This window comes from Aulostomus chinensis, chromosome 19 (assembly GCF_037954235.1).
Source record: "Aulostomus chinensis isolate RoL2024-O1b breed Wild chromosome 19, RoL_Achi_v1.0, whole genome shotgun sequence".
Taxonomy (NCBI): Eukaryota; Metazoa; Chordata; class Actinopteri; order Syngnathiformes; family Aulostomidae; genus Aulostomus; species Aulostomus chinensis.
In genome coordinates this window covers 4,490,908-4,635,086 of record NC_141338.1, presented here as the reverse complement: position 1 = coordinate 4,635,086, position 144,179 = coordinate 4,490,908, and the positions used below count along the sequence as shown (strand labels likewise).

The window sequence follows — 144,179 nt, the reverse complement described above, 5'->3', positions numbered from 1 at the left end:
GACTTGTGTGACTTTGGGCCTTTGGATATGCAGTGTATCGAAAAATCAAGTGGGGATCTTCAACAGTAATTTGAATAATAATGAAGAGAGACAGGGATACATTTCTCTTGACTGACTACATTTTTAGGCTTTTGTTGCCCTTCCAGTAACCTGCACAAGTTTACAGACCGGCTATGAGAATCAGTTCACTGCACCACAACTTTATCAGACATCTTCTTTTATTAAACCCTTGTAAATAAATAAGTAAAAAAAAAAAAAAAAAACACACAAGATTTTTACTCAGCATTACCAACCGGACTATATCCTCTCATGTAGATTGAGGCATCAAACAGTTTAGGTTTATTCTCCAGAGTCTCTGCTTCTCTTTTGTTTCAGGAGGCTGCTCAGGGAGCAGAGCAAATCAACAAAACTCTGCAGAGCTCCCTTCTGACAAGACATATTTTCCTTCATTTTACAGGAGGAAGTGGTGGATCTCTCCCTGACATCTTCATATATCAGGGCTGTCTGTCAACAGAGTGGCTGCCTGACTCAGATATGATGACAGATCCACATCATATATAGGAGAGTGGAAGTGATGTGCAGCTGGCTGGGACCAGATGGATACTTTTAATATCAACCGCTTCAGCTGGACACTGAGTAAATGATTCTCGTTTCATCTTGCCAAAAACACTCACCATTTTCATGTGATTGTGTAATTGATGGGTAGGAGAATGTGGCAATGCTAAATTGATTTTGATGCGCGACTACGCTCCAGCCTTAACATGGTGGCTAAAGCGTGTCGTATTAAACCACACCAACAAATCTCTGAATGAACCTGACACCGTGCACTTAGCTTTTCCAGCTTCCTGAATTTAGCAGGGGAGGTAAATCATCAGCGTGATGATTAGAAGGCTGGGCACTGCAGACTGCTCAGTTTGAAACAGAATGCCTAACGTAATTTAAATAAGCATCTGCTGGCTTCAACTGCATTTTATGTCTTTAATTTAGTTGCAGTTGCATGACAAAGAACATAAAAAAGTGTTTGCAAATGAAAGGGAGCGCTAATACAGAACTGAGATTACACACACACACACACACACACACACACACACACACACACACACACACGCACACATTATTAGATCTGAGATTTCCTCATCAATTGTAGCCAAAGTCAGAAAAGCTATGAATGAGTCATTTGCATCACTAAGGGAATCATTAGTATCATTTACAAATCTGTAGACATGGAGATTATTTGATGAGACAGAAAGTGTCTTTCCCAAATCTCTGCAGTGTTATGACGTGGTGTAATGGAGGGAGGCAGGTGGACCAAGACAGACAGACAGACAGACAGGGTGGATGAGCAAAGGGCTGAGAAAGACAACCAAACTAAAATACAAACTCAGCTAATCACACAACCAGAAACAGGTGAAAGAACACGAAGGCGGAGAAGGAGCTGATGGATAAGAAACACTGAGAACACAGCTGTGGATGAAAAGGACTGATGAACACACAAGACAGAAAAATGGAGGGACAACAGGCAAAGACAGGAAAGAAGAAGAAAGGACACAAAAGGGAAGTGGAATACAAAATAAAACTGGAACTGGCTGCAACTGAGGAACAAGATTAAACTCAAGTCTAAAAGTGAGTCTACAAACGTAACTGGAGGGTCTGAGCTGAAAATGTAAAAACACAACAACAAGAGTTCAAACTGACAGTTACATCACAACATGTCTAATTTTACTCAGTAATTCGAGAAATATATGGTCTTTGTAGTACCACCTGGAGTAGCTTCTATTATATCCTGTTAACAGACACGCCAGCATTGACCCCCTAGGCAGAGATAATGACCACAGATATAAAGTGTTTTCATTTTTTATTACCTCTCTTTTCCTGAACTTTACGAACAAGTTTGGTTGAAGCTGCTGGATTTTTTTTTCCTTCTCTTTTTTTTTTTTCTTCCCCAGGTAAGAACTGCTAGAACTCTTGACAGCATGCCGAATGTTCAATTTGGTAGTAGTGCTAGGTTATATGTAGACGGCTAGCCTAGCGAGTAATGGCAGCTTATGTAAGAGTAGACAGATATACTTTCTATTTATACTCCTGTGCTGTTTTTATTAGAGATTTTTGTGGAAAAACTAAGATAATGACACTAGCCTCCACACTCTAAGTGCTGAGCATCATGTTCTTCTCTTTGGCACTTTTGTGAAGCCAGACATGGGGGTACTTGCCTGGAGTGAAAGTGGACAGGCTCCTTCTGCCTGAGGGTAACCTGAGATTTCCTGCTTCACTTTACAGTAAATGATGCAGCTTCCATGCAGGAGGATATGCTGCCTTCATTTCAGTCTATTATCTGCTAATGCTACACCAGCTAATACGGGCTTGTCACTTACACAGGTGAGGAGTAATAGATATGACTCAAGTGCTGCATAAGCATGAATTAGTTCATGCGGTCTGCTCGAGATTGTTTTTTTTTCTTTTCTTTTTTTAAGTAATGCACTTAATGGGAGACAAAAGTCTCTTCTCAAAGAATAAACTTATATGACTGCAGCCGTTTCTGCTCCAGGAGAATAGAAACTGTTTACGCTCTTCATTGTCCACAATAGACCCTTGACTCATAGCAGCAACAGGTTTGTGCTGGCTTAGACCAGATTCCTCTGATTAAGTAAACATCAGTTTCTGGTTAGTAACCACTTCTTTATGCTATGCATAACCCAATTTTTACCTCCAAACTCTGACAAAACAATTACGCTGGCTTGGATTATTCAGTCCAAACCAGTTGGAAATGCATCTGGTTCTTGGGACCAAGTGAAAGAGTTTAAGTCGTAGCTGAACTCATAAAGCAGATGGAACGCTGTGCCATCAGCACAGTTGAATATGCATGCCGGCTGGCATGCTAATGAGCCCTCTTCTTTGGTGTTTAAGCCTGGCACGTTTGGTAACTGTGGCCCAGGGTTCCAGGGTTCATAAGTGAGATAACCAGCCTTAAGGTCATGGGAGGCATGCCCAAGTGTGTGTTCCATGCGAAGGTTAGCTTGAGCCCTGAGGCCGCAAAGATGGGTGGAGCACTAGTTGGTGAGGCACTTTTGGACTGGGTGAGTGCTGAGTAGGATGCATGAGGGTGTGCATTCACCCCTGAGAGTGGGATGGGATGCTTGTGAATCCAGGTTCAAGATCAGTGCCGGGTGACTACCCTCCGCCTTCGCTGCAGCGGTGGAAAGGGGCGTTGTGCTTGCTTAATGTTCAAAATGTTCACAATGGGTTTTTTCTTAAGATCACAACACAACAGCTCCTAGGAGGAAGGAGGAGTGCTTTTCCTGCAAAACATGCTGATCTAGTTAGACATCATTCATTTCATAACCCTCCAACTCTCGACATTGGGCGTTGGCCAGGGTTTGACACAAATCTGTCATTTGTCCAGAGGTGAATGTGTTTTTGTCTGGTGCAGAAGGAGGACACATGTTGAGCGAGCGAGCGAGAGAGAGAGAGAGAGCGAGAGAGAGATGCGAAAAAACACCTCCAAATGCCTTCGTTACCATCACCAGTTTATTCTCTGGGCTCAGCACAACATCAGCAGCCCGGGCAAGTTAACTTCTGAAATGCGCGCACACAGAAATTCCCTTCTGAAATGTAGCTGCCATGTTTTTCCAGGTCACTAAAATGATTTTTTGCACCTCAGCTGTATTTCATCCAATTTAAAATGTTAGCAATTTATCCCCTCAGTTTGTGTGGCATTGTGCATCCTAATTAGTTATAAATCATACGCTTGAACCAGTGTTTCTCCCTGCACTCCCTCCGCCTCTGCCATCGCTTTTATTCTACCCTTGTATGATAAGGACTTATTAAAGCGTCATTAACATCACGGCCCCCTGAGACACAAATACACCTACCTCAGCTCAGATGCTAATTCAAAGGTAGAGGAGGAACAATGAAGTTCAAGCAAGCACAGAAATAATGGCAGGCTGCAGAAATCATGGTGGATGATGGAATACAAAAGAGGACTGAGAGAAAATTGGTGTTCGGGAGGGAAAAAACTACAGATTGAGAAAGTAAACAAAGAGTCACAGGGAAGCAGAGATATGCAGCACAAGGGAGGGGTATTGAAATTCAGCAGAGCAAGGAAATGTTCACGGAAAAACAAAATAGGAGAGCCATGGGAGGTGTGTGTGTGTGTGTGTGTGTGTGTGTGTTGCTAATCTCACCACCTTCACGCAAGACAGAAATCAATGAACAAAATCAGAGAGACAACAAACAAGAGGTAAATGATGAGAGCAAGGACAGAAACATCTTTTATCAGGTTTATGCAATGATAATACTTCTGATCGACAAACGCTGTCCGTCTCAACAAGCTGTTCGCATATAAACAGACCTTGTGTTTAGAAATGCAATGAGTACAACCCTATATTATAGTCCCAGTCAAAATTTTACCAGTTTCCAAAAAAAAATAAACATGGAGAGAAGCTACCATCGATCCAGTCCGTCACAGAAGTCAGTGTGATAAGGTGTAAAAAACTGGCTTTGTACTTTGGAATCCATGCTTGGAGCTTTTGGTAGCGAGGACATTCTGATCGGGTGCCTCCCAACATGGGAGCCACTGGTTCAGTTCTCTTTGTAACCTCCAGCTTGTTTGTGCATCAGTACACAATTTGCTGTATCTGCAGGTGTGAAACCGGATGAGGTAAAAACATGGATTGTGATATGATTCATTCCTGGTGTGATCATGATCACAACTCCAGTGTCTTCTGAAAGTTTGAGCTCAGAGACTCCAGTAGCCCGGTGCCCTGCGGGTGTTTGGACGCAGATCGATGTCATGGATTGACGCAGAAAACACAACACACAAAAGGAACACAGGACCTTCTTCCTGCATTTACGGCCTCGCCACCTCTGCGGCTGTCCCGTTGAGGTTCACTTGGATTCAAAGTTTAATTCCATCCATCCATTTTCTGCTGCTTGTCCAGGATCAGGTCTTGGTGGCAGCAAACTCAGCGAGCCAACCCAGATGACCCTCGCCCCAATAGTGCGCTCCAGCTCCCCTAGAATCCCTCCAGGGAGATCTGGGCCTGCCTGCCGTGGGCGGCATGGCTCAGGGGTAGAGTGGCCGTCTAGCAACCAAAGGGTCGCTGGTTCGATCCCCGACCCCGGTGACCATGTCAAAGTGTCCTTGAGCAAGATACTGAACCCATAATTGCTCCTGATGAGTAGGTTGGCGCCTTGCATGGTAGCCGCCACCATCAGTGTGTGAATGGGTGAATGAGATGACACTGTAAAGCGCTTTGAGTACTGCTAAGGTAGAGAAGCGCTATATAAAAATTGAGTCCATTTACCAAATTGAGTCCATAAGACCTTTAAACATTTGGACGTGTCCAGAATACCTCAAGTGGGAGGCCCCCAGGGGCCATCCAAACCAGATACAACCCCCCCCCCCCCCAACTGACTCCTCCTGAAACAAAGGAGCAGCAGTTTAAATCCGGCGTCCTTCCAGATTCCTGAGCTGTTCCTTTTGTCCATAACTTCATTCTTTCGGTCTCTACCTAAAGTTTCCACAGCTAAATTTAGAGCTTTGCCTTCTGATTCAGTTCCTTCTACACCACAGCAGATCTATGCTCGCCCACATGATGGTTCACACCAGACTGATTCACCTATCGCCAACCTACCTCACGACCCAGCTTACCTTCACTAGAGAGCAAGACCGAGACACTTGAGTCCCTCACACGGGACGGCAGCCCCCTCCCAACCCGAAGGCATCATCTACAATTAGTTCATCTACAGTCTCCGACTTGGTGGCAAAACCACAGGCAGGCAAACATGTGGGACGCGACCCAGAGGTCCCCAAGCTGGGATAAACCACCTCGAATCAGAGCAAGCAAACAAGGCATGTGAGGTGTAAATAATCCAAATCATTATTTCAGTTAATTTCATGAATATGTTCACTTATATGCTGTTGGCAAGTGTGAAATCTTGACAGAGTGACTGAATGCGCCAGCAAGGACTCTTTACGACTCAAAACTAAGTTGAAAAAATACAAGTTCAATATGATGGATCGCCTATTACAAGCCATTTCTAATTTTCTCTGCAAGCACTGAAATGAAACCAATGGCTGGAAACAAATTACTGCCTGGAAGAAATGAAATCAATCTGAAAACTTTTTGCTTTGCTTTCGAAAATGGTCACTAGTAATTTAAAGTATGTGATGTGTAATTAATAGTCCAAGACGTACAAATTTGCCAGCACAGTTTGCTAATAAAGTGGTTCAAAGTGTGTTTCTGGCTCTGGCTCTGTCTCTTTTCCCTTTTCCGTGTTTTTTTTTTTTTGTTTTGTTCTGTTTTCTCTTGGTCTAAGTCAGCGTCTTTAATTAGAAAGGAGATTAGACTTTGGGGATAATGTGTTATCATCAGCTTCTGTCAGCCCGTGCTTTTATTAGCGCTACTCATCATTCTGGATCATGCAAGAGAGGGGAGGCTGATCTAAGTATTGAAGGATTAACATGGCCCCTGAGAAAGCAGGGTGCAGCTAATACCAGCGCACGCATTTGAGGCGGTGACGAACGCCAGGATGGTCGTCAAAGCACAGTAGCTAATTCGGGGATCCAGCGACGCCATCAGCATTATGACGTTTGGATGGAGGAGGATTTGGAACATGGTGGGCTAAGCGCGATGGTCGCTGAATTGACAATCTCTCTCACATCATAACAAAATTAACAGGCTGTGGACGGGAAGTGTGACTCACTGCCGGTATGATGACTAACCCCCTACAGATGTTTTGGCGATGTCTCATGATGTCACTGGTTCAGTCACAGGTTTCATCGTGAGACTTTAATCCTCATGGAACATTGACTCTCCTGGCCGCTGGCCCAGGGGAACACTGAGACACGGCCATTCCGCCTCTCCCTTCTTCCTCTCCATCTCTGTGCATGTTTGTGCCATCGCTCTGCGATTCTGCCATCTGTCCTTGCTGAGAATCAGGTGCTGAATGCTTAGTGACTTGGCTTCCAGCTAATTCCATGTTCCGCAGCCTCATTCCCTCTCTCTGAGGCCAGCTTATGCCTAAATGAGCTCAATTGAAATGACAAGGATACTGGCTCTGGATGTACAAGTCTGATGGTGCATTCTGGGATCAAGTAGCGTGTCAGAGTGATGCTGCTGCAAACTTCTACAGTTGTTAGCTGCAACTGCTTTTTTCTTCATGAGCTGAAGTGAAAAAAATATGTGGAAGATGGTGTTCTATGTTTTCTAAAGGCAGGAGCATCTCCGTGGGGGGGCAACCAGAAAATCTTATCTTCCGCCTGGGTGGCACCCCAGGTGCTTTTGGACCTCAGGAGCCTTTTCATAGGTCCATGAGCTAAAGTACCTTTTTTGGTGTGGGGGATCTCGTAAGTCTGTTTTAAGCACTTTGGCTCCTACCTCAGGAAACGTATTTCTCAGCAGTGATAAGGGTTGTGGGTCAAATTGCAGCACAGCCATTTTTAGGGAAAGAAGTCCTCGCGGCCCAGCTGCCTGTTGGCTCGCTCCTAGGACGGCGTTCCTGCCTGATCTGAATGCATCTAAAGTCTCGGTGAATTCAGATGCATTGCACAAAAGAAAACACATCTGGTGGCCCATTTTGCAACTTATTGTAAAAACGTGAGCTATTTTCTATAGTAGAGAGGCATCAGCTCCCAGTGGAATGCCCAGCAGTTGCTGTATTTAAAAATTTTAAAAAGATTTAAAAATAGAAATCCCTTCTAGAGCCTCAGCCTTAATTTTGCATTCAAACGCAGACACACACACAAAAAAAAAATCACTTCGTAATTAAAAGACGATAATGGCTGTGGGGTCGTTTTGTCAAACGTCACGGTTATAAAATTAATGTTTCATCTGGTTGGAAATGTTTTCCAGTGACTGCAGCTTAACACGCAGTCCTAACGGGCTGCGATACAGTCACCATTTCACACTTGCGTCATTCCGACATCAAAACAGAATTCATAAGTAAATGAGAGCTTGGCTGCATTAAAATACACCATACACTCACCTGGCAGTCTATAAGCACTCCATGAAACCAAGTCACCAGGCAGTAGAACAGTTCTCCTCCTCTTCATACTGAGAACAGTTTAAGAGGTGTTGATTTCGTCTGATGACCATTTTGGAGGTTGTAATTTACAGTGATGTAGAAGTGAGTTATACTAAAGTGTCTTTCATGTTTTTCAGCCCCGTCTAGGGTTGATTAAATTTTAATCGGAGTATTTGTTTATTTCTCATCGCTTAAAACTCACCCAGATTCCCCAGTAAAAGGGTGCATCAGCGCGTAAGTCCTGATCCCATTTTTTAACCTTTCTACAAGATTCTAAAAGAACTGCCAAAATTAGGACCTTTTGGTTTTGATACACATCTCCAAGATGGTCATTGCCCCATCCGGCTAAAATCAGGTCATTGATATCACTTAATAACACCAGTTCAAATCAGTCATCATGGCGCCTGGTTAGAGCATCACTTCCTTGGTGTGTTCCAGTATTTTTCTCTCTGTAACCAAGCCCTTGCTGCACCGGACACTTGCAGAGCTATCACAGCACAACACCATTAATAATGCATCAGCTCAGAGTCCGTGTGAGCCGCAGCACAAAAGCCATTTGTGTGTTAACTTGTCTTTTATTTACATCAAAAAACTGTGACCGCACAGCTGCAATCAGCCCTCAACATTTTGTTTGCCAACTGCTGCCGCTCTCGCAGGGATGCACGCGATGAGAAATCAACTAAAAAACGAGGTCACACAGACACATGCAGAGAAAATAAAGCTCCTGACAATAATTTGAAGACTGCCTTGCCGGTTTACTAGCGTATGTTCGATGCAGATTCGTAGTTGTCAGCGGATCACTCCCACACAGCAGCACACTGCTCAGTTAGTCACTGCCACCTACATATAAGACTCTTTGAGTTTATGGCTCCTGCAGCCAGTTGTCATGTTGCACCGCAGCTCAGCTGTGTTCACTACCTTCTTTAATGACTGACACGCCACCTCTTGCCGTGATCGTCAGTAATAAATGACACCTCACAGCCGGTTCTCTTTACCCCCCAGATCTAAATTTCCCTCCTATGTAACCGCAGGATGCCTGACTTGACTTGCAACTAATTTCAACAGTCCTCTGCTCATCATTTCACCCCCTTCTTCTTCTTCCTTTTGTATCTGGCGTTAACATGTGGATGCCAGCATGTTGCATCAGGCCCTGGAGAAAAAGAGAGTGCACATATGATACAAGTGAAATGTGTTATCAAAGACGTCTGACAGGCGTGCCTTTACTCTCAATGCCATGCATGGAATGTGTAACAATTCTCACTAAACTCTTGTCCTTTTTACCTCCAGCGAGGAGGTAAAAAGAGTGAGTCTGGCTGTTTGTTCGTTTGACAGCTCATAAACGAATGCACTGATTTTAATGGGTTTTGATGAGGACCATCGGAGAGTTACAGCTATCAGTTGATGGGTTACAGATGAGTCTCCAAAAAATATGACACCCAAAGTGTCCTCACAGGACAGGCTGTCATCAGTCCCCACAAGCACTGCTAAACCTGTCCACATGCATGGAAAAAAGGCAATTCAAATTCTCATTTATTGAGCACATTTTTCTCCAGATGTCCTGCAATTCCCACCAATGCCTACGAGCCTCACACTCCTTTGACAGGGGATGCTATGCAGGCCCCTTCTTTCTGAGGACAGACGTCTTGATAGACCTGCTAGGATGTCTGAGAGCCAGCCGTATAAATTTCTTACGGTCACGGTCTTCACTCTCGGAGCTCAAACTGGATTTAATTCTATCCTGTCAGCAGTTGCACCATGGCGAGTTCTGTAATGCTGCACTGCAAGAGTTCCAGCTCCCGTTATGACCCCCCTGACCGCTGTAAGCTTCGCCCTCATCAAAGCTAATACAGAATCTCCCTGTGTTCATGGACGCAGGATTTAAGAGGAAGTCTGTTTGATCATCTCAACCAGCCAATTGGTAGACAGGTGAATCCTCAGATCTGAGCCAGTCTCAATCCAAATGTATCAGAATTCTGAAACCAATCTTCAGGAACTGGTCAAAACAAAACAAGTCGTATGCAAGTTTCCATCCTCGACTGCTGTGTGAATATTAGGAGATGGTTCATCAAGGAAAGTACGCTTCTCTCCCCATTACAGACGTACGAACCTGATACTCAAGTTACTGCCAATCACACGTGAAAATGTAGGTCAAACTGAACGGCGCTGCTCGGCTGAGCAATTTGCACCACGTTTGGAAAACCTGTACTTCAGATTTGGATCAAAGTGAAAAAGACCTAAAAATTCAACTACTGAAATGTCAATAATGATAGCCAAGGCTCAAAACACCTTCGGATTATGATCGCTGCCCCCCCCACACACACACACACACACACACACACACACAGCCCCCTCGAGGATGAACTGAATCAATTTTAGCGGTCAAAGGTCGCTGTCACCTAAAATGAACATAATATTTCAGGAGTTTTCTTTAAGAAAATGTCTTCAAACACAGTCGGTCCTTCCAGAAGAACGAGTTTTTGTGATTGTTGCGGGCAAAAATCCTTGGCACGTTTTCTTGGAATATGTGGGATTTTTACGTGATGAAATTGCGTCAATTTGCAAAAACTGCAGGGATTCCCCCCAACACTGTCCTCGCCAGGCTACGACCTGAAAGATTCGTTTCCAGTGACTTCCGTTGATGAGCAGGGGTACTGCATCATCAAGTTCTCATCTTGTTTTGTTTCAGACCCAAATAAAAACTCAAACTTACAAAGCCTTGATGAGTCAAACGAGTTGCAAGCTTATTTTTGTTGGCAGACGGATTTGCGGACTTCATCATGTCGTCTTCCCGGGGTTTGCAGCTTTCCGATGACTTCACTTCACAACGTTCCCATGGCAACAGTAGGAAAATGGCTGCTCTTGCGCTAAGTAAACGCAACATTTTTCAACTTTCTGCGAAGACGTGTGACTTTTTTTGCAATGAAAATGCGGGGATTATGAAATCATGCAAGCCCCTCATATTAAGTGCGTTTTGTGTGGAAATGGTAGATTCATGTGGCGGTTACGCGTTGAATTATGCAATCGTGTGTTTCTAGAGGGACTGTATAGTGAAAACAACCACTGAGTCTTCAGGTCAGAAAGGTCAAGGTCACTGTGACAGGCACACGTTGTAGAGCTGAATGTCTGTTACATGCAAAGTTTGGCACGTCGATGTCCCATCTCGCACTCAGCCCGTTCTGAAGTCAAGAACCCCCCATGAACCTTCTGGAAGGCTTCAAAAACAGAAACATGGCCAAAATAATCACAATTGGTGGTGGGCGACACGCCTTGTTCTTTTTGGTCCTGAAGCATCACATTCTACTTGCTCTGGAAATTTCCAGATCACTCTGTATCCTCGGAAACACCTGCAGCCTTTAGGTAGCCCACATAACAGCCCGTACACTTCACCTCCCTATTAAAAATGCAGCAGGAGCATGTTTGTATTTTGAAGTGTTGCATACCGACTCCTCAGCTGTCAAGAGCTGCTTCCAGTTGCCAGCAGCGCACCTTTTGCTGGCGTTCTCCAGCATGTCAGACAGACACGGATGCAGCTCTCTCTGAACTGCGCCCAAATTAACAGTGGGTGACGGCGACAAATGGCGAGGAAGGGGGAGAGGAGCACAGAGAAGCGTCTGGATTTTGGTGACAGTCTGCCAGGGTATGACAAATGAGTGGCTGCCTGGATTTCTGGTTCAATATTGAGCGCTTTAATTAGTTAAGGAAAAGCATATGCTCATTCCCTTTTATCTCATAAAGAAGTTACACTCCAAAAAAAAAAAAAATTGGAGGAAGGGATGTGTGCACGGGTGTGTGTTTTGAGCAAAAACAGGAGAGGAAGAGGGGAGACATCTATCTTCTTGATTTATCATTTATGGAATACATTTATCCACAAAGACTGGAGATCGTGGAATTGAATGTGCGGGTTTCTGTGGGTTGAAAGAGAGAGAGAGAGAGAAAGATACTGAGACGAGTGGTGATTTGTTAAAATGACACACTTATAAATAAGGCATGATTAAGATGGTGGTAGATGCAGGTATATTTACTGTAAAAGCAAGAAACTGAAGTGAAAGAGGAATGAAAATTCAACCTTAATCAATTTTGTGCAAAAGAACTTCTTTTTTTTCTTTCTTTTTTTTAAATGGCTCTGCCGGTGGAGGTTCTTTTATCTTTATCTCCAAGTCGGAAGATTGATATCCAAATTATCTGGGATCTGACAGCTAAATCAAGATTCATCCGCCCTCACGTGACCTCCGCCTACATCACAGATGTGTCCTCTTATCTCCATTAGGGCCTGTGATCTTTCCCCTCTGTTAAATGCCACCGCTCCTCCAAAGGTGCGTCTTCACCGCTGGAAGTATCTCAAAAATAGATTAGGCAGCTTGTCACAACACACTGTTGCCGTGGTGGATGTAACGCATCATGTCGAACAGCATGAACGCATCTTATTTTGCCATATTGTCGATAGGAAGGGGGGGAGAAAAAAAGCAGCTGTTGACAAAATGTCTTGAATTGCTAGGCCTGTGTTATTATTATGAATAAAAATATATGATATATAATATTTATATATTTAATATATTTTTAAACAGTATTAAGTAGGATCATAACACCAAAAATGCATTGCCCTCATTACCCGCCCTCCTTTCCTCCACCTTTCCTCCATGTGCTGAGAACTGTGTGTGGATGAATATCAAGCTAAAGTCACAATCATCATTTTCTGCCTTCATAAACTCAAGGCCTGCTGCTCGTCTCCAACAGGGGAGGCAAAAACCAGTGCTGAGCTGGGCGGACTGTTACGCTCATTACAAGCACAGCGCCTCCTACTGGTTTGACCAGATTTGGGTTAAACTTACTAAATAACATGGCAGGCGACGGTTGCATCTAGTCTTAAAACCCATCCTTCTCAGGAACGAGCCTCCGGTCACATGATTTTGTCTCAGCATGCTTGATGTCCTGCTGAAGATGTTTTTTTTTTTTGCTCCCGCTGTTCCGAGCCCTGATTTTGAGGGAGTGTAGAGCCCTGAGGGTGTAAAACTGGGGAATCTTCTCTTTTTGTGGTCCTTCTGGATTCGTCGCCTTGTGACCCCCTGAATCACAGCCGTCATGGAGTCACACGACAGGTTAAAGTCAAACGTTTCACAGCGTCAGATTGGAATTTACAAATCTTGGACCACAGTCTTCCTGACGAAGACAGGAGTCCACGGAGCAGTAAGGACTAAGGAGAGGAAATGACCCCAAAAAAATGTAATTATATTTATTAAACCACACACAGTTGATGCTGGTGTGAGAAAATGAGGAGGGACAGAGGAGGAGGAAGACTGAACTTACACTTCAAGAGTATAAACGTGAATCAAAACGGTTGATGTTTGATGACACCCCAGCTCCTTTTTAACAAGAAGGTGATTAAGGTCAGCACCATCAGCGACATACAAACGCAGCCAAAAAAACAAGGATAAAAAGCTCGGAAATGTCCGCCTGTGGTCTGAAGTTACAAGTGAGTCAGCGTAGCGCGCGTATGAGCACGAACGCGCCTGTGGACTTCAGGCGGTCTGCCTTTCCTGACCATGAAGTTTGATCATAATGGTTTCGGTATATTTACAAAGCGGCGGTGTGAACGCAAACCAAATTAGAAATGCTAAATTTGTTGCAACACCTTCACCCGAATCGCCACCGAACCGCGGGTGTGACCCACGTAGGACCCGGGGCCGCATAGATTACCTTTCCGGGACTGAACGGGAAAAAAAAAAAGGTCAGGAGAATGCAAAACAAGCAGTTTAAAAAAACAACAAAAAAAACACAGACAGAGACAGAACAACTTCCTGTCCCCAACTTGTGGTAATGTGATCTTGAAGCAAAGACTGCTGAGGCCGTTCTTTCCCGCTTGACCTGAGAATGAACCCCAGCCCAGTCAGGGAGTAAGTGAATCTGGTTTTATACACTCCAGTAATAAATAAACAATCAGCAATGTCTATCTGTCATTGATGGATGGCCAGGCTGGCTGCGCACGCACACACACACACACACACACACACACGCACACACACACAGGTGCCAAAGGAATTGCAGAGATGCCTTGTCATTTCAGCAGATCTTTTATTTTTTTTATCCCAGCCACAGCTGATAAAGTATTATGGAGGACTAGAAGAGGATTAATAAGGAGGAACTGGAGCCGCTGGCTAAATCTACCTGAGAGAAGGTTGCAGGGCAGAGCTGCATTATTGATCCAAGTCAGTTATTGTTATCCTCCCTTTCAAGTGGACATGGTTCTCATTATAAGAGGTTTCTTAATAGGCTGGAGAGGAGACTTTCTGAAGCAGCTCCTGCTCAAATTTCTCTTAACGATAGCCCGACTCTCAACTTCTGGGATCCAGGCTGGAAATGAGATCAATTGCCTCTACGTTGTGAGCTCAACTTACTGTTTTGACCAAATGAGTTGAGGGCAGCGGCGCTCAACCGGCGAAGTCATGTGCCCATTTTTTACAGGCGGACTTCGATAAGAACAAGCTGCTGAAGGCCGATTTTGAAATGGTGCTGCACTTGCAAAGGAAATATTAAGAATCAGGACTATCAGGGAACATTTTATGGCCTCTGGAAAAGTCATGTACAATAACCGGGGGGGTAGCCCGCCCCCCCAAGCACCTGAGGAGGTGAGCTGACAACAGGTGCCAGTATCACGCTGCTGGTGTGTCCACACTGTGGTCACGAGCCACACACTGCAGGCTACGCTCGTGCAAACCCCTGCAGTAAAGAGAACCTGCTGGATACTGCGATGACACTCAGTGAGAAACTCAGTGTTTTAAGACGGTTCTGACAACGCAGGTTAAGTTTAGGCACAAAAATCAACTGGTTAGCGTTACAGAAAGCTGGTGGGTGGGTGGAAATAAAAAAAAATAATAATACATGAAACGATTGCTGCCAGGCGGCGCAGTGGTGCAGTGGTCAGCACTGTCGCCTCACAGCAAGAAGGTTCCGGGTTCCAGGCTCCATCACAGGATCTGTCTGTGTGAGTCTCCATGTTCTCCCTGTTCCTGCATGGGTTCTCTCTGGTACTCCAGCTTCCTCCCACAGTCCAAAGACATCAAGAGGGGACGAGACTGATTGATACTCTAAATTGACCGTAGTTGTGACTGTGAGTGTGAATGGTTGTCTGTCTCTATGTGTTGGCCCTGCGATGGACTGGTGACCCGTCCAGGGTGAACCCCACCTCTCGCCCAAAGGCAGCTGTGATAGGCTCCACCCCCCCATGACCCTTAACAGGATAAACGGTGGAAAATGAATGAATGGATGGATGGATGGAGTGCTGCCAGTTTTCCGGCATATTACTACAAACCCTCAGCACAGTAAACCTCTGCATTTATAATGCATTACTTTTTGTGTGCAAACACAAACGTGATCACATGGGATTGTACAGACAATAACACGTCACTTTAAGGACACTTGTCATGTTATGTCAACGTGTCCCTTGTTTTCCGTGTGTCATTTAACACGCCGTAGACTTTCATCTTGAAGAGACGGCACGTCTCACGCCTGCTGAATTATAAACCCAAGTTTCAGTTTCTTGAGATCTGCCTGTCTTGACTCAAGACTTGAGTTTGGCGTGGCAGCGACTTTGCCCCACCTTTGCAAGAACAATTTTAGCATTTTAAACGAGCACCTGTAAGTAAGCCGTGGTGCAGTGCTGGAACTGCTCATGAGCTGGTTGGGAATGACCCGCTGCCCCTGGTAAAGGAGTTTACAGGGTTTGTTTACAAGGGAGGATGAGATGGAGCATGAGATTGACAGGCGGAGTGTCAGTGTCAATGCTAATGCAGGAGCAGGAGCAGACTGTCATGGTGAGGAGGGAGCCTGAAGTTGAAGCTCTCACCTTACTGGTGGTTTAGCTTTCCAGCCTTCCACATATGGTCCTGAGCTTGGGGCCGAGACAAACAGATGGATGGAAACAACCACCACCACCGCCGTGCAGTCGCCACAACGTTCCTGGGGAAGAAGTTCGAGTAAGCGAGGGTCGACACGCATCCAAGAGCCTGTGCTAATTGGTGAGCTTGCTAATGTGCTCTTATTCCCAGTGTTGAGCGAAAGCTGCTTCTTCTCTGGGGGTTTGTTTAAAGACGTCTCTCACTAAAATAGAAATGTGGTTGGGGTGAAGAGGGTGCACCATTGAAGCACCCTACAAACACTCATCAGAGGGATGCCACAGATTGATGCTAACTAACAGTGTAAGAACACCTGAGGGTGGATTATTCCTTAAAAAGTTAATGCTTCCTGATGTCTGCCTGGGTGCCATTAAACATGTATCTCCCAAGTTTATTTGATCCAGCCGGGTTTTGATGATGAAACATCTTTGTTGTACTTCAACGCCGCGCGCTGCTCTGCATTTCCTAATCCAGCTGTCATTTTAGGTAACGCCTCACGCAGACAGAAGAAAATGTGAAGCCAGACTGAGTCGGAGGAGTTGTGCTGCCTTGGCACAACAGGTGCAGGTGATTTCAGGGATTCGGCCGAGAGAAAACTTGGTGCTGAGAGGCAGCTAATATGTTAACCACATACGGTGGTTCAGAGCCCCTGTCTCAGCTTCTGATGTGCTCAGAGGCACTACAGCAGGCCTTGGTGCTCTAACAGGCCGATTCACCCGCTGGTAATCTTGTCTTTGTTGTCTGGGTGTTGACATGTGGGTCTGGGAGGAAACTGGAGAACCAGGAGTGAATCTGAGTCATCGAATTACCAGAAGGTGAATTAAAGGTTACAGACACACTTTTTAGCAACTCGGGTGTAAATTTCATCTGAACTGTTTGAGGAATAAATTATTCTCCCTTGAGTGTTGTTCCTGGCCCAGTATAGCTCCCCAGTGGACATTCCTACTTTCGATGTCACACCATGACAACAACATGAGAGCACGCAGCTGATGGGATAAGAAACAATAGGAACGCTGACGAGGACTGATTAGAACCGAGAGGAACCCGATTTCAAAATAACAGCAACTGACTACAGCCGAGTCGTTAAGAAGGAAAAACCGAGAATGATGCAATGATAAAAACTCAAGAGTCCAAACTGGAAAAGTGCAAGTCCAAACCTATAAAAACTAACAAGTCCGTGAAGGAAAATAAACAAAGCAAATGCAACAAGGCACAATACAGAAAAGCCTGAATTCTAAATGTCACTAGATTTGGAACTCAATCCCTTCCCCCAGTTTGCATCACTTGTGTTTAATTATTCTCTCCACTCTCTCCCTTTCAGTTCCACTTCTGTCAGTTGTTCAACTCTTTGGCCTCCTTCACCGGCGGCGCAGCACGTCAGGTGACTCTGCCTGCGCCAATAGGGCGCGTCATGCTGCCGACGTGCGTCTCTAACGAGGGGATTGTGTGTTACGAGCTCGGGACACGATTGGATCTCAGTCGTCGTAAAGATTATTTTCACACGCCTTCTTTTAGCTGTAAAGGTGCTAAAGGCAAATTAATTCCTGAGGATTGATGATAAAAGTGAGCTTAAATGACGATGAATGATGATAACTGTGCTGAAAACCTTGAATCTTTCGTTAATAACGACTGAATGGTTTGGGAACAGGCATGTAATTGCAGCTCTGAGCCAATCCGAAATACCTGTCCTGGCTGCAGTAATTCGTCATTTTGTTGAGCTTATAATTAATTGTTGGCTAGTTTATTGCATTAATGTAGTGCAATTGTTCTACACCGCAATTAAAACAAAACAAAAAAAACAAAAACATTGTTGCAGTCTTCTATTTTTAGAGGACAGAACATGGAGGAGGAATGCCGTGAGTGATATAATCTCATTATAATTGAATGTTCCTCTCAGGACTGGTGGGAGAGGCATCTGTCTCGCCTAACAGAGTCAAAAGAAGCCGCCTGCAGGCTAAAGATGCTCCCCCGCCTTAATCCTCCTCGGCATCACGGACTCTGCCGGCTTTTTATTCAGAGGAAGTGTTTTGACCTGTCGCAAAGGTGTTAATGTTGAGATGACAGTGATGAATTCCCTCCATGTGCTGTGACCTCGGGCGGTACAGTACGTTGGCACTTTCATAATTCAATCTGGGTTTTTTTTTTTTTCCTTCTTTATTTTTGGCAGAATGCAGTGGAGGCGTATGATTCCAGGTGACTCGAATCAATACTAAAATAAAATGTAGGCAATTTGGCTCCCAGACATTTCTCAAAATGCTAAAAGTGGAAGTTGTCACTCTCAATTCCCACAGACAAAAAAAAAAAACGGAGTAAAAGAACGCAACACTTTGGGGTGACTTTGAAAGTCCGACTTCCTCTGCCAGACACACACACACACACACACACACTTTAGGGTAACAAATCATTCAAACAACCAGTTGCGTGACACAGACTGAAGTATTACAGGCCCTGAATGCAGTCAAGGCTGGTCCAAGGAGCCAAGCAGGTGCTGCTTTAGTGGCTGTTAGGGTCGGTGCCCGGGTCAGCTGAGAGCTTCCACCGGGAGCCTTGGGCAGATGTGTGCTCTGATATATGGAACACGTCAACAAAATGGGCCATTGTGATATACAAAGCTGGCGTTTTCCAATCAGTGTTTACGTGCTGCCGCGTGCGTGCACACGGCTCTCCATGCTAATACACGCGTACGTTTTAGTGGCGTGAATTTACATCTGAAAATGAACAAGTCTGGAGTCTGTTTTGTCATCTCGGAAATGATTAATTGCAAATAAAAGCACAGGAGAGATTGTGCGGCGGATTGCTTTTGCCAGTGTAGGAGGATATTCAGTTGAGTGAAAGGACTCTAAAAGGATTTTATCACCTGATTCATTTGAATTTATTAGACGTGCGCTGACGGAGAGCTGAGATGTAGCGCACGACCTGAGGAAGCAGGGAATACCTGACACATCTCTAGTAGTCGATTGTCTCAGCAGCACAAGATATTTCCATTAGCACATGCACACTAATGCACTTAATGGTGTGTGTGTGTGTGTGTGTGTGTGTGTGTGTGTGTGTGTGTGTGTGTGTGTGTGTGTGAGAAAGAGTGTGTATTTCAACAGGGTGTCAAGTCCAACACAGCCATTGTGGACAAACGGGGAAAAGAGGGTTCCAACGTCTGACTGTGGAGGGTGAAATGACACTCGTAGATGACCGCGATCGGGTGCCCACTCACATTCCGTGTGCGTCAGAAAGGTTTGTGTTCCCAGCAAAAAGACATTCTTGACTCTTTAGTTCACTTTAAACTGTCAGGAAGTGCACATCTGTCCTCTTGAAGACAAATATTTTACTTTTGTGGCAACAAGTATGTTTTTCTCAGACAGAAAACTGTTTAGACCTGCGCTCTGGTACCTCCATTGGTGCTGAATGTTTTTACTGGATACACACACACACACACACACACACTTAGAAAACACGTCTCAAGTCTGGGTTTGTAGAGAAGCTCCATGAGCACTGTAATCAAGGTTGATTTTGATTTTCTTTGTGCAGACATCTTGGAATCCTGAGCCCAGGTGAACCGGACCGCTCGGTGTGTGAGGGCGACACACACAAGCTCGACTTGCTCATTAAAGCTGTGGTGCAGCACTTTTGTCTCCATCTTCTGGCAGTGACAAACTACTTATGACGCATGCTGACATCATAGGACCCGCCGTGGCCTGGTCAGTGCTTCCAGTACGTGGATGTTAAAAAAAAACAAACAGTGGATAATGCAACAGAAACGTTTAATATTGCAACATCAGTACATGAAGTAGTGCAAGTCATGTGGTTCTTGTTTTGTTTCTGAACATCCGTCTGTGACAAGTGTCCACAATGGCCGCATCCTTTTACCGCGACCACGGGGTACGGCGCGTTCTCGTCTGCTCAACAACTGCAGCGTTGACGCTCTTTACGTCTCACTGCTCCCAAATCCTTTGGCAACTCCCCGTTGTCTTTCCAACTCGTGTTCAACCTGTGTGTTCGTCAGCAAAGTTCACCATGTGACAACACACACACACACACACACACACACACACACACACACACAATAGGAGCAGCCGTTTGTTCTCAGAGCCACATAAAAATCTGATTGAATCTGAGATCAAACAATATTGTTTTCTGGGTTGTCTCCAAATGTCAGGACATAAAGGGTGCGGTGTAGCTTCAAAAACAACGACAACCATCACACATGTCCCTTCCATGACTTTATTTTCTAAATGTGAACTTACCAAAAAAAAAAAAAAAAAAAAAAGGAACAAAAATGAGGCTGAATGCCACCACAGTTGGGGGTCGAGCACTGGCCAAAGAAGGACCCAGCAGACTGGGGGGGCACACGGTAGAAAAATGGTCGTTTTTGACTTTGGGTTTGGTTCAGTTAGCTGTGCTCGAGTTCCTTCTCGTCATCTGGTTAACAAGGTTTTGTTAACTCACTCTCTGCTGTTCTACATAATGACGGCAACGTCCGCGGTGCTGGAACCCTGTAACTCCTCAAAAAAAAAAAAAAAGGCCCCCATTTCAACTCTTTAGTTTTACCAATTTTTCAGACTTCCTCTTCTACTGAATTCAGAGAGTTCCAGTGTGTCGCTGGAAAACCAGAAGACAAAAGCAGCGGCAACAACAGCTTTGACAAGCGTGTCCTTTAAATGTAGGAAGAAACAAAAGAAATCGTCCCGTTTCTGTTTTACTTAAAGGGAAAATCACACACACACACACACACACACACACGGTGTTAAGGGGCAGTAATTAATACTGTTCGTTCAGGTCTGTCCTTGGCTGCTGTTTGGGTCCTGTACCACGCAGGTCTCTTTGACCCCCATCGCTCTACAGGGGACCAGCAAAGTGTGGCGGAGCGGCACGCAGCTTCAAAGATGGCATCCTGAAAATAGAACAGAGCTACTGTATGCGAGTGAAGGGGGTAGAAAAAGTGTGGGACCATATGCTCTTCCTTCTGGCTGCGAAACAAGATGATCTAATTAAATCAAGTGCTAAGTTTTACATGAGTGGGACAAAGCTTCCCCTGCTGAGACGAGGCTCAAAGTCAGATTGTTAGCTTTTCCTCTTTGGCAGGGCGTTGATGAGCTGACATCAGCGCCAGAGATTAGCTCATATATTTTAGTTCATATACATCCTCACTGGCAGGCAATACAGAGAATGCGTCACTTATGTGAAGCTCTAATCTTAATGCTTTCAACTTTGTTTTTGTAATTCTACAGACATCTGAGGTTTTTTTTTCCGCTGTTGTTGTTAACCCATGAGAATCTAATGAGGAACTCGTTTTAACGACATCCCAGATGTTTGTATCCCTCCTGACAATAGCTGAGAGGAACAAAAGAGACGCGCTCCGCGATGAGACTAATTCATTCTATGCATGTTAATGATAGCTGCTGACACTTATTTGAATATTATTCTAAATATGAACCAGACTCATGCGTTATTTACCTGCCTTTCTGCAGGGAAAACATCGCCGGCTGTGTGCGGTGTATTTACACATCAAACATCTCCCTTGCTTCCCCGTCGCTGCTTTCCTTTTTTGTCTTTTAGTTCTCCTCCAATCCTCTCCCATCTGCTCTTGTCGCTGATTTGATTTCCTCTCTAATCCTTGTGCACTGCGTCTTTTCCTCTCAATCCTTGCCAAAAGACAAGGATCTTATAACTTATTATGAATAATCATTCAAATCAGGGCTGCAATCGTCGCATGCGGTGTTCTGCATGATATTCAATCAACGCAAGTTTGCAGACTCGTAGGAGGCGTGGCAGTGAGACACCTGAAGCTGCTGGAGGTGAGGAGGGGAGTTCGCTCTGGCTTGAAGCTGCACGTTGCTTCTGAGCTGATCAGACCTCTCGACACCGTGTGGGAGTGTGCAGACGGAGCTTGATTGACATCTTCCTGACTGTTCCGACACTTTTGTGGCACCTCTTTAAGATGAGACGTTACATACTTTGATTTTTTTTTTTTTTTTTTTGGCATTAAACATCGTTCACTTTTGGAGGTTTTGCTCCCGAGCGAATCCCTAAATTTCAAACTGAAAAGAGCTTTAATTAGCCAGAATAATTGAAACAAACCAGCGTGGGCGTGCAGGAGTTTTAGCAAATCTCCACGTGTGAAGACGCATCGGAAGCCTAATTCTCCAAGTCTTCTCCAACTTTCTTTGCACGCTAAAACCTTTGATTTCCTTGAACAAGCAACACCTCAAAGTAGTTACGGAACGCCCGGCCCGGGTGTAAGGCCCCATTTGGGTTTAGTGTCAGATGGTGGAGTTGCTGTAGAGATCTGGGGCAGCGTGGATGAAGGGAGGCAGCGCACTGACACTATAAACGGTCAAAAAAACCCAAAAACAAAACACGTGATACTATTGTTTGATTAGCCTGCAACCACATGATCCTAAATCAACCCCGGGTGTGTGTTGATGACGCTGAGGTCGTGTCCCTCAGGCTGTGGCACATATACACTCTCACAAATACACGTTACTTCATTGATTCCAGTAGTTTGTATCAGCAGTTCAGTTGGTACTGGGATCTGGTTTGCACATGCGGCAGGAAGTTTCACTGAGAGGTTTGCGTATCTGTCATTGAGACGTTCCGCTGACTTGCTTTGACACGACTAAAACCTCAAGTTACATGTTGCCACATTGGGCCTGGCTTTTGCTCCCCTTGAGGACCGGGGGTTCTGCTCAGGTTAGGCTTTATGAACGGGGGGGGGGGGGCAAACTGTCCCACACACTGACTCAGTGTCTTTGCTGCAGCCCACCGGCCTCCTCTGAGACCAACAGAGGGGCTCGCCAGGTGCTCCTTTATAGGCCACACCCTGCTGACACAGCTGAGTGTGATTGGACAATCAGGCGACACAACGAGGAGGGACAGCAAGTCCTTCCAAAAACGAACTGGCGTTATACTTTTAGCACAACACCTCAAAAACCTGGCTTCTACTGGACGTGCAGAAAAGACACAACCTAAGAATCTTGTAACTGGAGATGTTTGACAGAGATCATTTTAAATCACGATCTGAGTTTAACCCCTGAGGTGACAAGGTTCTCAGACGCTGGACCCACTGTTGTTAGGAAGACGGGATGTCATGTGATGCATCTCACCCAGTGTGCTAGATTTCCCTTTATTTATTTATTTATTCTTTTAAAAGGCTTGTGTTTGTACCAGAAAAGTTCTCAAATAAGCAACAAAAACTGCCACAACCTTCAAGGAACTCACCGTCACTGCTTTTCCCCTGTCTTTAGGGTTAGAAGTCAGTTTTAAGTTAGGTTTAGGGTTAAGTTAAGCTTACGGGGATGTCCTGAACCCTAACCCTTGCTTGTTAGATTGCAATCATGTTTACAAGGTGTGTGATAATCTCCGCAGCCATAAACCGTCATTTTATATTTTGGAGATAAAAGCTATTCACTGAATGCATTTCTTGAAGTATTTCCTGATACCTAAACTAGGTTAGATACAGCAGCACCATCCAAACACTCCGTCACAGCGTCTGAGTGGCGCCCGGATGGCCGCCCCTAATCACACAGAGGCGACATCTTGAACTGTGGCCGCTCCTCAATCTCAGAGTCTATTAGAGCGGAGAAGCCTGCTGTTATTATGCCAAAATGAAAAGTGCCGGCGTTGTAACATTATCTCGCTGCTATCTGGTTCACTTGGAAGTAGGTCAGTGGCGCAGGGGCCCGGCGATGAATGGGCTCTGTTAGCCCAAGATCCACAGGCTCCAAGCAATTATGTGTTAACGCAGGGGCTCCATCCCAAACTTCCCTTTAACGTCTGCAGCTTGACCCCGCAGGCCTTTCCTAATCAGACCACACATGAAAAAGAGCTCCGCTACATTTATTAATTAGACTTCCAATTAGAAACACTGCATTATGAATGTAACTGTTGTTTCAGCAGCTCCTCCAGAGCCCGAGATGTGTGTTCAGGGTGGGTGGTTGACATCGGTGCGCAACGATGTCCTCATCTTACTTAAAGCGATCGCTCACACTAAAAGTGGAAGCTGTCTATCAAGCGTTTAAATGCACGTTCAAGAGCTGCATGATGTCCAGAATTACGGAAAAAAAAAAGCTAAACACAGGAAGCTATGGGAGACCAAAGACAAAGCTGCTCAAAACCACCTTTTTACAGATGCGTCCAAGTCTTCTTTGCGCTCACGCAACTCTTGAGTTCCGTGAAGTGATTCGGTTCAGTTCGTTCACCCAACAGGTTTGAACGAATAGTTTTGGAACCGTGAGGCTCCATTTGCAGACTTGGTTTATAGCGGAAGATTCGTTTGAGAGCCTGCAGACAGACATTTTGACAGTTTTGCTGTCTTTGGTCTCCAGCAGCCGGCTTGTTGTTAGGTTTTTTAGTTTTTTTATGGATTCACCAAGAAGTCACGCAGGCGAAAAAAACCAAACAAATTCTTCTTCATGGGTGAAATATCACTGGAAGATGTTCTCAGATGTGATCAATAAATGGACTCCAGAAGCCAGTGAGAACTGAGTGGGGCTCCTCTTCCTCCTCCTCCTCCTCCTCCTCCTCCTCCTCATACCTGTGCTGCTCCGTCCTCTAATGCTAAGCAACCGGCGTGCATCAACACATCTCCTCCTCATCTGTTGCTTTACTCACCCAGAACGCCGCCTCAGTCGAATCCACATATTCTGGTCATCTCGATTCCATCCTGCAAACACGGCATTAAATATTGATCACGGTTTCATGCACAGCAACCTTTTTTTGAGGGGGGGTTGTTTTTTTTTGTTTTTTTTCCTCTCCCGATGTATTCTTTATTTATGTTTTGCAGCGCTCGGCTTGAAGCACGCTCCTGCACAAGGTTCCCTCCTAACGAGACGCTTGGAAGAGATCCGCACCACCAACTTGATCAAAGCTGCAGGATTACAGATTATTGAAATTAGTGCTGCATGGGAGGAGCAATTTGATTTTAATGATCGCTGAGAGGAGCTCGCAGGGACATACAGAGGAGGGGTTGTTATAAAATACATATATATATAAATATATATATATATATATATATATATATATATATATATATATATATATATATATTCAGGCCTTTCGCAATGTGCTGCAGGCGGTGTGTGAAAATGAGCTCGATGTGCAAAAAAAGCACATACATTTTCTGTCCGGCGGTGCTTATTGAAAGTCTTTGTTGCCGCAGCCAGAAATCTTCTTTCTTGTCACGAAATCTGTGGAGCAAAATGTATCTTTGATGGTAGCAACACACATCGCAGCATAACCGCTGGATTTAGCTTTCACTTGTTCGACAGCACCACCGCTCATTCATCCTCCCAACACTCTCACCAACTCACACCCCAGAAATGATAAAGAAAGGGGGAAAAAAAAAGGAGATGGACACAACTAGCTTTTCTTTCTTTTCTTTTCTTTTCTTTTTTTTTTTTTTTACAAGAGATGTGGCCAAACACAGTCTAGGACCAACGGGGAGGAATTTCCATCTGTTCCAAACAGCATGTGGTGGGTTCATGACCTTTTTGACAGTAAATTTTTGCGCATGTAAAGAGGGGGGCTCTTACACTTACACTATGGTATCATTTAACATTTATTTTTATTATTTTAAATAATACAATAAATATACTACAAAGGAACATTGGCTTTGGTAGAGTTACAAGTTCATCATTTTCTCTCCACTTCACAATTGTGGATATTTTTGTAAAAAATTCATCCGTAGCAGTGATGTGCCCTGCTGAATAAACCGTTGGACTGGATGTCACTCTACAAAATTTATAACAAGAGGAAAAAAACTTTACAATTTCATGCATACAGATAGGTTTTAATGCTTCAAAAGACATACAAGAGTGGATGGCCACAGTAAACTTGAATTTATTGACATAAAAACCAATATATCTTCTATCCTCTTATCCTTACACAGGTTTGACAAGACCGTGAAAAAACAAACAAACAGACAAACAAACGGAGATCTACAAAAAAAAAAAAAAAACCAAGAACAAAAAAAAAAAAACCAAAAAACAATGGCAGCATCACTGCTGGTTCTAGAAATTTACAAGAAGAATTGTTTGTCCTTTTTATTGAGAGCAAAGTGTTAAATTTGGGTGTACTGCATCACAATGGAAAAAATAATAATAATAATAATAAAAGCCAAACATCTACAAGCATATTGAGTGAACAGAAAATGGTTCAAGTCACATATTGGATGATTTTCTTTCTTTTTTTTTTTTCTCTCTCTTAAGTAAACAAAGGAAACGGGTGTGTGAAGGGCTGTCAGATGTCTGTGGTAGGTACTAGTGGTCATAAGCATAGAGAGTGCAGTGTGAGCGAAGAGCAGAATTACAGCCGAGGGCCAAAGTAGGAGACCAGAGAGCAAACTCCTCCGTCCGGCTGATGCCTTTCCATCGAGAGAAAGTACCGTTTGTTTGGGTTTCGGGTTGTTTTGTTTTTTTTTCAGATTGTTTCCCAAAAACAAAACAAAAAATAAACCAAGAAAAAAAAAAAAAGATTTCAAGCCATTTAAAGCTAAATATGTTCCTTTTTTATCTTTTTTTCATTTGGGGGAGGGGGGGGGGGGGGGAGGAGGAGGGTTTTAAAGGGCCATTCGGACCAAGAACTCTGTGAATGTTTTGGCCCGATCGTCCACTTGTCGACTCCACGTGTGGTGCAGGTGATCCGATATGAGCAGATGAAAATGCAGTTTTAAGAACAAGAGTCAGCAGCACCCTTTTTTCTTTTTCATATATATATTTAATTTTCTTTTCTTTTTCTAAGACTCTCTCTCTCTCTCTCTTTATTTCAACACTTCAGCTTCAGGAACACGTTCCATGATGCGTGCGGTCTGCAGAAGCAGGAGAGAACAGACAGTGAGGGGCAGAGGAATTCAAACACCACCGCTGACTGTTAGGATCAAGATTTCAGCAAAGATCCACCTGACGTGGTGGGTAAGAGAGTCGGGGAGGGGGGTGAGGGATGGGGTCGGGGGGTGGGGTTAGGGATGGGGCGTGGCGATGAGATATGATCGCCACTAATTTCCTTTCATTCCAACAACACAAAAATTAGGAAATTATAGCACCACAGAGGAGAGAAATAGCACCTATGTTTAGATCTCATGTTTTCAGTTCAAATGTGACATCATCTCGCATCGCATCGATGGATTGATGAGTATTTGCCGGGGGGGGAGGGGGGGGAGGGTTGGGGGTGGGGGGGGTTAGAAGACGTTCATTAAGTTATAGCCAACGACGCAGGCGATCTGTTCAAAGCGCACAAGAGGAGGAGGAGGAGGAGGAATGTAATTCTTTTCTTCTCTTTTTGCTCGTTATGCAAATCACATAATATCACAGAGCTTGTTTTCGTCTTTTATTTCCATTCCGTTCTTAAATTACAACAAGGTGTGCTCCACAACTGCAACAAGACAGGACTCTCCCAATTTTTATCTTTTTCCTTTTTTTTTTTTTTCCCCCCCACGTTTTTCAATTTTACAAGTCAGATTTCCTCTCTAGGTTTCAGTTTCTACAAGTTTTGATGTCATCCCTGTATCCTTTATCTCTTAAACCTCTCAATGAATAAAGTCACATGCATGTTTTGAAGCCGGAAGCAATAAACATTATCAGGAAAAAATATACAGAATGTACTTACAAACATAAAAAAAAAAAAAAAAAAAATATTTATATATATTTATATGTATAAGATCCATTCCAAGTGAATGGGGAGAAAATTATGCACAAACAAAGCTCCCGTAGTGAATGAGCAAACAAACCAACAAAAGCCAAGTGGAAACAGGCGGGGGGGGGGGAGGGGGGGGGGGGGACACGAGGGTTACATTGAGATCAGAACTACAGAGAGAAAAGAGCCAATCAGGTGGAGTCCGTGGCTGCGGCAGCTCTCAGGGTCGCCTTCATTGTTTGAAATAAAGAATTTCTCAATCAAGTGTGATGACGTGGGGCTAGGGTTGTGTGTGTGTGTGTGTGTGTGCGCGTGTGTGTGTTTGTGTTTATGTGTGTTTATGTGTGTGTGTGTGTGTGTTATACAGGGAGGAAGGATCTGACATCCAGTTTCAAAACTTGCATGTGATGGAGAAGGCACACTGAGGTTTCAAGGTTGCTCTTATTTTCCTCTTTTCCAACAGAATTTCACTGTATTCTCAACATGAATTCATTTTTTTTGTTTTTTTTACTTGTTGCATTATGGAAAAAAAAGTTTGTTTGTGTTTTTTTTTTTTACAAATAGAATTGTCCTATTCTTTTTCATTTGTTTTTTTGTATTTTTCTGAGAAAACAAAAATATGCTTTTTTTCCTCCATTTGCTCAGTAAACAGTCTTTCTTTTCTTTTCTCTTTTTTGTTGTATTTAGCCGATGAAACAGACCGGGCCCACTTCAAATCCAAACTTCTGCGTGGAGCCTCCAAAATCGTTGAACATGATGTCCACAAATGGCACCTGTTCCACCTTTGGTGTGTTGATCTCAAGTACTGTCTTTTCATAGCCCTTTTTCAACTGTAGGAGAGAAAAAGACACAGCCTCGGTTACACGCGGTGCTCCAGGGCTCTTATCGACCGAGCCGCCCGCCCCCGCGCGTCTCTGACTTACCGCACAGCCGTCGACCACGGCACGGATGTAGGGGTTGTTATCGTAAGACATCTCCTCATCGTTGGAGCCCAGGAAGCGGATGGCCTTGTCGTAGTTGTCCTGATCCTGGTCGTGCCAGGCCACCGACTGGTAGCAGTTGTAGGTCATGTTCTGTCTGGCTGCAGCGCTCAGCAACCGCAAGAAGGTCATCTGGACCACGCCGATGGGATTTCCCTCAGCGTCCACGTACGAGAGCTAAGATAGAAAAGGTCGGAGCTGAGCATCAAAACGGTCTGACCGGGAGGAGAGGCCGGTGGAATTGTGGGGACTCAAAACCAGGAGTGTTCCTGTCGACTCTGCAGGGTTGTTGTCACGTTTTGAATCGATTCAGGATTTTGAGATTTCCTGGCCAACACCTCAGACAGGAGGAATCACAGAAGTACGGGATTTTGGGACTACTTTTACTGAATGCACCACAACTTCCTATAAAACTAAAACCCAAAACTCCACGTACTCCATGTCTGGGACATAGTAGCATCGAAGCCCTGACCCTAACCCATAAACCACCTGAAATAGCTCTTCAGAATCACTGACCTACATTAGCATACATCTCTTCAGTTCATCTGATCATAACATGCTCACATTTACAGATAACAACCATTATATTTAAAAAAAAAAAAAAAAAAGGGATCCAGAATGCGATCATGAGGATATCACATGGACTAAGAGACTCTAATAAAACTTTGACTTTGATACGTCCAGAAAAATCTTGCTAGCATCCCGCAACAGTCTTCAGAATCCACGGTTTGACCCAGCTGGCCTCTAGAAGTCGGTCGTGTTTCGTATCTTCTCACCGACTTTCATCAAAGTCTGTCCGCTGGTTTCAGAGAACAGACGCCAGTGGTCACGACGCCTCCTTGGCGGAGGAACCGGCAAAGCCCACGTTCATCAGAGTGAAGGAACACGCTGGCCCGCGCAACGGTTTGGCTAACTGAATCCTTTCATCCGCTTTGGACAACAAAGGAGCTTTATGAGTGTCTGGCTTTGGCTACATGAGCTATAATAAGAACCAAGTATGATCTATTCATTTAGTTCTGTCCTTTATATTGTATTTGTAGACAGTAATTTTTAAAAAATGACTCATGTATGCTGTTACCTATCCTTCAGTAGCATCCACACATCTCTGAGGTAATGATGAGTGTGGATTACAATCCACATTCTTTAAACAAAGGATGAGGTGATGATTCAGGAGGGAAAACGGGTGCAAAATTGTTTCCTTGGCCGGATGCCTGGAAGCTGCAGTGATGTGCAGCTTAATGTGGGAAAATCTGCCTTTACGGGACAAAAAAATAAGCAGAACTAAGCGCCTAATTTAATCTTTGATTATGCAAAATACACAACCAATATGAGCAATTATGGCAAAATCATGACAATGTCGTTTTTTTTTTTTTTCTCAATAGGAAATGTGTGGCGGTAATGATATGTTAATTGCCTGTTAATTAACCGTTCATTAACTTTGGGAGTTGAGTTTTGTTTTTTGTTTTTTTCCCGGCTCATGTTACAGAAAACGAAGCCCATTAAGCTGATTATGGTGCTTTGTAATCCTGACTGATAAGACAGCGGGTTTTGGAACCAGTCACGGTTCCGTCTCACGCCCGTGAGAGACTATTTGCATACCAACCATCAGGAATCCATTGGATCCACATTGTGGCGTCGTCTTTCAGACAAACAGGACTTACTGAGGGCAGAGCGCATGCAGCTTTCATGCCATGCAGCTGAAAGAGCAAACCGTCCATGGGCTTTCTTGACTTGTTCTTGTACAGGAGCGGACACACACACACACACACACACGCACACACACACACACATGCACACACACACACACACACACACACACACACACACACACACACACAGCACCGGCACTCAGACTTGGTATTAACACCGAGAGCTCATTACCAATCATGTGCATCAGTTGAGAGCCAATGACTGATTTAATTGGCTGGTTACGTCTGAGGGTCGGCACTGTGGCTTTAAGAACACAAAATGCCACCATGCCGATGCTTTTCCTGGTTCACCCCCCCAGCTCCTCACCCCCCACCCCCACCACCCAGCTCAGCGTGTGGATCCAGCCCGACATCACCAGAGTAACATTACCTCTTTATCATCACAGCCACAAGTCAGCAGTGACCGAGTTCCCAGAAGCCCCTGGGTGGTGACTGAGTGCCTGACCCCTGTGACTCACAGCTACTCCACCAGAGCTAAATGGCGTTCAAGGGGGACACTGGGAATGTGAGTGCAGCTGAATGGCTGCGGCTGAGAAGAAATGACACTTATTTTTGCCCCCTTGCAGAGGATGGATGGCCTGCTGAGGCAGGAAGTGGCTGAGATCTATAACCAAAACAATCTAATGTGTAAAGGCCTGTAAAGTGATTTATTCACCCTCAGGAGGTTTTGTCCACACTATTAAATCAACTGTCTATGGAGATGTGCTGCTTCCTGAGTCAGGAGAGTGGAGGCACACAGTCACTCTGATGCTCTCAGTGGGGCTCAGTGGATGTACAGTCAGGAATTTACTCTCTCTCTCTTTGGAACTCTCCACTTCTCCACATCCTTGTCCTTCCGTGCCAAAACTGACACAGCAGCTCCTCTTCCTCTTGCATCTACACGGCCGTGTGTGGAGCGCTGACTTTATGTTTGCCACGGATGTCGGGTCGGGAGCTAGCTACAGCAAGCTAACAGGCTACAAGTGAGCTCAATAACAGACTTTTGCTACATCTGCATCTCTGTAGTGTTCTTAGTGGATATTCCACGTCACAGTGTTGACAGACAGAATGGTCCTCTCCAATCGGAGGTTTCCGTCGTCTACGTACCGCAGCAAACATCAGTTCAACATCAGTCTGTCCTCTCACTGAGAGCATCATTCATGTTTTTGGACTGAAGGTGAGTGCAGCTCGTGCTGAATCATGCACCACGATGATGTAACAACCGACAAGCCGAGTGCCAATATACATACTTATGGTGCAGAACCATGCAGAGCCGTAGGCACGCAGAACCCCGGCCTAAGCCAGGACTCTGGGACCGCAGGCGAGGCCACTTACCAGGGAACCTCTCTTGTAGTGACTATACCATGTGCCTGGCGAGTCTTTGGGCCATTTTGCCATTTTGCTCTGTAAAATATAAATATGCATTCAGGGAAAGGGACTTGGGAGAGTTAGGAGTCTGGCTTACCAGTTTACCACGTTTGAATTCACTGAACCAGGAACCAGGATTCTCCTTCCAGGATGTGAGCCTAGCCTGGGGGCACGGATCGACAGAGAGGCAGCAGAGTAGGAGGGAAAAACACCAGTATTAAAGAAAGGAAACCAATCAGAGAGAAACACATCCCCTCTCTGCTTGTGTCACCCATCTTTCTCCTTCTGTTTGTCCTCTGAGGAATCCTCCAGACCTGCAAGTGCGCTGAGAGAGATCAACCAGACCATCCGGACCGGAACAGCAGATTTTAGTCAGCCATTATGCCATTTTGTATAAAACAAACTGTAGCTGGCAGCTAATTGCTGCTGAAAAATTCATGAGTACACAGTGATTAATTAAGAAATGATCGCCTGCAAGGAGCTTCTACACGGCGGCCCTGCTGTTGAGGGCTGGTGCTCTGTAGCCGTGGTGCACGAGCTTTGTTATGCCATTAAAAGCTGAGAATTGGCCAACAGGGCACAGCTCTAATGGCCTCAGCTATGACAATGACGAATTCCTCCATAATTAGAAAGCAGGACTTTGATATGGATCTGTCATCGGAAGCTTAATGTGTTAATGAATGATGGAGGGGAGCTCAAGTGTCGCAGGGAGAAGGCATACATTAGACCCATGCTGCCTTGAAGGTGACCTTCACTGCGGCAAACCGGCAGGAGAAGAACTGTATCCTAGAGGCCACTGTGCTGGATCTCGCGGTGGCAGAGATTCCGGCCCGTTCTACAGTGTGTAGACAGCAGAACTAGAGTAAGAAGTGCGCACAGACTGACAGCACAGGACTTTCTTTTCATCCCCGGCACAATCGAGAGCAGCCCATCGCCAGCCTTCGATAGAGAGTCTGCTTCATTATTCTGAGCTTAGGCAAACTCCTGCTCCTCGGAGGCTTGGTGAGGGGGATCATTAAAATGGCTGGAGCACTGCGCCATTACCCAGCCCCCGACTTGTCAAAGACAGTGTTCCCAATGTTTCACCACTCCGCCACTCTCCTCTACACACTCATGCATAATGAAGCCAAGATCTCGGCGCGCTTGTCACCTGCCAAAGGCCTTTTAAAGGTGATAACAGCTTTAATAGAATTCTATCAGAAAAGGTGACGCTGAAACAATGGCTGATGTGGATCTGAGTGTTTGAATGAAGTCTCACTACTGACGGGGAACTAGCGGGGATTAAGCATGTTTGTAAAATCACTTTGGCACTCATCAGAAACGCTGGTGAGTCATCTCCCACATGTTCCTGGTAGCAGCGCAGCAGGTACTCTCATGGAGGCTAATTTTAGAGTTTCATGAGTGGATACAAGAGACACACTTGTAAACAACACTGTCTTGAGATGCTGTACGCGCGGGGCTTATAAAATATTAAACTGGAGGTTGAAACAGCAACATTTTCACCCTTTGTGCAGCCTCCGTGTGTGTATGTGCGTGTGAGCGCGATCAGCCAGACTCACCCCTTCTGACTTCTTATCTGGGAAGATGCAGCTCTCTCCACCCGCTGTGAAGTTACAGTAAACCTTGAAGGAGTCCCGGGAGCAGCCCTGGTTTGGATCAACCCAGTACTCACCTGAAGAAGAAGAAGAAGAAGAAGAAGAAGAAGAAGAAGAAGAAGAAGAAAAAAAAACAGCAGGGCAATGAGTGTTATATTTGATTGAGCGTAAATACTGCAGTCCTTCAGATCAAGGCAGAGTCTGGTGTGCTGCAGGCAGATCCATCTAAGTCACAGTTGCTCTGCGAGGAAGCTACAACAGATTAGCTGTTGCAGCTTGTAATTCAATTGTGAGCCATGTAGACTGAATTACAGACACTGACAAGGTGCTGGTCCACCATTAGCTGCCAAAACAGCTTCAGTGCGCTTTGGCTTCTACGAGTCTCCGGAGGGATGTTCCTCCATTGTTCCAAAAGATCCTCAGCGATTACTGTCAGTCTGGCTGGTTGAGTATCTGAAGTATTACGCAAAAACTATGAAGCTGAACTTTATCGAATTTGGTGGAGGGGTTTAGCATGAGCCAGAGAAGAAGCCATTAAATTTTGAGGCAGATCTTTTCACAAAAATGAAAAATGGCATCATTTTTTAATGGGGTTTGGTTGAGTTTGTTGTTTTGGTGGTGGTGGAGAGCAGAGAGGCTCCGTTCAGTGACCTTCCTGGTAGCCTCAGGTTGGTGGCATCGACATGCTGTTCATACCCTCATTATTTTGGGTTTCTCACTCGTCTCTTTTTACAGTATCAGAAAGATCGATGCACACACAGATCACCAATACAACAGTCAACAGTGCATAATCTCAAACATCATCAATATAATAGATCTATACTGGCATTCCCTTTAGTCTCTCTGGCCTTCTACCACTGTTTACCTGACCTTGGCTTTTTACTGACACATTTTGGGGATCTGAGTACCTGCAGTTTGTGTATGTGTGTGTGTGTGTGTGTGTGTGTGTGTGTGTGTGTGTGTGTGTGTGTGTGTGTGTGTGTGTGTGTGTGTGTGTGCGCGCTCTCACAAAACCATAATAGACAAATTTGCATAGCTGGCAGACAGAATCCATTAACAACATGAATGGCAGCATTGTCTTCTCACAAATGTGGAGAGGAAGGATGAGAGAACAGATACAAACCATCGGGGAAATCAGGGTGGCAGAGCTGCAGGTCCTTGCAGGTACGAGCAGGATTTCCCTGCGTGCCCAGCGGATGTTTCATCTGCTCAATCTCCAGTTTAAGAGAGTTGAGCGAGCCAAAGATTTCCTCCATGCCGTCGTCGTAATCTTTATAGTTGGCATCCACGGCTGCGTCATCCACCATCTGGCTGGCGTCGATGTTCCTACGCGTTCTGCCCTTCATGGATGGAGCCTGGATGGGGAGTGGGTGGATAACATCGCCAGGAGGACCCTGTGAAAGGAGACAGATAGCAGTCAGGTGTAAGATTTGTACAACCGAGAAGAGAACGACACATTTCAAGTTATAAAACGACGAATAAATCCCAAAAGGTGCTTACAGGAGGACCAGGAAGTCCAGGTTGACCAGTCTCTCCCTTTGGTCCAGTTTGACCCTGAGCAGGACAGAATAAAAACACAAATCTTTAAGTATTTACTTCCTGACTGTTGTGAACCCTGCTTGTTACTTTTATTGGTCTGAGGGAGCCTCCATCTACTTACCGATGATCCTTTAGCTCCTTTGGGACCAGGAGGACCCTGAAGATGCAAAGATCATTCAGTTAGCAAGAAACAAATGGCTGTTTTAAACACGTACTGTGAGACAAAACCGTAGATTAGCCTGGCCTTACAGGTAATCCAGGGGGACCGATGGGACCGAGTGGACCAGAGGGACCAGCGATACCCTGGAGGAGGAAAGCAAATCCACATCAGCTGCGTTACTACAGTAGGAGGCTTTAGCTTTCACACGGCGTTTTAACACTGGTGAATACACAGAAAACTAGCGTGTGAGCCGGTTTGGGTTTAACGCTGACTTACATTGTCTCCTTTAGGACCAGCTGTTCCCGCAGGACCAGGAAGACCCCTATCACCCTTTTCTCCTTGTTCACCTGGGGGTCCAATGAGACCGATAAGACCTGGATGACCCTGAGGGCAGAATATGACAGAACAGGCACACATACACATGATCAACGCCACAGTCAATAGCAGTCCCTGCCCACCCCCGCCCCAATCTTTAGTGTAAAGATTTGATGGCTGCAGGCAAACAGCAGATCAAATCAATCTGGGAGGAAATAAGTCTATTAGTCTTGATTACAGTATTTATTTCAATGCTGGAGTGACTCACCTTCTCTCCTTTGATACCAGAGTCTCCTTTCAAGCCTGGTAAACCTGGAGGACCCTGTGAGATGGGAGGGGGTCACATCGAGGTGGATAAGTATTTAGATCACACAGTTCAACTCAGAACAAAGGCCAAAGGTCAGTAATGCTCACCATTGGTCCGGGAGGTCCATCAGGGCCTGGGGGACCAGGTAGACCTTGCTCTCCCTGCATGACATGTAACAATTAGCCTCAGCTCACAAGAGCAAAAACACACACACACACACAGACACACACACACACTCGTCTATGAATAGCTTGAATTCTCTCTCTTCTGCACTTTATTGGAAAGTGTTTGTGTTCGCTTTCTCTGCTCGAAGGTGATGAATGGGTTGGAAAGCAAGAAACACTCCACTTACAACTGGGCCAGGGATTCCTCGGAGACCTTCTGAACCGGGCTTGCCAGGTGATCCTTGAGGGCCAACAGGACCTGTCTTTCCCTGAGGACCTTCCAAGCCAGGTTCTCCCTGTAACAAAGAAACAGAATACACACACACACCAGTTTAACTGTTGCTCTTTTGTCAGTTAGAAGAGTTGAGGATGTTTCCAGGTTCCTTGTTTCTCTTCATCAACAATTAAAACCTGAACACAACAAATCCAAACAAGAACTAAAACGCCACAAACAGTGTTGCAGCGGCAGAAAGAGTCTCAGGATGGCAACTCTGAGGGGGCAGCAAGGTCAGTTTTCCCGATTTCACAACTTCTGCGAATACTACGACCGACGAAGGTGGCAGGATCTCCAATCTTCACACACCTTTGAAACGTTGCGCGTTAACGGGAGTTGTAAATCAGTTCCCCAGCGTCACAGGCTGTCAAAGAATTTGGTTCTTCTACCGAACACCGAAGTTGACGTGATTTTTTTTTTTAACAGCATCCCAGTGGAAACCCTGAAAGAGAAAACGTACCTTCGCTCCCTTCTCTCCTTGTCTTCCCTCAGGTCCTGCGGCTCCAGGGGGCCCCTATTATGATAAGAGATGAAAAATTAGCATTTCGGCGTACAAAGACAGAACATTTGGGTATTTTGACATTGATAACATTCTGTAAGAGCATTAAGAAGAAGACAGCCCAGGACAGTACTTACTCTCTTTCCTGGTGGTCCAGAGGGACCAGACTCTCCTGTGGGTCCAGGGGAACCCTAGTTTAAGACACAAGAATTAAAAATCCACTTTCATAAATATCAAATACAGCCTGCCTCTTGAAAAAAGAACTGGTACACTCACAGCCTGACCGGGTTCTCCGTCATCTCCCTTGTCACCCGGTGGACCGTCTAACCCCTGTGGAAGAATTGAACAGCCATGCTACATTTTTTTCCCCAAAAAATGGAAGAATAGTTTGCAATTATGTGACGCTCAAGTCATACGTACAGCTGGACCGGGCTCGCCAGGGGGACCAGAATCACCAGGGAAACCACTAGGACCCTGAAAATCACAATCTTTACTTAATTTTTTTTTCATATAAGAAGTAAAATAAGACTGCAATGAATTACGAATAAAAATCTATTTTCTGAAGATGGCAAATTTACCGGGCTGCCTTTGGGACCATCATCTCCAGGGGGACCCTTAGGACCGGGAGGACCAGCAGCACCAGCCGGACCAGCCTCTCCCTTCTCTCCTCGCTCTCCTCTTGGACCCTGGGATTATTCGCAGTTTGTCACACAATGATTTTAAATTCTTTTGTCATCAAGCTTTGCTGTCTTTGATGGCTTTCATTGGTGCCAACACAGAGGAAAGATATTCAGATCACTTACTGGCGGGCCAACTTCTCCCTGAAGACCAGGCTCTCCGGTTTCACCAGCATCTCCCTGGTAATAGAGAAAGAGACAGAGACACATATATTATCAGAAAGGCGATTTGTCAATCCAGCATGTCTCTGAACATCCCATAATTTACAGCAGCCCTGGCTGTCTCGGCGCCCTTGTCCCCCGAGTGGGGAAATAGAAACGAGATGTCACAAGAGATTCCAATTCATCAAGCGCAGGTGGACCAGGTTGCTGGAGCACGGAGGGTGCTGACCTCAATGTTCCCTCTGAACCCTGCTCGTACATCTTCCCTCTTCTTTCCTCCTGCCTTATTGACTGGTTGCCCTGTTGACTCACCTACACAGCAGCACCATGGTTACTCTGTGTCACAGAGATTTTCCCGCATACCTGCTGCAGGAGAACATATAAGCTTGTCTCACGCGTGGGTTTTGATAGCTCTGCTGTGCACTGATGTGTTATGACAAGCTTCTCCCCAACGTGAACTCTGAATCGTGAACTTTAAACAATCCATCTTCCAAGAGCTTTCTCGTTGCTGTCAAGAAGTCCACTCGGAGCGCTTGATGCTTCAGTTTAAAGGCATGACTGATCCTGCCGTATTAGGAGCTTGTCTTTTATGCATCTGCAGACTCTGTCCTCTTGTCCACCGTTGCGCTAACAGGAGAATCTGCTGAGAACAGGAGAACTGGGAGCATGATAGACAGCTGCTCATCACAGTTATTAGAGCGATGGCTTGCCAGCTCCCTGAAGTGCCGCATCAGCTGTAGACTGATTAGCCAAAGAGAGTTTTTTTCTCTCTCTCTCTGTGTGCAGGTTATCCTCAGGCAGATTATAAAGCCGCAAAGGTGACTCTATTGACTGAACTGGATAAAACAAATCACAGAATTACCCACAGACAGAAAGTGATGAGGAAAATACTCTGCTGCTGCCCTTTCATAAAAAGAGCAGCAGCAAATAAAAGCGAGAGCAGAACCTCCTTCAATAATGCATTCATCATCTTGAGATTGTTTGAGGCTTCATTCATGCTCTCTCCGCCTGGCAACAGCATTGTCAGGGGTGGCAGCCCGTCCATAAGATCTGTCGCTCTGCAGCAGAAGGAAACGATCAGTCCCTTTTAAAAGGCTATCATCTAAATAGGCATGTGAAATATTAATGGCTGCAAAAACCCTGTAAGGAGGTATCATTCACAGCACGTGAAGCCCGCTTATAAACTGCTAGCATCTTCCAAAGTCCAATCAAAACCAGCCAACTGGGCCAAAGAGAAAAAAAGCCTCCCATCAATCTTGCAATCAGCTGTGCAACTCTGGCCACTGGGTGTCTTGCACCTTCATTTAAAGCAGGGGTGTTCAAAGTCCTTCGTTACTGAGAAGTTCATTTCTGGATGCCCATATAGGATTACGATTATAATTATCATTATATTAATTGATTCTACAGGCCAGGGCTGCCCAAAGCGGCTCACCATCAGGTGTGATAAACAAATGCAACAGTTATAATATAAAATAAGTTTTAAGATGATATAAATCCCTGTTTATGGATGGTTTGCTTTTTTTGTGAAGTTAAAAACACTATAAATATGCAGGATCCTTTGTACTGAATTATTGATTATCGTCACTTTGCGCAGGACATCCATTTGGTGCAAGTAAGAGTGAAAATAAAGCAGCAGAGACGGTGGTGAAGAAACAAAAGGCATTTTAACAGGACCCTCGGTCCAACGCTCAGTTTGAGCTGCTGCCCTTCAGGGGAAAGTTTGGGTTCCCTTGCCACTGAGCAAGGGAACGATTAACCAAACTGCAGTTTTACAGAACACCAGAGTCACCAAATACATGGAAACTGTTTGTGCCGGGGAAGAGTCCAATTCCCCCAAAGCTGTAGTACATCTTGACCTTATCTTTTGCCAAATCACACATATCTAGGATGTTCTAAACAAATTGATGCACAACCTTCCAGCACATCAATTTTTTTTAATGCATCAGTGTCAGTGCAACCAGCAAAACTAGCCCGGTTCTCCACAAACGTTTACAATCGCTTTCTTTAGTTTGCAGTTAATGTGAATATCACATCAACGTGTTTTTATAAAAATAATACATGTGTCGGCTATCCCACCAAATCAGATATTGTCCAAAAAAAAAAGAAAAAAAGAATCCCAAATCGTTTACTCCTAGTTTGTCCCCAGTATTTGTGGACATGATGGAAAGGAGGTTGCAGGAGTGCATGTGCACTGTCGGCGTTTCAGCTTCCATAACAGCCAATCACAGTCACTCTCACCCTCTCTCGAAGCCTTGACAGCTTCCCGATGTGCCACCGGGGAAATCTTTAATATAACAAAACTCTTCTCTGCAAAGTTACAAAACTTGAATAAATAAATATTCTGCTCTGCAAAGATGATTTTACCGCAGTGCATGGAAAGTATTTATATGGGTAGATGATGCAATATTTCCAGAAGCAATCATAATTGTTTCTGTTTAATAATGCATGCTAAATCGTTTTTGCGGACACTGATGCAATTAAGCTGTGGACTAGAGGAACAATAATTTGTTTTTAATTTTAAGTGTCTCTTCAAAAATGCTTTTGTTTACTAAAGGATTTAAAAAGGGAATTCAGTTCACTTACTACAAAGTGAAAAAGGACAACAGCAAAACGATGGCGACAACTTGATGTCACTTCGACGGGATCTGTATTTATTCTCCTTGTGTTTAAAAAAAAAAAAAAAAAGCAATTTTGTGTTCAAGGAGCCAACAAGACCCCAGCAAGACAGTATTTGTTCTGTTATGTGGAGTAAAGTTAGGGTCAACCTCTCTGTCAACAGAGATTATAGAAGTTTCATTTATCAACAACGCCCAAAAAAGATCCTCCGAATGTTGCGGTGCAGTCATTGTGTCGGTTCCAAGAACAAAGAAATTGCTAACATCCAATTAAAACGTTATATTATGGCGTTTGTAATAAGCATTAATTCACGGGTAAAAAGGCCCCTATAAACATCATAAAGAGTTGAAATTAATTCACCTTAATAACACAATATTCTTGCCAGTTAAGTGCTAACGGCTAATGCTAACCCATTCTTCTGACACTATTTGCACTGATATAGTCTTACTAACAACTAACAATCAACTTATAAGAAAGTATTACCTAAATTGGTTTTTAAATGTTCCAGCAAAGCATTTTCTTTGGCATCACTGGAACTCGTAGGGGGTGTTAGCTGGAACATCGGTGCCAACTGGGATGCTAGCACAGCTGCATCAACCTCTACACAAGCAGCTTCAGCTAACGTGAGTGAATGTAGAAACACAATAAAAGTACCTTTTCTCCGACAGCACCAGGGTTTCCAATACCACCAGGAGGTCCCTGAGGACCATCAGCACCAGGGGGCCCTGAAGGACCTCTGGGACCAGGTGGGCCAGGTGGACCCTTTGAGGAAGAGAAGGTTAAAATTATAAAGGAGAAAGACTTCATCTGCAAATGCGAGCCATTAAACAATCTGTAAGCAAGCTCTCACCATCTGGCCAACGTCTCCAGTTTCACCTTTCTCACCGGCTGGGCCAGGCAAGCCCTGAGAGATTCAGACAGACATTGAACCACAGTGGTCTTTGAGTTCCCAAATGAAAAATTACAACTCTTGCGGATTCTGTGTTTCAATGTGATTCCACACCTGCAGCCCAACTGGGCCAGGAGGTCCAGGGAATCCTCGTGCTCCTTCATCTCCCTTCTGGCCAAAAAGTCCCTGCTGACCTCTGGGACCGGGCTCACCATCTACTCCCTGCACAAGGCGACAGATTAACAGGTCACAGCCGGGACAAGAGATACTAGCTTTGGTGCTACTGTTGGCCTGATAGAGCTCAACAGTGGGGTTCTCCTCTCGGTAGAAGAGTTGGTTGTTGCTGTAAAGACAGATATGTTGTCATTCTAAACATTTTTGGGTGGAAACTTTGTCTGCAATGGCTCTTGTGTTGAGTAGTTTCTTAACCCTTGAGATAATCCCGTCTCTTTTTCATTGTCCCGTGATATTTTGGAGCCAAATCAAATATTTTACAGACGCAATTCATCACTCATTTGCTTCGTCAGCCAATGGAGAGACGTGAAGGGGAAATTTAAGAACGTAGGCTATCGCTGGCTAAATGTACACGCAGAATATTCCACTATTTTTTTTTTTTAAATGAGATGATGAGGTCATATGAAGAACATATTAAAGCTGGATTTAGTGAAAGTAGCCAATTCTGATGTGTGAGGCACATGCTAATATTTGTCATGTTTTGGGGACACTTCTTGACATGTACACAGCATATTTTGAATATACGTCATAAGTCTGAGTTTTTATATCAGTTTACAACCTTGGGGACCAAAACGTCTTGCATGTTTACCGTCACATGCCTGAATATACTTGCTGAAGGCTAGCGTGCAGACTGCTCATAAGCAGTATCATCTAATTCCCAAAAACATCATTATAATCATAGCCGTATTAATCGTTTAAAATTTCACCAAAGTAAAACAATGGTTATAAAAAAAAAAAAAAACAGCCCTTAAAATTACTTTCTTTTCTTTCATGAATGCAAATTTGAAGAAACTGTATCTGTTAAGGCTCAAGGTGTGTAATACTGTAACTGGACAGCAGGGAAACAACAATAGCAAAACCTCAGTTCCACCCTTTGTCTTTCCGATAAGCTTCTAAAATTGCACAGCTGCATATAAACAGGATTATTAGTGGAACACTCGTGCTTTGCCATGTAAAAAGCTTAGTCGCAGTATTGTAATTTTCGGATTAAAGGCAAGAACTGTAATAATGTTGTCACTGAACTCTGCGACCATAATTAGACACTTACAGATGGACCCGGTGCTCCAACAGGCCCTTGAGGTCCAGTAGGACCAGGTGGACCCTGCAGAGAACAAACAACAAGTCAAGACACAATCATGAATCATGTTCTTGCAGTGTTTTTAATACTTAAGAAGGATTATGATGTAACCAAACAACAACTCACATGTTCTCCTTTATCACCTTTGCTTCCTTTCTGGCCTGGTTCTCCAAGTTCTCCCTGAGGAGAGAAACGATTGCAGTGTGAGATGAGAGCAGATAAAATTCCCAGGAAAATAAACTGGGGAGTGATCACATTTGACAACAATGTAATCAAACACTCCCCAGGACAGATGATGACACATCAAAGCTCAACAAAACACTCTGTCTATGGATTTTCATTGTAATGCCTCCGTCTGTGTCATGATTACTAAAATAGTTCAAATCTGAGGGAGGCTTATCATAACTGTTGTGCTACTGGCAGCCAAAGCAGGATAGATAATTGGTCCCATCTCAACCTGTTTGCACCACAGTTCCCAGAATGAAGAAAGATGCCAAAGGCATTTACTTTTGGGTTTAAGTCAGTTGGTGCTTGTTGTGAGGCAGATTTAGTCTCTTGTACAAAGGCCTTCAAGTTCCCTGCTGACAGGACTTATAATGAGAAAGTGTCTGAATGTGTGTAAACATTAGCCAGCCAGATCCTTTTTATCTGCATGGCAAATACCCTCTGTATTCTCTGTGTCCGCCTGCACTACAGGGACCATTGTAAGGCCAGTTAAGAACCAAAGCATTCTTCAAAGGATAAGACGTTATCCTCTGAGTATCTCCGTAGCTGATCTCCCTGCAAATGTTTTTAGAGGGGATGATGAGTTGTTCTCACTTCTGAATACTACAGGATCGCTCTCTGTCACTGCCAAAGAAAAATTCCACGTCCTCTGTCAGTACAGAAGGGTGCAAAGCAGGAACAAGACAGGTTTGCCTGTTAAAGATCTGTTAATCGATGCTAACTCTCAGTCAAACTCCCATTCGAGACACGAAGAGATGCCTCGCTTGGGGCTGTAACTGAAAAGTGGCTTTAATAGTGCCAACAAATATTTGTGTGAGTGCTCAAAATTGTCTTTACATTGACAGGAGAATAAACCATGAAAATAACACACCTTGTCTCCATCCTCTCCGGGTGGTCCAGGAGGTCCTCCAGGTCCTGGCAGACCCACAGGTCCCTGAATACCATCTCTTCCGGCTGGGCCTTGAGGTCCTTTCTCTCCCTGAGGACATTATCAGCCGTTGTCATGCCAATATTGTCTTTTTTTGTTGTTGTTGCATGTGAATGTAATTTCTAAAATGTGATTTTCTTACCGGTCCGCCTTTCTCTCCAGCGGGGCCTGGTGGTCCCTGAGGGCCAGGGCGTCCAGGCAGACCAGTAGGCCCGGCTGGGCCAGCAGGACCACGCTCACCAGGAGAACCCTAAAACACAGCATTGTTAGGCCTCCGCACAATCCTATTATTGGGCACATCTACCTTATCAAATAGGTCAGACCTCTCTTATGTAAGTAGCAAACTGTGCATCTCATTATCTTATATAAGAGCCTAGAACTACAGAGGCTGGGAACGTCTGTACGAAGACAATTCCCACATACAAAGAGAATAGCAAGGGTGAGAACAAGAGTCAGAGAATGAGAGTGGTGGATGCAATGAAATGTACTCACAGCAGGGCCGGGTGGACCATGAGGACCCTCGTTTCCTTTCAGACCGTGAGCCCCCTGCAGATGGAAATAAAATGAAGGTTTCAGAAAAATAAATGTTAGCGAAACACACATCCTCCTTTCAGCTGGACTGCCTCTCCTCAAAAAGGCTCAGCGTGAGAGCAAAAACCTCCATCGTGAGGTTTACACCAGACTGAGGAACCTTTATTTACGTTGATAATTTCCTTCACGTTTCAGAGGAGGAGGTACATTGTGTAATATCTGCATTCTAAAACTAAACAGGCTCCTTCTGTCATTGATTTCTGGCTAGTAAGCCCGCAGTTGCTAAATAAGTGTGGATTGCATAACTAACAGGACACGACTTTGTCAAGTTAGAATACAAAAGAAAAATCATTAACAACCAGCCTCGAGCACTGTGCTCTTCTTCTGAAGCCCACACAGGGATCTGATATCATGTCTTGAGGTTCACCACATTCTTACAGCGATTTAATAGCCCAGAACTATTATGCAATAACAAAGCTGTGAGAAATATTGGATTTGCGAGAAGCTATTACACTCTATCAGATCAGAAGGCAGTACTAACCACAGGGCCGGGCAGACCTCTCTCTCCAGGGAAACCTCTTGGCCCAGGAGGGCCATCTTTTCCTGCTGGGCCAGCAGGACCGGGGTCACCCTGTAGGTGAAACAAGAAAAAAACCATTAATCTTCTTATAAGAGGCATATTTTTCTTTTTAATCCATATTGAAGATTAAAAAAAAAAAATGTGGATGTGCCACTCTCTCTGCCTACTCTGTGGTCACGAGCCACACAGCACATTCTGATTTTCAAATTTTGTACAAAAAAAAAAAAATGCTGCTGGCAACTTCTTGAACTTTTTTTTTTCCAGGTAAAGTTGAAAAGTTCTCTTTTAATTAAACATGCTACTTAAAAGCCCTTCAACAATGATTTGTGTTATTCTAAATTTGGACACCAAAATTTGGATTTTTTTTATCTCCCCCCCCCCCCCCCCCCCCCCCCCCACAGATGTGTAAAAGTTCAAAACATCAGATATTGGTCTCTTTGATTATTAATCTCCATCCTGAAAAACTGGTCGGGCCCAAGGTTGTATGATCAAATTTCACACTTCAATGCCTTAACCTTTAAATCCTCTTGAGAACATAAACTAGACGAAACAGGAAATGTTAGCTTTAGCATTCTCGGTTGATGTTATGCATAACAAATACAATATGAAAGAGAGCTTTGACATTCACCTTGGCTCCTTCCTTCCCTGCTGCACCAGGAAGACCCTGCTCACCAGGTGGGCCTGGGGGTCCAGGATGTCCTCGGTCTCCCATTGGTCCAGTCTCACCTGTTGGTCCCTGCAAGTGTAAAAACACAAAACCCAATCATGTACACATTTGCATAATCCCCAGCAACAAAGGAGGCGTGAAAAGCAAGCACAGCAAACAGAGGGAAGAAAGAACACGGAGTGAAATTAAAATACAAACAAGATGTTCGAATTTCTCCATCTATTGTGGCAAGAGGACGCTGAGCATTTGTTGCGTGGGAGGCCTACTAGTCATTAAGAAGGCATACAGCTCCATTATCATCAGCTGGCATTAGCAGAGCGGCTAGGAAGGAAAGACCGCTAAAAGTTTATGCATAATGAATGAATTGCTGATATGAAAAAGGACAAACAACACTTAGGTCACGGCTCATAACGTCAAGGTAGGAGGATATATCTTGTTTTGTTTTCAGAAAAACAAAAACGCTGAGAAAGTATTCCGCTAAGTTTTGCTCGGTCAACATTTGAGACACTAGCGATTAGCATTGGCACCGAGCATTAGCACTTCATGGCAAACTTTATCCGCAAATTCGATGCAGGATTCATAATTCAGGTTAGGGAGCAACACAGGGAGATGGTGCAGTCACTTACCTGAGGGCCAACTACACCTGGAGGACCAGGAGGGCCAGTCTTTCCTTGGAATCCCTGTATGTTACAGAAGTAAAGCCAGAATTAGCATTTTATGGAAGAAATAATGAGTAATTATACTTCGGTTAAGACCAGATTACTTACAGTCTCTCCTCTCTGTCCAGGATGTCCGGGCAGGCCGTCTTTCCCTGGAGGTCCCTAGGAAAAATCCACACATTAATTTAAGGAAGATGAAAGGGCACACAAGGTTTATACGGACAACTTAGTGGTTTGGGACTTACAGGAGGACCCTTTGGTCCTGGGAAACCCGTTGGTCCCTGAGGCCCTGGCAGGCCCTGAAACGAACCACAAAAAGAAATATTAATTAATAAACATTTGGTCATAAAACCAGACTTGTATGATGTTCGATGACAGTCTGGTAGTACCCACCCTCTCACCGGGAGGTCCTGGTGGGCCGTCATTTCCAGAATTACCCTAATGAGACAAGAAGAGGAACAAGTCTTTTCTGATTTCTGATTTTCTTTTCATTTTTATGTCAATTGTGGTTAAATTGTGGACGGTTAAAGGGGATGGCGGGGTGGGATAAGGGACCTGGGTTTTGTTTTAAAGGCAAGGAGGTAGAATGGGGTAAGAATAAATAAGTGAAAAAAATGTGATCACAAACACTTTACACAACAAATTTCAACTGTGTCCCTCAGACATTTTACACACTTTTGGTCCAGCTTTTCCTGTTGGTCCTCTAGGTCCTCTCTCTCCTCGAGGTCCCTTAAAAAATAAAAAACAAACAAACAAACAAACAAACAAAAAAACAAGGTAATTAAAATAATTGCAAGGTTCCCATTTGTGGCCTTATGATGTTACTATTAATTATCGACTCAGCATTCCCCTGCATCTCCATTTTCATTCAGGTGCCAAGCACGCCATCTGTATACAGGCACGAGTCTGCTGAGTAAGACTAACCGTTGGTCCTCTTTGTCCACGTGGGCCAGGCTTTCCTGCTGTTCCCTGTGGACACAAAGAACACACTCATGGATCAAGGCAGCAGCTCATTAAGAAGAGTGAATCTAATGCTCACGGACGTTTGGAGGATTTCAATACAACTGGGCCATATAAGAGCATCTTTAATCATTAATTAGGAGTGACTTGCCTCCGAATCATCACTTACATTGGACTCATTCAAGCCCCCAAAAAACTGGATATTTTCATTAAAAGGAAAGCATACTATGAATAAAAAAGCAAAATCGCATTTATCGTGGCTTCATTTAATGAGAAAAACAGGTGCTGTGAAATGCCACTATTATCCCTCTCTGTCTGGAGCCTCGGTCTCATAAACGTCACAAATGTTTTGTGAAGATGAAAAGCTTTATGTGGCTTGCTCCTCTCGTGCTGCTGACAAACCATTACTCTCTTGCAGGCGAGCTAATGGCCCATCCCTTAAACAAAGAACATGAAACATCGCTCAAATACCGCAAAGTGATAAACAATGCTTCTGAGGGTTTGGAAATGAGTTGTGCGAGTGGTAAAGAAGAAGGGGTGTCTTGCAGTCCTTGTGAATCTTTATTTTTGGGCCAAGTTGGAGCCCAGACATGCAGCCATGTATTGATCCAACCCCTTGTAAGAATGTGAGGAATAATAATAAGTCTTTCTTACATACCCGAGTTCCTTTCTCTCCATTGGCACCAGGGAACCCTTGGAAACCCTGAGATCCCTGTGTGAGAGACAAGAAGGTGATTAATCATTTGAGAGACAACTCTTAGATATCCCACGGTCGCTCCCTAAAATATCCCTCGCTGAATAAATCCAACAGGAAGATTGGGCACACTATGAATAACAGTGTTTTGTTGTTGTTGCATCAGGTACTGAGGGCTGACACCAAAAGGCATATTCAAATCCTCGACTCTTTGATCAGGGAGTTTCAAGCGTGTCTAGTTGTCAGCCCAGTTCAGCTTTGCCTGGTGCAGGTTAAAGAATGAGCCGTAATGAGCTCAGCAACCTTTCACACGCGCATGTTTCACTCTCAATCACATTCATCAATCGGGTTGAGAGAGTTCTCTAATCAGTGATGGAGTTCGAGTGTTGTTTAGAGCGCAATTACTTTTGGTCCTTGTCTTCCTGGGTATCCTGGCAACCCGGGAACTCCAAGTTTACCCTGTAAGAGAGAAAACATTTGTCGTTAGATTCGCTTTAAAAGTGATTTCAGTGATTTCTAACTATTTCTACAAAACTGGGAAGCTCATAAGAGGCATTTCTGCCTCAGCAAAAGGGGGCATATTGAATTTAAGTCTCTAGTTAAATAATAATGGATCCTTCATTCCTAAAATGCAAATCAACTACTTTCATTAGACCCTGGATGCCATGGATGTGTAGTTTGACAGAACAGGCAGTTCCTAACGTCTGCCGTCCTGTTAACTGCTTTCAGTCCGTCCCAAGACGATGGCATCACAATGCAATTATTAAAGTTGTTTTTCAGATATTATAAAACTCCCCCAGAGCCACAGCACTGTCTTTTTGTCAGTTTCTATGTTATAAAATTCTGAAAGGATGACATATTTTTGTTTTTGTAGGCTAACCAGGAAGTTAGCATTGTGGTGAGTTCTTTGAATGAAAACTCAGTGGGCTTTTTACACTGGAATTTGGGTATTTGGAGACAAAGGTTGGGGCAAAAACAAAAAAAAACAAAATAGTTTAATGGACGCATTCCTGCGCCACTCCATTTGCAATAGTCCATACTGCAATATATGAGACAACTGATAGGATGGAAAAAATGTGGATGCAAATGTTTTTGCAATATTTATTCTTATAAATATACCAAGATAAACGCAAATATGCAGAAGTAAATGTTATCAAATAATTGTGGCATACGATTCTAACTACATTCAAACATACACTTGCTGCTGCTTCACACGCCAGCATTTGTTCAAATGTCAGTACTTGGCATTTTTGCTCAACTGGCCATTGTGGAGGCTCCAATTAAATATGAAAATGACTCAGCTGTTACTTTGTGTCCTCTCCAGAACATATACATATACGTGTGTGTATATATATATTTATATATCTGCCAAAATGCAAATACAGGTCCCATTCAGCTCATCCCTAAACAGAAAAATCTGACAAATAAGCACAACATGGCACAGCTCACTTTTCACTCTGACTTTTGTGATAGTTGGTTGCCAAAGAAATTGGGCATGAAATGTGTTAGAACGGCTTTAATGGTACTCGACATCTGTTCACGCCTTTATCTCAGGGGGAACCGTTACGCCACTGCATCTTTAAGAATAACAAATTATTTTTTGAAGTACCGGTACAAAAACTCACTAACTCAACACCCTACCGTATTGTAAAGTGAATAAAGATGGCCATTAACGGCGTCTATTGTCGGTTTCCAGCTGGTTAGAGTGCAGCAGCAGTGAAAGATCAGTGGCAGGGAAGAAGAGAATGATTGAAAAAACAATTTTCCTTGTTACACCCTGCTGTTGGGACATCAACCTCGATCAGATATGACTGACGATACACAACAGCAGCATGTTTTTCTCTTCTGTTTTATCAGCCACTGTATGTGAGATATCTGCAAACACTTGTTGTAGGAGCCCAAAGGACCTCACCTTCTCACCAGATGGACCAAGAGGACCAGCATCTCCGGGGAGACCTGAACGACCCTTTGGCCCTTCAGGACCATCTTCTCCTCTGGGTCCTGCTGATCCAAGCTCACCCTGGAAAACACAGGAAGCACGAAGATCACATGCCTGTGTACAAGATTATGTCATATCATGTATTACAACCTGTAATACGCACTTGTACGCTTCCATTATTGATTTAAGCCAATCAAAATGGTTGCGGCAGAGACGATGCCCTTACAAAACAACGGTGGAGGTAAACACTGATCAGGAAACTCGCTGATATATTCATATTTTTTTTTTGCACGTCTTTATTTTATTCTTGAACATCCAAAACGCTGTAAAAAAAAAAAAAAGACCCTTGCTTTTTTTCCGTGCTACAAGCTGGCTGGCCCTGCGTTTGGGGTCATTGTACGTAGATAAGAGGAACACCAAAACCACAGCAAGTAAAAAATGGATGGGATAGAGGAGACAGACTGAAATAGTCATCCAATGGCAGGCTTGTACTTGCAACATTCATCCGGTAATCTGGATTAATTCTACCTTGGACACAGAGAATCCTTGAAATAGGTAAGTAAATAAACTAAACTATTAATCTATTTTGCTCCTTATCTACTTTTTAAATGTTCTTAAAATGTTTGTTTGCCTGAAGTACATTGTGTTACATCCCTGAAAACGAATTTTGAATTCATTTAAATCCTCATAAAAGCACCATTTTAAAACCTCCATGTTTGAGTTGACTTATTTGAAAGTCGAACGACATTCTTATCCTACTTCGAATAAAGGACTGGGAAGTTTTCAAGGGCTTTAGTGAGTTTAATTGTCATGTCACTTTCATATGATTCGCCACTATTAAGTCATTTACGCAATAGTTGACCCCCTCGGATAAGCGGGCTCACTCTTTCAAAGCCAGTGAGTGTGATGTTGCTATGTTTACTCTCGAGCTGCAGGCCCCTCAAAGCAGTTAGCGATCCTATTATTGCCTCTCTCTCTCTTAGCGCGCGCCCCCTTCTAACAGGACTCACGATAAATGACGGAGGACAAACTCGCTCTGGCAACCTCTCTGCGCTGCAGCCGTCTGTGAAAGGTATCTAGTTAAAGGCCTCGTGCGGAGTTGCACGAGCGAGCGCCCGCAAGAGCACATAAAACAACATCAGGCAAACTGTACTTGACTCACGCTACCAAGCTCATCAAAGAGAACATTTTAAATTGAGCACCCTCACACGCGCGCGCACAGACACGCACTCTTTTCACAGGCATGTTTAAAAATGCGTCATTTAGATTCTAGTCCATGACTATCTCCTCCAGAGCAAAGGGGCTGCTCAAATCTCTACTTTCATCTGGATCTGCTGCATCTCTGGAGGAAAACAGACTGGAGGCCCATGTCCTCTCGAGGGTTTGAAGGGGTTTAAAGTGCCATTGATTTCTCCTTCCTTTCTCAGCTGCTATAGACAGCCTGGTCAGGGATTGGGGGTTTGATGTTTGAAGAGCAGGCTGAGGAGAGTTAAGCTTCCCACTGTAAAAGCTGTTTTTTCTGAGACTTAACAGTGTGAATCCCTAATGCAGTTTGGAGAAGGCAGCTGTTATGTGTACACCTGTCAAACCAGAGCTTTTCTTCTAGACCTGTCAAGGTTAAGACTGACAAGGAAATGTCACAGGGGATAGACGGAGAGCTAGAAACTGCTCATGTAAACACAGTGACTTCCTTTACACCTCGCAGCAAAATGCATCTTCTCACCAGACTGAGTTGTATCGAGATACGATTTAACTCGCTGCCTTTATGTGTCGCCAGTGTCCGCGCTCTGTCCAGCTCCTCCTCCTTTCACTTCCACAGTTCCAAGCATGGCAGCCATCCATGAAGCTGAACTGTATTCTGATGAACTTTTTTTTTCTCTACTTCTTTTGTTTCCCTTCCCCCTCAAAGAGGCGCCCCACCCAACCAGAGAAGGTGCTACTGGACCTGCAGGCACGGCCAATTGTGTCTGCGCGGACCTCCAACCAAGCTGGCAGCAAGCCCAGGAAGCGAACCAGCAGCTCCCATGGTGGTAGGCAACACAACAGGCCGCCGCTCTACCTGGGCGCCCATGCTTGCAATTTCAAAGAGAGGAAGTGGCTGTCAACAAGTCACTGGTACAAATGACAGGAAACGACTACCTCTTCAGTGAGTCTGACCTAAAATCCGCTTCCCTCGCACACACAGTGAGCAGAGGAGGAGCACCAGAGGCTCCGATGAGGTTTAGACGTGGTAGCTCATTTAACTGGAAGGCTAATTAGTCAGCCAGCATGTGCTGATCAAAATGCAAATGAAAGCTGCATTGTGATGAAAAGTTGCAGCGCAGGCAGAAGTCAAGCTGACCGTTCACCCTGAACAGGACACGTTCTGGCAAATCCTTATCTACTCATTGATTCAAACAATTTTTTCAAAAATTGTTGCCCACTCTGTTGCTTTTCTGGAGGTTTTCTGATTTTACAGCCACTAAAGACGTGGCTCCATTCAATGAGCTCCAAGTTCCATCATGACTACCCAGAGGAGAACCTAGAATGGACTGATCGGGATGAAGACTCGTACTGAGCGTCAAAGATTATTATCCAGAGGAAACATGTCCTTGAACAATTGAGTCGATATTCATGTGTTTATTTGTCTATTAACAGGATCACGCAAAAATTAAAGGGCTGATTTTCACCAGGAGGGACATCACATGGGCGACAGAACCCTTGAATGCATTTTCTGTACGTTGGGTTGGCTGAGGTCTTCCTGGAGGGGTGCGAGCTCTCTGAGGGTCCCCTGCCTCGGTGTAACATTGACTACACAATAGCGTTCTCGCCGGTGTTCATCGTGGAGGCGGCTGAGAATCCTTCCTCAGTAGACCTCAGCTGCTGTTACACTTTAACGTGGTCAAGCACTAAGCGACTGCAGTCTGATGACCCAAAACAGAGTTTACTGTCAGGTGAAAATGGAGTCATACACACGAACACGGCGGCTTATGTCTGCTCGCTTCCCACAATTCCACAGTTGCCACATAAGCTCAGTTACAACGAGTGCATCCAACCCCAGCAGGACCTTCCTCCGAGCGCTTAAGTTACACTCGTCTAACTGGTTTCCTCATTTCCAACACTTACAAAACCCTGATGACCCTTTTCTTTTCTTTTTTTACAAATCCTACATTGAATCAGTTTTGACGTTTTCTTTTATCTGTTGGTTTGGCGGTTTGAACACTAAAAACAAGAATGCTCTGTTACCATCAGTCGCAAAATCCTTGGTGTCAAGCAGAGGGACCCGTCTGTGTCGTACAATAGTCAGGTGGTGAGGGGGGCAAATTCTATTTCTTTTCAGACCGTTCTGATCCTCTTCATCAGGAGTTTCAGTCCCTCCCCTCTGGTACCCGTTTCAGATTCCGCTGTTAAGTTCATTCATTCATTCCCTGGGCCATCACCCTCCTTAATGCAGGGCAACTTGAGGTGACATATTTACTGATTTATTTACTTATTTTATTGTTCTTTTGTGAGATTTGATGCAGTTGTAAATTTTTTTAAATGTAAATTTTGATTAACGGAGACGGGCAGAGCGGTCGTCGTCGTCGTCGTCGTTGTTGTTGTTGTTGTTGTTGTTGTTGTTGCTGTTGTTGTTGCTGTTGTGCCGCAGCTCTGATGTTCTGCCCATCGTCGATGTGGTGCTGTTGTACCTGTTCTGGTGTCCGTTACCATGCTGAAGCACACTTTGCCCTCTCAGGGACAATAAAGTTTAACTTGAACTTGAACACTGGGAGTAACGACTCCCACCAAAAATGCTTATGACACCCAATCAGGGTTCCTACCTTGTCACCCTTGATGCCCATATCTCCCTTGAAGCCTGGGAAGCCGTCTTCTCCCTGGCAAGAGAATTTAGAAAGAGAGGTGAGCAGGAGAAAGAACCAGAAACTAAAGACGTTGCAACCATTTTTTTTAGGGTGTTCGTACACTCATGCGCAGGGATGTTGCCATGGAAACTCAAGATCACTAATTCTGTAGTACCACTAAAAAATATTCAAATGAATGTTTGAGGATTTTACAGAGGGTGTGATTCAAAAATTAACATCATTCATCACTGAGATCCATGTGAATAATCGGCTCCAGTTGAGTTCTCTTCCTTTGATTGTTGCTTTCTTTAATTTCTTATTCTCGTCTTACCTTTTCACCCTTGGTTCCTTTAAGACCACGCACACCGTCGGCTCCCTGTGATGCAAGAACAGACACAAGTTACGCGCGGGTATCGGGGAGGGTTTGCGTGGTGTAGGAGTCAGAGCTGCCACGGGGCCGCTCACTAACAACGTGAGGAGGTCAGCGTGTGCCGAGGGGACTGTTCGCTAGAACGTGAGCCACCCGTGTCATCACCTCTGCATGGAAGCTCTCATGTTCAGATCAGTCGCAAACTCTTGCCAAGATTTATTTGATGGGATTTCTTTAGTCTCAGCGCGACGAGGGGTTGTGCTCTCCGAGCCTTTATCATCCCCCTGACAAGTCTTAGCATCACCTTGTGTTAGCTAATTGTCTCAAGATCTGAAAGGGCGAATTTCCCGTCGTCTTTTTTGCATGACTGAGATTCTTTTCAATCTCACTGGGAAAAAAATGAAAGGAAATATTCCAGCAGACTAAACGGCCCTGCAGTCGCCATAGAGATTTTTATTTTATTTTTTTTGGTGGACATGGAAGGAAAAAAAAAATCACGGCCGTGAGCTATAACTTGTTTAAAAGTAGAAATTTTTTAAAATCGCGTGGTCTACAAATTACAAAACTGAGTGAACAAGTTATATACAAACACTTAAACATGGACATAATAGTGGTTAATTCCTGGTTAGCGTCAGTGGTTCATTTTAAAAATAAACGCTTTTGCTATGACAACCAGCTTACCTTGACACCTCGGGGCCCAGGATAACCGATGGGTCCTTGAGGGCCAGCAGGGCCCTGGTGAGAGAGGAAGAGAACTTCACTTGTAACCCGCACGGTGAAAGTAAACACTACGACTACATTAACATGCAATGTTTTATGCAAATGTGTGTCAGCTGGGACAAAGAGAGGGAAAACAATCCTAGAAAGGAAAAAAACAAAAAAAACAAATCCCACACTAAGAGACGTGGGGTGAGAAATGTTTAAATTACCATGTGTCCTTTCTCTCCGGGAGGTCCTTCCTTTCCGGGGTGACCCTGTGAATAATTGAAAGAAATATTATTGCATCTCATCTCAGTATAATTACCACCAGAAATACTACAACACTATAACGGCACTATAACTGAGCACCACACAGGGGAAATTGAAGTAAGAGCCTGTGGAGCTCATTCTCATTTGGGACCTGATCCTTAATGCGGGGTATTATAGAGCCACTAGGAGCCATTACTGGACTCTAAAAGCCAAGCCTGTCGTTTTGGGACTTCACAATCCTTTACACAAATATTGCACACGTGTGTACGTGTGGACACACAATGCAGAATGTCAATGGGCAAACCTGCCCATCTAATGCATACGTGAATGTAAAGAGATCGGAGAGAAAATTGATTGCGTTCTCGTGAGCTAAAAGGGCCCCGGGAAGCCTCTGATGGGTTTTCAGTGACGTGAGAAAGAATGGAGAAGGAAATAGATACAAAAGGGAGCTGAGATGAGGGGCAGGGGGAGAGCACGGAATATGCAGTTGGTGAAAGAGGGAACAAATGGACAAATAAAAAAAGGCTGAGAGCGTAAATGGGAGAGAGCTATTTCCACTCTGAAAGCCATTAAAGGAGTGCAGGATATTGTACGCCGTTTGCTCTCCTCTATCTTCCTTTCAACTTCCTGTCGGTTTCTTAGGCTGCAGTTATTCATATTTCACAGCCTCTCCTGTCTCCGTCTCTTACGGTTGATACCGGTGTGTCGTCTCAGACGCATCTGCCGTTAGTGCAGGTGCTTGTAGGTGGGAAGAGAGAGTGTGCATGTGTGTGTGCTTCTGTGTGTGGGCAGTCATTTCCACTATTGTGCTAATGGGTTCTATCATACATATGTTTCAGCACAATTAATTATCTAAGTAGCATTTGAATGTGTTAAGTGTTTTTAAACATTCGAGTTGGATGTGCAAATATTGCTTCTCACATTCACGCAAATGAGACACCGTTGTAACAAGCTGCAGAAGGACACGGCCAGGTTATTCCACCTGGATACAGGAGTCAACTCACCGGTGGACCGTCAGCTCCTGGCATTCCTGGCAGGCCTGGCTTTCCAGTAGGGCCCTGGATCAAACACAAGACACCGGGGTGACTAAAACATCTCAAACTAAGACAACACACACACAAATGGAAGCTTAAATGTATTATAAAGTTTGCTAACGGTGTTAATATGGGATTCAAACATACTTTCATCCATGACCTCTCAACAACTGTGAGCATAGTTTTTAAAGACCAAAAATTATCTGAAGTGTCTGGTTTACACATCAAAAAATAAATGAACCGCCGACAGTACACAAGTGTTTGTTCTACCAGAATCAGTGGAAAGCTAATAGGTTTGACACAACTGAGAGCTAACAGCTCCCATTAGCATGCAAACATACTCACAATAACAACGGTAATGTCATGAAATCTATCAGATTTAAGTAAACTAATACAGATTAGCACGCTATCGCGCGAAGCTAAAGTGGGTTTAAATCCGGAGACTAATTACGGTGCAGCTGAGAGACAGACAAAATCGCGACATAACTTTACTTCATGAAAAAATGCTGCTCCTCTGACTTTGAGTTTCGAACTTTGCGTTCATATCCTGATACATGGTGTCGCCCTATTGGATTCGGACATAACAGGTCAAAAAGCGGATAGGCAAATGATCAATCCGACAGTGGTTCAGATATTTGCTCCTAAACTCAGCCTCAGTTTCATGTTGCTGCTGGATGACTGGTCAAAGGATCCCAAGCGTCATAAAGATTCACCTACCGGGAAAGTATGAACATTTGCTGCTGGCACGGACACTAAAATCATGGCCACAGGAAATAAATTCCTCTCATTTAAAATAGACACTCAAGTCTCTACATTTAGCTACAAGCTGTGATTCAAATGTTTTTTTCATGATCATTCAAAAGATTTTCTTTTTCTTTTTTTGTGTGTTTTGCAATTCAGTACCTTAATTAGTCTGCTCTGTTCTACGGGACTCAAAATATTTTGGCTTCTGTGATTCCGATTATAATCCCGGTAAACTTGGGACCCACATTATTCATCCTCAGTTTCCAACAGTTCAATAGTAAACAGAGTGATCCCCCTCCCACATAAGCTGGCAAATGTGATTTAGCTGAAAGTGGATTAAAATGTATCAGGATCCAAATCTGTCGGCACTGTCTCCCAGGCACTGTTTGGTCCTGTGTCGGCATGCGTTTGCATATCGTGAGGAGCATTTGGAACTGAAAGAGATAGCAACTGGTCTTTCAGCTCATGCAAATGAAACACACCGTTTCTGACAATTTTATCAATTTAGCGTTTGTGTTTATTGACTTTCATAAAGCCAGCATTTTTTTTTTCTCCCCTGTGGCGTGAGAACAATATGTTCAATTTTTTTGTGATATGTCACCTTCTCTCCTGGAGGTCCGATAGCTCCTTGGGGACCTGGAAGTCCCTGTGGGGAGGACAGAAGATGTTCAGAACAGAATCCTTCGAGGATGAGGAGAAATTCAAATGCAGGATGACTTGGTCCTCACTCACCTGGGCACCTGGGTTGCCTTGTTGTCCTGGAGGTCCTGGTTCTCCTTGAGGTCCCTAAATTAAAAGGGAACATTAAGAGTTAGAGAGGGGCTTCTTGTTCTATACGGACCGTTAGGAGTGTAGTGTTGCTCTAAAAAGATAAAATTAAGAGCTGTCAAATGGTGCACGCTCTTGGCTCATTAAATATGCTGAAGCTTAAACATAAATCACTGGCAGAGCTAACTGATTCATATCTGAGACCAAGAGTCTGGGACACAGCAGACAAGCAGCTCCAGACAGGTAATCTCTACTGACAGGGGAAAGTAATTGATACAGCACACTTTCGTGATATTTTTTCTCCCATTTCCCTCATTTTTCTCCCTAGTTGCTGTCCTGGTCGTTGCCTTTCACCCCCTCTGCTGTTCTGTGGCACACAAGCGAAGATGAATCGCTTCCCCTGTGGAGCTTCACCACCAGGACGCAGCACGGGGGAGGATTACGCGCAAAAGAGAAGTTTGCCCTGAATGATTTCTGACAGAAAACTGCTTTTGACTCTTTTTATTTTTTTTAAAGACAAAAATATTAGGAAAACATTGTGGTTTAGTTTAAAATAGAACATTTCACAAAGGCTTTCTGTATGAAAGTCTCTGGCAGAAATCCTTCCCTGGCAAATGTTTCATGAGAGCGAGGATGACAGTATTTCACCAGGTTCCACCCCCCCAACAGGTGCCCAAACCAACCAGGGAAGGCGCGAGTGCAGCAACCAGGGCACATGCCCTCATCCAGCTTGTGGAGCACAGACACGACATGCTCCTCAAACTTGGTGGAGGGGTGTTGTCGTGCCAATGAAGCACTACTACTAGAGTCTGGATTAGCCTCGTCCCCTCTTGATGTCTTTGGACTGTGGGAGGAAGCTGGAGTACCAGAGAGAACCCACACAGGAACGGGGAGAACATGGAGACTCCACACAGAAAGATCCCGTGCCCGAGCCGGGACTCGAACTCTGAACCTTCTTGCTGTGAGGCGACAGTGCTGACCACTACTCCACCGTGCTGCCTCTTGAAAATTTTCATCTACTCAAATTTTTTTCTTACATAGAGTTTGGTTGCATTCATCCTTGCACAACTATGGCCCTTTCCTGTTTGTCAGCTGGGATTTTTTTTTTCTTTAAATCTGGGAATTTGACAACAATTCTGTAGATTAGCAGAAAACCAAATACTTACTACATTCCCTTTAGGTCCAGGGTGGCCATCCATTCCAGTAACACCCTGCAACAGGTGAGACAATATTCAGAGCAGCACATGTTGAGGTTCAGCAAAGGTTAGCAACTGTGATAGTTTATTTTTAAGATATATGTTTGAAGAGAATTCAAGGATGAAATTATCTTTGTCTGGCTCTGCCCTGTGTGAGTACTATCATATGATTTACTGCGTTTGGTGTCGCTAAATCTCGCACACACGCAGCTTTTCAAAATAAGCTCTTTGATTGATGCGCAGTGTCCGTGTTAAATTAAATCTGTCTTGCTCTGCTGTAGATGTTTGTCTCAATAATATATGCTACTCCTTTTGTATTTGGTCTGAAATATATTGAGTTTCATATTTCCCTGTGGGTGTTCTTTGCAGTGTTTTTGTTCTTGTTGCCAATGAGGTGGTAAAAAATTAATCCTGCAGACTAAACTCCGTGGTATGAAAAAACAAGAGGAAGGTACATGGACTCACAGGGGGTCCTGGAGGTCCCTGAGGTCCTTTAGGCCCGAGCAAACCACGGGGCCCCTGGGAAAGGAAGAGCAATTAGATTGATATCTCACCTGTGAAATGATGGATGCATTATTAAACATGCACTGCTAAATTAGTCTTCAATACCACACATGCGGAGTCTTCTTAAATGTCCTTGAAGAAATTCTACAGCATCAGCTTATGTTTTACTACACATTCATGCCCCACAGCTATGCTGGTCCACATGATGCTGGGAAATTCAATGCTTTGCCTCGCAGCTACAGTTACCTAACAAGACGTATTGTCCTGGCAGTAGGATTCCTACCAATGTAGCACACCCTGGTGGACAGAATAAATCATAACAGCAGCTACCGAGCTCTTTCATGATGGTTCACTCCTTCTCGATCTTTTTCCCACTCCAGTGGGAATATTCTGCCTGAGAGAGTGGGAGGCTATTATAACAAGCTTGATGTGAGCTGCCTGAATTTCTCACCTCAAAGGATTCTGGGACAAGTCCTTTGCGCTATTCCCTTATGCTACTTAATCTATATTTATTATATGAATATGACCGGTGACTATGTCATATGATCAAGCTGTATGATGGCTCGCCAACACTGACACGATGAGCCCTCCGCTAAATCATACAGTACAATCTCTCAGTGTGAGACTGAATGGGAGCACGTGATCACTCACTGGTTCACCAGGAAGTCCCCTTGGTCCGATTTCTCCATCATCTCCCTGGGAAACAGAGAAATAGAGAGAGAGCAGGTCAGAATGTGGGACAAGCCATGAATAACAATAGAGAGGAGAGCGATGATGATGTTAATGATGTGTGTGTGTGTGTGTGTGTGTGTGTGTGTGTGTGTGTGTGTGTTTTACAGGGATTGAGAGATAATGGTAAGGCACAGAGGAAAAAAAGCATGTAAAGGGGAGACCAGGTGCCGTCAGATGGTCGTAATGATGGAGGATGGTGATTAGCAGCAGTTAAAAGGTGTGCAGAGGTAAAGACAAACAAAAAAAAACAGAACAAAAAAAACATGTTGGTTGAACGAATGAAGGACTTACTCTGAAAAAAAAAGAAGAATAGGTAGAAGGAAAATAAACAGCTCAAAGAAAACAAGACAAAGAATGTTTATGAAGAGCAGCAAATGGTAGACATGTGACATCACTAACCTAATTCAAGCAGCCAAAGCAAACACTAGTCGTTAGAAAAGAAACGCCACCACGGATTCAACTCATCATAATTACTTCTCCACATACACAAATTATAAACACCCATTTTGTTATACAGCCAGTTAATTGATATTTATACAAATTTAATTTACAGCCGGTCATTAATACAACCACTTATAATCTAGAAATGGATGCAACCTAGTGTTAAACATACAACCCATTATGATTCATGAATAACCTGTACGCAGCTATCTATATTTTCTATACAACCCTCCCAATAAACAACTATCACAATGTTATATACAACCAAAAACGACATAAATATCCATCCCAAAGCAATTTGTCTCAAGTATAAACAAATAATCCATTTCAAAGTCACACATCCTCCTTCATATATCTCTTCAGAGAGGAAGGAGAGAAAGGGAGCAGACAAATGGGGGAGGGCAAAATAAAAAAAGTAAAATTCAGATGTTGTGAGAAAGTTGGATAAGAGATGTATTCACTATTCACCCAGTCGCTAAAGTGCGTTTCACTATCAGGCTACAAGCTGTTATAATATTTCGGTGTTACCCTCTCTCCATCCTCGCCAGTGGCGCCAGGAGGTCCAGTGGGTCCAGGTTCACCCTAGAACAATGGACATTTAACAATAGTTCACATCAATCCGAGCTGACGCAGCACAAGAATACAGGCTTCCTCGCGGAGCCGCAGAATCACTTACTCTGTGTCCTTTTTCACCAGGAAGTCCAGCCAGACCATCAAACCCACGATCTCCCTTCAGAGGAGAACAATCAAATGTTTCTTATCCAGGCATCAAAAACCCACATTTAAACTGACGTTATAAAATATGGTGAGTAAATGCAGCACAGTTATGAAGTATTGAAAAAAACAAACAAACCTTGGGTCCAGACTGTCCAGGCATGCCCCTAGCACCATCAGCTCCAGGACGACCCTGTCAAAGAACCAAATGTTACATTACTTTCCTCCATTAAACAGATAAGTATCCTCACTAAATACAGCAGGAGTACTAGGATTTAATTTTTTTTTTTCAGTACCCTGAGAAACCAATAACACCACAGCATTATACCTACCCTTCTACCAGGCTTTCCAGAGGGTCCAGGGGATCCCATAGGCCCCCGGGGTCCCTAAAAGAGATGAGTGTAGATTAAACTCACAGGAATTTAATTTATTGTTATGCAAATGAACCAAAGAGGGTAAAATATTAAGACGAATGCAGTGCTACACCGGTATTTCATGAGATGTTTGGATTAGCGAGATCAAGAATGTATGATTTTGTTTAGTTCTCAGGTGGTGGGGTGCTTAAATTCATTGGTTATTTCAGAAATGTCACACCTGAGGACCCGCCTCTCCAGACTCTCCCTTCAGTCCTGCTACACCAGGAGGACCCTGACAGGAAAAGACAGAAAATGTAATGAACACCAAACCAATAAAAGCTTCCAACAGCGTTAAAAAACTGTTTAAAAATAATATCATGTCCTATGCAGGGCATTAACCACTGATGAAACGCAAACAAATACAAGTAAAATTCAAATTATTCTCGTCACTCTTGTGATACGTACCAGAGGACCGGGTCTGCCAGTCAAACCCATCGGGCCGGTTGGGCCACGCAGAGCCAGCTGAACACAGGCACGGAGAAAAAGCAAGACAATAAATGATGTGCAGACCTTTGTCCTTTACAGCTCACAGAAGAACGTAGTTACAACTAAATAACAGCGGAATTAAACAGAAGGGATTTGATGATCTGAGGATGTGTTAACGTATGAACAGTTACCCTAGCCTGCTGCATGATGGCTTGCATCTGGGCCTCCTGCGCTGACACTTGGGGTCCCTTTTGTCCAGAGTCACCTCCGGAACTGAATCGGAACTAGGGAAGGAATAACAGATCGATAAAGATTTCATTCTGATGGGGAAAAATAAAGATACAAGCAAACTGGCAAAAAATTTAAAATAATTATTAAAAAAAAAAATAAAATCAGAGGAAGACGGGGGGGGTGTGATTGGTGGATAAAGCTACATTTTATCATCAAGAGCCACGTCCACTTTCATGGAAAAGCTGCAGCATTTCTTTAAAACTCATCTTGAAAGTACGCAACAGATGGTAAACTAGTATCATCCTCCAGCTGCCAAGCCAGCAGCATCAAAGGCTGCATCTTTGGAAATGAGCTTCAAATTCTACTGGCATCTGGTGGTGGTGAGGCAGCATTGCACAAAAGGTGAATATCCAGGCTTTCAACGCATCCCAGGATTACTCGGGTCTGGTTGTGTAGCATCGTTCTCATGTTTCAGACGGGTTTATAGATTCACTGCAACTCAAGCGTTAACTACTGCGCAGAGTTTCATCACCACAAAACACTGTTACCAAGACACAAAAAACAAACAGTCAAATAAGGACATCAGGACTGTGTCAGATCTACCGTAGCTCGACCATCGTAAACCAAAACCCTCCAGAGCAAAAAAGAAAAAGGTTTCATAACTACTTGTGCCTTAATTTCAGCTGTGTTTGATTAAGTATTGGCCCTTCCTTTATAGTCCCGATCAAATATAAGCAACCGTTTACTGGTTTCTGTCTTTTAGTATTTAGTTTTCCTCCTCAATCCAATGCTCAGTTCTTCAGTGACATTCCTCAAAATGTGCTGTGACCACGTGATGCCACCATCTCAACGAGCCAAAAAGTCATGGTGATATCAAGGTGACACAACAATGCATGTTTTTCATTGGACCAGGAAGTTGAGGATCAGGTTTCGAGTTCAGTTTTCTACCAGCAGAATTACTTGAGTTCCTGTCCAGACAGAGCTCGCCACATGGCTCAACCAGGCAGCACCGTGGACCCCTGAAACCACAGCTTCACATCTGTACAACTAATCGGCTCCAATAGCAACAGTTAGATATTTTTCCAAGAACAAGGGAAAGAAAGGTAGACAGCAGGAAGTTGACAGGATGGTTGGCTGCTGCAGTTAAGGCAGCGTATGCGGATGAAACTATGCTGAGACGAGACTTGCTTTGCTTCCTGTCTGCAGTTGGTAGACAGCTTCCTGGAAGTTTATAACTAAGTTTGACTAGAAAAATGCGGAATAATGGAGAGGAAAGTCAAATAGGTGAGTGCTGCTGGTGGTGGAGTACAGTTACTGCATGGACCACAAGGGGCTGCTAAAACCCAGATTTGCATTGTAACATATTTATAAAGGACAGGTCTATCAAAAAATATGCTCCAATAGGAGACTCCCTACATTCCTGTGTGAACCACATGAGAGAGTAATTCAAACAACAGAAAAATATTTATCATATACAAACAGTTGTAAAAAAAAAGATGTGAAAATTGCATTTTTTTGTTGCTTTCTTCACTTCAGTTTTGTTTTTTGTTTTGTTTTTTTGTCATATACTTACAGGCAGCATCAGGACAGTTCCAGGGGGTCCTGGCAGACCATCAGCACCGGGAAGACCAGATCGACCTGGAGGCCCCTATAACAGGAAACACAAAACCAGCATGTATTTTGTTTTGTCATTAATGCTCTAGTTTACAAAATTAGTGTGACGTGCAACGTATCCACTCACCCTCTCTCCGCCATCTCCAGGGCTGCCTGGTGGGCCAGAGGCACCTGGGGGTCCAGGGAGACCCTATTTTAAGCAAAAGATCTCATTTGACTCCCATAAATACACAACGCAACAAAAAAGAAAGGTCATATTTGCTCTACTTAATGTTTCATGCCTTTAATTTGAAAAGTGGTCACACATGGGGGAAAGGAATGCATGAGGCAATATAGGACAGCTTGTTGAGTTGTAAATCCTTTTGTGAGGCGCACTGTATTTGTCTATAGCTCAGTGCATGAATAGCAGGACTCTGCGGGGTGTCAAGAGCAACTGTGCCTAAAAAAAAAACGTGCTTGATAAATAATTAAGTTCTCTGACATCTGGGCAAGTCCATATCTCACCGGGGGAGACTGTTCTGGCTGCTCCCTTTAAATAAGAAATCAGGCAGCCGGGGATTTTCACAGGAAAGCATTAACTTTACATTTTCCTATCCAACGGACATAAACAGACTAGAAGAATGACTCATGTGAAACACTATTAGCCTCTTTTTTTCTAATAAAGAGAAATTACACACTGTAGTAATTAAAAAGCACAGGGAGGGAAAAAAAAGAGGACAGAGGGGTATAAAAAAAAAGGAGGGGGAGAAAATAGGGGGAATAACTTTGAGTGACAGAGAATTTGAGATCGATTGACTTACGATTGGGCCTTCAGGCCCAGGCGGACCCTCCACCAGCATTCCCTGAAACACAGAAGCGCAGGAATCACTGGGCAGCCATTACTATGAGATGTACTTGCAAACATTTTGATGCCCTTTTTTATGCCTGGCAGTTTAATACCTGGAAGTTGGGGGGGGGGGGTGTTCCTGCCTGTCACTTCAGTTTAGTTTGGAATTAATTCATGGGAACATGGTGTGTGTGTGCGTTCTTGTACTTGCTACATATTGAGGACTAGAATACGTATTTAACCAACAGATTGAGGACATTTTTGGAAAGTGAGGACATTTTAGCCGGTCCTCACATCCTCAAAGGGCCGCTTGAAGGTCAAGACTTGGTTTTAGGGTCGAGGTTAGAATCAGGTTCTGGTTAGGGTTAGGGTCAAGGTTAGGGTCAGGCAGTCAGTGGAGATGGTTAGGGTTAGGGTGAGGGGCTAGGGAATGTATTATGTCAATGAAAGTCCTCACAAAGATATAAGCACAAGGATTGTGTGTGTGGGGGGGGGGGGGCTGCAACAAAGACGAAGGCTTTTCTCCAACTTGAATAATCCAAACTGCAGAGATGATGAGTTTGTTCCTACTGACAGATCAGAGCTCTGACCATTCATGCATGCTACGCAGAGCCAGTCTTTGCATGCTCCTGTGCCAGTTAAGCAATCTCGGTTTTGGTGTTGACACGGCTGCATCCTGACCTGGATGGATGCGCGCAGCTTCGTTTGTTTGCTGTTTTGATTCATTTCTTTCTCAAACAGAAATTCAAAAAAAGTCTGCAAAGATATTTGAACTATGTGATCTCAGCATTTTCCCCATCAATGTCCAGGCTCCACACAACCAAAAATAGAGGCACCCAAAAGGGTAACTTTCAGGTACAAATCCATCATGACGTCCGCCAAAAAGGAGCTCGAAGACTGGAATCATCGAAAACGATTCATATGTGCTCACATTTCTGCATGACGAGGTGTGTCTGAGCAGACAGGAACCAGTGGGTGGTACATACTTACACACACACAGTTGTCGTGTCGTAAGTAGTAAACTTGAACACACATTCTTTAAAACGTCCAAATATAAACACAAGACCACTCACGCACAGGTGTGGATACTTTGGCGGGATCAGTGCCATTTGTTTGTAGTGAAACACAAGAGGCAGATTCCTTGTATTTGTGAAGTCCAGTTTATTTTGGTGTCGTACCTCAGCTGAGTTTCATCATTAGGTTTTTGGCAGACAAACTTGGGAGTGACTACTTTTTTTTGGCTTCCTTGCAGTCCTATACTCCCTCCTTCCCCCCGTGTGATTAGACGCTCCCCACGCTGTGTTATGTGATTATTAACAATCCCTGCATGGCCGTTCTCCAAATGTTTACACTCTGGTCCTGACCACCAGCTTGGAGCGAAGCCTTGCAGTAAGGACTCTGCAAGAATGGTCTGGAAGGCTCTAAGGAGTGTGCTCGGCTTAAGGATTCAGAAAAGAGGGGCGGGTTGTGTTTAGATGTGTCTATGACATATACTTATCAGATATAAACATCCACGCGGACACTCAAGCGCACATAAGAACACACACAGACAGCCTGCATCTGCTGCTCAAGTATGTTGTTCAAATAGTGATACTCACAGGCTCAATAACAGCAGGCTCTCCCTTCTGTCCCTTCTCGCCACGAGCTCCGCCGACCTGCACAGCAAACACACAGAATCCAATCAGCCCAATTATCTCTCCAATATTTGAGATCATGTCTTTCCCAGTGTGTTGGTCCGTAAGTGTTCACCTGGCCCAAGAAGTCATCCGTCTCAGCTGGCAGCACTTTGTCTGCGTAATCCAGGTCTCCGTAGTTCTCGTCATACACGTCTAGATCTCCATAGTCGGTGATGTGCTCCTCATGGAACTTATCCAGGTCAGAGTAGTCTCCTTCACCTTCCACGCCCAGACCTGTTCCTGTGGCGATGGATCCTCCAGCTCCAGTGCCAGCGCTGGCTGATCCACCACCAGTGGAGCCAGTTCCTCCAACAGAGACAGAACCACCTCCAGAAGAGCCGCCCCCAAGTGTGATGGTAGAACTGCTGCTGCTGCCACCTCCACCAAGGTGGATTGTGCCACTGCTGCTGCCTCCTCCACCACCAAGATGGATTGTGCTGCTGCTTCCGCCTCCTCCACCGAGGCCAAGGTCAATTGTGCTGCTGCTGCCACCGCCGCCTCCACCGAGTTGGATCCTGCTGGTGCTGCTGCCACCGCCTCCTCCACCAAGGCCAAGGTCAATTGTGCCACTGCTGCTACCGCCGCCTCCACCAAGGTGGATGGTGCTGCTGCTGCCACCGCCGCCACCACCAAGGTGGATGGTGCTGCTGCTGCCGCCACCGCCGCCTCCACCAAGGTGGATGGTGCTGCTGCCACCTCCACCTGTGCGATGGCCGTCCACACTATAATCATAGCCTTCACCATAGTCATCATAGGAACCTCCAACCTATAAAAACAAGTTAAAAATGCAAGGATGAGAATCAGTCTGTCTAAGGCTCAAACTACCGAAACGTACACCAGGCGTACAGCGATGATCGTTATCCCAATCAATAATCATTGTGATCAACGCGCACACGGCCTAGCGTAGCTTCAGGCTATGAGTTGTTTCATACTGATATACAATACAAGATCAGGAATTATTACATTTCTGTTCAACAATTCGTGCCTTCAACAATTAATCAAGAACGTCGGCGCGTTAAATGTCAACTTACTGCTGTTTTATTGATGGTCACTGAAGTTCCCCCTCCACTGGTGATGACCCTCCTCTCGACTCCAGTTCCTGTTCCCAAGTCAATCTTCCCCCCTGCTCCCACTTCCACTTTACCTCCGCCGCCAATGTTTGTGATGGTGACGCGCCGGGAGGTGTCACCGTCAGGAGCCTGTGTGGACTCGTCGTAGTAGGTTTCGTAGTTACCGTAGGTGTCGTAGCTGTCGTAAGGGCTGGTCTCCTCACCGAAGGCATCCCCTCCACCGGCAGCCGTACCTGAAGAGCTTGACGAAGAGCTGCCTGTTGAGCCAGAGGACGACCCGGTGGAGATAGAGGTCACCACTTTACCGCCAGCACCGCCTGCACCGCCCGCACCGCCGGTACTGCCTCTCAAAATCTCCTCCACAGTGGAAGACACATCACCTCCACCTGGCACCTGAGGCAAAGAGTTTTTGTATTGGTGAAACATTTCTTGGAAACCGCTGGTCAGCAATCCTGGAAAGACGTTAATCACAAATAATTCATCCAAAAAAAAAAGGGGGGGGGGCTTATCATCAGGGGGTCCCCTTTAAAACCGTATCCATCAAACGTGTGTATTGATTAACAACCTTGATAACTTTGGTGGTTGTCTCTTCGGCATCAGTGTTTGAGTCAAAAGGCTTGCCATCCACATCCTCATAGTAGGGGTATTCGTAATAGTAGCTGTCCTCCTCTGTGTTCTGCGAGAACAGAATTACATTGATGTTGAGAGAAAGTTTAACAGAGACAGGAAAAATAGCTATCAATTATTACAAACATGATTCTTGAATAGCGTGATGCTGCTGCTAAATCTTGCTGATAAATGAGGGAGAGACCGGCCATCAATCTTCAACCTTTTCCTCGTCCAAACCTCACGCTCGACATCCCTGTTGCAACTTGTTACCACTAAATGACAAATTACTTTTCCACTGCTTTCTCAATGAATTTGTCACACAGCTTTAGAAAAGAAAGGGAAAAGAAAAAGGTCAAGTGGAAAAGCTTCCTGTTCATCTTTCAACACTTGTTAGACTCACAGTTAATTAGCATGCACGCGGTATACTGGCAATAGGTGCTGAAAACAGCACAGCGCAGGGTTGCAGGTTTAGACAAGCACCACATCATTCCTGAACATTATTAAGCAGCAGCACAGCCTGATAACCCCGTTCTTCCCAGTCAGTCCCTCCCTGTAGCAAAGCATATTCTCTTTTCATAGCAAGGAGGCTATTTTCCAAAATCTGATTCACATTTTGCAAGACAAATATAGATTAAAGAACTTCTTTACATTTGGAAAGACATTCATAAAAGTGGGCTGCCTGAGTGCAAATACTATTTGAATGCGTGATACATCATCCGAGAAAAAGGAAAAGGGCTGTGCTCTTCACTTCTGCTCAAATGGTAGAGAACCTATAACAACCGCAACCACAGACGCAAGCCTCATCTCAGAAGAAGCAGTCCAAAGCTCAGCCTCATTTCACGTCTAAAAATGCTAGGAATACTTATAAAATGATCATTCGAAGTTGAGATGAAAATGCTGAAAAAAACATTCCAAAGACATATGGGTGTAAATGGCGAGAATGCTGTCTGTTTAACAATGGGCAGGGTCCCAATTGAGCAGCACATTGGTTAACAGAGGCGAAAACTAGCTCTCAGGCTACAGCTAGCGCTCAGGCTACAGCTAGCTCAAGCTACAGCTAGCTCTCAAGCCACAGCAAGGTCTCCTGCTACAGCTGGTTCTCAGGCCACAGCTGGGTCTCAGGCTACAGCCAGCTTTCAGGCTACAGCTATCTCCAAGGCTTGACTTGCCCTTCAGCTCCATTAAATAAAAAAAAAAAAAAAGAAGAAGCTACAGCTAGCTCTAAGGCTACAGCTAGGTCCATTAAAAAAAAAAAAAAAGCAGTGTTATAATTTTTCATGTTTAAATGTCGAACATGTTACGGCATGAAGACGCGAGTTTTGGTGCAGAGTGACACGCTAGCTTGAGCTACTCCGTTTCTAGACTGGGTTAAAACCCAGAGACCATTTGTGTAAACACTGAAAGGCTAGTGTTTTTTTTTTTTGTCCCCACACAGAATCAGGGATCAATAAATGAATCATTAAAAAAGTTAGAGTGACATGGGGGACTGATCATGACTATTTTCCCATCCATTTCCCAACAAGGAGATCCTCACTTGAACACTTTGTATTTGCATGCACGACCCACATTGTAAAGATAAAAATCTTGTTTAATATCTGCTAATTAAATTCATCAACTATCATCAGCAATCAGGACACTTGATGCTCTCTTGCCTGTGCTAAAATGTCTAAAGTATTTAGTGAACATGACCACAATACCTCCAGTAGGAACGGCAAAAATGCAATCAACGGGAACATGTCAGAGTGAAGAAATCTACAAGTTGGAAGGTCAAGAAGTCATGTTACTCACATAATCATCTGTGTTGGGGTCCTGGTTCTGGGGCTGGTCGGGAGCTGGCACCTCACAATCAGGGCTGTAGTGCTCACAGTAGTCAAAGGCGGCACGATGGTCTGCTACAATCATTAGCTGCTGAATGTCTCCCTGGAAACCACAAAAAAACAAAAAAAACAAAACAGGAAATCATGAGACTCACTGGACACAGCAACAAGGCAGGCATGTAAATAGACAAGCAAACAATTAATAATGGCAAAGAACACAGTCTCACACTCAGCGACCCATCCAGTGGGAAAAAAAATCGAGAGCATATAAACAAATAAAGATGAGGGAGAACATCTGCACACAACTTTATCGCATGCAGACCAGGCAGTCCTGAAAGTAGGTCAAGCTCAGGGAATCTTGAGGGTGACTACATGATGAAGAACGTTTTCTTTGGTCCAAGAGTGTCGTTTCACATCAGAATTGAGCGATGGGACAAAAAAAAAACCCAAAAGGACTGCAAACAGTGTGGTTAGACGACAACATGGAACATCTGACTTCATGTAGCAGTGGACTATGACACAGACTCACCCACAGGCACACACACACACACACACACGCATAAAGTACATCTTTCACAAGATGAAGGATTCTAAACAGCACAAGTCCTGCTATAGACCTGGAAGACACATGAGCGATTTTGCCTTCAAGCTGACAAATGAATCTACTTAGCGTGAGTGGAGGACATGAACAGACCTGTAGTTACTGATAGCTGACCCGAGCGGAGGGTTTGGGGAGTGGAAAGGTAGCGAAAACAGGGATCTTTAAGGAAAGAACATTCACACAACAGATGAGATAGATAGGAAAAAGAGCAAGAGAGAAAAAAGCAAAGGCTCTGAAGGATCCCCGGGCTACATGGGGAGCTGGGTGTGTGTGTGTGTGTGTGTGTGTGTGTGTGTGTGTGTGTGTGTGTGTGTGTGTGTGTGTGTGTGTGTGTGTGTGTGTCTGCCACATGTTTCTGATGAGAAAGCATATGGCACCAACACACTGTATTGTATCTGTCCAAACATGTCCTGATCACACTTCCAAATTCAATGATGTCATTCCACATCATTCAAATGCAGTGAACTCAGCTGAAACAAATATATTTTGTGGTGGTATGAGAAGCAAACTATGGGAAAGGACCGCCATAGAGGATGTGAAGTGTTTTTAATTATGCTTAATTGTCAAAAGCATGAAATCTGTCGACATTTCTCTCCAGCTGAAATTCTTCAAACGTAAATGATTCCATTCGTGGTCCAAGCAAGTGACAATTCACAGAGGAGCACCATTGCTACACAACACTCACAGATCCTTTAATAACCCTTGCAAAACACTCCACAAGATCGTGTTTCCTGCTCTGTCCTTGGCTTATGTTATCGCTGGGGTTTATGGTGGATGCAAAAGAACAAATCCCCAAACTTCCTCCAAGACAGGACTGGAGGAGCCATTACACAGCTCTCCCAGTTTGCAGCACCGAGCTCCCGGGAAACTTTCAAATGGCTACCTCTGATTCATTGTCTTGAGCTGGAATCTGTAACGAGCCTTGAATTAATATCTCCCTTGCCCTGGCAAGCCCATGTGTCGCAGCTGCACTGTGAAGGGATGATGGGATTTGAGCGTTTGAAAAATGAGGTCACATCCAATCAGGAGCAAGTCCTCCGTCTGGAGCATCGCGGCGGCTTTTTTTTTATGCGCTTGCCGTTGTTGTGGTTTCTGCTGGTTTCTTTCTCTCACTCACCAAGGTGGCAAAATGCATATTGGCGTAGATCCCGACCACATGACGTGTGATCCTAATTTAACCGGGCTGCAATAATTAATCATACACGTTAGCAGTAAAGAGGACATCCTCACAGCCCTGGAGAGGAAAGAAAGGAGCCTGTTATTATGGTCTTGTTCAGGCGGGAAAAGCTAATGGCTGCATTTGATCGCACGTTAGTTACGCTGTCAGCCAGAGAAAAACAAAAAAAGGTCTTGAGAACTAACTCTCAGTGGGACATGTAATTGTTCCTAAGTACCAGCTGGAGTTGGACGTGTGTCATCCACAGACCAGGGTAAAGTTTGGGGATATTCAGGAATACGCCAGTAACGGAAATGATTCGCTGCGTCAGAGCTGATTCAAAAAATTAAAATTGGGGGCTCTTTGTCATAAAAAAGGCAAAAACGACCGTTTCTACTTCGCATCAAAATACTTTTCTGGAATCCTGACTGTTTTGGAGGGTGCTGGACCTGCCAGACCACTCAGCTCCGTCCCGTCCGTTCGTCTGAACAGAGGCAACCGTTTGTGACACACTGACAGCGTGTGCGCCGTATTCTTCATGACAAGCTATCATCCGAGCGTTTGGATATGTTGTGTAATGTGCTAATTTGCCCTAATTATTTTTATTTCTTCCTTCCATCTCCTTCGCTTTTTTTTTTTTTTAAGAAGCAACAGCGCTTGGCCCTTCCCACCAAAGCTGCACACCTTCACAGTCAAACTATTGTCGCAGTCTTGATCCACCGTGACAACCACTGAAGCTGGTTCTCATTCCCTTTCTTTCTGCCAGCGCTGCTCTTTTCTGCACACATCACTCATCGGATTGTGGTGCCAAACATTATATAAGCTGCTGTTTTACAGATGTAGGGAAAGCTGTAAATATTCCTATACTGTATTCCAGCTGTATGCTAATGCCAAATTTCTCATTTATTATTCAGCTCAGCCCACACGTGGTATTTGTAATCTATTCCTGCATATTTGTGCAGGAACAGATATTTTGCCGTGATAGGAATTTGCGCTGTGACAGGTGTAGAGTACAGAGTATGTAAAAAGGGCTTATTTGTTCACCCCAATTCTAAAAAGAACATGTTTCTCATCTGAAAAAGGCAGCTAAACCTTGCATGTGACACACAAACAGACAGAAATATGTTCATATTGATTTATACAGAGCATCAGATGCACACATAGTCAGAAAAGTGCCACAAATCCCACAGCCAAACAGAGAACACCAGAGGAGGGTGGAGATAGGGGGTGGTGGTGGGGGTGGCATTGTAGAATCACACCCAAACCCCGGAGGGAACCATAAAAAACATGCAATCAGCTTTCCCTTTTGAGAGTGACATTTTCAACCTGGAGTGTCATGTGGCACATCAGAGTAGTGCTTAAGGCAGAGTTTTCAGACAATAACAGGGCTGCTGCTGTCAGCATCTCCCAAGACTCTGCTGAAATATGACTCTGCTCCTGGCCAGTGCTCTCCTCATGTCGAGCTCTGGTGGAATCGCCTGTGGCTGTGAGAAACAGCCAAGATGTTATAGAAGCCGTTTAAGAGCGCGTCGACGGACCGCCGCTGCTGCGTGGACATGCACATGCTAAACCCTGGGGTAATAACAGGGCTGCAGTTTGTAAGGAGTCAGCACAAATCCACAGTTATTAACCACGCGCACTCATCTAATCATTCTGGGTTTCATTCGATAAAACCTGGTTCCCAAACCTCACCACACCCCCACCCCCACCCCCACAAGTAACCCCTTCTGGAAGTTCTGGTTGTGTCCAGGTGGGGGCAGGAGAGAGCTCCACTGAGCAGGATGCCAAACATCTGTCTCCATCTGACCCTGACCCACAACCACGCAGGGTGGACTGAGTTCATGGTGCTTCAGATTCAGATTCAGAAAAGGTTATTCATCCCCTTGGTGGGCAATTAAGGAGAAACACAGGGAGAAATAATGGTTTTGATTTAGTGTTTACAGCAGTTTACGATGATTATCAAAGCAGATTGATGAAACTGACGCCGCCAGCAGTTTAAAAAGGTGATCCCAGTTAGATTCAACTAAACCGTTAACTAGGAACTCCAGAATAGTCTCTTTCCTGTATCGTGATGCCTTCAGCACAGCAACATCACCGCTGGTTCCAAATCATCAGAACACAATAATCAATGATAACAGGAAAAGCTGCAGGAGTATTTGCTTTTCCCTCCTGCTTTCAGGAGGGAAATCCAAGAAATGCTTGTTGACAAGAGCAGCTCAGGACCCCTAAAACAAGGGTGCTCACGTCTCGGGACCCCCACTATCCCCAGAAGTGTACATGGTGCACGCACGCACACACACACACGCACACACACACACACACACACACACACACACACACACACACACACACACACACACACACTAGTATGGCAAACACAGCCAAATTTAAACTGACTTAAAATCCAACTGCTATATCTATGAGTACTATTTCGACCTTGGGAAGCGAGGGCCAGATTACGCTCGCCACTGAGTTTAATTTCGCCCACCAGTTGACATAAAACTAAATAAATAAATCAGAAGAAATGTGAAATCATGTGTAAAATTATAAGGTAAGTCACTGGGTTTTTTTCTCCATTATGAGGTGAAAATACATGGATACATATTTTGATCAGGAGACAGCGACACTTGCGGGACGTCGGTTTTGTACAAATAAAGTGAAAGAGGCACCAAAGACAGTCGTACACAAAAAAAAAATAGAGGCATTAAGAAAAATATATGTTTTTGCTTTTGACTTTTGAGTTCAGGCCCAACAAGGAAAAAAAGTTTGGGTCTTGAGTTGATGTCAGGCAACCCTAACGTGCTGACTTGTTCCCCTTAAATTTATACTTTGTTAGCTTAGAGCATCTTACCATGAAACAAAAAGCACAAAACGAACCTGTGGGACCGGAAACTGCTCTCTTCCCATCTATGACGCCCCACACAGCTTGAAGTAGAAAAACTCTGTCATCATTTTTCTGGTCATGTGTCAGGAGAGGAAAACTGGGTAGGAGGGCCCCACAGAGCAGGAGAAGAATCTGGGAGGTCTTGAGCTCTGGCTGTGTTTTTAAGGTGAGCTACTCTCGTATTTACACAGTCACCCCTGAGCTGTGAGCCAGCCCTTGGTCTCAACGCCAGGCAAGAACGGCACATTCCCAGCGCCTGGGCATTCTCCAACCTAACCGTAAAAACCCAGCGACACGCTGCAGAAGACGGCTGGCTGCACGGTGGCCATAAATCCACATGAGCCCACAAAAGAAGGATGCATATAGATGTGCACTGACTCCCAAAAGTGGCACATTGTGTTCTGCATATACACATATGTGTATATTTACACGCAGACTGGCCGCAGACAAGTAGACATACTGACAAAGAAATGTCACAAGACAAATTTATGGAATGAAATCAAGCAGACATCAAGTATATTTTCACCAACTTGCACTTTCCCCTCCAGACTGCAGCGAGATCCCAGGACTCAGGGCAGCTGCCAAGAGCAACAGGCCTGTCTGCCACCCCACTTATCCGCTACACATCATTTTAACCATTCCCTCACCTCTCTGCGTATGTCCTGCTGCTGGATCCCGTCCAGGTTCTCAGCCCCTCATCCCCCATCACACTCTTATAAGATTTTAATCCCATGTCTCCATGGACTACATAAAGGCAGCCATAGTCCCATTTCCAGGTCTTTTGGGGGGAACCAGAGCAGCTCACCTCACCTAGCAGGCGTAGATTCTGTGTTTGGCTTGGACATTTGCTGAAACCTACGTAAAAAGTGCTGAGGGCACACTTTAGGGCTTGCTGACACAGTCAAGGAATAACAAGAGTGAGTACAAGGGTGAAAGACAAACATCTGACATGAGTTAAGGAAATTCTCTTAATTATCCATGGTGGAAACTCCATCTTCCCTCAGGCTACCGAAGTCAACACCCTAAACCGTATTTAAGCAGCGCGCTCCGACAGTGACGCATAGGACATGCAGTTCCAGCAAAATATCGTAGACTATTAGAAGCTAGAATTGTCTAAAACTGCTTTAGAAAACCTTTGTTCTGCTGTTTTTGATCTGTGGAATTGTAGTTTGTCATTTTCCATTTTGGCGCTTTGCTTCAGGTTGTGTTACCCCCCCAAGTCATTTGTTTTTCTATGTCAATTGACCATATTTAGTGTTCCTAAATGACGATCCCTCTTTCCTCCAACTCCATATATCCTGATGCCATATAGCTCTGATGATGTCATTTGGAACCAGTTGAGTCCTGAAGGGATGATGAATTTTTGTAGCCCAAACCGCGGGTTAGCATCCCCATGGTTTCCCTCGGCCAAAAGCCAATGGGACACATGACTTCAGCTTCGTGCTTCTTCTGCTTTCCATGTGATCATGTTTGTCGAGCCGCTTGCTAGCAACCGCAGTTTTTGTGGTACATGGAAGCTATGAGTGCGGTATAACTGATGTGTTTTATTCCGTAGAACATTGCAATATCTTGAGCTAGCGTGACACAGACCTTATTTTAAGCATTTAACTGAAAAATACAAAAAAAAAAAAAAAAACCAGGGACATCCTGCAGTGCTAAATCCAGGTTTTAGGACTTGTGCTCTATTGATGGAGCAGAAAGAGCCGACTAGAGAGCAAGAGCATCAATGTTAATGCAGGACAACTATTTTTAAGTTTCTAAACAATGAGGGAGGTGGAAAGTCAGGGTGACACCTCCATTTTATGCCATCAAATAGTGAAATAACCAAATCAAATTGATCAGAAACCCACTGCGGCAGAATGGGGGGGGAAAAAAACGATTGTTTTTCTAATCACCCGATTTTTCAGTTTGGGACCCGTAAGCTACATCGTAACAAGCTACAAGGGGGCCGGTAAATCTGTTGTGACTCATGAGGTCCATCTTTATATACAGTATAAACTCGTGTTTTGTTTTTTGTTTTTTTAACATTATAATATAATACAGAGCAAATAAAACACAGGCATAGAGAGTGGCTGCTACGATCATGGAAACAGTGGTTAAAAAAAGGATTCTTGAGAATGTCGACTTGGAGGGTGGGATAAACTCTCTGGAGCACATCTGAGATTGTTTCACACATCTTCAGCTGCAACGTTAAATGTTGAAGGGAGCAGCGCGAGTGTCAGGATAAGAGAAGAAAAGACAGGATGTTGGAAACGTTATCACGCTGTCACCGTATGAAAACTCTTAACGAGCATCAAGCTCATGCGTTGTATCGTTTTACTGCCATTTCCTGGCTCTGGCTGCACCACAACTCCCTCCGTCCCTGCACTATCAGAAGTGTCCACTCTAACCCTAACCCTCCCACCGGAGAGATTCTCCCACTATCTGTAACCCTGTATTTCAACATATCATAACCTCAGCCATCTTCTTATCAAACCCCCCCCTTCTCAGACCCTGAGTGTGGGACAGCCTATCAGTGGAAACCAAGGAAACCTCTGGATGAGGTCATGTGGTATGGCTGGTGTTCCAGGACTGACATCAATGGAGAGGGAGAGAGACCTCCTCATTTTTTCCAGAGTGTGACCCTCGTTATTGGCTCCCTCTTCCACGCCGCACCTCCACGCCCTCTCCATCCTGAACACTCTATCTTCTATTGTCAGTACTCACACACCCGACTCTAATAGGCCAAATTTTCTGATTGGGGGGAAAAAAAAAAAACTTCACTTCATGTTTGCCCACAACAATAAAGGATGAAAATACTTCAACACAGCTTTGGCTAGACAAGAACTCCTGTGTTTGCACAGCTCCGCCTCAGTGGCTTAGACTGACCTGAGGTCCCCTCTGAATGTGGCCAAGTGGTCAATCTGTCCTCTTTGTGAGCCCTCAGACCAACCACAGCCGTGCTACTCAGAACCAGGGGATGGACATTGAACGATCAACGTGTTGTTCCTGGTAGACTCACTTGAACACATTCTACAGACCTTCTGAGCAAAACTACACACACACACACACACACACACACACACACACACACACACACACACACACACACACACACACACGCTCTTAAGCCTAGAATTATAAAGTATCTTCGCTGCGTATAATGACACGTAACGACTGACGCGACACGTGCATTAAAGTGATGGTAAAGATGTGATTACTCTTTCACTGGTGATAAATTACCTGTCTTCTTAAATAACCGTCACCCTAATTACTTTCACAAACTTTGCTGGCATCACATTATAGTTTACAAAGTACTAAAACTTCATAATACTTATAGAGGGTAGACACTCCTCCGCCACCGCAGTATCATGTCAGAAACCAAACCACAAACCACCTCGGCACACAGTAAGTGCTACTGGTCTCCTGACGGCAGTATGTAAAGACTCAAGCTAAACTTAACGCAGACGGAGGAAAAACTCGCTGTAATTAAAAGGTATAGTAAAGCAAATTATCTGTCCTACAAGAATACTTTCATGCCCGCTTGATTTGATGAATTATTATCGAATTTAAAGAAATCCCCCCCCCCCCAAAAAGCAAATGTATGGGTTGTTTTTGCAGCTGAGGTTCATTTGACAATATCTAACACATTAATCTGAGGGCAAAAAATCTTTGTTTCATGAAATGAACCAAGAAAAATGTATTTTCAGACGGTCCTGTGCTAACAAATGAATATTTCAGTTGGATTTTGATTCCACGAATGAAGAGAACTGTCTGGATTCACATCATTAAAGTGATGTACGAAAACAAACATTTCTCTTGCACATGGATTCTTCCTTGTTCTTCCTGCAGATGAACGTTTAACTTCAGCCTGTCCAGTGAGGTGTGTTCAGAATGACTCCTGACACGTGACGTTTAATGTCACGTTCATTTGCAACCACAGCGATCTGTGCAAACAAGACATTTAACCTCTGAAATTGGGAATATTACTGTACTCATGTTTTGATTTGGTAATTTTTCAATGTGGAGGGCAGCTTTAATAATTGTGATACATTCGGACAGAAACTTTTTTTTTTTTTTAATGGAAACTCCTTCTGAATGGTACTTCTTATGATACATGGAAATCTACCGCATGTCCAAAGGAAAATTTAGGAGAATAAAATCAAGTCACAAATCAAAAACAGCACTTGGATTGATGGTGCAGAGCTGCGTTTGTTCTTCCTCTGTATTTATCCTTTCACTTTCTATTATTCTGACTGAGGAGACTGGAAATTTCAAGCTGCAGAGTCAACTTAATCGGCTAACGGTGAAATCCAGTAGGTTTTTGTGTGTGTGTGTGTGTGTGTGTGTGTGTGTGTGTGTGTGTGTGTGTGTGCGCGCGCGCGCGTGTGTGTGTGTGTGTTTTCCTGCTCACCACCTCTTGGTGGTAACTGGCTCCGGCAAAAGTCAACACAGGATCAGACTAAACTACAGAGGGGAGAAGAAGGGAGTAAGGGAAGAAAGGAGAGCAGCCTGAGCATAATTTGGAAACTATGTGGCATATTTTCCATTTTCTGCACGCACTGGAGCCCGTCCTGTCTCCCAACTGGCAGACACACAGCGGGAGGGCTTTAAACATCTCTCACAAAATATCGGTCTGTTCCCACAGTAACCATTGGCCTGTGTCAGCGGCTCTGATAGCCGGGTAGGATTTAAATGGTTCCAGTATCACCTCGGTCTCATGATGAGTATGCAACAAGCAGCAATAAAACAACTATGCTGGGTAGATGTAGTCATCTTTGTGGCAACTAGAGGAAGTTACCGGCCATTAGCTTCAGGGGAAATAAACGCTACAACATGCACTTATGAGGGAAAAAAAATCCTTCACGCCTGGTTTAACAGGTCAAGCTGTCACTACCTAATCTGAGTCAAGCGCAGATGAGAGTCGCGCATGAGTTAACTGTAGCAAAAGTGTTTATTTGAACCCAAACTATGATCTAAACCACCAGTTTTTGCTCCTAACCGAGTCTTAAATACTGGAGACATGTCATAAAACATAGTTATTTTCCAGGCGACAAAACAAGTCAAAAATCTCACTGGAATTTCGACATAATTCGTTGCACACGCGTGAATGCTATCTCAGACTCGCGTGGGAGGTGCGAGGAACACTGGAAAGCCTTATAAATAAAACCTGGAACATGGAGCAGCCACCGCACCCAAAAATATTCTCTCTATATTTAGCAGCATATTCATTCTTAAGACTCCATGTCATTATTATAACTGTTGTTCAAAAGTCATGTTAATGAACAGCACTGCGTCCACCCACCTCAAGTGGAATCATTAATATTTAAAACACATTTTTGCACGCTGTGTCATCTTTGCCCTTCCGTCATTTCGTCACTTAACTGGTGTTTTGTTTTACACACAAAATATGCGTCCATGTTTATATTACACAGAGACACTTAAGACCATTTCAATATTTGTTTGTCTTTGTCTATATCTGTACGTCCTTTTGCTGTGTGTGCATACTTAAGCAATAAAGCTGATTCTGATTTTAGCAGATGTGCTACAACAGGGGTTCCCAAAGTGGGGCTCTCTATCCCCCCCGGAGGGTCACAAGACAGACTTTGTTTTCAGGAAATCTGCTTTAATTAAAGAATAATTAAACACATCATAACGGTTACGAAATATAAGAATATGATTCCATGTGGACGTGTTTGGAATGTTTTGCGTTCTGTTACACCTTTATTTCGGTGGTCATGGGGCTGGAAACTCCTTCGACATGGCTTTGGAGCCAAGGCTGTGATTAACGTTTCTGAATGAGGGCATGAACTTCAGGTGTTGGTTTTCGTTTGTGAGCACATCATATATCTGACTCTCCTATGGCTTGGCAGAGCCACAGTGGGGATTGTGGGAAGGCGGTGATGTCATATTTCTTCTTATTGTCTGTTCTCGCCGAGCAGCGGCGAGGTCAAAGGTCAGTTGGCTCAGCATCAGTCACATCAGTCAGCCTCTGTTGCTAATTATTATTGAGGGCCTCAGCCTCAGAGACTAATCCTCCTTTAAACAAGCACAACGTAGACGGGACAAAGACAACACTATACCGTGTGTGCGTGAGTGTGTGTGTATATATGTATATGTATATGTGTGTGTGAGTGTGTGTGTGTGTGTGTGTCCCTAAAAGAGGTCATGTTTTAAAGGCACAAATATCCACATAAATGCCTGTTTAAGGCACGATTCAAACTAATTAAGCATCCGTCACACTAGGTTAAAGCAGAAGTATGTAATGCTGTGATACATCTTGAAGCCCGTTTGGCTTCCAAGACTGATTAATCTTTCATCTCCTGCCACTTTATACTCATAAAAAAAAAGATGAAAAAATGAAGTAAATTCCTCTTTCTAATAAAAAACCTGTCATCATTAGTTAAAAAAATCTCTGTAAACAAAAACGTAGCCAATTCAGACTCCAGAACCACATAAAGAAATACAAGAGAAGTCAGTTTTAACTGCCTTGTAGCCACAATGAGGGAAAGCTTCAAAACATCAGCACGCAAAGATGGACCAAAAAAAAAAAAAAAGTAAGAAAGAAAAAAAGAAAAAAAGCAGAACCAGATTGGAATTGAGGGATATTATGTTTAGACGTTGTGGAATATCTTGCACCTTAAATTAGATTTGATTTGTGATTGTGTATGAGTGGGTGGCAGAGGTTAGGGGATCAGATGGAGGGGGCTCCATAAGGCTACACGGAGGATGTGGCTGCCACCGCCATCCCCACGTACGCCGCTGCACGCCAAATGAGACTGACCATCATTTTCACCACAGCCACATGTGTCTATACTGTAGTTAGACGGCGGAGAAAAAAAAAAGGAGAAACCCTCATCGCTTTCATCTCATTTGGTTGAGGACTTAAAATTGAAGCCTCAATTTTATCCATAAAAAGGAACGGTAAGCAGACTTGTTAAGTACAGCCTTGCAAAAACAAATCAGTTCTCAAATCTATAACTCAATTCGCTTGTTCCTTTTTATTGCACTTTCGGTTCACACAAAAAAGCCTGTCTTATCGTACAATAAATACAATGTGTTCTGGGGTGAACCCGAAAGTCGGAATTTCCGAGTTCCTCGCTGGAGCGCAGGCGTATGCGGGAGTACGGTCGCCAAAGTACTACATGTACCCGGGTGCACCTTCCACATTGCTTACAGAGTAATACCATCAGACCTACCTCAAAGACTTCTTCATCAAGTATTCTAGTTCCAAACACTATAATTCCTTTGGTATCGATGATGGGGTGGGGGCTTCGGAGCAACTTCTGGGTGGTCCTCTTTTTACAGTCCAGAATGAGGGTGATGGTCTGCTTGTGCACACTGATGGCCACTCGATGCCACCTGGAAGAGGCGGTCAAGTTAATTCACACGCTTACTGTGTTACAAGCAGAACACTAACAACCTGCAAACGGGGTCCAGGGCCCCTTTTTATGTTATTCAAATTCAAATTTGCTCTTTTTTTTTTTTTTTTTCTCCTATTGGTCCACACAGATGCTGCAAGCAAATACACACATGCAAGGACAAGGTGATCCACATCAAGTGTGAGGGATGAAACCTACTATATCACAAGTAAACCGGTGTGTGTGTGTGCGCGCGTGTGTGTGTCACACCTGGCTCAGGTAGCAACACATTGAACCAACTAGAGATTTAACACCTTAAAGCCTCACACATCCTCCTAGACTCTGATTAGAGGGAAGGATGCTTGTTTACTCTTGTTCATGGTTTATTTGGATGTACTTGGAGCCAACAGATGCACCTACTTTCCGTCAGCTAGGTTGATTCCTCTGAAGAGAGGGTAGTCCTCGGGGCTGGGTTTCCCTGTGTGGTCCTCGTACAGGAACACAGGAGAACGGCCCATTTCCAGTCCGAGCTGCTGGATGCCCTGTTCATTGTACACGGACAACAGGAAGGACTGGCTGCCCTTTTTAGGCTTCACTGTGGCCATGATGGAAAAATCCTCAGGGAATACATCACCTGGCAGGAAGGGGTGGACAAAAGACAGACATGTTTTGGAGAGTTAGAAGTAGCAGTGCTCACAATTGCAACGACCAAATGAATGAAATGTGGTGTTTTCTGTTCAAGATATTGTGTCCCACAAGAAGGAATGCTGCTGTTTGAGTCGGATCAATGTGAGGGACCACATGCCGCTGTTTATGTCTGGGTGTAAAACAGGATTTGAGAGCTTGGACTGCAATTGGACGGCTTTTTAACAGGTAAAAGTACAAGCATCCCTCGACGCATTTGGTCCAGTCAGGGACACACTGCAGCCACGTTGAATATTGTAAGTGTGAGCCACATTTGCAGAAATATATAAGTGCACTTCTGGATAACCTCCCCACAAATTTGAAAAGTTTAAAGGTGCATATGAGGGTCTTATGAGAGTAACGTAGCTCCTTTGAGAACAGTTTGGTACACATGATATGTTTTAGACCTTGAACGTATGTTTTCCTGAATCAGTTTCTCCGAGTGATGTCTTTTTTGAGATCTCGCTGTGAGCACTTGACTCACGAAATGTTAAATATCCTGGAAAACGCAATGATGGGGTCTAAACTGCCTCAATTTTAGCTCAACAGCCCCACACATTTCAAATCAACACCTTTCTGAAAGAGATTTAGAAACAAAACTACACATTATAATGCTTGTGAAAGGGCTGTTGTATTCTGCTGCATTATCCACCAGATAAAGTGGCGAGTGAGAGTAGCTTATTATGGAAGAATCGGGAAGATGAGATCTAATAGGTGAAAGGAAACATTTGTGAAGTGCCCAAACTGTAAGAGGATAGCACGGGCAGAGAGCAAGAAGCCAAAGTGCAAAGTGGAGCGTTTCCAGCAGAGCACAGGAGGAGAAGCATAATGACAAAAGCATGTGATCCTCCTGAGAGCGAGTTTGTTAAACTACCCTTCAGACCCGTCCTCTCCTCTCCTCTCCTTCCACAGCTGATCTGTTAAACAGAGACTGAGGTGCTCCGGTTGAGTTTTGGAGAAGAGGAAGAGAAAAATGATTAAAGACACACATGCACGCAAAATAATTAGAATTTAAATGTAGAAGAAGATTAGATATTAAAAGGACAGAGTTTGCTTACATCTGCTTGAGTTTTGCAGATGTAGGCAAACCGCACCTACTTCCTCCATCTTAGAGAAGTGTGGGGCACATCTGCACGACATATTTCCTTAGCAGGGTATTCTCAGGACCCCAGAAAGAGGCTTTTTGAGGAGACTGTTTGCCTCTGAAGAGGAGGTCAGACGACACTCCAGGCAAGCAGATCTTTCTCATCTTCATTTAAGCAAAAGCAGCTACAATCTGATTTTATTAAAACCACTTTTGTTATGACAAATTAGCTATATGCCTCATTTTCAATATAAGCAAAGTCGGATTCCTGCAGCAATTCTTTGCGCTCAGTACGTGCAGAGATTTCCAGAAGACCGGAAAAGAGAGGCAGGGTTGGAGGCTGCGGCGGTTTGGTTGCACCTTGTACAGCCATCAAAGCCCCTTTACTCGTCTGCCATTTCCCCGAATAATTGGAGACAGACCGAGAAAAGCTATATTGGAATGACTGTGGTTTAGATAGCCAATCACAACCTGTGGAATGGGGGGAAGGAAAAAAAGACACACCTCAGTAGGAATGTGGTGAGGAAGGCTGAAGTGTGGAGAAGAGAAGAGAAGAGAAGAGAAGAGAAGAGAAGAGAAGAGAGGAGAAGCACTATATCACAAAGCAAACATCGCATTTTTGTGAGGATGACATTCACATTTTAAAGGGAAAGTCATCCATCCATCCATTTTCTGCCTCTTATCTGGTGGCAGTAGCTAAGCAGGGTAGCCTAGGCATCCCTCTCCCTCTTCCAGCTCCTCCCAGGGGACCCCGGGGGTGTTCCCAAGCCATATGAGGTATATATAAATAATCCCTCGGCTTGTTGTGGTTCTACAGAGAGGCCTCTCACAAGGCGGACGTGCTGGGAATACCTCCAGTGGGTGGCACCCAGGAGGTGTCCTTACCAGCTGCAGGAAGCACCTCCTCCTGACATGAGGGAGCTCCATCATGTTGGTGTACATTTTTAATCGTGAGCCAGACTGAGCGCTGTAGCATGTTAACGAATTAAAGAAACATTCAAAATGAAATTATTTGGAATAGGTGGATTATTGTGGTTCATGTAAATCAATTCCTTTCATAACTCACAATCAGGGGAGACTTCCTGCTATCATTCCTTCATCACCCTCACATCATGCCTTGGCTGTGCTCCCCTTCCAAAATCTATCTTGGCATCAAATCGGAAACATCGTTTTATTTGACAGTTGTGATGTAAGACGGAACACGACCCTTCCGACGCCTCCACACGCGGAGGTGTGAGGGCCGAATTCAGTGGGCAGAGTGTTATGAAACCAGAGTGTTCAGACGAGAGAAAAGGAACCGGATGAGTTCATCAAAACATCAGTTTCACATGAGCCTGGTCTGTTAAGGAGACAATGACTCAGCGTTAGCTCAGGACAGGCTGTTTGTGGAGGGGTCAAGGGTCAACCGAAGGATGAAAGGGACACCATGACACAGAAGTAGAGGAAGCAGGGGGAGGAAAGGAATGAGACAGTCTGTTTTGGTTTCAGACAACTTTTTTGTTGTTGTTTTTTTTAAAAACAAAAATGTGAACAATGTAAATGTGGCGTGCATCCTCCATGCCATCTTCATGCAGACTGGCGTATCGTCCATCTTTTTTGTGGGGGTGGGTCAAATATAAAAATAAGGGCAAGAAGAGAAAGATTGTGAGCCCTCTCACATCTGCCCTCCTCATTAGCCTAAACTGTGAGGGATGGGAGGGGGGTATCATTCAGAAAAGCTCGGGTTTCTCTGGAATGCTCTCTCAAACCACCATTTGGGCCACCAGATGAGCGATAGCTCATTCCTCTTTGACTGGGTGTGTGGGTGCCTTTAGGTGTCCAGACATGGTGGGGCTAAAAAGGCTGTGGTGCCAGGAGCCCTGGAGTTTAGACTGGCAGCAGCACCCTCCGTGTCTGACTAAAAAGGTCTGGGAATGTCACAGACTTTAAGACATACCCAAGATAACGACAAGTATTTGGCCTGAACACGGACCGTGTCTGGGGCGTAATCGCTGTAACTGAACCGTAAGTGTCTCCTATAAATGTGCTGCAGTCGGGCACGACATATCAGTTTCCTTTAGTTTAAATAACCAACTACAGAGGCATTTCATATATGAGGTAAACCAGTTTTGAGTATCTAAATCAAGAAAGTTTTGTATTTTCCTTGGACTTTTTCTCTCAAAGGATGAGACGTCTTTTTTCTGACTGAAACAACAGAATGGCGAGGAACACGGTGGAGGGTACAGACCTGCTCACAGGCCTCCTCCCTACCATCAGTCAGCGTGCATACGAGCAGGTAAACGGAGTACAAAGCCTTGCATCCTGTAATTGGTTATTCCATCATCGCCGTGTCCAAAACCCTCCTCCTGTCTGAGACAAGCAGCATTCCAGTGGGATTGCACGTAGCTGCAGAGACAACTAGTGTACCTGTCTGGTGGTGGTGTGTAAAAAAAAAAAAAAAGGGAGGGGGCAACAAATGATGCACATGGAGATAGAGAGGAGGATGGGTGTGGGTTGCATGCAGCGATGGCCTTCATAGAAGAATAGAAATCTGGAAAGGAAAGCTGGGGTTCAGGGTACAGAAGGTCCAGCTCAAAAGAAATGAAATGTAGACGATGACGTTTAGCTGCAGTGTCGTGATCTGCACCTTTGAAGCATTTGCTGTTCCAGTGTGGCGTCTGACTCTCCTCTTGTTTCAGATCCACGTCATGCCCTCATCTTTCCTGCTCCCGTGTTGTTGTTTTTAGCCCCGCCCTTCTGTGATTCACCTGTGTCTGTGTCTCACCGTCTCCTCTGTCTGTCTGTCTGCTCCCTGAGCCAGATGGCCTTCCCCTTAGCAAAGTCTTTCTGCTTTCTTTGGTTTTTGGAGACTGAATCTTTTTTTCAAGATTCTCAGTCCTGCATTTGAATCCTTCAGTACTTCACTACTATGCTGCAACTCATGTATTTAGTCATAAAAAAAAAAATCATTTTCTCATTCTTTATTGTGATTTTTATGCCTTAAGGTTGTTACTACCACAAAAAATATTATGCATAAAAATATTTCCTTTTGATAATAAAACAAGCAAACGGTTGTCCTCAGCGTAACTGCCAACACTGACCAAAGCTTTATGAAATCAATTGGATGTGCCATTTCAGTCTGGGCCAAATAGCAGGACCTTTATTGCTTTTGCAGCTTGTGAAAGAAGCTCAGCTATTTGAATTTTACTGCATGCAGCAACAGATGTTCCAGCCATCTCGCCGCAACAGTCCACACAACAAGTTCCCCGCCAAGACCCAAGTAACCAGAGAGCAGGTAGAGGCTGCTGCACTCGTCTTCCTCGCAGTTCTGAAGTTCTGCTTTATGTTAAAGAGCATAAACAGAAGTGAAAGTTATTGTAAAAGCATCAGCCGGAGAAGTGTGTCAAATTTAATCTGTTTATGTGTTCATACGTGTAATTTTTCCATCGTATACGGATACAGAGAGTCAGCAGGCACGTCAGATAATTGAGACGTGGGGAAAAGGCGGTCTAAATGTCAGAGGGCCAACTGGTCCATTTGGCGTTCTTCACTCCTCGTTCACATAATAAAGGTAAGAAAGGAGTCCTCTGTTTTCGGCACCTCAGTAGTTTCAAATGAATCATCCCTTCCACGTGTTTGCCTAATGATTCCATGTCTGCACTTGCTCTTTTCCAACACATCACCACAGACGGTCTGTGGTTACAGGGTCACCGGCCAGCATGTTCTCAATCAGAGCTATTGTGCTTCATTACCCACATTATCACCGTGACAATACACACGTCTGCACGCTTTTTGTTTTCTATACGTCGCATGTTTTTACCTTCAGGAGGCAGGATGCTTTGTTGGTAATCGAGGCTAATTGTAGCTCCAGGCCGTGGGCCAAAGTCATAACGCAGTAGCAAATGTACTTAAAGGGGAAAAGGAAATGGATAAAATGATCTCACTCTCTGGAACATATTAGCTGTACGTTCTCTTGTCGGGGCGAGACATGGACCGCATCTCAGACACATCCTGCAAGTCCCGCAAGTCCTGCAAGTCCTTCAAGCCACAGGCAGCTAGTTACTCTGTTTGCACCTTAAGACTATGAGGTGCCTGTAATGAACTCCTCCAAGATGGGTTGTTTTATGTAGCGCCAGAGTAGCATGTGTGTAATTATAGTGTGTGTATTGACACACGCACTCATGAGAGTTCACAAAGCTTCAAAGTGAATAGTCTCTGATTGATTTGGGAACATGATATGACATGCAGGCCACAGGCGCTCCGTGGATCGGCTTCAAGCCTCAAAGAGTTTCAGCATGGATCAAAGGTCCATTCAGGCTAGTGCAACATGTGGGATGGAGGAGCAATCTAACCTTAAGGACTTCTTACTTTTCTTTTTTTCCCCCTGCATTTCGACCACATCCCTGCTCTTTTTTAGCATCTCTGAGCTACAGGGAGGCTAATCACTATCATTTCAGAGACGGGTCATCTGATTCACAGATGGTTTTAAAAGGTAAAGCGAAAAGGAGCTTAGCATGTCTCCACAGCAGATGCAGTCTGGGAGAAAGGGGGGAAAAAATGAAAGCACACGAGGGAAAATAAAGAGAGAGGGACTGCCGGAGAGAGAGGAGAGTACGACTGCACCACAGCATAGAGCAGAAACCCAAAGCCACGTCAGCACAATAGAACAAGGCTAAAGTGGAACCCCAGACTTCCCTCCCCTCCACCAGCCCCGAGTTTTACTGCTGTCTCCATGTCCAGCTCCTCCTACAGCATCACATATTCTCAGATTTCTCACGAATCGGCTGTGTGTTTTCAAGGGGAGGAATTAGCCAGCATTATTCTGGTTAAATATCTGTGTTTAACCAGAGGGACTAACTCTTCAAGTCCAGATGTGGTGGATTATTGTTTACAAGTACATGGAGGGGCAAACAACACAGTGGGGGAGGGGGGTGAAACAGCAGGAACACCCTGCCTAAGATATCATGTTGACATAAATAATCTAGTTATAGGAGCCTGTAAAACGGCTACCTGGGGGGGAAGACTAGGCTAAATGGGAGAAAAGGAAATTGCTCTCCTGCCATGTTTAACCATTATTTTCCCGGTTTACTGTGATGGTGGGGTGAAAGGTCATGAAGCTGGCCAGCTGGCTGGAGCTGCAGCAGCAGCCTGTGTGATAATAAGATGCTGGATAGGACAACAAGTGCACAGTAAGAGTGTAAATAAAGTCAGAGTATCAAAATGGAAAATTAGGTTTTTCAGCGGCTGTAGCATGGAAGCTGTTGCACTTTAAACTCAGGGAACCGAAATGCTTTTAAATCTAAAATGAAAGACTTAGAGGAAGATTCCATGATGTACAACAGACTCACAAACTTCTCTGTTATTGCAGATTCCAGTGGTTGTTAGTTGTCTACGTTTGTGTCTCTGACTTTCCGTTTTTTTTTGCCGCTTGAACAAGTTGACCTTGGAGAAAAGGGATTCTAATCTTATAAATAAAGGTTTAATAAAAAAAAAAGAGAACAAAAGAAAATAGAAATTACAAGAAGTGTCAGGAGAGGTACATTGTGCTCCAAACTCACCTGGATACAGCTGTTTGGTGGGGGCGCTGAGCTGGGCGTCTTTGGATACTCGGTAAGCCACATCTGGACCTTGTGATGACCTCCTATTTGAGCAGAAACCCGTTGTTCTTGTAACACCCTCAGGTAAACTGTGAAAATCTAAAATCTTCAAGAGGTTTGCTGGTTCCACTGCAAAGACAGAAAGAGACAAAGAAAAAAAAAAGGTGTTAGATTTCTATTCTTGAAAAAAATGACTTTGCCAGAACTCAGCAGAACATAAGCAGCTTCACAACACGTGTATAAATCTTTTAATACGCACAATTTGTCCAAATTGAGAACGCCTTAATTACAGCCCTTTTTTTTCTTCCTATTCACATTATTTTTTGCTTTTTGCTGACACGAAGAAAAAAAAAAAAAAAACAATGGAGGGAGATTTCACTGTTGTGGCTCCGAGAGGATTTCTGTTACCCATTTAGGCGCTAAACAGAGATGTGCCCATTTTAAACATCACAATGATCATGGGTTACAAATGCAGTAAAACCCATCCATTTCCCTGCGAGGCTAAATCTACCGCTGCCTCCCTTTGGCCACAAACATGCAATTAGCACACTTTCAGGCCGGTCGTCTCAGCCATAACCAGGCCACCACAGAAGTACACTGGGTCAGAACAATGTGCAATGGGGTTTGACCCTAGACCGCACCCCTGCATGCCAAAACCGCTCAGGACAAACAGCTGTTCCTGCAGCCAGATGCACTCAACCCGCTCTACAATGACACACATTAGCATCCAGCCTCGTCCCCGGTAAAGGACACTGGGTCATCTTTGTAGGGAGAGTTGCACTGCGTCTGTTCTTAAAGACAAACAGCGAGAGGACAGATGCAAACAGCAGCACAACAGGAGGATTTTATGATGCCGAAGTTTAACAAAAGCAAGTATTCTGCTGCCTTGCCCTTTAGACAAGTATAAAAGCACACACACACACACACACACACACACAGGTACAGCAGTGTCAGGCTGCGAAGACCACACACACTCTTCAAAAAGAAAAAAAAAAACCTGAACAGTCCCTTATATTTGAGAGTGGCGGCTGGGAAACAGGCAGAGTGAGCGAGTGTTTGTACACTGGAGCCCTACATCAACTTCCAGCCGGTTGTCATTACATCCAACTCACGTGCAGCGCCGAGCAATTAAGGAAAACACTGTTTTGTTTTGTTTTGTTTGGGGGTTTTTTTGGGGGGGGGGGGTGGCTTTTTTACAGAGGTCTCCAGTTAGAGATGCTAGTTCCTCTACAGCTGAAGAGTGACCATGAGTTTTCCTCCTGGTCAACTGAGGTCTGACTGCGTGATGTCAAGACCAAACCAAGACGTGAATGCTCGTGAAGAGAAGGGAGGTCCCCATCAAGTTTGATGTATCTGATCCAACTCTGAATGTCCTGAACGTTGATTAATCGCACTGGAATAACAAATGTGTACTATCTAATCAGACACACCCTTTGTTTTACAGGCTACTTGATCCAAAATCTCCAAGTCCTGGTTCTGAAGTATGTTTGGAAGTTGAAATCATGATGAGTTAATTCGGAAGAATGTGCCTCCCGGTGCCAGCTGAAGCACAACAGACCATCACAGACTTCTTGAAAGCGAACCAGATCAAGTTGAATGTTTGGCTTGTGACGACGTTACCTGCATATTTATCATCTTTAGCTAGTTAGCTTTATCATTACAGTTAACCACAGCTGGAATAAAAAGTTTCAATGTCTCCTTTTCTACACAGCCGCTGGTGAACTTAAAGTTTCCTAACACCGTGAATATGCATCTTTTTAACCTCAATATGTAAAACAATTGGTGATAGAATCGACCGTATTTAAAATAGAACACGCCATTGCCCAACCCTACGTCGGTGTTTACACTTGTCACTGTATCCAAATCATTTCTCTTGCACACTCAATTTTTCCAGTTTAATTTTCTAATCTTATGCTAATCTGTTGGCTCAGGACAATTCTGGTTATCTGCTTGAGACATCCACAAAACATCTGCCTGACCACAAGTGCAAACAACCACAGAGATGTTAGCTTGTCATCAGCATGTAAAACAGAAACTCCTCCTCAGCGTGTTTATGCAGCAGACACGGAGTGTTGACGACTCAACAAATGAAACAAACCGTCGACAAACTTTACCACAGTTTCTGCCTTTTTATACGCACAACGGCCTGCGTGGTGCATGTCCAGAAGCAAATTCAAGTCACAGACATTTGATGTATGGTGATTTCCTAATCAGGATGTTCTCATCTCGCTCTATCTCTCCTGAGCCAGCCCACACTTCCTGTCTCGGAGGAAGACTATTAGCCAAAGCCTGACTCTGTAATTACAGGCAACATTATGCAGAGGCACACGGATGTGCAATAGAACCGTAAAGAAGCAGCACACCCCATCTGTTTCAAAATCCCACCTAGGCCCGCCTTGAGGCATGTCAAAAGATCACTTAATATTCCTGGAAGTGCATACCACGGACCCTTCACCTTTAAGCAGGTGGAGTATCCGAACACGAGCACAGCTTTGTCTGTCATCAGCTCATAATGAAGAGAATGACAGAAACTATCCCACCCGCTCGAAAACGTCCATCACTCACCAGGCGGACGAGGGCTCCCGTGTGGAGTTCATCTCTCGGGTAGTTCTGCTACATGCACACTGATTTTAGCCAATTTATTTCACTTTCATAAGAATAATGCATGCCTTTTTTGCAGTGCTGCACTGCACGCTTGGTTACCGAGGCATTTGGAAAATGATTTAAGTTTTGTTTTATTAAAAGCAGATGATGACGCAGCCGTAAGGCACCGGGGCTCTGCACCCTCCAGAAAAAGGCCGATGTTAATAACAGTCTGAATTACAATGAGTTGAGGTAAGCAAAGGTACAAAAGCTTGATTATTTCCTTTGTTCAGACGATCACACCATGTCACGAGGATGCAGAGGCCTCACAGGAAATGACAAAGCTTTGAGTTTTTCTGCTACTTCAGAGACCTTTGCACGGCTGGAAAACACATCCAGCAGGTAATTAATGATCCGTTCATTGATTCATCGTCTTATTATCGACAGAGATATTAAAACTGGTCGTTGTCATCAAGTTGATAAAGAGTCTACAGCTTCGGAAGCTATGTTTTTTTCTATAGTTGCATGATGATTACTTCCTTACTTGGAATTTGGTTTAATCTAACATTTATATACATCTGCGGTTATGTTTTTGATAGGTTTAATTCTTAGCCCCAAAACTCCCAAACTGGATTTACCATCACGCCATCAAAAACGTGGAGGTTCCGAACATTTTGGAGGGCATGGAATTGATCGAATGATTTGATATTCAGCAAAACTTTACCATAAAGATCATGGATAATAAGCAGACTAACTTTTCCAAACCTCATTGAGGCCCCTTAAAGTGTCCGTTGCTCAAAGTTTCAAACTGAAATATTTGGGAGGGCAGATATATTTAGGTCTAGTTGGATTGTTCTGGTATTGTAATTACTGGAAAAATGCCTGGGTGACTATTCAAGAAATGGTGCAGGGAACAGTTCAGACAAAAAAGAAAAGATACCACATCTTTTCTTTTCACATCAATCTTGCAGTCTGCAACTTACATATATTTAGCAGAATGTTAACGGACAGGAATACCACCTCAAAAAGGTTTCTGTGCACACTGACACAAGGCTGTTTCTGTTTCTCAACCACTACGACAGTGACACATAAACTGGCACAGAAAGCATGTTCATTTAATGTGGTTTTTAACAAGGACCATGGTTGACCAAAGGCAAAACTCGGTGTTCGCCCTTTTTCTCAAACAGCCACAGATGTTCACTGTAAAAGCTGCAGCTGCCAGGTTTAACACGGAGCATGGTCCTTCCCTCGAACCTGAACACATCAAACCGCTTCTTAAGCCAAGGGAGGGACATCGATTGACTGCTCTGACGGTTACACACAAGATGACCGCGATGGAACTTGTGCTCGCATCAACCTGGAGTACGACGTGTGATCACCGTCATGTGGTATTAGTCTCAGATTCTCAGACTGTTTAATAACCAACCAGCCAGCCATAGCCTCACTTTTCCATCTCTCCCTGAATCATCTTTATGAAACCTCTTTCTTTCACAGTCCTCATTTCCTTAAAAGGAGACAACCGCGCATATACTTTAGTGCCTGGAGACTCTGGTGACACTTGGTACAAACAGAGAATTCATAGCCGTAAGAAATCCGAGGAAACATGGATTAAACTGTAATACACTGAGTTGGAAGGATGTTTGAAATGCTGTTATTCCTTCTTAAAGCATTTGTCACATCAGAATGTTTGTATAAAAGAAGTTGACATAGCATTCATGATGTCATCCATTGGTTTGGATTCCTGTATTACGGCACCGAGTTTGGCATTTTGGGTAGATATCTTGATTTTTTTTTTTTACACTGGACTTGACATAATTTGGACCGGGATCGAGCCCTGGTGTAACACCTCTTGGCAAAGCCTGCCACGCCTCAAGTACATGGAAAGTTTTACTTTTCCTGCAGATTTCGGGAGGGGGTCGTGAACAGTGTGCTCGCAAAAACAAGCCAACAAGCTACGATACGGCTAACAAGCTATTTCCATCTGTTCAGTTACCTGTGTAGCGACACGCGGTTGTGAAAACAAGACAAAGCAAAAAGGAACATAAGAAAAGCTGAAAACACTGACTGAAACCATAAAACTTCATAGGAACGGATGAAATAACTTCTACACAGTTGTGTCTGTAAATGAAACCAGTGGATTTGCCCTCTACTGGCCATTGCAAATAATGCAGGTTTATCAGCATTGGCTTGATTTCTTTTCACAGTCTAAACACACCAACAGTGGAGCAACATCCATTTATCATATGCGTCCAACAGACTGAGGCATTTTATTAGTTCACAGATGACAACAGCACCGTAACGCTGACAAATGATGCAAAGAGGTTCCTTTGGGCCGTAGCGAGGTACAGTCGCAGTACATCAGAACAATATGGCTGTCATAAAACCAATAACAACACCATAATAACAGCAAGCTCAGCTGCACAGGGGAAGACAAAAGGGGGGCGTCTGAGAGGAGCATCCAGTCTGTGCTAACTGTGTCATGACCCCTGCTGAGGAGTGTTGCCTTTGCTAATCCACACTGACACAAAGTAATTCCGTCACGATCAGCATTTTTGAGGAAGACACAACCGTCGTCGGCTACACTGATCTCTCTCTCTTTGCTTCCATCACTCAGTCTATTATCTCGCAGTTCGGCTCACTCGCTTTTATTTTCCAGTTTCATCTTTTGTAATGGAACACTGGCTACATTAGTTGTTTTTCATCTGAGGTTTAAGATCTCCTGGTGGATCTAAGGGCCTGAAAAGTTCACCTGGAGGTGAGCCATGTTAGCAGCGTACAGGAGAGATGATAGAGGGAGAAAGGACGGCACAATAAATCTTTATTCTGAGAAAACCCCAAACAAGAACAGATCTATGAAACCCCCATCTGAGAAAAAGCTTCTTTTTTTTTTTTAAATAAGGAAATCATTTAATTTAAGCGAATGAAAAATAAAAGACTCATAGTGGTGAATTCATGGTGGTCACACGAGCGCCTCAGGGCGACATTGATGACTCTATCTCCAGGTGTATCCACATACAATTTCATTCATACATTTCTGTCCCCGGCAGTCGACCTTCCAGCGGAAGCTGTCTGGACCACATGCGAAGCCACAGGTATGGGCCTCAGTCCCACCTTGTTATGCTGAGATGTTTACCCACTTAGCATGGTCCTTCCCTCGACAGGCTAACACCTTTGGCCCTTGATGCTAAAAATACATCTCCTGTGACCACAGCCCCTCACATCCTACAGCCACTTTCCCCTCATGTACACAGTGGCTGTTTATATGACACGGTCCTGTGTTTACCCCCCCCCGCTGGAATGCTTCACCTACTTTCATGCGAGCAAACCAATGCTACACAGTGCATCCTTATAGGCTACGATAGTCAGCAAAAAGCAATTGTTTATTGAGTTATTTCATGATGCGAAACAACAACAACAACAACAAAAAACTCACCCATCAAATGTGCTGCTCTTACACAGCAAGTCCCTAGAGGGCGCTATAGAGGGTGCGTAACCACCGTTAGGCCACCTCAAGCCTAGATTTTTTAAAATCTAAAATAAGCCTATATGTTTAAATTAATGGTAGTTAAAATTCAAGCCAGTTCAGTTCAATCCTCAGCTGCATGCTCATACATTTATCTGCATGCGTGAACCCCTGCTAAATCTCATCTACTGGAGCGGCGTTAGTGGCATACGCCTGCGATGGTGGAATTATTTCAGCCTGGATTCTCCACTCCTTCTGCTTTCTGCACGCTACAGTTTTCAACGTGAAACAACTAAAACATCTAGGCTAGCGGGCTAGCTAGCTAGTAGTTGCCAGCAAACAAGTTTTCACAATGATTCTGATTGAGTGTCCAGGAAAAGTGCGGTCAGTTCTCTGGTGAACAGGGTTCCCTTCACGTTGCGAGGGTAACTTTGCATCACGATAATTACAATTAGTTTAAAGAAATAGAAAACACTCTTTTCTTCTTCTTCTGTAGCAGAATGCTAAAAGCTTCGGCTCGATTTCTGTACTGTGCTCAACAGAGGGATGACCAGTCCATGTTAGGCTCCAGTATGAATGTGATGGACCATTTTCAAAAGAAGTGTGTGTGTGTGTGTGTGTCGATAGAAAAAACAAAACAAAACAAAACAGACCCTGTCACTGAGAAGACCAAAGAAGAAGAGGGAGCAAGAAACATATGAGAGAGAGCAGTTCATCGCAGCTAGCTTCAGCCTCCTTTAGCAGTTTTGTTAATACAAGCTGTCATTTCACTTCCTTATAAAGCCACCCTGAAGTCATGAATAATTACTTCTTTTTTTTTTATAAGCACCTCATGTATTGTCAGACCCCGCATTAGCTCCAGGAGAGAAAATCTCCTGGCACCAGCTGTGACTGCAACAAGACTCAAACTCACATATTCCACTTTTCCAAACTCCTTCTCTGAAAAGACAAACTCTCGGTCCTGGACGATGTGTAATTGCACCACCACAGTTAAATTCTCGCAATGAACTGCGGGAGCATGTTGTGTACCATAAAGAAAAGTGTTACATCTTTTATGTTATGCTCTATAAAGACAGAACTCCCTTTGTTTATCCTTTTATGGGTTTGTTTGTGAGACATGGCTTGTAGCATGGTAAAGGATAATGGATTCATAAAGTATGTAGTATATGCGGTAAAAAAAGTATGACTGCAGAGAAGTGTGCATATGATGTGGTTGGGTGAATATCTTCCACTCCTTCAAAATGTTCTCTTTCCACCTTTTTTTCCCTCTCTCTTTCTCTGAACAGTAGCTTCGGTGCAAGATACATAATCCTAGTTTCGGCTCAGTGCCAAATCTGTGGTGGATCCCATTCCCCGAACAGATCCATCTACATTTACTTACACACACACACACACACACACACACACACACACACACACACACACACACACACACACACTTTGTCTGTAATAACCCTCAGTGACTCTCCAGACTGCACCATTTCATTTGACAGGAGGAGGGGGTGCTGGACTAGTGAATTAGGACTTTTTCATGGGGGATTAACATTCTTCCCCCTCTCCCTACCTCGATCCTCCTCCTCCTCCTCCTCTTCTAGCCCTTCCTGAAGTGAGGCCTGACTCACCAGGCACATGCTTGACCTGGCGCTGAGGACAAGGAGTAATTAGCAGCCATAAAGAGGACCCTGCCTCTCTTGGAAACCAGCACAGCCAAAAACAAGAATGCCCAATGAGAAACTTCCCCCTCCTAGAGTGTATCACAGACAGGGAGGGTGGGTTTTTTTTCTGTTTTTTTTTTTTTTTAAATTTCACCTGATTCAGTTATAAAACTTTAACCAAAGCCAACTGCTGTGCAGCTGGAGGCTGACTGTGAATACAGCAGGCTACAATTACGTTCTTAACTATTATTACTTTAGGTAAGACCATGGAGCTTTTAAATTAGGGAGTGAGATTGAAAGTTGAATTCATAAGAAACAGACCCACAGCCTTCGCGTTGGTTGCTGTGTGACCAGTATACACACACCTGACTTGGTGAACCTCCTGTACATGATCCTGCAACTGCAGCATGATATCTGAAGGTCCAGGACTACAAAGCCACACTTCCGCCAACATTGACCTTAAATTGCTGCTGCGGGGGGGGGGGGGGGGGGGGGTTCATGTGACCAGACGTGGGAATCCTTCTGCAGGTATTATGCTTGCTACATTGAACACATAACAAACACTGCATGAGTTCTCTGAGAGAGGGCGTCCGCAGACACAACATATGAGTAACCGATGCCAACACGACGTGTACATCAATGAGATGCCAAGCAGTCACACACACCTTCCGCGCCTCTGCTTAATTAAAACAACCGTCGACAAAACCACTGAGCGGAGCGGCGAGTAAGGCCGGAGGGCACCGACACGACTGCATACGTGCACATGAGCTGTTGGTGTATCTCCATAAACAGCCACGCCGAACCCATCTGAGACTGCACGGGTGAAAAATTACCAACGTTCCTATAATAAGACACGAAAACTGTTGACAGATGACAATTAAAGAAGGTTTAAGAGGTTATACGTCGCCACTGGAAGGTCGATGGATGCATACGTGAACATTAACCACGTGGACTTGCTCATACACAGTATGACAGAACAATGCTGCTGGGTGGAGAATCTCACCACGCTTTTTCAAACTGGAACAATGCTCATATACTTTTGTCAAAATTTATTTCAAAATTACAAAGCATAAAACTTCTGTAAATCTGTCAGGGTGGTTGTAACTGAATTTAAACACAACTAGTGTAGAACGGGGGTTCTGTCCATCAGCGACGGTTAGGAGACCTTGAACATCTTTCCACTGCAACCCTCGGGGCTCCGTGACGAGACAGTTCAACAAGAGGTAAAACTGCGATTAAGTCCCGTTTTACGGAAGATTCAACACGTTCCGCCTCTTCAAGCAATAAATAGCAGCGGTGAAACATCCTCTAGCATGACGATGCTAAATGATTAGCATTAGCCATCAGGTTGCAAACTGTGCTGTTTTGAATCAAGTGGGTGTAAAATGAAGAGGGGCTGTTTATTCTTAACAACTGCAGGGCACCCGAGGACAGTTTCTACTCCAAAATTTGCAAAAATTTGTTCGGCCAATGACCTGAAAATACTAGATTTACTGAGGTTTCACTTTGTTGGCTGTGCTCTAATCCAAATTTCTCAGGACGCTGACCCAGTGACCCAGGCTGTGAGCTGCACTTGAAAGCAGCAGTAGGGAGGAAGAGACCGGGGAGGAAATGAGAGGAGCGGGAGCCTTTTTTGTTTATACACCTAATGCCCTCATTTTCCTGCTTGTGCATTCTGATGTTCATCGTGAGACACAAAAATAATCTAATCCCAAAATGACTGGAGATACCAGGCAAGATTAATTGAGACCACATCAAAGGGCAAGCGGCTGAGCAGAAATACAGACAAACTCTGCAGAAATAGTTTTGCACAATCACAGTGACAGACACACTGTCTCTGTCTTGTGCACACGTGCTCTCATACACACACACACACACACACACACACACACACACCTGAAAGATGATCCCAAGAGTTTTTCGGAGCAGAGCTAGTGTACTTGGAGGCTCACTGTTATAGCTGGACTCTTATTGCTTTAACAGAGGGAATACCAGATGGTTTGCTTCACTGTCTCCACGCTGAAACTCACAGCAGTGAGGATAAATCTGTCAGCCGTCCACCGCAGACTAAAATGGAAAAAGTGAGTCAAGATTCCACGGTGCACATCTGAACGCTCATTTTACAGAAGAAAATGCCGGAATTGTACTTTTGAAGGACACGTGTCATCACATTGATGTCTTTTTATCTCCGCTTCTTTCAATAGTTTCGTCTTCTTTCACTCCATCTTCACTCAGTTTTATTTCTGATCTCCTTTGGCAGTTTAATTCTGTGCCCATCATTTCACTTTACAACCTCTTCCTCGTTCCGTCCATCCCGTGGAAGATACGGTTTTAATGGCACACTGTTGAAACCTTTTTGATAAAAGAGGGCCCTGCAGCACTGACATTAGAGCGCCTTTTCAACAAGCAGCCACAGAGAGAAGAATTATTCCAGTACCAACACACTGGTCCCACATCAGTGAAATACAACCTATTAAATGTGAAATCCTGCATGATGACAAAGATTCTTCTCTCGGTTCCTGACAATTCAGCACTGACGCAAGGCCCGTTAAATCTAGGTGACATGTTTAATAGATGTTCTGCAAGTTTAACCGAGGTTCTCTGAGAATGAATAAGAAATGAACATTCATCAGTGGCATCAATGACCCATAAACTCACATTGTCATTATATTAACACCAATATACAGTCGTGGAGATGACATGGTAGAATTAAAATTTAATAATATCAATATAAACGCTTAACTATAATGATGGCAATGTGTAAAAGCAAAGGAAAATGGAGAGAAGAGTTCAGTGTTGCAGGAATGACATATTTTTTTGTAGGCCAACCCAGAAGTTCCGGAACTTCCAGAGGTTTCCCCAGAAAAGAGCCAAAGGGATTTTCACACTGGACTTTGTGTTTGGCGCAGATCTGATTTTCGGCAGTAATTCAAATTGGTGAGACTTTGGTTCTACAAGATACTCTTCACGAATTCCTCAAAACCACTTTCAGAATTTTTGAAGCGTAAATTCAATCGCTGGAAGCACAAAGCTAATATGCTACCAACAGCTACATCGTCACCGCAACGAGCTTCCCTCTTTTTCGCTTTTCTGCATGACAACGTTGGGAGTTTCTGCTACGACTTCTGTATTTTTTGGTTAACTGACGATTTCCAGGCGCATAAAAGGGTTTGAATTTCACAAATGCGGTATTTGCTGACACATTTTATGCCAGAGAACAAACTGTTAAAATGTCTCAAGTTAGCCGCAAACCTACTCACTGGCATTTTGTTGGCACTTTGAGTCGAGGGTAAAACTAACTTATTTCAAGGACTACTGTTTATTATTTTAGGATTCATTCCCGTGCTACTCTGCTCCACACTTAGACAAAGAGTTATTGAAATTGTGACAATGTGCAATAAATGGAAAATGAGACACGCTGCCAATCAGAGGTACGCCTTTTCCAACCAGTCAAGCTACAGTTCAAGTTCATTGCTGTCTTTGGCCAAAGATCCATACCAGGGTATCTCCCTGCCAATCAGACTCAAAGGTGGGCTGCACTTCATGGAATTTCAGTCAAATACACACATACCTTTTGCAATGTTGCCTCACAAAGCCATTCATACACACACAACACACTGATGGTGGAAGCTGCCACGTGAGGAGCTAACAACTCTTCAGGACTCATCGTTTTGGCAAAGTGTCCAAGGGAAGAGGGGATCAGACCCTTTGATCGCTTGACAACAGCCAAGAGGCCATGTTAACTTTGGCTGAATGGTTGCTCCTCTTAACTGTTCTTAACTCTCAAAATCAGCCTACGGCAAAGCAAATTTCTATTTCGATAATTCAGGGACGCTTGTTTCTCCTCTCACTACTACATCGACAGGGTAATATACTGTAGGACACAGCAAAACATACGTAGAGACAACTTTGAACACATTTTATAAAAAGGTATTTAATGTGTCTCTTCTGTTCCTAACTTATGGTGTAGAATGTGGGCAGGTTTTTTTTTTTTTACCTTTGACTTTCTGCAGACACGTAGCTTGTGACTCCATCTAATTTGGGTTTAGTGTAAAATGGCATAATTTGGGAATTAAATTCTCACACAAGGACCTTGACCTCTTTAATCATTAAAATCAAATCAGCTCATCCTTGACATCAAGGATGCTCCTGAGATTTGGACAAGCTTTTCACCACAGCTGACGCCAGCACGGAGGAACATTTAGCTTATCAATCATATCTGTTATGATAGTTTAAAACACTGTAATTACAGCCTGGAGCAACAAAAGCTTCCCATCATAAGCAGTGCCAAATAATGCGCAGGTGTTCCAGCATCAGTGAGAGCAAAGTCAAGCATCAATTCATCTCTCACTGACACTTAAACCAGAGCTGAACCTGAGCAGCAATTACCCTGAGGCTCCAGCAAGAGCGTCGCCATAGCACCACCACACCAACGTGACAAGCACTGTTTTTTTGGTCAGATGTCGACGCTCAGCGGCATCCACATTCACGAAACACAGCTTCTGCTCGCTTCGACGCCACGACTGCGGTCCAGCTCCAACTTAAGCTCTTGTTGCAACAAATTAAATGAGACTTTTCTACAAAACACTGCTGAATAAGCAGAAACTCATCTAGCTCGTGTGCCACTTTTCCATTCCAGCACTCACTAATTTTATCACCTAATAAATAAAAAAAAAAAGGAATATATCACTGCAGAGAAGTTTCTGGAGTGACCAGAAACCATTGTATTTCTCTTACTGGGGAAAAAACTGCTTACAGTTAGTATTTCTGCAGCCCAGGCTGTGGCTAAGCTCAGGCAGGGGAAGGGGGAATGGGGTTGGAAAGGATGAGTCATACATTGCTCTCCAAGCTCAATGATTATAATACCCCATTACAGAGAAAAGCACTGTTTCCCAGCTGAAGTGAATGTGCAGCTTGGACCAGACTTAACTTTTCACTCTGCCATGTACAACATGCTTCAACAAAGCATACTGTTAACAAAAAAAAAAAGAAAGTATGAAAATACAGGAGCGGGAGTTGCATCATGATCTAGCTTTTACATCCCTGATGTTGCTATTTGGTTTTAAAAAAAAAAAATAGAGAACACATTGTTCCTTTTAGCTGGAAATCAACTTTGGACAGTCGAGAGAAAATCATCTGGCTTCAAATCAAGCTCACAGTGTCGTGAATACAGAGCGCCATTGAGCTGTTGAAAACAATTATTTGAGCCTTAATTAGTCTGGAAAGACATGGTCGATATACTGTCCAGGATATGGCAAATAATGAAGTATTTGTGCCGCACAAAGGATCTCCTTAACTCAGACACGGGGTCAAAAACATGTCCTGCATATTTTGTTTTATCTCCCGTGTTGTTATCAGGCATTAGAGCTGATTTACAGGGTTCTTTCCACAAAGCCTGCATTTACAGACTGCAGTGGCACATGCAGTTGCAGGGTCACTGCTTCACTCCGCCGTCCAGCTAACTCAGATTCCTTCTCCAGTGCCACAGCAATGGGCACTGTTCTACCGAGCCGCTCATCTGATGAAGCTGGATATGACCTCAGGATCGCCACACACAGGTGATATGGAGCCAGCTGACTAAAAGATAATTACAGATGGGAGCAAATGGTGCTCTTGGCTCTGACAGATGTGTGGGAACCATGTGTGTGTGTGCTTCTTATTAACGAAACCCGGTGTTGTAAATTTAAAGTATAAAACAGTTTCAATCAATCACATAACCAACAACTTTTCTCCCTTTTTCGCAGGCTTTCTCCCCGGTTGCCAGTTCCCTCTGGTGGGTACCGCGACTACCACACGCCTCCTCCATCATCGTCTGCATCTTTCACCTGACAGCACCGAGCTTCACCAGGGGATGTAGCACATGGGAGGATCATGCTATTCCCCAGGGTTCCCCTTGTACCCACACTGACCAGAGGAGGCGCTAGTTTAGCAGCCAGGACATTAAAAAAAAAACCCATCTGTCTTCCAACCTGGAGACACAGCCAGTTGTTTCTGTATGGATGCCCAACCAAGCTACAACCAAACCAGCAGCCCCCCCACGTTGGTAGAAAATGCAAGGAACTACTGCATTACCCAGAAACCTTTGTTCTATTATCCACTAGAATAACCAGGCGTTAGCAAGGTCACAAATAAAGCACACAGCAAGCACTTTGTTCAATTCTGGACAAGTTCAATCACTTTTCTTGCCGGATCACTTTACATCGAGTGACAGAGAGGCAAACTTTAAAATCCATATAAATTCCTTTTGGCGAGGAGTTGTCTCGATATAAAGGGACCCTAAATGAAAAACACCTGCAAAACCAGCTGTTTCTGACCTTTAACCCTGTCATAAAGTTGACTTGCTTAAACAAAACCTTTTAATGACCCTGGATGTGCAAACCTGGCTGAAACGCAAGCCCATTATTTTTACAAACTCTCCTATAAGTCTGCAGATGTTATTCGATTAGGAATTTTCTCTAAAAACCGGCACAGAGCGGTGTATTTTCTTTTTAAAAATGCAACAGTATTCTTTTCTCTTTTTTTTTTTTTTTTTTTTTCATGGCTCCAAGTTCTACCAAGAATGGGAAGAAAACATCTGGAAGACATTTTTTCTGGCTTTTTGGAGGGCTTACCAGACAGCACAATGGACCTTATCAAATCCAGATGTGAAGGCGCTCAGCGAAACAGAAAGGCCCTCTTCTATTTATCCATTTTTAAAAGTACATAATGAATTAACAAATATCAGGTCCTTATAGAAAGCATAACTCTAGAATCAGGGCCATATTTCCTGATTCCTTAAAATGCCCTTTGGTCCTTTCAGTACTGTCCCCTGTTACCATCAGCGGCTTTGGCCCAAATCCATCCTTGTTTTCATTCGCACAAAGGTATTCAAAGAATGTTATTTCAGTATTTTTGATAACTTTAAGTACTCTGTGCAGTAAGTTCAGCATGACTGTTTATTACGGATGTAAACCCTCCCAAAAAAAAACCCAAAACCTTTAAGCTAATTAATCACAACAAACCCGGGTGAAAAGAGTCACAATAGCTGTTCTAAGACTTGTGAAAAGAGTCCATTGACCGAGATCCTTTATGGAAGGAGCAGCGGAGCAAAAACACACCAAGGAGGAAGGGCCACATTTGGTTTTAAAGGAGGTGTTGGTAGTAACCTTCAAAAAATGAAGATCATTATTCAGTCAGATTTAAAAAAACAAAACAAAACAACAATCCAATAAGTGAAAACTGTGAACACCTTCATTGCCAGGTTGCAGTCTCCTCTGGGATCAAGACATTGAAGTAGGCAGTATTGTGACGAGGATATAGATCCAGTAAAAAACAAAACGTCAAAATCCAAGACATGGTGCACTGACCTAAAATGGGTCTAAAAGAGTCCTGAAACAAAGACCAGCTTCAACATCGACTTACATCTAAAGCAAGAATTCATTTCCCCAGGCACTGAAACTGTAAACCAATCCAGGCCTATAAATCCAAAAGTCCCGACCTTCACATTTGAACTCCGACCCCTCTTCTCATTCCTGACTTTTATGTCTGACAGGCCTTCTGTTATTATCACTTTTCATGTCAGTTTAAAGTGAGGTTACCTCATTAATGCCAGGGCAAGATGACCTCCCTGAAGACCCGTCGACCGTGGACTTCACTCTTTAATCAGCCTTGACTTAAATTCAGAGAGCTGAAGGCCTCAAATACTTTGATAGTGTGCAAAAAGAGAAAAGTAAGTGGAGGCTGCAGGCTTACCTTACTTATTCAGAGGTTAAAATGCTACGTCATGACACCATTAAAAGCGGTTCTGTGATAATTTTGCGGGCTAACGTGCTAAAAAGTTAGCTACACTGCTAACTGCTAACAGTGATATCAAAACCTTAACAAGCGGCGACGCAAAATTGCTATCTGATGCTTTTTTTGTAGTAGGCCTCAGCTCGAAAAATGAATTCTTGCTCTGTGTTTACACTCGTTGGGCCTCATTCATGAAACATTCTTACCCACAAATGTGTTACATAGTATAGGACTATTTTAGCCCTCGGTTTAGTCTTACAGAGGGTAAGTAAAGCCTGATGGCTATTTGTAACTGCTCCTGACATCTATTGTATACCTCCTGTAACTGTCAATCACCCAAACTTACAAAGGTTTCAAGACTACAAGAGGTACAAACTAGGAAAAAGGAATTACACATGCCATCAGGCTTTGACTCGCGTCTGTAAGTCTAAACTGAGGGCTAAAAGAGTGTGTAAAAACAAATTAGCACATAAGCTCGTTTCATGAATAAGGCCCATTGTTATCCTTTCATGGATCATTATTTTATAGTGTGAGGCTTTGATGAACCATAAATCAGATTCCTGTTCTGTAGACAGACAAAGTTAGCAACTAGCCATTGAGCATTAGTATCAGAAGAGACAGATGTTTCCCCTCAGGAGTTAAAAGAGGAAAATATTAGACTCATCGAGATAAATGAAACTTGAATGTTCCTCCTCGTCTCCTGGACATGTAATTAGGCACATGTTTGCAAACACATTTGCCACATCTGGTAAAAGCACATCACTTTTTTTTTTTAGCTTATCCTGCTGGCAGGAAGGAATGAAGAAAAGCAATAAAGCAGCTTTATAAAATGGTACAAAGTGACATTTGACAAAGTCAGACAAGCTAATAGAATCAGTTATGATTAGAATGGAAGCCATGCTTCAACTACTGTTACCTACGACGGCTCTGGTAATTCCTGATTAATTTTCTTTGTGGGCGATTAAAAAAAAAAAGAAAAAAGTACAGGCCAACGGATGTTTTCTGTGTCAACTCACCAGTTTAATTACACTGAGCACAGTGTAGAAACATTACCGCTGATATAAGAGTGCAAATCACTTATTACAAGCTCTGTGACAGCAGTGACACCCTCTCTTTGCTCATCGTTCTCTTTCCCTCAACAGTTGTTGCTGGCTGGAGGCTAATGGGCGAGTCAAAGCTAGCCGTAGCCTGGGAGCTAGCCAGTCTGTCACTCACCTAAACGGGGTGAAATGAGACAATATTTTTACAGCATTTGATTTCGTTTGAGTTTACTCAGTGGAAGAATATAATCTGCTAAACTCTCCTGCCTGCACGGCGCTAGTGTTGTTGTAGCGTATTTGCCCTTCGCTGGACGTGCCGCTCGGATTGGAGGCAGTAGTGTTTCGAGTCATTCCTGGAATTCGAATCCATGCTGATTTGGCATTTTTGCTAGCGTTCCCACACTTAATTGAAATAATGATTTCACAGATATCAGCAGTGTTATCAGTCAGTTCTTCCTCTCTGCCATCACATGAGTTGGACGCCATTATTTTCCAACATCTGCACTGATATAAGGAACCTCAGAGGCATAACCCCCCCCCACCCCCACCCCACTGCTGGGGATATTTGTATCCAGTTCTGGTTTTTCCTCCCCTAGAGGTGTCTGCAGTTATTACACTTCTCTGAATGTGATTCTACTCTTTTAAATGGAATGTAAGATTACAAAATTTAGGAATATCTGCTTTTTTTTTAATCATTGATGCAATGTGATTCAACACGGATAAGTTTGAAATATAAAGCAGACGGTGAACTTTTCTTGATCCTGCAGTCTGCTCCTATTGGGTTGTGTGTGCGTGTGTGTGTGTCTGTAATTCACTGCATTTTTATGCAAGAACAGTGTGTATCGACAAGCATGCAGTCGCTGCTGACTTGAGTGTGGGCAGGCCTCGGCAAGCCTCCAGATGAATGTATATCAGCTCTCCCCTGAGGCTAAAAGGTCATCTGGTTTGGATGAATCTTTAACCGCTGTCAAACTGCCTAATAATCTCTAATTACTTATTTGCCTTCCCCGAAGAGGAAAGTAAACAAAAATGTCATACTTTCACCTTGACTTGGAATTTGAATGCAAACCATTTGATGCTGAGTCAAATCATACGTAACGCATAAATTACCTCAATCAAGCAAAAGATGAAATGTAAAAAGTAGAAAGAGGATACCTGAGCAACATAACTTTCACGTAGCCAACATGTTGCTACCACTCAGCCATGTATTTCCCATTCAACATGTGTCAAGTGTCAAGTTTCAGGAAGTGCACCATACCCCTGAGGATCACTTACAAGACTCCGGTTGCTCCCTGACGGTCCTGGGAGCTGATTAACTCCAGCCTGCACTATCGCAACGGATTCCAAGCTCGTTAATGTCCCACTTAAGCCCAGAAATGTTGTCAGGAAGAACGACCGAGATCTGCCTCGAGTTGTGTTTGGTCAATGCCAAGTTAATTATAACACTACAGCTCGCAGCAGCCAGTGGAGCCACATCCACTGTCATCATTTCTAACTTTCTGCACAGGATGGAGCTTCGAATGGAGCATCTGTCTCTGTCACGCAGAAGAGAAAAAACACACACACACACACACACACACACACAATATTCACACCATCAGCACTCCCTGGGACACTTTCGCACCCTCCATGGAGGAATCCACCTGTTCAACTTAAAGGCCTGAGACGCTCAGCAGCAGACAGCGGACCACCAACCATGCCAGGGAGTCTCAAGGTGCTAATAATATATGTAGGCCAGACCCCTGCCCCACTGCCACAGCACCGCATGACCTCTGAGCCCCCAGGGACACAACACAAGAGCGGCTCAAGGTAGTTTGGATGGGTAAGGTGTGTTAAAAAAAAAAAAAAACCCAAAACACTAAGTATGACTTTGATCTCTCAAACGCCAGACTTTTAGTTTCACAATATGAGTTTGTTTCAACACAGTTATGAGAAAGTTTTCTGGGAACTTGGTCAACTTCATGTTGCACAGGACTCTCTGCATTGAAAACTCAGTGTCCTTATGTCGGAGACCTAAAGGCGGCTCCACCCTACCACTTCAGACGAGCCCCGGTCCCTCCCTCTGAGGGATGTTGAGCTCATCCAACTCATCAGTTAGAGAGAGGAAGAAAAAAAAGATGAAGACCAGGAGAACTTTCTCCACTTAAAACCTCTAGAAATCTCACTGCAACACAGAAATGAGTCTTTCAAAAAAAAAAGATGCAAAACAAGTTTGGAAAACCTCTTAAGGTGACATCTGAAAATTAATTTAGGCTGCAAAGTAATTTAGTGCGTAAAGCCTGCCACAACAAGTCAGACTTTAATCTTTATCTATTAATCAGGATGTTTTTTGCAGGAGTTGCACTCATAAAAAAAAAAAAAAAAAATCATGCTGGGATATTCGGTCCCAAAAGAAAAAAAACACCAATTCGACACTTTTTTTTCTCCAAAGTTCCAAACTGTCTGGGAGACATGAGGGCACCAAATTTTTTTTTTTTTTAAAAAAAGAAAAAGATGAAGTTTAGAGGAGACATCATCACCAAAGTGGTAAAAGTTTGGAGGGCACGCAGCGCGGCTCCAATCCACAACCTTCCCCCGCCGCATCTTACCTGAACTTGCTTGCGATGTGACAAAAAGCAGAATCACCGCTACAGTGATTTGGGCGTCCCTTATCCTCCGTTTAACTTTCCATCTTATATGGGTATCCATGACCGCCTGAGACGTCCACGGCAAAGTGGATTCACTTTTCAACTTGGAGCAACTAATTAGACTTGCAACGACTTCTGGTCAGGGCAATACTAAAAGCCAAAAGTCCCAGAGAAAGAGAAAAGAAGGGGGAGGGGGGGTGTATGGTTATTTCTCAAGCAGCCATAAGGGTTTGTTAGTGTGGGTTCCTCCAGCTAGTTGACGGATGCAGCCCGTCTCTCCCGCACTGCGCCTCTCCTCTCTGCTCTTCTGAACTGTCCTGCGCCGCTGCGCCTCCGATCAGAAGTGCTGCCCACTCTTTCAGTCGTCACGTAGAGCCCCTTCAAGTCCAACTGGGCAACACACAAAAAAGCCTTTCCCCCCCAAGGCCGTCACTCACTCAGCGGACAGGAGACTTAGGCAAATCAGAGGAGTCCGTATATGAGAGCCAGCCCTGTTATTGGCCGGGGGTGGGAGGAAAAGTTTGAGAGAAAGTTTCACGCCTACTTTTCTTCTGCGCTTTTGGATTCTATCACACAGAGTTTCCAAAAAGGAGAGGGTCAGAGCGGGAAAAGCAAACTTTTCCTGAAGGAAATCATTAAAAAAGAAAAACGACCCCAAAAAAAAAAAGTGACTTCCAAAGTCGGGTCAGAGTGTTAAGATGTAATTGGCACCAACATGGGTGTCACTGACAAGCTGTCCCTCCTCAACCAGAGCAGCCAGTAACACATTTAAGATGGTTTGGATGATCACGGGGAGATTCAACATTCAAATCTTCTATTTCAAAGTAGCACACAGGCCTGGACCGCAGTCTGTACCTACTGGCAAGACTCCAGATTCTCTGCAAGCCCCTGATTAACTGCAAATTTTCTTTGAGAATGTGTCCTGCAGCTTATTAGCCATTTTATCTCCCGGCCGTGTGATGACGATTGTAGGTTTTAAATTAGTTTTCCAATAAATTATACAGAACCGTGTGGAATTATCTGCAGCCAAATGAGGACAGAGATGTGTCCTAGAGTCCCAGCTGGTATCCTGGTGGGGTCACGGTGGGCCCGGCAGGATCCACGGCCTTCATGTGAAATAAAAGCAACATCAGTTAAATTAGAAAACATAAGTTTACCACCACATATGAGGCGTCTTAGAAGCCTTCAGGCAACTGCTGGCGTGAAAATTAATCCGATTGATTTGCTGTGTGTGTGTAGCAGACGGGTCTTTACGGCTTATGGATTATAGTCAAGCAAAGTTTATGTCTTTTAATAAACTCTCAACTAAATAATGGATAATTATTACTGTTAATATTTCTAGCATTTGCTTCCTGGGGAAGCCACTTCTGGAGCCCCTCGGAGGCTTTGTATACTTGTGTAAGTGTGGAAAGAAAGAAACTAAGAAATGATATGCAGGCTGTATCACTAACTAGATTTTCATGGGACAAAAATAATGCAATAATAACACCTTTTTTTTCTAAAGACTGTAGTTCTCTGAAGGTGTTCAGAGGACTTTCTTCTAGAATGCTCCATTTATCTTCCTCTTTACACGCTGGAGTCTGACTAATGACTGGAGCCATCTGCCCTCATTACGTCCCCACTGTCTATGTCAGAGTTTCCTTTCAGAATTTCACCAGGAGACATTTCTCTCATGTCTTGACGGTTATATTTTAAGTGTTTTCTTGCTAATAGGCCCGATGCAGAAAACCGTCGTCAAAGCCGAGTTTGTCAGGCTTGCTGGAAGCTGGCCAGTTCGCCATCAAACAGTTTGACCGTCCTACGTGTTCCTTACATGCCGCAAAACCTCTTCCAAGTGGGATGAAGGAGCCTGCATGTCAGCATCACACCACAATGAAGCATCTAAAACCTGAATAAATGTCTTAATTGGTCAAAGTAGTGACTTAATCCCCTTGAATTCAGAATATGAACCCAGCCCGCAACAAGGTGGAGCACATCGGCTGATACAGTACGCAATCTTGCAACCCGTTTCCTACCACATGACTAAGATTTAGCTTACGAGCTGACCTACATTATATTTGTGAAACATTTCCGCTGTGAATCTCATCTCTCAGCTCATTTCTTGCATCAGAAATTGCTGGTTGGACCGTAAACTACAACAGTCAAGTCGAAGAGAAAGCCCTTGCGCCTGCTGGACGGGTTGCTGTTCGGACTTTGCCAGGTACAGAATGAACCTGAAAATGATTATGTATGCCATCCACTGGATATCTCAATCAAATATTTAAAAAAAAATTTTTAAAAAATCACACAGACAACACCAGACTCGCCTGAACGCTGCGGTGTGTCAGCTTTCTGGCACCGGAGCAAACCAACCAGTTCGAATCACATATTTCCTGCCCAGGTGTACACGGTGCAGCCCTCCCTCTAGATGCTGCTTGGACATTTTAGAGGACATAAAGCATTTAGTACAGATTAGCTTGGTCAGATTAGACTGGTTCCTGTTTCTGAAGAGTAAATCTGTGCTTCAGATGAACTTATTGAACGCAGAACCGGAGATTTTGCGTGTCAAGCATGAGAAAAGTATCCCAACTGACTTCTCACTTTTTCTGTGGCGCTGATGTGTCATTTCTACACACCGACACATGTGGGTTATTTCACGCAGACATTTTCCTGTGAGATGAGACATTTTAATGAGTGGAGAAAACCCTCTGTATGACCTCATCATGTGAACAAATTATGGGATTGTTATTGCTGCATGTGCCCTTTAAAAAAAAAAATTAATGTAGAGCAAAAGCGTATTTTTGAAATGACACACAGCCACATTGAGCTGCAGCTATGAACTCTTCAGGCTCAAGAATGGTCACAATCAGGCAGCTGTCTTTTATAAGCGGCCATATAGCTGGTATGGAGGTGGGGCTTGGAGGCAGTAAAAAGGCTACGTATCTGTAGCTGTGTGTCACTCCCGAGTGTGTGAAGGCTGAGGCGCGTGTCGCCGCCACAGACCCGTGGAACGTGACAGTGACCTTTTATGTTACAGACCGGCCAAAGTCAACTGGCGCAGTTCTAATATCTGCTGCAGAGTTTGTAAAAGTGTTATGGAGAGAATCAACTTCAGCTGAACTCCACGGATAAGAATTCCATCCTCTGACACGGGTCTGCCGGACCGGGCGGGACACCACTGCTGGCCCACCGCTGAAAGTTAATGTCACAGAAGCACTTAGAAAAAAAGAAGAAAAAAAAAACAACCTTTAAATACATAAAAGTAATGGAACTTCAGACCTCAGTACTTTTTTTGCACTTCAACATCACAATGTGCGTGTTTGTCTTTGGCCTGCAGGCCCGTAACAGGACACCAGCACGATGATACGGCTGTTGTGTCATATCTGTACGATCGTATCTGTTTAACTGAGGTTAAAAGAAAAACCGAAACGAAACAAAAGGAAGTACTAATTCACAGCATCAACGAGTACAACAAAGCGGTGAGAGTACTACTAACAACGTTCCAACAAGGAGTCTGTTTCTATCACTGCACCATCCTCGTGCTTTCATTGAAGGTATTGATGTTTATCTATGGAATCAAAAGAGGAAGTATTGCTATATGTTGCAGTATCGACATATTGTCCCAACCCCGGCCGTTACCTTTTGCTTTCGTCTCTCCAAGGGAGGAAGTCTGACCACCCCTGCTCTGACGTGACCTTTGACAGACTGTTACCTCACACTCAGACAGGGCCCAGCTTCACCGACAAGACCAGGTACGCACCTGGAGTCCCCCGTCAGACGTCATCGCTGTAAACGCCGACGTCCAAGCACGCCTGCCTCGACTTTTCAACCTTCACATCTGTCTTGCCTCAGGTTACTCCAACCCTGTACCTTTAAGGGTTTAAAGTAGTAACCTCAACTACAAGGCAGCTCATACATGTAGGTGTTAAAGTTTAGTTTCAAGTTTACAGCCTACTCTTAAAACGGGGAATTTATTTACATCAAGGATAAACCAGCTTTTCCACTTCGCTCACCACTCGGCCATATAATGGTTAAGTGGTGAGATACTAAGGTCAAATTATGGCCTGTGCCCTGTATTTAGCGAGCTTTATACCTTCACCACACTAATCTCAGTCAGAGCTCGCCTCTTCTTCAAGGCCTATACTTGTTGCCAGTGACCTATCGACGAAAAAAAACTTGTCTGGGGTTGGATCATTGATGGAAATCCCTCATTTGACGACTTACAGAGCAAATATTCTTTCACCAAATACGTCCCTCAGAGACAAAATAAGGGATTTAAAGTCTAAGAACACAGACGGAAACGATGATTTAGAGCTTGGGAGAGTTTGTTGCGAGCCATCGCTGCAGTCCCCTCTCTTGGTCCTATTTTCCACATCCACTTTCACTGGGTGTCAGCCTGGATATGAAAGCCAGAGGAAACCTAATTCAATCCATCTTTTTTATTGTCCTTCGCATTTATAGAAAGAAACAGCGAGAGATCATGAGGCTGTTACCGAAGCCAGATCCGAAAATTCCAAACTCTTGCCCAACGATTTGTTGAGTGGTTATAATGAAAGTGTTTACTAAAGAGAGATTTACTTAAACGCCACTCAACTTGCGAACTTGCACATAGAGTAGTTCTTATGCGCGGGCGAATCTGACTGCCCCCGCTTCTCCCCTCTGGTAACGTTGTGGGTGTCCTGTTGTCTGTCACGTGATTTTGCATGAGAAACAAAGCGGGTAACACGATATTTTAACACTAACAGTCGTCTGCCAGGATTTACACGCACCTGGAATACACCAAAAGAAGAAGAAAGAAGAAGAAGAAACAATCTGCAAGACAGAAGAGGCTAGTAAACAAGAACTGAAAGGACACCAGTTTGGAATGTTTTTATATTTTATATATAATTTATATTTATCTTTCCAGTAACATTTACTTGGCATATATCAAGACCTCGATGTGGGATGAACAGAAGAACAGGAGTCTTTTAAACAATGCAGGATTTACAGAATACTACTTATTAGTCTGGTATATGTGGCATAAATGACACGCAACTCCGCCCTCAACACAAAATTTAGGATAATTGCGGTGCAAAGTGGAACACTTTTTAATTACGTTTCAAAACATCAGTTAAGTGTAATTAGATATTTTCCCCTCACTGAGAATTAAGTAAAAAAAAAACAAACAAACATGTATTTAAACAAATGGACAAGGTTTTAAAGACGCACGTTAGATTTAACAGGCAAAACTGAGAGACGCAACACAGAGAGGCGCTTGCATCTGCAGCTCTTCTTCCTCCTCGGGTCTCCTGTAAAGCAAAACATTTCATTTGTCTAGAACTCATAAACTTTGCGCAATTACACATATCTAAATCTCAGATCTTTTCACCTCTCATTTCCCAAATACCCTGTAATTTTTCACATTCAAACATCAGTCTCCTGTCTTGTGATGGGGATAAATTACAGAACGGAGTTGATTCTGCGGCTTCACTTTAATGATAGATTCTTAAGGAGCCAGAAGGGGAAATGCAAGGCAAACCAGATAAAATGTGGATCCTGGCACCACGTGGCTTTATGCAGCTCCAAAAAGCAATTTTTTTTTAATGCAATGTAAGATGTTGTACCACAGATAAAGGATCAGGGAATAAGAAGAAAAGAGTGTGCATTTGAAATACTGCTTCACAGGGACTGTGCTTGTATGCATTGACACGTTTTGCGTGCTTGTGAGCACAGAATTAACAGCTGGGCTGCAAAGGAGGCAAGTGTGGGGGAAACCAAGGAGTGACTTTGACTTTAAAGGTGCTATATTTAACTGTTTTAGTATAAAATGTCCATAAACCAGATAGAATCACCAACAAAATTGGAAGGAACAACAGTTTTGACTTTTATCAAAAGATGTCGATGTACTTTGCTGCAGGGATCTCCACCAAAGTTAGCACACTCAGCAGCTAGCCTCCGTTTCTTCAGTCTCACAGTACCTCTTTGGACCACAAGAGGTGATAGTGAGTCCACTCTGCCCTCAGTCCAACATGAGAGGATGAAGAAGTTACGTTGCCCAGCAGTTTTATGCAGCAAACAAACTGTGCTACAGACCTTGGATGTTATAAAACAGAATTTTAGTGCAGCTAATGACAGCACAAACTGTACCCAAAAACCTTACAGATGGTGTCAATATGTGTGTTTTTATTGGGCTTGTATTCTTGCCACAACAGTCTTTTTCATGAACAACTTTTTTATTGATTATTCAACAATCACACAATTGCAAACTCCTTTTCCCCCAGCGAACCCCGCTCCCCTTGGCAGCACTGGCACTCCTCACGCCATGGAGGCCCAAACGCACGGCAAGCAGGAGCCGACATCAGCTTTTAACCCTTTGGCGTTCTGTTCTGCTCACACTGCAGAACCAGGTAACCAGGTAACCAGGTAACCAGATACTAGGAATGTAGAAACAGCTGTGGTCAGGCTGCTAGGTCCTCCTTAGACGAGTCAAGATCTGATCTGTGGCGATTTCAAATGACTGCTTTCCTTCATTTGGGCCTTTAGACCTTTAGACAGCAGATGATCTCATCAGGGTCTCTGGGTTTCTGCTGTTTGGTCACAGTTTTCATAGTCTTGACCTGCTGTTTGCTTATATCTTGTTTTTTTTAACCGCTAGTGTTAAAGTTCCATCGTATGGGCCGAGCAGGGTACTGACTAAGAAATACAGATGGACGAGTACGTATGGATGAATCAGCCTGAAGCACCTCTAAGAGAGTTAAAAAAAAAAGAAGAGGACAGTGTGAGTCAGACACCAGTTTTGTATTTTCAAATCACAGCTCAAGGCTGATGAATTTGGACAGCCATGTCCTAAATACAAATGTGCAGTGTCTCCAGGTCTAACGGCAGATGTGTTTTCAATTTGTGATTTTACATTCTTCATCAGATTATCAAGACTCTGCACAAGCACACTTTGAACAAGCTTGTGTAAAAACTGGAGCATTTTTGTTGTTGTTGATATGCATGATCTTGCAATCATCAACAGAATCTCTTGAAGCCAGTACCTTCCCTGTCAGATGCACAATGATGTTGTTATGCATTGTTCAATTCTTTTTGGCACAACAGGCCACCGCAGAACACCGTATTTTCCCTTCCGCCATGTGTAACTACGGGCTTTGCCAGATTTTTATCATGGCAAAATGCCTGACTGCGAGGGAAATTAGGAGACTTGACTGTTAAGCGTAGAGAGAAAGGCACAATTTTGTTATCATTTTGTCATCGAGTGTGTATGTGCTGGAGATGTTTCTATCATCAGAGGATGAGTCAGTCTCACCTGTCCGCTTCAGCTCCAGCTGCAGCACATCTCATCTTCCACATGCTGTGTTGGAAATATTTGCCAGCCCCTATTTTCTCTTGTAAAGAGAAGCGTGCCAAAATATTAATGCCAGACACGAATCAATCAATGAGCATTCACAAAATGAAACATGATATGACAACCGGTGCATGCACAGCCTTGTGTGTCCTGCAGAGGTATGCAGGAGGAGCGCTGATGGCTGCCGGAGTCGCCCTGAGCCTCTAACAGACACCGAGATGCGCTTGTTGACAGTAACAGTGAGTGAAGTTTATAACACATATAGCAAATTCTTGTTTTTTCCATTATCGCAGAGTTCAGCAAAGCTCCAGCCTTCTTCCTGTTTAAACTATGCTGAACCTGATCCAACTTGTGCTATTCAGGAAAGGCAGAGTTTCTCCTCCCATAAAATCAACGTGTCACTCACTGCGGATTTTTACTGATACTTCTACCCCCTTTAGCCACTCACTTCTCAGTGTTAATGTCGTGCGTATCACAGGACTTGCTGCGTTGAATTGACAGATAATTTAAGGGTTTCTTACAGCCGAGGGCACTGGATTCTTGTTGAAAAATCGGCAAGCAATTGTACCAAACGTACCAAAGAACGGCGTCGTTCTGAGCGCCGTGTTCCTTTTTTGTAACACAAACGGTTTTGTTTTTGAGTCGGTCTCATTCTGCTGCTGTCAATACTCATTCTGCGGGCACCCAATCCATAGCTGAAAAGTCGCCACCACACAATTGATGGTGATCGTTTTTTTCACTGTTTATTTATGCAGGATATAATCAATGCATTTTTGTGGCCCAGAGTGTATTATGTGATATTTGGTCCTCAAATCTCCTCAGGCGGTAGTCAGAGGAGAAAAAAGTATTTTTTCCAAGAAAGCTGTCCTTTTTTCCCCCCGTCTGTGCAATGCACTGGAAAACAGCTTTGACACTTTCAGCTGTCAGTGGCTGCATTTGTAGAAGAGTTGGAAGGAAATGTAGAAAATCCAGGCTTGACCACCTTAGAACATCCAGTAGTCCATGCCTACAAGAACAGTTTGTACCTGATTTAACAATTCATTCATGTCAAATCATGATCATGTGTCATTTATGTATGATTGTCATATCATTGAAAATATTTCTGTCTCCAGATTCTTTACAGACGTAATATGACTCTCAACTTTGAATTCAATGAAGTGCACCAGGTTTGTTTAATATTTATTTTTTTTAAAACTGGGTTCGTGAAAAACTAACAGTGTTTTGACAACAAGTGCCTTAGGATGAACTGGAGAGGGAGAAGAGCTGCAAAGCATTCAATTAGATGAGAGAAAAGCAAGTTTTCTTCCTGCAAATGAAAGTTTCAACAAATTACGCTTTAAAATGTGCTTCCTTGCAGGTGTTGTTTAATGTTTAGTTGATTCCCTTTAGAAGGGGCGGCACGGTGGTGCAGTGGTCAGCACTGTGGCCTCACAGAAAGAAGGTTCCGGGTTTGAGTCCCGGCTGGAGCACAGGATCTTTCTTTGTAGAGTCTCCATGTTCTCCCTGTGCCTGCGTGGGTTCTCTCCGGTACTCCAGCTTCCTCCCACAGTCCAAAGACATCAAGAGGGGACGAGGTTAATCCAGACTCTAAATTGACTATAGGTGTGGCTGTGAGAGTGAATGGTTGTCTGTCTCTATGTGTTGGCCCCACCATGGACTGGTGACCCCGGCTCTTGCCTGAAGGCTGCTGGGATAGGCTCCTGCCCCCCCACAACCTTTAACAGGATAAGTGGTAGAAAATGGATGGATGGATCCTAAAGGTTTGCTTACTGTCATGGATTTACTTCTGTGTATTTCCAGGCTGATTACAGGGCAGTATTAGCAGCCTGTATTACAGTATAAACTATCACAAGAGTGACAGCAATGTGAAAGGGGTGACGTCACATATCACCTGTGCATGAGATCGTACATAAATATACAACATATGATAGAATATATACACTCTGCATCATAGTAGATAAAATGCAAATAAAGGCCCTCTAACTTAATGAACAATAGAGATCAAACACTCCCTGAAACAACAGCATTCAAAGTGCTAAACTTGTCGCCTGTTGTCTGCAGCATTAACTAGCCATGTCTCCTTCTCCACCCTTGTGATCCCAGCTCCGCCCTGTCGGCGTTTTTGTAGTGGTGACTGTAATTATGGAAGGCAGTTCATACCCATGTCTTTTAACAAGACCCATTCGTTATGCTCTCCCCGCTGCTGAGGGTGGCGCATAATTGCGAGCGTCTGAAGCGTGACACTTAACAAGCAAGTTACTAGTCCATGTCCATGTAATGAGAAATGTATGGAGGATTGAGCTGCAGCTCCCTTTACCGTTGGTGCATATTGATTTACAGTAGCGTTTACAGTACGTATATGAACGTTCCCCCTATTGTTAAGTTTGTGTTGCATCAAACACAGCACCACCTACATGGAAGTAGATTTAAAGGTACTGGAGAATAAATCGGATTCAGATTTCATCAGCTTTCTTTTGACTGTGGGAATTCCTCTTATTGTTCCTGACATTGAAAGCCTGTGTCCTCTACAAAAATGGAAACAAGTAGGCCAAAGTCAACCCCGCAAATTCTGAAAAATGTTGCCCAGTGTCCATTCCAGTAATTTTCTTTCATTTTTCATCCTGTTGCGCTCAAAAGGTCGAGGTCTGGCTGTTCTTCTACAGCCATTTTAATAATTCTGACCTTCTCTGGTCTTCCGTCAAAGCTCAGATCTTCACGGAAACAGCTCCAATTAAAATTGTTCTCGATTCGGTACCTTGTAATTTGAATCCCAACCACTTCCGTGACTCTCATCTTCCCATCATACAGCTTCCTGTCGAAATACATCAGGATAGACTTGCTCAGGTGGCGGAGTGCTCAGAGTGCATGCTACACACGTAGCTGACACTGGTTTGAATCCCAGCCGGAGGTCCTTTGCTGCGTGTCTCCCCCCGTTTTCTGCCTGTTCAATAAAGACACAAAAGAGAAATATATAACATATAACATTTCATTTCTACTTCAGCTTCTATGTTGACGATGTACAACTTCACACTACTTAATAGCCATGCAATTATGCAACTAAAAGTTTCAATTAAAGTCCTGTATTCTATTTAGGTGGATCATTTTTGTTCGCTGTAGGGCGGATAAGAATGAACCACCCTTCAACAGCTGAAAAGTCTCATGGGAATCAGGGCAAGGCGATTTTTAAACATGTATCGTGGTACAATTTTAAAATGTCCATCAAGAAATGAACTGTTCATTTGTATTTGGTTCACAGGATTATCAAAAAAAATTGTCATTAAATGTGGTTCATTTGTAACCTTTTTGTCCCACTTTTCATTGCCGTGCAGCTTCAGAAATCATCAGCTTGCTGGCAGCAATTTTCCGTGTAGGACCGCAGTGATGCAATGTGTGATTTACACTTCTGCTACACGGTGAGTTTGTTATCATCCATGTAGTCCGCAATGTTGCATCACCGTCTTTCTACAGTAGCCCAGAACAGATGAACCACACACTGTCCAGTATTTCATCAAATGTCGAGTAACCTCGAATGTCTAAATGATTCTGTCCAATAATGTTGCTGAAGTATTTATTTAATCCTTCAGCAGCATCGCTGACGTTCCCCACAATAACTCATGTCAGACTGCAACAACACCCAAGGGCCACTGTTTGTTCTCTTAAAAATGTTTATGTATTTCTGTTTCACCTGATACTCCAAAAAACTGCAACTTTACCGTTGTATTCCCTCCATATGTCACAATGCATCAAAGGAAATTGACATATAACCTCCGGCGGGGCCTCTCTCCCGTGGCTCCCTATAAACTCACGCGTCAATTACAAAGTGCTGCTTGTAACTTGCGAGGCATTACATAACACGACGGCCCAGTAGTTCATTTACTCCTCTCTGCTTGCAGGATGCAGAAATTGTTCCTGCATTCAAAAGGAACAGCTTAAGGTCAGGGTCATCTTCTGTGGGGCCTGCTGCCTTCCAAACAAACCAGCAGTTGTCCGGGTAACACAGATTCTCAGAGTTCACATCCCATGGAAGGACAATGCTCCAGCAACTTACCAAATCCAAAAAATGTTTTTGCTGACAATACGATTTTCAACCTTGTAAGACCTCGTGATGGGGCCCGAGCACAACACCCCTTCGCCCACACCATCACGTCATGGCTCAGTCGGCAGGTTTACATGCAACCTGTAGTTAAAGCTTTTTATCTTAGCACAGCATTCAACTGCACCGCTGTTGTTGTCCCACGACTCATAAACTAAGGAAAAATCGATTTATTGTTGGGAGTATGTCTGCGTCCTTTCTGGTTCCCCCTTTCTGTCACATGCCAAGCCGGCAGCGTCCATGTTGGTCTTGAATTAAAAGACTATTATAGAAAAACAGACAAGACCTTGTGCTGCCCGATCTCAAGTCTCAGTTGCAACAGTTCCTACGGAACATGCACAGACTGAATTTCAAACATGCCCGAGCTAATAGATCCCCAACCACATGATCCGGGTGTGTTAGTCTGACACAGTCGTGATCACGTGTATTAAAAAAAAACAAAAAAACATTTAGTGCAGCTAAATGCAGTAAAAAAAATAATTTACTAGCATCACATGACCGCACTGATCAACTCAATCATGATGGACAGTAGGCAGAACAGCAGTGGGTATTTTTCTGCCTATGCCGGTGGATCCAGCTTTCACAGGATTCTATATGTCCACGACTTGTGCAGTGAGTCCAGAGTGTATTTCTGTTCTTAATTTTAGAACTCTGTTGTCGATGGGAGAAGGCCAGCCAACTGCAGTGCACTTGACCCGTTAGCCTATTATAATATTGAGGCTACCAGTAGACTGAAATAAGGCAGTGAGTGTGTGTATTACATTTGAATCCTATCCAAAATAAATTCTCCAAACAAAATTGCTACGCTGCCTTTGGGTGCACGTAGGACCCGCCTCCTGTCAATCACAAGCCAGCCCAGACCAAACAAAGCTATATGTTTCGTCAGTTATACAATCTGGCACACTTTCATGTGGTTATAGCTTAAAATGGGTACCTTCCTCTTTATGTTACTATATGATTAGACAGCATTTATTGTATGTCAAAACATAACTGGACAGAGTAAATAAAGAGGTGGAAGGAAATAGCCAGTAGAAGTACAAGAAAATAGTAATTTTGTGTTTCAGATTCAGACAGAGTTGAGGGCTACGTATGCATAGTAGATATACGATAGAAGGCAGGAGGGAAAAAAACACAACAATGACGATATGAGTGCAAAAAACTCCCGAAAGTTTCCATTTGCCTGTAGTTGGAACTCAGCTCTCATAAATATTATCATGAGTACATAATACTTGTGCACATGTGAAAGTGTTCAGCGGCTGCTCACAAGAGAGTAATACATCAGATTAAGCCACAAAAGTACAAACTCACACACTCAGGCCCAGTTTTACACATGTTAACCAACACACACACGCGCACACACACACACACATCTATGCTCCACTCTACACACTTGACACGTTGTCATGAACTCACCAGCTGCCTGTTATCATGGGAGTGTAAATTCCCAGTTGGCAGGGCTCCAGTGGCCGGCCTGACGACGCTCTGGAGGAACACCTCTCCCCGGGGCCGTCACTGCTCCCAGCAGACACCGATTCCTGCCAATAAATCTGGTTATGGACCAACTATTTGTTTCCTATTTTCAGGACAGCCATTAACTTTGATTAAAATCAGTGTTATATAGTATTTTCTAGGCTCACGTTATGTCAGTGAAATTGTTTTAGGGACGTTTATACCCATGACAACGAAGTGTTAAATTCATGCCTGGCGGCGAACTGCTGGATGAACCAGTACGTTTTATAAATGCAGTCCAATAACAATCATTTATCACTTAAATCATCTCAAATTAGTTCATGATTTTTTCCCTTCTAACCAATTTAGAATTTACCCACCACAACTGTAAGCACTTATATCAAATGTCCTCCTGCAAAAACATTAACACTCGACATTTTCCAGTGAACAAGGCACTCCCGGGTGGTGGAAGCGCACAAGTCGAGAACAGATTCAATGATTAAACTACAGGAGGATAAATGCTCTGCAAATGGCCTTTTTTCCCCAATCATTTAGGTTTTATTTTATGTTGGAGCAGTGCTCCAAATGGGGCAGTGCTAAGAATGTTCATTGTAAGGATACAGGTGGAGCTTTCTGGCTGCACTCTCATTTTTTACTCTTTATTTATGTGTGTTTCCTGACAGCTTTCTGATGCGGGCTGAACGGGAGAAATCCAGCTGTCAATCACGGGGGCAAAGATAGGCAAAGGCGAGGAAAACAACGGAGATACGCCGTTTTGAGGAGAGGTTGAGTGAGCTGGCGTAGCTCTGATGTTGACAACTGCAACAACAGCGCTTGGTGGAGATGGAACGGGAATACGATGCCAGTTGGATGGCGGTAAAGGAAATGTGGAGGTCTGTGTGAGGCCCTCCTGTGTTATGCAACATCCACACCAACATTGTGGACGCAGATGGCAGTGACAGCAACACTCGGATTGCGTCAGTGGAGTGATACACGATTCGTTACATCAGCGACGTTTAGCAGCCCTACTGATGGATACTACTTGGAGATTGATCGATTGATTTGATTTATTGATTTTGCACTTTAATATAAAACAATACACGCATCATGTATTTCACATGGAGAGGAAATTAATACTACTACTACTACTACTACTAAAAAAGTGAAAAATGAAATGAAATAAACTGGAGAGCTGGAGAGGTAAGACACCCTGGGAGGGCTTATCGAGAACCTCACCATATATGAACAAAATAATAATTCTGAAAATAAGATATATATTAATTATAACAAAGGAGATAGTACAAAAATATTACAAAGATAGTTTAAGACTAAAACAATTCTGATATTCTAAATTTCTGGAGTCTGTGATGATGAGAACCCCCCCCCCCCCCCAAAAGAGATGTGTTGCAGGGTGAGGTGTGCGTCTGTTGGTGACTGTCACTGTGCTCCTGGGACGCATTGCGTTGTTTGAAATGGAGGAATTTCATATTGTATTTACAGGTTCATGGAAAATGGAATTGGCGGCACGGTGGTGCAGTGGTCAGCACTGTGGCCTCACAGCAAGAAGGTTGAGAGTTCGAGCCCCAGCTCAGGCACAGGATCTTTCTGTGTGAGTCTGCATGTTCTCCCTGTTCCTGCTGGGTTCTCTCTGGTTCTCCAGCTTCCTCCCACAGTCCAAAGACATCAAGAGGGGACCAGGTTAATCCAGACTCTAAATTGACCGTAGGTGTGGCTGTGAGAGCCAATGGTTGTCTGTCTAGATGTGTTGGCCCTGCCATGGACTGGTGACCCGTCCAGGGTGAACCCCGCCTCTCAACCAAAGGCAGCTGGGATAGGCTCCACCCCCCCACAAGGATGAGCGTAAGAAAATTGATGGATGGTTGGATGGAAACTGGAATTATTTTATGTCACCTTTTTTTTAATCTTTCTGGCAGTTTAAGCATCGAATGTCAATCCTGCAGGGTCTCAAACCAGCAACCTCTTAATGACAGCCACTCGGCCTCCTGAGTCACGTCCCTGCTTTACCCGTTATTTTACCTGTTTTCATGCGTACTGGCGCTCCAATTTGAATATCAGCGATGTCAGAGTGTTCATAAAAGGGTTTTCTGAAGTACTTCTACCACTTCAAGACATTCCCAAAACAACCCCAGATGAGAAAGGAAAAACTAAAAAATAATGAGGAGAAAATATTGAAGATATTAATGAAAAAACAAAGAGCCACTCCCAGTCCAGTGTTGTCTTCTCTAAAATGTAGAACTCTGACAAATAGCATGCATGGATTGTAAGGGTTCCAGTGGTAATGTGTGGTTTTAGTTTGCCGCTACGTATTTTAGCCTCTAATTCTTGCTGACTGGTTTGATGATAAGATATTTGAGTTGTGTTTCAAGAAGCGAGTCCATATCCAGCCCTGAAAACAAGACAAAGCTTGCAGTGTGATTCAAGCCAAAGAAATTATATATTTTATGAGGACCTGCGACCGGTCTCTGGGCCCTGGATGTGTTACTTCTGCATCACTAGCATGTATCTGGACGACCTCAGTGACTCTGTCAGCAGCTGTAAAACAGCTTGGATTGCTGCCCCTCGGCTGACTGTATGCTCGACCCTGCCTGCAGGCAACCAACCGTTTAAGATACACCTTGTCTCACATGTGGCAGGCAGCCCCTGTTCTTGGCTCGCTTTGGTCCCGCTGTTCTATCCCCCATACTCGCCTACTTTTTTTATTCTTCGGATAGCTGATGTCATAAACTAAACATTACATGCAGGCTGTAATAATTAAGTGCCAGCAGGATGTACAAATCAGAGACTCCACGATAGAAGTGGATTAACAGCGAACAGGCCAGCTGGAGTCTGTCTGGGTGTGGCTACACTCACAGCAAAATGCCCGCATGTCTGAAGTGGTGGTGTTGAAACTAGTGATGTCACTGGGAGGGAGGGGGGGTCGGAGCTGTTCCGCAATCTGGTTCAAATCTTTTTATATCATAATTCAGTTTCATGTGGTTTGTTACGGCTTTAAATCTTTTTTGGGATGTTCAGAGGAATCCTATCCACAAATGATAAATAGGCTGTAGGAATTAGTGAAATTAAATTACTTTTTATTACAACATGACCAGAACACACAGTTACGATAAACAGACCACACATACCTAGTAAAACCTCTTCATCACCGAAATATCCAGGTTAAAAATGAACTTTGTCCAAGACTTTGTTGCTAAACAATTCAATGCAAAACCATCCCATTGGTCTCAGTTGTACTTAATTTTGGCTGGACTTGGTTTTTGCTGGGTAGCTAAGGGATCAATGGAATCACTAACTCAATCAAACCACCAGTGGTGCGGTGATCCTGTGGTAGAGTGTCCGCTCGGATGCTGCTGTTTCAAAATGACCCGTGTACAGTCGTGAGCGGCTCAGCAGTGGTGTTGAGTTCTTGGTGGATGAAGCGCAGGACAAAAAGGCAGCTGACTGCCGGATGAAAGCTACAGCAAAGACAGACTGGGGCTGATTTGTATGTCCGGGGTGAGCCGGTGGCTGCCAGCGTTCCCCGAGGGTCCCGCCTGCCAACCGAGACCTGCAGCACGAACAACTGAAGCAAAAGAAGCTGATTTTAAGATTTTAAAACCCCCAAACTGCTTACACATGATGGAATCTTCTTTCTTAGGTTCATCAATGACGGCACACAATATTTAGTCCATAGATTATGAATGTTTAGAGTGGTAATGTCTGATTCAACTATGATTGGTTATGATTGGTTTAGAATTTCAACCCCTAATTGGCCACATTTTCCAACACCGAGCACACAGGGTCCGTCCATGTTTTGACCTAGTCTTCTTTTATCACGACCTTGCAAATGCTGGCATGCTAAGGCTGGTTTCAGACCAAAGCCAGCACTGCAGTACATGTGCAGTGGTGGGGGGTGTCACTGTGTGCCCCCCTTGGGTGATGTGTCAGATCCCCCAGAATGCTACATGCTACATGGTAAACCAAGCTTCTTCCTCTGGGCGTCTTTCAGTCTGATCTCTGGCTTATGTGACTGGCCACCGCAGCGTGATGTCAGGTTGCATTTCTCTGAACGTTGACTCTGGTTCAACTGTGGTTCGGCCGCGGCCCCAACGGCAGCTACAGCACACTATCCCCATTCATTTGAATCAGAGCTCCTGCATCTTCCCCGCGGCGCCGGTTTGGTCTGAATCCAGCCGAACTCAATAAATGGGATGATATCTGTGTATGCTGGTGACATGGTTTACCAGCACAGAATCAGGACAGTAGGACCAGCAGACCACTTATTTTAGTTGTTGTCATCATGCCGCCAAAGCTTCCCTCATATTTATCCATTCCGGTTGCTCCGATTTAACAGGGACTCCTGTCACTCTGAATTTAATAGAGTTGTTGTATCGTGTGATGCAAGAGAACTGGAATCGCATTTCAAACCACCTCCTATTGTGGTTTGGATGCCATTTATGTAGAATCATGTTTTATTTCCTCTCTATTTAGATTTTCTAAAAGCGAAAAGGATACAAACTGGATATACCCAAAAACAGATTTAGACTGGCAGTCTGAACAAAGCCTGAGTCATACGTGTGATTCCAAACTTTTCTTGACTTCAACCTTTCATCAGACTTTCTATGTATGAAGCATTGTGGGATATGCAGGAAATGCTGGAAACAGTGAGATGTGCTGAGTCAGGCCGCCTGTGGTCATCTTTTTCCTGCATTGGTCATGATGCCATTGGCTCATTTACTCTCTGACTTCGAGGGCCAAGCCGAGGGTTTGGATTCGGACACAAAACAATCTTCTCTCAGAGACGTTCGGTCTATTTCTCCTCTTTCTCACCAACAGAAATTCGTGCCTATTAAACCTCCCGCAAATGGATCGACGTCAAGCAGAAACCCTTTTCTAAAGGTCAACGAGATCAAGGCTCGATGAACCCTCTCATCTTAAACTCATCGTAGATCTGCCAAACAGATGTTCTCGCGTGCATTCACCCATACGCACAGCATACACAAAGGCCCAGCCCTATGTAACACGGTTATGTCCTGCTGCAGTTAATGGGCCTTTCTCCCCTGAACTCCGGCAGCACCCGTCTCAGACATTCAAACTATTTCCCTGTGGTGTTTTAAACCCGAGGGTTGAATCCTTCTCACTTCCTTTCACTTGACTCGAGGGGTTTTATTGTATGCTTGGATGAGTGTAATCGGGGAAGGTAGAGCAACCTAGGATCGGAAGAATTCTCCTAAACGACTCCAAAACATTCGAGCTAAGAGTTCTCTTCATAAAGCTTGCGGGAGCTTTTACCAAGAGATCAGGAGCAATGTCAAGCTAAGAGAAAGGGGCGGGGTTGACCCCGTTGCTGTGGATGGTGTCACATTGTAGGAACAGACTTACCTGCCGTGTCTGCAGTGATTGGCTGTGACAGTCCTACAGTGGTTCATATTGTTGGCAGGACACAGTGAAATTCTTGTTGGGCAGATAAAAATCTCGACACTTGATCTCACATTGTCACTGTAAAGGTTCTACACACGAGAAGCAAGAAAAAGAGACCTGAACTGGAGCGCATGTTCACCTTCTTCCCCTTAGGGCTGGAATGCAGAACATCATGAGCAAACAACTGGGAATTCAAATGACATCAAACGGCTTGAGATTAAGGATTTTTAAAAGCTCAGTAGCTTGATGCAATTACATCGCAGATTGCTGACAGCGGACTACAGCCCCAAACCCACCGGCCAATAAACAGATAACACCCGCTTATATCCGTGTTTTTCTGCAGTGGGAACAGCTTTAACCGGCATTCACTCCCGTGTCAAATGACCCTGCAGTCGCAGCGAGTATTTTTCAGCTCTGATCAGTGTTGATGGGAACTCAGATCTCGGGTGAAAGCAGTAATTTGCAGCCGGCGTCTGACGCTACCGATGTCAGACGCACATATGGCGAGCAGTCAGAGTCCCGCGAGTGTGTCACCTCTGCTGGTAACTTCTGGGACTTTTTATTATCTTCACCACAAATTTAACCCGTCTGTGTTCAAGCGGAGACGCTCTTAATATGGTTTGGTTGGTGTTCAGTGTGCTAAACAGGAAACAGCAACAACAACACCAAAAAAAGAAAGAATATTCCTCCATGCTGCTTTTAAGTCTGGATACCAAAGATCATATACAATCCCAAGATGCTACATGATGTGTATTTTTTTATTGGTGGTGTCCAAATAACACCAAAGGGAACTACTTGTCTCCTTGCAATGGGAACAGGATCAATCTGCTTTCTTTAGCGTGTTGAGCTGGCTGGAAAACCGACATGTAGGACAGGGGTAAAACTTCATTGGCAGCTTCCAGGGCTACAATTCTTCGTGAAGTGTTCATAGACAAGAAATTTTTGAGTCCTTAAATTAGGACTGACATTATCTTTTTAAAAAAATTTTTTTTTAACTTTTTCTTAAATCAACGACTTAAGATCTTATTTTAGTTGTTCTGTGAAAACAGGCCCTGAACTACGAAGTAGAATTAAATGTCGTCCACCAGTCAGTGTGAAGACAAATGGACGTCTGGGGATGTTTTTACAGCTGTTACAGCACGTCGCACACGATTTGTGCGTACACGTTACTGTTCGATCGCTTGTTATTTTACTGTAATCTTCCTGCTCAGCCCTGTTTTATACACTTTCCACCGAACAGAATTCATCACAAACATCTCATTGAGGCTTGGCACCTCTCCTGTGGAAAATCTTAATAGTGCAGCTGATGCCAAAGCACTCATTGGTTTTAATAAACACAATGTCTGGACTTGCAACACAGTGGCAACTTCTGAACATATACATACATATATATATGTGTGTGTGTGTGTTTTTGTAAAAATCAGCGTTTCTTTATCGAAATTTCAGATGAAAGCAACAAAATTATCTAATCCCATGCCTGTTACAGTCACGGTGCTCCTTGGATGTCTGTAATTTTATAGCTGCTTCTTGCCACTACTTTCTGTAAGATAGTAAAAGCTGGTGCTGTTAACATGTCTGCAGTTGAAATCCAGATGTCTGCTGGTGAACTGGAAAAGAGGAGGAGGGTCTTTTCCAGTGGAAAGAGGAGGGAGGGAAGCGGAGACAAAGAAGGAGAGTTTGGGGGGTCGGGAAGGGATGAATCCACTGATGGACAATATTCCGTGGGAAAACCCACATGGTGTAAAACCCTGTTAAAACACACATGGTTACAGATGATTTTGAAGGTACGCAAACGCCTACAGGTCACGACGGTCTGGAGAAAGAGTGGCACCGGGGATCAGAGTACGTCAGAAATCCCAGTGTGGTGGGTGTTTCATGTGGTTGATGATACACACAAAAGCCGAGACCACAACACTCTGAATGGATGAATAGAAGTGTACGAGGTCTTTGCTCCAGACTGCAACAGACTGGCTTGAGTAATCTACCCCATAAGCTTGACATAAACCGTGGATGTTGAAATACTGATGGGACTCAACAGAAACAAAACTATCTTTGATCATTCATGTGGTGTCTGCTCCATGTTTAACCTTCAGTTCAGTTCTCCCATACAGATGAAGGGCTGAGGACAGGAACTACTGGTGAGGGGGGGAGTGAGGGAGGGAGGGAGTGAAGGGAGGGGGACTTTCCCACTCCTCACTGGCACATACTCAAATGCGGTGTGTTTTCTTTATCCAGCCTGAACTAATGTTGTAGACTTTTATTGGTGTTTATTGTTGCTGTATTGATGTAACTCTTGGAATGTCCATGTTTGTCTGTTGGTCCAACATTTCACCCTCCAGTGAACAAGCAACACCAGTCAGATGAGTGGCTTTGAATTGAGACCTGAACTGAAACCTGTAGTCCAGTTTTAGTTTAGAATCATTACATTCCAGCGCCTACTGGAACTAAGCAATTGGTACCATGTTCAAGCACGTTCGTATCCTGGAGTCTGGCTCATTTGATGAGTGTCAGCACGGATCTGCGAGCTGTCCTGCACACGAACGCGTAGCATACAGAGTCTAGCGTCAGATCTCTCAGGATTCTGACCTGATATCCTCTCGTACGGCTCAGTGATGACGTAAGTGCAGACAAAGCGGTGTGAGAGGCTCGCTTAGTCAACTTTTAGTGGCATTTTGATGCTTGTCTTATGATGTATGAAAAGAAAGGGACTCAAGGAGAAAACTGAAAAAAAAAAGTTTTACAGGGTCGTCACCTTTTAAGGCTAAGGAGGTATGCTGGAAACAGAAGGGGGCGGCATGGATCACATGTAGAGTGGCCGTCTAGTCACTGAAGGGTCGCTGGTTTGATCCTCAAGCGTCCTTGAGACCGTGTCAGAGTCCTTGAGCGTGATACCAAACCCCCTAATTGCTCAGGGCTGTCAGACCCTGTTTGTTGTTTGCATGTTCTCCCTGTTCCTGCGTGGGTTCTCTCTGGTACTCCGGATTCCTCCCACAGTCCAAAGACATCAAGAGGGGACCAGGTTAATCCAGACTCTAAATTGACCGTAGAAGCGTGGCTGTGAGTGTGAATGGTTGTCTGTCTGTCCCCCGCCATCCTGAACAGGATAAGCGGTAGAAAATGGATGGATGGTTTAGTAGAATATTTTCAGTTGGTACCAGTGACTCACAAACCAGGGTTTTTAAACTGAACCATTCAAAAAACATGAACCAACCCTTTCAATACTTTGTTCAGGTTGCAAAGAATTAAGGTGGAATACCTTCTCAAGACAAGTTAATATTGTCAGTGACTGTTCATTCTACTATCATACCAAAGACGAAAATAGTTCGTGTAAACAGCATATTGCGGTTGTATTTTGTGAATTTGGCCTTCTGCCCGAATTGGACATTTTCTGTTTGAAATGTAAGTTATTAGAGATAAAAATAAGATATTAGGGATTTGAGAGCACTTTGCATAAATTGAGAATTTTCATCTGAAGTCAGGGGTTTTACATCAATTTAAGACCTTGTGGCCTCTTGCCTGTGCATGGGCACACGTGTAAAAATGTCCTGACAGAGTAAGCAAGAGTAAAACTTAGCAGTTCTTACTTTTCTTAGTCTCATAGTTTTTATTAGTTAAACCAGACAGGAGAGAACCGATGACAGCCTACCCAGTCAGACCTTGCTCGCCTTCTGGTGACCAGGACCGTAAGTGGAATATTATAGTGATTTTCCTTAGCCGTGCAAACAGCTTGGTCAGAATTTTGTCATTTTCGGAATAAAGGGCAAAAACCCGAATAAAAAAGTGGAACGTTGAGCGCATGTAAATGAAGCCGATGTGAGTGCGGGCAGAGTTTAGAGGTTCAGAGCTTGCTGACTGCTGGCACAGCTGTGCAGGCTGTGAGTCGCTACCAGCTAACAGAGCAGCTAGCAAGGCACCAGACACTCAGTCTTTATTCACCAGTTTCAGACGTTCTCTTATAAAGGAAGCACAAACATATTATTAAGATTAGTCACCGTTTAGCGACACAGTCCAAAGGGGGACACATAAACGGAGGAAAAAGAGTGGAGAGAGGAACATGGTGGGAGTGAGTGGTGCGATGGGAAGAGCGTGTCTAGACTGGCCTGCCTGAGCTCGACTCTTTGAAGTGTGTGTTAGTGATGTGTGTTGCACTCTCAGGGCATGTGTGCAGGGCTCTGACGAGGCTTACTCCAGATCTTCTGTTTTTAGACCATCATCTCCGGATTTATAGTCTCCTCCAGGCCCTGTTGCCCTCCACTCTCTCTCTCTCTCTCTCTGTTTCTCTCTCTTCTTTTCTCTTTCCATTCATATTCCTTCAACTGATCTCTTTCCCCTCCACGTCTCCCCCTCTCTTCCCTCACGCAATTTTTCCGTCCCCTTCGCAGGTCTGGCCCCCGCCACATTCCAAGCAGATGTTTAAATGTGTGTGCATATAGCTGTGCGAAGAGACAGAGGACAGTGGACGAACTGTACTTTTCATCAGAATCAAAGATGAGTCTCATACCTGTCTGATCTCTCCCGGGGCCAGTAAATCTACAGTCCCTCTGAAAATAACACGGTGGTAACGACTCTACCAAACACGCAGAAATGCGGCATTTTTAACACTCTAGCTATTTCTCGTCCATGAGCGGGGTCTTTAACGATCCACGTTTTACAGCGGTGGAAACGAGTCACACATTAATTACAACCCCCCCCCCCCACCCCCTTTCCACCTTCTTAAAGTAGAATTTAGGTGAGGTAGCACTTTCCAGAATCTTCAGAAAATTACACGAAGGGCATTAGTCTAGAGGCAAAGAAAGAGAGCTTGGAGGTTTGTCATGTCGACCGCCGGCAGTTGTTCAGCTATACAACCCGCTGAGAAATTGTACACTCATTAAAAAGCAGAGGGTGGCGGGCAGAATGTGTCTGCAGCGAGCACTAAAACAAAAAAAAGAAAAAAAAAAAGGAATAATGAGCTAAGTGAATTATACAAGATGACTTAACATTTTCTGTGGCTCATTTTGTCATAGTTTGGCATCTTTGGGCCTACAGCTGAGGGAGTTTCATGTGATGTCAGAACATGCTGGGGAGGAAATAATATACAGTATTATGTGGGAATAATGTCAAAGTGACTGACAGAAGTATAAAGAGAGAATTTGATAGCTGAGCGAGAGGAAGGTCCTTACAAATGCAGCGGCGTCCGATGAAACATGCTTATTATACCTATTGACAGACACAGTCAAATCATCTTCCTGGCATAAATGCGAGCCAAAAACACTCCCTGGCACTACTCAGTGGAATTAGTTGGTAAGCGAATGAGTCCCATTACACTGACAGCATGGCATGAAGGGAGGAGGAGGAGGTCACAGAGTCTAATATGGCACGTAGTTTCACTGACATCCTTTTCCCTACCTTAGCCTCCAACCGGTCCAGGCTCAGCCCAAGAAAAAGAGCCTTGTTTTCCCTCGGTGTGTTTGAGATTAGAGCGGTTTAAGAGAAACAAGATTTGGATGTTGAAAGATCAAAGTGTCCTGAGGAAGAAGAGCCATTGTTGCATGCTGAAGTCATCTGCATTTATGATTTAAGGTCTTGTCACTGGGTTAGACAAGCACACAACTTGAAGGTTAAATCAGGTCTGAGAGGGAAGGACTGACGCGCTACACCCGTCCAGGACCTCCACCGCCACGCTTTTGCTGGTCTTACTGTCATGCCTCTCAGTTAAAGGAGCAACACTTTCTTCTTTTGAACTGAAAATGCAAATTTTGCAGTTTATGAGGTACAGAGATGGAATTTTTGTGACACCCGAACAATCATTCATGACAGCAACGATCCTGAAAGAAAGTGACCTGAATCTTTCTTCTAGATCAGTGATTCCCAAAATTCCTGTCACCCTGAAACATTCTGCCTCCACAGATAGCGCTAGCAGCACCAGTGGCTAGGCTAGCACTGCTAACACAAATGCTAGCTCGATCCATTAATACTAGCACATCAGATTGGCTAGTGCTTGGTACCGTACATGTTTAGATTGCGATGAATCAGTGTCAGAACTGGTCAAAAGGGAGAGAGAGACCTCATATTTGTAGAATGTGGGTGGGAAAAACCAAAAACAGGTTTATTTTTGAGATTTTAGGATACAAATTTTGTTTTTTTGCCAGCTCTCTCACGTAACTGTGCATGCCCCTGGGGGTGCGCATGCCACAGTTTGAGAAGCACAGCATTAAACCTTTCATGTACGTTCAAGTTTTATGCGAATGTATGAAAGTTCCAGCAGTTGGTCGTGGTTGTCAGACCGGTAACCCCTGCTCTGGAACTCCTTTTGTCTCTCCAGATCTTACAAACACTGTAATATTCTTGATTGAACTACAAAAACTGGTTTCTTTCCTGGTGCACTGACCCGTTTCCTCAACTGACCCAAAGGTGAACAATGAATAACAGCGGAGTCGTCTGGATATTTTCCTATGAGACCAAACCAGACAGTGGTGACACATTCAAAAAAAAAAATGAACACAGCTTGAACTTAGTGAACTCCACATGCGTCTAAACACACGCAGGTAACCATCAAAAGATACACAACCATAAAATAAAAAGTATGTGAATGAGACTGCGAGCCACTGTGAGAGACGGGAACCTGCAGCACACATTGGCATTGAGGGTGCAGCCATCTGGACGGCGGGTAGAGGAATGCAACACAGTTCTTCCACAGGATGTGGCATCATTTGCTGTTTTCATGATAGGATCGCAAACTAATGGGCCAATCGCTGCTCCAGCACCAGAGCTCAGAAGTGCTTACTCACAGAAACAGACATGGGCACTGTTCGTAATGATTTTTACCGACAAAGAAGAGTAGAAAAAAGTGGTAGAGTGGCAGATGGGAACAGCAGACACTGGAAGAGCTCTGGTGGATGAGGGCATCAAGGAAGTGTTCGTTAAGAGCAACAGAGGATTACAAAACAATTTCAACCCGGCATTTTCATCCTTTTTGTATAGAAAACCATATGTTTGGCCCCTAGACCTCGAAACCACTGGCTTTTCTGTGTTTCATCCGAGCCGGGTTTCGGTGGAATTGCTTCTTGACATAAATGTGACTCGTGTCAATACATCAGCGTACGATCAAAATGCTTGTGGCACTTTGATGTAACCAGAGGGGCTGATTTTTCTTTTTAATTCCTCTAGAATAGCGCTGGAATCCACATCAGAGTGGGGAAACATAAGTCACCACAAGCTGACAGCAGTATGCAAACAACATAGAGCAGAAGTCTATAATGAAGGCGTCACTTCTTCTGCTTTTTGTGTTGGCGAGTGCCTTCCTCTACTGCCCTCCATAGTTTTGGGTTTTTCTAAGGGGTTATGGGTACACAGGTAATCTGTATAGCGAGAGGGAATAACGCATTAACGCATTCAGAGCTGCACACTGCTCTGCAAAATGTGAAGACAGCAGGGAGTGATGATGACAAATCTAATTCCACAAAGTACAAGCTGTTCTCAATCGCACTTCACTCTTACGCTCCCGACACGCCGGATATCAGCGCTCTGGAGCAGAGTTTGTAGCCACACTGGCTTCATTTGTTCTGGGCATCACTCAGCAACAACTGAGACGTCTATGTGGAGAGTTTGTCACTTCAAATGCCTGGAGGACGTCGTCATCACGCAATGAGACAAGGGAAATGGATCTGCCGAAAAAATAGAGACGCGCCATCAACTTGGTCAGTGTGTGGCTGCTTCCGTATGTATCAATGATTATTTCAGGCATTTCAGGCTTCATAACTACAAAAACTGAAGTACTGTAATTCCTATAAACTGCACATCATTTTTATTCATTACTTCTTTGTATTTTAGGACAAACCATGACCTTTCTCTAATCCCTCTCAGGTGTTTTTTTTTGTGTGCCTTAACCGACCCAGACTATAACTACAACTCTGTCACAACTACCTCAAAGCTTTAGTGCATCAGGTAACATTTACATTTAAATGAATTTCCTTTAGCTTTAAGCCTTCGTTCATGAGCTCTCACATCGCTCACTGAAGTACATCTCTCGTATGTGGCGACATTCCTACGGTGCCAGCAGGATTCATGCACGGATTATTACGCCGACCTTTTCCCAGTTAGCCTTAACTTGTGCAAGGATGAATCATTTCATCTCTTCTCTGCCTCCCAAAGGTCATCAAAACAAAAGGAATTCTGATGGTGAAATTTTGTTTTATGCCCAAAACGTCTGATCCGCTGCTTCAAAGCTAAAAGAATTACAGTGGGGGTCGACAACAACGGAGCCTTTACTGTCAAAATAAAAATGGGGAGAAAAAGTGGCGTTACAGCTTTAAAATATTAAATTTTCCACTGAGGATTGACTTGCATTTTGCTCGAGGTTCTCAGTATACAGGAGCCTCCACATGTTGCTGGTCCTTGGGAGGATCCATAAAAATTAATGAATGAGAAATTGTGCATAATCTTTAACAAAGTACACGTGTTTCATGAGAATAATCGATCGCTGAGGGAAATGGAAATGCAGACTTGTCCTGCCTGAGACACATGACTGTGACATGGTGGTAAAGTCTTTCACCACTGTCAAGACAAATGTTTTACTAAACCACATTTCAAGGGTGATTTACAAGTGAAAAATAAAAATTGCAGTCAAGGGTGGTGGTGGAGGGGTAGTTGGGAGAGCAGCAATCTGTTGATTTGTGACTCTTGGATGCGACGTGACAAATTGATGGGTTCTTTGACATGACGATGCCCCAGTTTAGATTTTATCAGTTTTAGAAACAGCAGTGACAACTGTGTGAAAATACACGGACTTCCTTCTAGGGCCATATTGAAGCAATAAGACTACAAAAGAGAGCGCACTTCCATAACAACCTCGGTAAAGATCTCAATGAAGGAACATTTTGTGTACGGAGCGAGTGGAACAGCAAGACTGAGTACCACCTGTGTGTTCTGGTTCTCCGCTGAGCAGTAGATAAAGAGGGGTCAGCTCCAATTTATTCAGGGCGGCCTGTCTATATATACAAAGCAGCTCGCTAAATTTAAAGTCTGTTGACATGGGATACACATAAAACCCCTCTCTTCTTTACAGTCCATTTGTCATTTCAACCCCCAAATATACAAACACTCACAACACAGAAATGCTTGGTATTTGTAGCTCCGCCATTTTGAAGCCGCACACACAAAGAGAGAGGCTCTTTGTGCTCATTGCTCATGCATTTACTTAAACATGTACTTTTCCACACTGATACTGAGCAGGTGACTGTAAAATCATTAGCGTTCAATGCTCGCCTTTCTCCTTTTTTTTCTGCTGTCTGTCACTTTTGTTTTCCTCTTTCATATACATCCAGTCCCACACACAGTTTGTTTGACAGACCCATCAGCCACGAATGGATGTTCCAAAGTATTTCCTCTCCTTCACCTCTGGGGTATTCAAACATTTAAGAATACACAATCTGCACATTCCTTGAAGGTACCATTGTTTTTATTTGACTTTACTCGCAGCTACAGTGGAGAAATATCCCTCAACTGCAGTTCACCTCAGATTTGTGTCGCCTTTTTGTCTCGCTTTGCCTTTTACTGTGTGACAACTTTATAGTCTTGATCCTGTCTGATAGAATACAATTTGAACATCGCAAGCAGATGATGTCGCTATAAAGCAAGATTTAAGCTGGATGCCTCAGAAGTGGCGGGGACAAAGATAGAGCTAATAGGACGGAGAGTGTTGTCCTTAAACACAAAGATGACGAGACACGAAGGCTAACGTCACTCCGTGTATCCTTCGACGATCAAATGTGTCCAGACACTCCTAAATGGCCGAGCTAGTCTCCCTGCAGTCCGAAACAATCCCAAAATGTAATTTGTTGATTCAGCATGACATTAAAACCATTGCTAACTGATTTTTTGGCTGCACCGCGTCCCTGGATTAATTACATCATGTGATGGATGATGGCTATTGTTCTTAAAACACGAAGTCCCCAACAGGGAGTAATTCTGGTTCATGTTTGGGTCCAGCAAACACTGGACGTAGCAGCAGGAGACAGTGTTGGAGGCTGATGTACAAAACCTTATTTCACAACTGGGACCCCAAAAGTGAAGTTTTCCAAACCTTAACCCTCTTTGGTTCCTAAACCTGACCAGGTCTTAACCCACATCCTCATCATCATATAGTAATATATCAGGTCAGTATGCTCTTCTGCCAGAATCTGTCCAGTGAACCACCACAGGAAACATTTGGTTTTGTTCCAGTTCTTTTAATTCTGTCCGATGTTTGATGGATCAAGTCGTGGCCCCCAAACTGCTTCCTTCTGTGCTCAAATCAGTACTTTATATTCTGCTTCCTGGCCATTACACAAACTGCAGCTCTTTCATTAAAGTTGGCCAGACATCTTTGTTCCAGGTTAGACGCTGATCATGGTCAATGGTGACTAGTTAGAGATGTTCAGCTGGTTAGAATCACCGTGGCTGCCAGTGTACAAAGATTATTTTGTGGCACTCGTGGTTATGATCCATCCACTCATTTGTCTAGGGCAAACGGTCTGATAAATAAGTAATTCGGTAAGATTAATCAAAAACTTTGCGTAAAAATGAATAAAAGAAGTTTAACTTCATTTTTAGAGCACAATCGAGTATATTCTTCCTCTCCGCAAATAAAAAAATGCAGTTAATTTGTGTTGAATACTTAAAACTTGAGTTTTACTGCTAATACATTAGGCTACTGTGGCTAAAATTACTACACTTAAGAGATGTGCTGTCATACAAATTAGATAATAAGAAAGTTACGTTCTTGACTTGTGCTTTGTTGTGCTGCATTTGCCTTCATGTCTGCATAATTATCAAGACTTTTGGCTATAAGTGACGACAACAACAGCAAATGGCAGTAAAAACAGCGCTGAAAATATAATCCAACAGTAGTATCAATTATATACACAGTAGTGTGTTTAAGTGCGCGTGTAGCTGTTTTTTTTTTTTTACAATTCCAGTATGCGCTGCTCATTATAACCGTTAGACCAGCAGGACCCCTCAGTACCACAACAGTTAAACCCCTTGAATGACATGACCTCATGTAGATGACGTCACAACAGCACCTTCTCCTTTCCGTTATCTCGGCGTACTGCTGAACTTCATCAGCATCATCGGCCCGACATGCAGATGCCACAGAAGGGTCCGGGTGCTCGGTGGTAGAGGAGAGAAAGGCTTCACTGTCATGTGGAGGACAGCTGTCATGATCTAAAACAGAAGATGCTGCTGGCTCACTCATACCTCAGACTGTCATTTGCATTAAAGGAACCACACTAAACTGGTTTAGGTCAGGTTTTCTGGGTCAATCTCAGTTTGTACTTGCTAAAGATAATCCCTCTGAAACCACTACAGTCAGTTATGGTGTTCCACAAGGGTCTGTGCTTGGGCCACTCTTCTTCACTCTATATCTGCTTCTTCTAGGTCACATTATAAGGAAACAACCCACTTAATTTTCACTGCTTTGCAGACGACACACAGTTATATTTATCAATGCATCCACATGAAACAAATAGGCTGACTAAACTGGAGGCCTGTCTAAAGGCAATAAAAACATGGATGACCCACAATTTCCTTTTATTAAACTCTGACAAAACTGAAGTTATTGTCCTGGGCCCAAAACACCTCAGGAACACCGTATCTAATGAGACAGGAACCCTGGATGGCATCACCCTGGCCCCCAGCTCTACCGTGAGGAACCTAGGAGTTCTCTTTGATCAGGATCTGTCCTTTAACTCCCACAAATCTCCAGGACTGCTTTCTTTCATTTACGTAACATTGCTAAGATCAGACACATCCTGTCTCAAAAAGACACGGAAAAACTAGTCCATGCTTTTGTCACTTCCAGGCTGGATTACTGCAACTCCCTCCTATCAGGCTGGACTAATAAGTCCCTAAAGACTCTCCAGCTGGTCCAGAATGCTGCTGCCTGACTAGAACGAGTAGAAGAGACCATGTCTCTCCTGTACTGGCTTCTGCATCGGCTCCCTGTCAAACTCAGAATAGAATTTAAAATTCTCCTTCTAACATACAGAGCCCTAAACAGACAGGCACCTTCATATTTGACAGAGCTCATAGTTCCCTATTATCCAGCTAGAACCCTTCACTCCCAGGATGCAGGGTTACTTGTGGTTCCTTGAGTCTCTAAAAGTAGAATGGGAGCCTTCAGCTATCAGGCTCCCCTCCTGTGGACCCGTCAACCAGTTTTGGTCCGGGATGACCCAGAAACTCTCTCTATGTTAAAGAGCAGACTTAAGCCTACAACTCATCTTCTTCTCCAGAGCCTTTGAGCTTCCCCACTTCCCAGATCCCTGACTGATGCTGCTGCTGGAGGACTTCAGGACTGCTGCAGACCTGAAGAGGCCCCACCTGCTCACGTCCCCATATGTCCATCAGTCTCTTCCCCTTTCTCTCTCTCTGTATCTGTACCCCTCTCTTTCCTTCTGTATATCTGTCTTCCTCCATTATCTGTCTTTGTCTCTGCCCTGCTCTCTTCCCACCAACTGGTCAAGGCAGATGTCCGTCCCCACTGATCCTGGATCTGCTCGACGTTCCTGCCTGTTAAAAGGAAGGTTTTTGTCACCGCTGTTGCAGGATGTGCTTGCTGATGGAGAATTGTTGGGTGTCGATTCATTGAAAGGAGTGAGATACTGGACCTGCTCTACTTGTAAAGAGTCATGAGAGAACTTTATTTGTGATTGCAAATAAAATTTACTTGACTCACTCGGAGGCTATATTGTCATTATTTGGCAGGAAAAAAATGCAACAGGGAGGGAGGTGGTGGGACAGGGCGGGGATCCTGGGCCACAACTGGAAAACTTCATGCACACAGATAGACCAGACGAAGGTGGAGCTCTTTGTTGGAAAGGCAGCTTTGTCGATATTACTCCTCCTCCTTCTCTCTCTCCCCCCTCCCAATACACAGACAGATACGGCTTTCCTATATTTTCTCCGCAGCCTATCATGTAATAGTAGACACATATGCGCACTGGTGTGCAGACATGTGCGCAGGCCCTGGGTCCACAGGGAGGGTGAGGGATACACGGTGCTCTGAAAAAATACTATTAATTTCTCTGCTCCTTCTCTTTTTCCTCCTGTTTTCCTTTCATCCTCCCTCTGCTGTTCTCTCTATTGTTCCCTCCAATTTTAACCAAACTTGCTAATCCCCCCTGTGCTTCACGGTTTCTCCTTTCTGGTGGCGTGTGGTTCTCTCATTTATGTTTCCCGTCTACTATTTAGCAGCGAGCCCTGCTTTGTCTCCTCCTCCTCCCAGTAACTTTTTCTTGACATTTTCTGTATCGTGTGTTGAAACAAGTTGCACAAACACTGAAATATGTTTTTTTTACAAAGAGAACAAAAGTCCTCGACAGCGATGCCTTCGCCTTGGCTCCCACTTTTGAGCAAATTCCATCCCACCCTTTTGCATCACTCACTGCTCCGCCTGCCTCACGTTCTCACCGCTCCCACGTTTTCTCTTTCTGTCACTTTTTTCACTCCCCCTTCCTCCCCTCCTCTCCCTCTTTCCCCCTGTCTCCTTTTGCTCCCCCTCGAGAGCTTCTCTCAACTCTCCCTCCTTTCTTTTCCTCTGCATTGTGACCCCCTCTCCTCCAGATCCCTCTCCCCCACTTCTCTCACCTCAGCTACGTGACGTATCTGCTCTCATGTCTCCTCCCTCTCTGTCTGAAGGTTGCTTTTGCTTCGGAATATTAATTTATTGTCCAACAGTCTCTCTTTAGCATGGTTTAAGACTGTGGGGGTGAGGGTGAACAGACAGACGCAAGGACCACGGTATCTTCAGTGTAAAGCCTGTCCTCGTCTCCAGACACAGCTTTGTGGCAGCTGATTTTCTTTGAGGTTGCTCTCATGAGTGTATATACTTTGGCAGAGTGTCTCAGTTCGCTAAATAAGGGACGATGAGTCTGGGCTCTGGGATAAGAAACAGAGCTGCACTCCTCCAGGAGGGGAATGTAAACAGCTGCATTTTATAAAAGTATCATTATTTTCTCCGGACATCCTCTCAATGAAGTTCAATGTGGTGGTAATAATAGAACTTTTTGGCTTCATTCCCACATCAATTATTCATTATGTCATTGATATGCCAAAGAAAAAAGATGTGAATTGTATGAACAGCTGACTGGGTGTCCTGAGAGTGTTCAGAGGGGAGAGAAGATCACAATGAAGGTGGTGATTATTCTGGACTCGTCTTCTCCAGTGATTCTTTTTTGGAGGAAAGTCTTCACCTCCCTGCACTTTCGAGACATTTTTCCGTCGTGTTATCAGTTGGACTCCTTTCAACTTCCTTCTGTACCAGGATGCATTTTCACTGCACTTTTATTGGCTGGTTCTCATACTGAAGCAATGCCAGGCGACTGCAGCATCATTTTACTTGTCTATCCATCCATTTTCAACTGCTTGTCCGAAGTGTCGTCCCTTTCGCTGGCCACATCAGCCAGCTATGACTGGGGGATTCCGAGGTGTCCCTCGTCTGCCCCGCGGTCTCGTACCTGCAAAACCTCCCCTGACACCCAGGTGGCGTCCTTACAAGGTGCACAAACCTAAACTGGCTCTTTGGACGTGAAGGATTAGCGGCTGTACTCTGATTTCCTCACAGATTACTGAGATTCTCACATTATTTTACTTGATGTTCTGCATTTTGCCTCTCATTTAAGTACAGATGACAGCTCGGACCAACATTTTGGTTTCCAATAAAGTGTTTCTAAGGAGTTTCAATTGTAAAAAACCTTCAGCAGCACACACCCCCGGCTCTGTTCTTTATCAGACTCATCTGGGATGATTTAAGACACAAATATTTAATATATTTGACACTCCCTTTTCGGGCTGCACGGTGGTGCAGTGGTCAGCACTGTGGCCTCACAGCAAGAAGGTTCCGAGTTCGAGTCCCGGCTCGGGCACGGGGTCTTTCTGGGTGAGTCTCCATGTTCTCCCCGTGTCTGCGTGGGTTCTCTCTGGTACTCCAGCTTCCTCCCACAGTCCAAAAACATGCAATTTGGGGACTAGGCTGATTGGATTCTCTAAATTGACCGTAGGTGTGACTGTGAGTGTGAATGGTTGTTCGTCTCTGCCAGTCTCCGCCAGTCCATCGGCCCTGCGATGGACTGGCGACCTGTCCAGGGTGAACCCCGCCTCTCGCCGTAGATGCTGGGATAGGCTCCAGCCCCCCTGCAACCCTTAATGTGTAGGAATAAGCGGAAGATGACGATGGATGGATGGACTCCCTTCTAGAAAATCAATGAATTTACCACAGCGGTAACATCAGCCTTGTCTGACACTCTGTTGGAGGCCCAGGCTCTACCGCTGAGCCTCCAACAGTGAGCACTGAACTCCTGGTCCCGGACCCCGCTGCCCCGCTTCCCTCCATCCACCAATGAGACAGACAGATATTCAGCAGAGACCAGTGCTGCAGTAAGGCCAAGCTCTGCTCCTAGCTGGAGGATCAGCCTCTCACCCAGGCAGCACCTCCCTCCGCTCGCCGCCACAGGGAGCTTTCACTACAGTCTGAGGAGGCGAGGCCAGATTTGCCGCTGGTTGCTGTTAATGTTGAGCTTTTCTGAGTCAGTAAATAAAATGATTATAAAATGAGTTGCAGAGGTTGTGTATCAAATCTGCAAGACTGTAAATTCTGCTCTTGTGGATGCTGGGGTCATATGAGGCGCATGCGGCCAGGATGCTGCACGGTTTCATTTTAAACCACAACTTTTGGTATCCGATGCTGCATTTAACAGTCATGTGATAAAACACATGAAGTCAAACTGCCAAGCACATTTTTTAGCCTGGTTAAAATCATGTGAAAGTCTCTCTCCACTAAATCTGTGAGGGAAAGCATTTCATTATAGTGTGACAAAAACTCCCTTTCTTTTACCCTCCAGTCTGTGCTCAGGAGGATGTTGACCTGAGGTTTTGCTGGGGCCACATGGGTCAGGGACAACGTAGAGAACTGCTGGTCTGCAGGGGTTTGGTCCTTGTCTTAGCTTCACCTCGCTCACTCATCCTTGTTCCTCTTCCTCCACCCCACCTCCTGCAGAGTGCTGCGGATGGAAAAACTAAATAGCGTAACAGGACTCAAAAACAGGCTCAGAAACTCGAACTTTATTGAATAAAGTCAAAATAAAATGAGTACAAACTAAAACTCCACACTGGAGGGAATTTGAAACCAAGAGTGTCCCCACAAAGAATGAAACGATTTTGGAGAAAATAACAAAAAAAAATGCAACAACTTCAAAAATCCTGATGAACACGGCAGCAACAAACTTGATTTACTGATTTACTGGCAACTCATGGACTGCAGAGCTGAGTGACAACTGACCAACACCGCGCGCACTCACACACACACACACACACACACGCACACACACAGGTGGGTAGTTAAAAAAGACGAGAAAACCAAACAAGACTTAAAGTGAAGTAGTCAAGCAACACCTGTCACGAGTCATCAAAATACAACGAGGACGATTTGGGTCAAAACTGAAGCCACACAAGTGACTTAAGTGGAGATCAAACTGGATGAGGAAACACTCCAGATGAGATCAAGGAAAGATATGACACAAGTTATTTCAGCCAAAATCCTAATCCAATTCCTAGAAAGAGATTATTCTCACATCAAATATTCCCCCTCTTATTAATTAAAATCCTGAGAACAACTTCACGTTTTCAGCTCTTACAAAACTTACGTTTTCCAGGAAACTGGCCAGTTCTTTGTGGAAAACCATCACAGTGACGGAAAAAAAGAAAAGAAAAGAGGCCTCGAGTGTAAATGAGTTGCACAGCTTAGCCCTCTTACAGCCTCTGACATGAGCTGATAGGCATCTCGGGTCTATAATACCTCCGTCTTTCTATTGTGTGATGTGGGTTGATGCGAGTGGGTTTTGACCTCCCTACTGAAGTTCTCCCAAGCTCCAGGACATGGTCTTCAGACCCGTTTAATGAGCCTCAACCTCAGCTGCTTTCTTTCTCTTTTTTCTTTTTCTTTTTTACACAACAAGCCATAAAACTAAACAAAAGCACAGTCGCCCTGGACTTCAGCGCATGGAGGAGATTTTCAACTGGGGTGAAGTACAATTAATAATGCTTCATTTGCTCGGGAATCAGGTGCCAGCGCGAGAGTAAAAAGCACCGAATCCGCCTCCTCGATCACAGTCAATTTGCTGGTTAACCATGCGGTTAGATGATGTAAGGTAAGTGTGCCGGCTACTAGTTTAAATTAGACTAACCAACCTAGTTAAGTCTGTTTAGGACTGGCTGTTTAACAGAGAGACCTGCAGGCACACACCCAGGATTCAACTTGGGATGAGCCCTCCAGTCTCAGAAATGAATCTCGTTCATCTTCCTTTGATAGTTTCCAACCGTTAGTCTCACTCGAGCGAAAACGAAACGGCTGATTATCAAACTTAAAAAAAAAAAAAAAAAAACATTTCAACCTGAGATAACTGCAGCAGTGCTGGCTGGAAGGTTTTCCCTGTAATTTACTGGAAACTATGTGTCAAAGACATGACTTTTAAGCCTCATCAACACATGAAGGCTTTCCCAGAAGGGTCCCAGCACTTTGCCAGCACGGGTTCACGTGTGAACCAGAGCCAGAATTGACAGTGACGTTGACGGGGCTCTGCTGGGAAGGCTGGCGTGTGATGAACCATCACGTCAGCGCTGTCACTTGTGCGTCAACAACCGCTATCCAGGAGTGGCAGATGCACTGATCTACTTTTTTCTGATCCGACTGCGATACCAGAGCCATTTTTTTTTCTTGATCATCGTCGATATCATTGTTGTCGACTTTATGTTTAAAGTTACATCACAAGGCTGTAATAAAATGTAGCAGAGCTTCTTCTTAAACAGGCAAAAGCACAAATGCGGTAGATTTTTTTTTAGTCCTAAGCAGTTTACTCGATGCTGGGACCGGTTCTGTTATGGCGGGTTCGTGACCCAGCTGCAGGATAGAATCTGGATCCATTTCTGAATCGGCACCATCTGACCAAACCAGTGTCGGTATGCGATTCCTATTTTCCCGATCCAATTTCTCGTCTCTGACAGGAATGTTCGGCAATGGAGCTGCGTGCGTGAACTATGAAAATACGTGTTGCCTGGAAGGTTTTCCTCCCAGTAATTTACTGGGAAGTCGGTGTGAAATAGGCAGCGGTTCTCTCTCTCTCTGTGAATTCTTCAGTTTGTCTCATCTGAATACACTCAAAAACAGAAGTACTAGTGTGTGTGTGTGTGTGTG

At 44.0% G+C, this 144,179-nt stretch overlaps 1 protein-coding gene across 3 annotated transcripts; it reads right to left on the bottom strand.

Annotated features, from left to right (window-relative positions):
• Positions 1 to 27,166: 27,166 nt before the first annotated feature.
• On the bottom strand, positions 27,167 to 108,120 carry col5a1 (procollagen, type V, alpha 1). Of its 3 annotated transcripts, XM_086188118.1 has the most exons (67): positions 107,667 to 108,120; positions 88,529 to 88,696; positions 81,644 to 81,857; positions 81,062 to 81,224; positions 69,214 to 69,345; positions 67,382 to 67,492; positions 66,778 to 67,209; positions 66,381 to 66,512; positions 65,820 to 66,341; positions 65,669 to 65,725; positions 64,045 to 64,086; positions 63,372 to 63,434; positions 63,204 to 63,278; positions 61,591 to 61,683; positions 61,379 to 61,435; positions 61,152 to 61,205; positions 60,890 to 60,943; positions 60,697 to 60,750; positions 60,520 to 60,573; positions 60,372 to 60,425; positions 59,322 to 59,366; positions 58,632 to 58,685; positions 58,137 to 58,181; positions 56,935 to 56,988; positions 56,804 to 56,848; positions 55,429 to 55,482; positions 54,385 to 54,429; positions 54,137 to 54,190; positions 53,417 to 53,461; positions 53,065 to 53,118; positions 49,238 to 49,345; positions 47,731 to 47,784; positions 47,290 to 47,343; positions 46,596 to 46,640; positions 46,347 to 46,400; positions 46,065 to 46,109; positions 45,917 to 45,970; positions 45,780 to 45,833; positions 45,639 to 45,692; positions 44,974 to 45,081; positions 44,307 to 44,396; positions 43,727 to 43,780; positions 43,377 to 43,484; positions 43,178 to 43,285; positions 42,208 to 42,261; positions 42,052 to 42,105; positions 40,884 to 40,991; positions 40,731 to 40,784; positions 40,535 to 40,642; positions 37,229 to 37,282; positions 37,004 to 37,111; positions 36,846 to 36,899; positions 36,702 to 36,755; positions 36,563 to 36,616; positions 36,387 to 36,440; positions 35,841 to 35,948; positions 35,596 to 35,649; positions 35,450 to 35,503; positions 35,143 to 35,250; positions 34,956 to 35,009; positions 34,828 to 34,863; positions 34,668 to 34,721; positions 34,291 to 34,561; positions 33,132 to 33,244; positions 31,540 to 31,608; positions 28,460 to 28,693; positions 27,167 to 28,366 (listed from the first exon to the last, which is right to left on the bottom strand). In XM_086188118.1, exons 1-67 carry the CDS (start codon positions 107,764 to 107,766, stop codon positions 28,220 to 28,222), a joined length of 6,174 nt encoding a protein of 2,057 aa, XP_086044244.1. In that variant the 5' UTR covers positions 107,767 to 108,120; the 3' UTR covers positions 27,167 to 28,219. The 3 variants fall into 3 exon arrangements, with proteins under 3 accessions (XP_086044244.1, XP_086044241.1, XP_086044242.1); XM_086188115.1 differs by having other exon boundaries at positions 65,820 to 66,512; XM_086188116.1 differs by lacking the exon at positions 31,540 to 31,608 and adding an exon at positions 31,670 to 31,735 and having other exon boundaries at positions 65,820 to 66,512; positions 107,667 to 108,118.
• Between the last annotated feature and the right edge of the window lie 36,059 nt (positions 108,121 to 144,179).

What these genes read in the sequence shown, in the direction of transcription:
- col5a1 (XM_086188115.1), bottom strand. Translation starts at nt 107,766, where the DNA reads ATGGATACCCATATAAGATGGAAAGTTAAACGGAGGATAAGGGACGCC. An exon ending in CTGGCAGACCCGGTCCTCTG is followed by an intron (nt 61,206 to 61,378) that starts GTACGTATCACA and finishes TTTTCCTGTCAG; the next exon opens with GGTCCTCCTGGTGTAGCAGG. An exon ending in CAGGAAAAGCTGGACCAAAA is followed by an intron (nt 46,110 to 46,346) that starts GTGTGTAAAATG and finishes TTGTCTCATTAG; the next exon opens with GGTAATTCTGGAAATGACGG.